Source organism: Salmo salar, chromosome ssa06 (assembly GCF_905237065.1).
Source record: "Salmo salar chromosome ssa06, Ssal_v3.1, whole genome shotgun sequence".
NCBI lineage: Eukaryota > Metazoa > Chordata > Actinopteri > Salmoniformes > Salmonidae > Salmo > Salmo salar.
In genome coordinates this window covers 30540590-30684768 of record NC_059447.1, presented here as the reverse complement: position 1 = coordinate 30684768, position 144179 = coordinate 30540590, and the positions used below count along the sequence as shown (strand labels likewise).

General features: G+C 42.0%; 1 protein-coding gene and 1 long non-coding RNA gene across 7 annotated transcripts; both read right to left on the bottom strand.

The window, feature by feature from the left end:
• Nucleotides 1-1058: 1058 nt before the first annotated feature.
• Nucleotides 1059-7176, bottom strand: LOC106606952 (uncharacterized). Of its 2 annotated transcripts, none has more exons than XR_001329141.2 (3): nt 6576-7176; nt 3467-5962; nt 1059-2950 (listed from the first exon to the last, which is right to left on the bottom strand). It is a non-coding gene; the product is annotated as an uncharacterized lncRNA (long non-coding RNA). The 2 variants fall into 2 exon arrangements; XR_001329142.2 differs by having other exon boundaries at nt 3492-5962; nt 6576-7175.
• A 41385-nt stretch (nt 7177-48561) lies between these two features.
• LOC106606953 (protein shisa-6) lies at nt 48562-111387 on the bottom strand. 5 transcript variants are annotated; one of them, XM_014203449.2, is made up of 9 exons: nt 111064-111384; nt 109518-110515; nt 103694-103842; nt 96969-97061; nt 96107-96178; nt 57660-57725; nt 56498-56518; nt 55390-55530; nt 48562-51930 (listed from the first exon to the last, which is right to left on the bottom strand). In XM_014203449.2, the coding sequence occupies exons 2-9, from the start codon at nt 110060-110062 to the stop codon at nt 51302-51304; spliced, it is 1716 nt and encodes a 571-aa protein (XP_014058924.2). In that variant the 5' UTR covers nt 110063-110515; nt 111064-111384; the 3' UTR covers nt 48562-51301. The 5 variants fall into 5 exon arrangements, with proteins under 5 accessions (XP_014058924.2, XP_014058923.2, XP_045576208.1 ...); XM_014203448.2 differs by having other exon boundaries at nt 55363-55530; nt 111064-111383; XM_045720252.1 differs by lacking the exon at nt 56498-56518 and having other exon boundaries at nt 55363-55530; nt 111064-111387.
• Between the last annotated feature and the right edge of the window lie 32792 nt (nt 111388-144179).

Genomic DNA, 144179 nt, shown 5'->3' with positions numbered 1-144179 from the left:
GCCTTCCTGTGACATTGGGTGCTGTAGGGGTCATGGAGGGCAGGTAGTTTAACCCCGGTGATGCGTTGTGCAGACCGCACCACAGTCTGGAGAGCCTTGCTGTTGATGGCGGTGCAGTTGCCGTACCAGGCTGTGATACAGCCCGACAAGATGCTCTCGATTGTGCATCTGTAAAAGTTTGTCAGGGTTTTGGGTGACAAGACACATTTCTTCAGCCTCCTGAGGTTGAAGAAGCACTGTTGCGCCTTCTTCACCACACTGTCTGTGTGAGTGGACCATTTCAGTTTGTCTGTGATGTGTACGCCGAGGAACTTTTCCACCTTCTCCGCTGCTGTCCCTTCGATGTGGATAGGGGGGTGCTCCCTCTGCTGTTTCCTGAAGTCCACGATCATCTCCTTTGTTTTGTTGACATTGAGTGAGAGGTTGTTTTCCTGACACCACACTCCAAGTGCCCTCACCTCCTCCCTTTAGGCAGTCTCGTCGTTGTTGGTAATCAAGCCCACTACTGTTGTGTCGTCTGCAAACTTGATGATTGAGTTGGAGGCATGCCTGGCCACGCAGTCGTGGATGGACAGGGAGTACAGGAGGGGGCTGAGCACGCACTCTTGTGGGGCCCCAGTGTTGAGGGTCAGCAAAGTGGAGATGTTGTTTCCTACCTTCACCACCTGGGGGCGGCCGTCAGAAAGTCCAGGACCCAATTGCACAGGGTCGGGGGTGAGACCCAGGGCCTCCAGTTTGATGATGAGCTTGGAGGGTACTATGGTGTTGAATGCTAAGCTGTGGTCGATGAACAGCATTCTTACATAGGTATTCCTTTTGTCCAGATGGGATAGGGCAGTGTGCAGTGTGATGGCGATTGCGTCGTCTGTGGACATGTTGGGGCGGTATGCAAACTGAAGTGGGTCTAGGGTGGCCGGTAAGGTGGCGGTGATATGATCCTTGACTAGTCTCTCGAAGCACTTCATGAGTCAATGAGTCATTCAAAATGTTGAGTCTGTCACATTTTGAAGCTTCTCTTTCTGATATTATTTTTGAGGATAAAACATAAAAAATAAACATTTATTTGAACAAATATTTATTATTTTACACATACTATAAAAGGAGTTATGTGCTGATGCAGTCTTTAAGGATGGACCCAAGTGCTTTAGAGTTTATGTCCCACTTCAACCCAGCACAAATGAAATCCTGGCTGTCTGTACATGACATCTTGTCATTCTACATCATAGGGGTAGAATAAGGTGCATATGCCATTCTTCACTTCCAACTGGAGTTGTTCCAGGGTCCAACAGGTTCCTGGACAGAGGAAAGTATATATATTTTTTTAAACAACAGCCATGTCTTCATCATTATTCATCATCATCAGAAACAGACACACACCGCTTGAACTAAAGCTCAAACCTTCTTTAAAGAAAACAAGGGCCTCTGGTTCACAGTCCAATGAGAAACATGGTCAAACACCCAGAATCCAGAATTCTGTCAACTCCTTAAATTTGTGAGGGTCAAGCTGTCAGTCTAGCGGGACCAGCCATTGGTCAGGTGGATCACCTTTGACCATGTTTGGGTGTCACTTTGGCAAGATGAGCTCTTCGTAAGGCACTGTGAGACTCCCCAGGTACCAGAATATCCAGAAGACCAGGCTGAGGAAGATGAGCAGGGGCCCCGACAGCACAAAGAAGTCCCAGAAACTCAGAGGAGCAAAGATCCCCAGGAAAAATAGGATCAGACCGACAACATCAAAGACCAAAGCCAGGATGAGAAAGAAAACACAGCGACCCATAGAAGAGGTATCCATAGCAGGGACATGGACGCTGTCTGGGTTCCTGTCGGCTGAGGACTTTACAAGAATGAGGAGAGGCCTTTCCAGCCACAACCTTTTTAAAACGCAAGTCGCATTCTTCTGATTTTCAGTACGCCTTCAAATTCTTCCATTGTAGGAAACAGCTGCAAAACTGGTATCCAACCACATCAACAGGTTGTACTACTCTGAATGATCCATTAAAACATAAAAGCCAAATGGTCCAACCTCATTCCTTAGCAATCCCTGACTTGCAGCAATGTAATTACAGTGCTTGAAATGGATCATCTCATTAGATAACTATTTTTTATTTTGGATGCTTACCAAGATCATTGGATGTGTATTTAACATAAATAAAAATCTAATGCACCATGCCTCTGTGTATAAAATAATAATGCATTTGATATGAAAAATATGACATCAGCATATATGTATGACATCTAACATTATGAACAGTGTGGGAAAAGATACTGTATGTTGGGAAGATATATTTCAGTGATTCTATCAGCAGTTTATATTTAGCCTGCAGTAGGCCTACTGGACGCATTCCACAATTATTTACTATTTCATGCTTCCTACATCATGACCGAAAGAGGAACTGCAGTGAAAAACCTCTCCCTTTTAGTACCTTGTTTGACCAGTCAGACAGTCATGGGAGTTTGGTTTACCTCTGTGCAATACCTATTCAACCAAGGACTGCAAAGCAGAGTCAACAGGCCAGGATTAGGTAGCATTAGCACACAGACAGGCAACGCCCTGAGTACAATGACTTGATATGCACACGCTCATTATCAGTCATGTTAGTCAAAACCTATATGTTGGTAAGGCAACTCAAATCTAAAGAATATTAAGAAATAAAATATAAAATAAATCACAACATTAAAAAAATGTTCACATAACATCACATGGCGATTATATTAATAATTGATATATAAATGAAAAACTAAAACAATATAATATGCATTCAGAAAAATATCTACAGTGGCCTATATCCCTAGGACTATGGATCATTTCACCCCATAATGATGAGTGTTTGATTGTCAAGAACTGATGTCCAGACCAGTACTGATAAATGTCCTGAATTGTCTGTAGTCCTATTCCGTGAAGCGTACAGTGTTGAAGGTAGTCTTGGGATCAGAAAGTGCTACGGAGAACCTTGAAAATCAAATGAGAAAATACCAAATCAATAGACTGAAAACATTTGTTCCCGAATACAGATTCATACATTTTCCAGATTATCATTTTACTTTACATTTTACAATTAGGCAATACAGTCCCCTAATTCAGGGTTTCCCAAACTCGGTCCTGCTCCATCTACACGTTTTGGTTTTTGCCCTAGCACTACGCAGCTGATTCAAATAATCAAAGCTTGAGGAATAGTTGGTTATTTGAATCAGCTGTGTAGTGCTAGGGCAAAAACCAAAACGTGCACCCGGGTGGCCCCAGGACCGAGTTTGGGAACCCTTGCCCTAATATGAGTTACCTATGGTGAAGCTAATATTGGTTACCTAGGCCTACCGGTTTTATAATGTTCTTAGAGCAAAATAGCTGAATGAGGTTAGTGTGTTTATCAGAGAGGACTTCTTTTTCATTAGTGAAAATTAAATATAGTTTATTTTCCTGAAATTAGGCACAATGTATTAGAAGCCTAAATCTTATCCCAAAACGTACAATCAGAACAGCCTTTCAACATTACCCCTAGCGAGGGTCTGCACATCCAAGTTCTGTATATCTGGTGTCTGTTTTTCCTTCTCCATCGAAAAGGAGTCCAAGCTGGAGTCATAGCCGCCATTCTGATAACCGAAAGATTTCCCCCAGGTTATTCGAGAGGCGACGTGAACAGGTGAAGGCGTCACAGCTTTAACCTTGTTTTCCTCGGCATACTTTGTGGTTACATGTTCAGGTTTGCATTTTTTGGAAAGCCTCTCAGACAACTTTCTGGCTAACTGTACAAAACTCCGTTTCTTTTTCATTAAGCTTGTTCCCAAGCTGTCTTCTGAGACCTGTATATTTCCCACGTACCACATAATCCACCAAGCCAAACTTATGAAAATTATAATTGAACCACTGTAAATCAAGAAATCGCCATAAAACCTGCCATCGATACGCAAATTGGCAAAAATTCCAATGAACAGGATAATGAAACCAATAACATCAAAACCAATAGCCAGACAAAATAACGGCACACACCCGCCTATGCATCTAAGGTCCATCATTGCGTCGATACACCCTGAAAATAACGGATGGTGCGTCTATTCTGTTCCTCCTATTCTTCTCGCACCCAGAGAGCACACCTGCTGTGAGAGCCGCCCCAACGTGACGTGTTCAGAGCGAAAGGTAGACAGTTCACCATTTATTTTCTTCTTCTTTAAAAAAAAGTCCTTTGTCACGATAACAGACTACAATTTAATTGATCAGCAAACACATAAAATAGACAAACAAAAAGAGCTATACTTTCTTATGGCGCACTTATTTTACAGTAGCCTATTCACCAGAAGTGGTTGTCTCGCATATGGTGTTGTTGCTTGATGCAAATGATGCAGCTTGTGTGCAGGCCAACATAGTTCTTTCGACGTAATGTAATTTGCCAGTCGAATGAGTACTCACCTACAAGTGAAAATACATAAGGGAATGTCGTGGAAATAATAGTCTGCCTACCCTTATACATCAACAAAATCGACCACGTTGATATCATTTGCCACATTTAGACAAACCTAGTCAGTCACATAGGCATTCTGAACAGAAACATAATTATTCTAATAGTATTTTATAGTCACTCTAAAATTGAGGTTGTGTAAAATCAAAGTTTCAGTCCAGTCACGAGAAGGACATTCAAATGCTATGAAAAGTGTGATGTTCTTCACTTCCCCTTGGCACTAAACACTTTCCATTTGTTGGGCCAGTCAAGTGTCACACAGAGATGACATCTAACACACACACATCACTGGAAGTCTGTAATGGCTGTGGATGTGATGAATATAGCCTGCAACTGAAAAGAAAATGCATCCATCACCAAATGTTATTTATTTATTTTACCTTTATTTAACTAGGCAAGTCAGTTAAAAACAAATTCTTATTTTCAATGATGGCCTAGGAACACTGAGTTAACTGCTTTGTTCAGGGGCAGAACAACAGATTTTTACCTTGTCAGCTTGGGTATTCAATCTTGCAACCTTTCGGTTACTGGTCCAACACTCTAACCACTAGGCCACCCCAAATGAGCACTTATGTTATTTATTGAATTATTCATGAGTCAGTAGCCTACCACAAAGGCATGCTGTCAATACTCAATCCTGCTCTCATCAATGTACATGCACACATCTTTCTTCTCAATATGCTTGTCACTCATTCTAATAATTATGCATAAAAGCAGTGGACTACATTTATAATTGTGTTATTTGGCAGCATGGTCATTTTCTAGTACTTTCAAATGCTTAAGAACAAATGCCAAAGAACCACCTGTAACTTGGTTATAATGTATACTTTGTCATGCAGATATTAAAATGCTGTATACATCCGTAGTGGTGGAAGAAAATAGAACGATTCATGTCCTCCTACAAGTTAATTGTCTTTAGAGCAAACATTGATCATGTGAACGTGTAGCCATGATCAGCAGGGAAGTATCGAATCCTCCATTGTACTTTTGGGAAACTAAATGGTCTGATAACCAGACTTTGAGCCTGAGGACTCTCCAGGATCACAGCATACAAGACAGGGATACCCCGCCCGTGCCCACCTCATAATTTAAAGACTGGTTGCCTGTAGTAACTGAAGGGCTTTTTCATGGTGGGCTGCTTCCTGTTCTCCTTGGTGATGGGGATCAGCACCACGCCCACCACCAGCACCATCAGGCCAATGGATACCAGGGCCGGGCCCAGGATGTTGGTGGCCTTCCTGCAGTAGCCAGCAAAATACAGGCCACTCAGGATGAAGCCACAGGCAAAGATGCTGCCCCCGGTGGACATGAGGTGGAATGGGAACCAGTAGATCTCACATGTGCTGCGGGCCGACTCGTTGGTCCAGAGAGACTCGCTGCGGGACAGGCTGAACACGGTGCTTTCTGTCTGGGGAGTGAGCTGCTCCTGGGACTGGGAGTGTAGGGTGCACTCCCCAAGGGGGATGTTCTCTGGTAGTCCAGGCATAGCCTTTAGCCTTACCCCTCCTCACCTGGGAGTCAGTGGAAGAAGGTGAAGGTTCAACAATGACCTCATACATCCCTATCTCTTTCTGTCTATTTTCAGCTGAAGCTGGAATTTAGAGTGGAAATAATTATTACCTAAAGGATAAGGCGTCCAGGTTGGAATAGCTTCTACTCTAAACAATAAAAATGTATACCGGTGTCATATTTTCGAAGTCTGCATTTCACGTTACATTCCTTGTTGTTTCAAATAAAAGGAATGTAAAAAAATCGAATAAAAATGTGAACGACACTAGCGCGTTTGAATGCATCCATTAAGAGGAAATTGCCTCTTGTGCTTCTTGGACGCACCCTATTTTATCTTGGATCTCTCCTCTGTGAGTACAACATGAAGCCGATATCGTATCACCTCAGTGATACACATCAGTGTATCATATCACTTTCACTTAATACTTCAATGTCATGATAAAGGGTCGATATAATACTATACAACAGATTGCAAATTCAAGTTTGTGCCTTACTTTCCAAGCCATAAATCGAACACAGACCACATTACCAACTTTTAGAATGTATTTGCTCTTGGCAAGTCTTGAGAAAATACAACTCAAGGCCAAAATCTAAAGAGATCAGATAAAGACCTACCTTTGAGATGCTGAGTAACTTGCTGCTATGATGTTATCCCTGCGGTGGTAACAGTATCTCAGTGATCTTAGAGACCATTCCAAAAGACAGAGAAAAAAAAATGAATAAAAAGCTTTGGGTGTGGATGTTTGTGGACAGCAAGCCCAGTGTGGCCAGCTGAATGCACTGCAGATAACCTCCAGAAAACAACCCCCACCCCCCCCTTATGGTCTCTCCACCTCCTCAACAGACCCTTCTGACTCCTATTCATGCTAGCCCTCACAGCATCTGCCATGGCTGGTATTAAATTAGTACTGATGATGCTTCCTGCCTGGGCTAGGGGCTTGCCTTGCTGTCCCTAGAGAGCTTTCATCCAGTCTCCCAAGTATTGAGTTGAGCCTTCAGAATTCATGTGAAGATGCATGTCGTGGTTCGAGAAACCTCTTCCCCAGATCCACAGGGTAGTGTTTGTTGATCTGAATGTCTGAAAGCCTTTATAACTGACCAGAAGAGAGAGAGAGAGAGAAGAAATCAATGTACAGGAAGAGTATTAGAGATGAGAGGGGAAAGCAGGGCAGGGCAGTGGAAATGGCTGACATCACCCATCACTGTGACTTCTCATTGCCTCTGTATGGAAATCATCTAGTATTTCTAATTTTATTCTATTTAACCAGGAAAATACCTTTGAGGTTAGAAACCTCATTGGCAGGGGGGACCTGGCAAGAGGTCACTAGGAAGTAGTCAGTGTGTAGACTCAACACAAGAGCATAATACCAGTGGTAAACCGTGGCTATTGGGCCTTCAGTGGGGGAAGAAATCTTCCAAAACATTGTACCAAACAAAAAAATTAAGAAAAACACAGAGACAGCACCCACACTAACGTTACCAGCCACAACTACCACACTGCTTACACAACCTATGGTAGCCTAACACCATCACTATCACACTGATGCTGAAAGGACCGTGACTGTAAAACCGGCGCACTCCATGTAGAAGAGTGCAGTTTTTGTTAAACACATAGGCCAATAGAAAGACAGCAGTCACACACAGCATTATGTTAAAGAATACACCAGTAAGTCCCAATCATAAGAACACAAAAACATTAGGCTAAGCAATTCCAAATCTAAGTGTACAACCATTACATCCCATTGCAAACATGATTATCATGTTCGGTACACAAAGTTACCAGTGATCTAAAGTTTAAGTGCAACAATGTTTCACACGCATAACACATTATTTTCAAAGAGATAGCTAACAACAGCAAGTGAACTGCAATTTGAAAAAATAATAGTTCCAATCACTAGATGAGGATCATTTGAAATGTTACTTCTTGTTGAAAGTTGATCTCTTCGAAAACACCTGCTACTTAAGCCGCCATCGCACACCAGTCTACAGCAAAAACTAGCTAGCTTAGACCTTGGGAAAACTACTGCTCTTGAGAAGGTGGAAGTTTCCATAGGTTTCTGTAAAAATAGTCTCACCCATTACAAGTAAAAATGTGATTGATTGATTCCACATTCACTCCAAAATTTTGCTCGAATACAGTTGAATGGAAGATTATTTCTATCAAGCTTCTGAGGGCCAAGCCAATATTGACCTATCTAGATAGATTTATCTCCCCAGAGCACCAAAGAAAAATGATCAGTGCTATCCAGGATCTTTGGGACATACCTACCCTAAACACTAACACTAACACTAACACTAACAATAACACTAACAATAACCCTAATGTAACGCTTGGGCGTAGTGGGTGCAGAGTCAGGAGCAGGAAGCAGAGAATGCAGGGTAGTGTTTTTAATAACACACAACGGCAAAACACAAGCCGCCCCAACAGCGAACTAGGGCGCACACAAAACCAAAGTGCCCAAACACATGGGACAGCAAAGGTTGGCGCAAAATACGCACTAGCACCTCAAAATACAATGAGCGTGCAACAACAAGCTACACACAGATCAAATAATCCCGCACACAGAGCAGGCGGGCCTCCTGGCTAAAATAGCCCGGCTAATCAGCCCAAACCAAAAACAGGTGCACACAATAAACGGAAAGGGGGAAAAGGGAATCAGTGGCAGCTAGTAGGCCGGCGACGACGACCGCCGAGCCCCACCCGAACAGGAGGGGGAGCTACCTACGGTAGGAGTCGTGACACCTAACCCTAAACCTAACCCTGATTGGATCTTTTTTCTCCTCAGTTTGAACCGTTTCCTATCCAACACAAACTGAAGAGATTACATCAGAATGCCATTGAAATTAAAACAACATTTATATATAAAAAATACAACAATTATTTTATAAATCCTTGGCCTTCTCTGAAGGTGTAGAAGGCATTGACGTATAAAAGAAGTGAAGACTGCTTCCAGAATGGACACCATTGTTTTCAACTTAATCTACTCGCGTTCGCATAACTCGTTTTGTGGTTGCTGCTATATGCTTTGCAAAGCTTATAATGCCTGTGCTCTACCAAAGGTGGCACAAAGGTGATAACAAAAATGTATTTTGTGGATTTTTTTTATTCGACTTCTCTATGGGGCCATCAACGGGAATATCTTTTTGGGCTCAACTTCAGCTAAACTGCAGTATTGAAAGTGCCCTCTGAGCACAGTGGATAGTGTGCTTCCAGACCGGAACCCTGGCCCCTGGTAGAGGGCCTTGACGGTTCCCACTGCACAATACAATACATTCACAATGGTCATCAACATTTTACTCTATCAGACCTTTAAACTCAGCAAGAAATACCCTCTCCTGCAATTTTAAGTTATTTTGCAGCTCGTTCCAAGACCAAGGAGCATTGTAGGAAAATGAAAATGTTCCACTTTCAGTCCTGGTCTTAGAAACTGTGAAAGATAGTATCAGCTGAGAACAGGTTGGAGACTATAAATTAGTTAGGAGCACAGATACTGTAAGTAGGCAATAGTCCAAGCACTGCTTTTTACACAAAGATGCACCAGTGCTTCAGACTTTTCATAGGAAGGGAGGGCCACTTCACCATGTCGTATAGATCACAGTGATGGGTGAGTGGTCATGCATTTGTTATAAATCTAAGCACCCCGTGATACACAGTGTCCAGTATCTTAAGGGTGCTGGATGAGGCTTGCATGTAAACAATATCCATATATTGGAGGATGTAAATATTGTTCAGGGAAAAAAGGATAAATGAAATATATTATCAGACTGGAGAAAGTGCCCTAAGACTCAGCAGATGCATCAAAAGGTGTGAAAATATCTGTTAACTGTACTAATTTCTTTGTTGTGTTAATTAAAGGTACACTGTAAAGTGGTTTCCATGAATTTGACAGTAACTTACAGGTTGCTTGTGGCAAGTAAAATTCTGTATTTCATATTACCTACTGTAATATAAATACGGTATAAAAAAATCAAAAATAATCAAAAAACAAACACAAAAAAAATAATATATATATATATATCAAATAATAAAAAATAAATAAATAAAAATAAAGATTTTTTAAAATAAAAACAAAAAAATATCGATTTGATTTATATAGCCCTTCTTTCATCAGCTGATATCTCAAAGTGCTGTACAGAAAACCAGCCTAAAACCCCAAACAGCAAGCAATGCAGGTGTAGAAGCACGGTGGCTAGGAAAAACTCCCTAGAAAGGCCAAAACCTAGGAAGAAACCTAGAGAGGAACCAGGCTATGAGGGGTGGCCAGTCCTCTTCTGGCTGTGCCGGGTGGAGATTATAACAGAAGATGGCCAAGATGTTCAAGTGTTCATAAATGACCGCATGGTCAAATAATAATAATCATAGTAGTTGTCGAGGGTGCAACAAGTCAGCAACTCAAGAGTAAGTGTCAGTTGGCTTTTTCATAGCCGATCTTTGATCCTGCTGTCTCTAGAGAGTTGAAAACAGCAGGTCTGGGACAGGTAGCACGTCTGGTGAACAGGTCAGGGTTCCATAGCCGCAGGCAGAACAGTTGAAACTGGAGCAGCAGCACGGCCAGGTGGACTGGGGACAGCAAGGAGTTATCATGCCAGGTAGTCCTGAGGCATGGTCCTAGGGCTCAGGTCCTCCGAGAGAGAGAAAGAAAGAAAGAGAGAAAGAAAGAGAGAATTAGAGAGAGCATATTTAAATTCACACAGGACACCGGATAAGACAAGAGAAATACTCCAGATGTAACAGACTGACCCTAGCCCCCCGACACATAAACTACTACAGCATAAATACTGGAGGCTGAGACAGGAGGGGTCAGGAGACACTGTGGCCCCATCCGATGATACCCCCGGACAGGGCCAAACAGGCAGGATATAACCCCACCCACTTTGCCAAATCACAGCCCCCACACCACTAGAGGGATATCTCCAACCACCAACTTACCATCCTGAGACAAGGCCGAGTATAGCCCACAAAGTATCGAAGCAAGTACTGTGTAATGACACTGTACAATACTGTAAAATGTATTGTATTATGATGTAAAAAAGGAAATGCTACCGTAATTAGAATGAATGAATGGATAACTGAAATTCATTGAGGGGAGGGGTTTGTATTTCAGAGTATTTTGGTTAGCTGCTAGGTAAAGTGTTTACACATTACAACATATCAATTAATATTTGGTGTTTTATATAACTTGCACTTCTAGGGGCCTTAAGAAAGGCTTCCATCTGGTTGCGACTACAGTGCCAAACAGACCAAAATGACATGACATTTAAGGTTTAAGACTCCAATCTGTCCCCTAAATATTTTAAGTTCATAGGGCATTATAATCACATGCGAGTTATATTGGTACATCATTCTCAGTCGTGGGTGCAACAAATATAGCCTCTTACAAGACCCGCATCATAATATGTTAATGAGCCAGAAACAACAATACCGTGCACCCACTAGTGGTCAAAAGTGTTTTGCCTCTCACAATGCATCATAATTTACAGTATGATGCAGTAAAATGTTAAAGTTTTTTTTACTGTCGATAATAACAAAAATTACAGTATAAATGACAGTTTTCTGTTAGAGTTTAGGTAATGTTATTTTCAATACTTGATCATTGTCTAAACTCCAACTATTTGTAATGCACCCATCTATAGCTAATAATTGACTTTAGTCAGGTTGTTGAGTCAATATACATTCTTTCCTCATTGGTGTTCCATTGAAGTGCCCTGTTATGATCTCATCGCTTACAGTTAGTTTAGCTTGGCACATTGTATGTTGACTTGGGAAAAAACTTGGTGACAGTTGGTGACGATTGATCTTTGCAACATAATCCCTTTGTTTAATTCAATCAGGATTCACAAAGAGCTCCTTGGCAGGGAAAATGGCTCATTCGAATTGGCTAGAATTTGCTATAGAAAAACAAAATTTGCACAAGTGCTCACTATTGAATTATTCTCATGTTTCTCTGTCATGAGTCGTGACTGCACCATGTGAATGACTCGTGCTCCCTGACTGGGTGTGTTCTTACAATGTTAAGCAAAAATTCCATATTGTGTAGTCAATAATGTATTTGTGATGCAGTAGGCAATATTACCCATTAGAGGGCAATGCTGGTCTTTACTAGGTTTTGCTATATAGGCTCTGCGTTAGAGATTTTGCACCAGGATTCATACTTGCGTCCTCCACCTAGCAGAATTACCACTCAGAATGTAACAGTTTTGTGCACCGCTATATGTGAGACATGTATTAGCGGTTGCCTCTAATGTGCCAGCTTCTGCTTATGATGTGTTAAATCTATCTTAAATGGTCCATTTACTTTGGTCGTAGACACCTAGAGTAGTCACCCACTGACACTCATTTATTATTACCTCATATTCTCTCAATAAACTTAGTTAAATGGATGAAGAGAAAAAAGACATGACTGTTGACTGGTCAATTGTAGTGTGTATACTATTTGCAGACATGTGCATCAAAGATACACGGGGAGGGAGAAAGAGAAAAATACATTTGGACGAATAAAGTCAAACTGACTCTTGATCCTAAACAGCTCATCATTAAATATCGATGAACCCTCCAGAGTCAGCTACATCCACTCAGCCTCAGACATAAATAGCATTCAGAAGAATACAATGATCTGTCTCACTATCACTGCAGACCCAGGTGACCTTGAGACTAATTATTCTCTATGGCAAGTTTGCATCATTTGCTAGAAAGGCCCACAGGAGGAGCCATGCTCCCTGGTTGATGGCAAACAACAGCCGCAGCACTAATTCAACTCATCCACTCGACTGCTGAGAGAGGCTGCATGGGATGAGACCCTTCAGGTTTTGAAGATTCATTTGTCTCTTATTCACAAAGTACACCTATACCTGTTTGATCCAAATTCTGCGTTTCCCCTCTGTCTCACCTTCTCCTCAAAGGAAATAGATCATATTACATTTATTTGGTAGGCTGGATTTACTTATACTTTATTGCTCTCCCATATCCTTTGACAAGGCCTCTGTATTTATTTCTCGCTACTTAAGAGAAACAGTAGCACACCACTCAACAGTCTCGTATTATAGTGTATGTAAATCTGGGACACTCCATTTAGTATGATAGGTTACGTTTGGTATGGCTACACAAGACAGATGGTTACTTAAGGCAAAAACTTAAGGTGGGTGGTTTGTCGGGGTGGATGGGTAAGTGTATAACACAAACATCTAGCAACCCAAAGGTTGCATGTTGAAATCTCATCATGGACAACTTTAGAATTTTAGCTAATTAGCAACTTTTCAACTACTTACTACTTTTTTGCTACTTTGCAACTACTTAGCAAGTTAGCTAACCCTAACCCTAACCTTAACCCTTTTAGCTAACCCTTCCCCTAACCCTAACCCTTCAACCTAACTCCCAAACTTAACCCTAACCTTAGCCCTAACCCCTAACCCAAGCTAATGTTATCGACCTAGCTAGAATTCATAACATATCATAAGTTTAGCAAATTCGTAACATATTGTACATTTAGCAAATTCATAACATATAATACAAATTGTAATCCATAACATATCATATGAAATGGGTGATGGACATTCACAAATTAATACATACCATACGAAATGTAACATATCATACTAAATGGATTATCACTGGTTTACATAAGGAATAATGCGAAATGCTCTGAGACCAGGTTGCACTCAAAGGAGAGGCATATGTAGTCTCCTGATGCTTCTTGTTCCTGGCTCCCATGCTATTGTGAAATCATTGTCTTGCCCTGTGTGTGTCAGGTGTGTCAGGGAGATAGATAGACAAAGAGAGAGAAAGAAAGAGAGACAGAGGGAGTAACAAAGAGAGAAACAGAGAGAGAGAGAGAGAGAGAGAGAGAGAGAGAGAGAGAGCACTAATGCATGCAGTTGGGAAGGTGTGGATTGTATAAACAGATCAATAGCTCAGGCAGGTCTTATTTCTGACAGATTTGTTTTCCCAGTCTGGTAATTGGCAGGGATGGAGCCCGCTACACTCCCTGGTTGATCTCAAGGTGCTCTGTTTGCCTTCTTTGCTGATGTCTGCCTTGGATTGTTCGTTGAAGGTTGTTGATGGCTTCCGATTGAACTGAGACTGGCCACATGGTTTGGCTCTATATTAAAGTATGGGGGCTCACTGAGGATTAAGTTTAAGAAAGCTGTCTTTCATTATATCCTCTTTGAATCTTTAAATCTCTTACGAGCCTGGCCTTATCTATTAGTAATGGTGAAGGATCAGACCCATCTCTTCATCTTCAGTCAGTGCATTTTTTTCTCTCTCTAGCTGAGTGGTTACTATCATGGGTAAAACCAAACCCTTCAGGTTATGTCTCTCGGATTACATTTTCTGAATGTAATTCGACAGAGAAGATAAGAATCATTATGCAAACAGAATTATGAAAAAGGTCACAGTCAGTTTTGAGTTCCAGGGATTCTAAATAGCCTTTTTGAAAGTGAGTTGCTTAGGTAACTTTTTGGGACATGCCCTGTAGGTGTCATCTCAGTTAAAACTCTGTCACTGCTGTTCTGCACGAGTGCAGTTCTTTCAAGGAGAAATACAACCATTCAGGCAGAACAGAAGACTTTCTTTATGGCAGAGGCTATGCTCGTATGGCACCATCAGAGACCTAGATGAACTCACTCCGGAAGATTCTAAAGTTGGAAGATTCAGAATATTTTCATTTAATTAGTCGGTGGTGACTCGACATCTTCCATAGTGGTTGAGATGGGCCATGGATATACTCCGACTGTCAGTTGGAACACTTGGCCCCAGTGTTGTTGGATATGTGGAGTGAGAGGCTGAGAAGCTCTAGTCAGCCCAACCTACACTACTGTCAGCATCCCCTAGATGTCATTTGAGGTAAAGACGCTTTCAAGAGTGCCGATGCCGATGTTCTCTGCAGCCTTACACTTGAAAATGAAAATGAATTTAGCAAAGACAATACGATTTTAGAGGACTGCCGTACATCCAACTCCCATTCACACAGACCTCAGTCCACTCTGAGTCCCAAACAAAAAGATTGAATGGCCTTTGGCGGCTAACAAACTTTTATTGTCTGCCATCCTTTCTGCTCTATATAATCCCCTTAAAAGCAATAAAGCCTGTGTGGTGTCAGCACCAAAGTGGGGTTGAGAGAGTTTCATTCAGAGGTTGCAAGCTGTCCACGTCGGGTAAAGCAATATACTGCAAGTTATGATTGTGCTTCATGAGAATCTGACCTCTAATTCCAGGTATTAAGAGAAAGGCTAATGGTATCAAAGGGTCAGACCATCCTGAGCCATGGGAAATAAGAGCAATCGATAAGGGGTCAAAGAGATAAACAAGGTGCAGGCAACCCAGAAGTACGTATCTCTGCCTGTAAATATCTCTGTTCTCTGGCCAACAACACTTTATCATGCCAGTGCTGTAGATTTATACCCTTGAAGGATGCCCATGAAGTAAGGAAAGGTCTGCCTGTGACACTAGAGGTCAAAGGGTACAGTATATTACCAACTGTGTGGGGAGAAGGGTTTGTTTGTCTCGACACTGCCAAGCTATGGCGAAGGATGTGTCTCCCTTGGACAGCCCACCCCCCGCGGACGTAACCTCCTAGCCGTAACTATAGAAGCTTTTGATATGCTAATCCCCCTGTGAGCGGTGGGTCCAGTCGATAGTATTGATCCAACATGCCCATCAGCATTGTGGAGAAGGTCCCTCGTTCTCATGGGAAAGTGCTCTACCATCCCTCCTCATTCTTACAGACCTCGATGACTTGTTTGTACCAAAAGAGGCACGGAGTGCTCAGAGTTTAGTCAGGGCTAACCTTCAATGACAGCTTGATGGCTAAGGCAGTGCAGATGTTGAAGCCTAATAAAGACAAAGGAGGTCTATTTTGCCTCATGCTTAAAATCCAGTATGGCCGCTAGACTGTTACCTGTTAGTATTCTCTGTGGGGTATGTAGCCTTGCAGACTTTAAATTAACAGGGAACTGTTAGAAAAATACTTATGTTAGTATGTAGAAAGTAAGTATAACGTTTTCACTCTAAAGTATTGCTTTTAAAGGGAATTTGCAACATGTTGGTATATATTGAACACTTGGCCTCTGTCACAATGGCTTCTCTAAATAGATTTGTGAGTGGATGTATTTTTATCTTCAAATGCTTTTGAATGTCAGTCTTAGGGGAAGGTTCATCTTTGTGTCCAAGTGCAACCTCCTCCATTTTGAAGTGAGAGGGAACATGGCAGTTGGATATTACACTGCCCAGACAGAAACCCTAGAGACTAGCTTTCAATAACAATAAGAGGTGGCTAGCTGATGTGGCTCTCTGTCCCCTCAAACCAATGTGTGTCCTCATGAGGTTAATTCATTACATTGCTTCACATCTTGTTAGATTATGCTGGACTTCCCATTCAGCAAAGGCTAACTATTGCTGTCAGCATCTATTCATCCTTGAAATGTGTAGGTGGCTGACATTCACAGTTTTTCGCAGATTGTTTTCACAACCATTTACAAAGTGTTCAGATCGCACCAATAGCCTCAATGATTAAAAACCCTACAAATAGCAACAAATGGATCTAAGACAACAAGTGAATGTTGTTCATGTCAAAACTGGTAACTATCAAACTCTTCCAAGATATATTGCCTAATGGTGGCTGTTGTCAGGCAAGTCGGTTACTGGACACCATGAAATGTATATGAAATGTATACACTGAGAATACAAAACATTAAGAACACCTGCTCTTTCCATGACAGACTGACCAGGTGAATCCAGGTGAAAGCTATGATCCCGTGCCTTTGAACGGGGTGTCAAGAACTGCAACGCTGTTGTTGTTTTTTCACGCTCAACAGTGTCCCTTGTGTATCAAGAATGGTCCTATGTTTGATATACTCATTGAACCTTTTGGGTAATATTTCACATTGATCAATTCCTTTGGCTGTGAAAGACTCACATTTTAGTTTAAAGACTTTGTTGTTCTGTTCAGGCTCCAATTCTGATCTGTCCAGACAAAGGAACACTTATGCCCCAGGATTATATCGATAATATAGATTTTGTCTCTTATTTTCATCCTTTTTTTGAGAGAATATAGATTTCTTTATTTCCTCACCAAAAAGGGAATGAAAATGTCATCACAGTGACCCCTCAAGACAAATCTCCTCATGTTATTACATAATGTATTTGTTTCTTAATCTGAATATAACTGATGTATATCATTCAATCAATCTAAGTATGATACTGTAACACATTTCATATTGGGTTAAAATATGATAGTCACAGCTTTTTGATTTATAGCCTTGTCAATGTACTCTGGAGATTTGTTTTATGAGAAACAGTTTTTGGTGGTACGTAATAACATGCTGAACATTGTCAGTATTAACTTATTCTAGGAAGCCTTAATTGTTCTGCTCTCACAGTTCATTATAAAGTGGTGTTTACTGAAGGACTAAGATACTGAATAATTCATGAGAGTGTTTTTCTTCCTTTGTATCAGTTTTTGCCTTCTACAAACTGTCTTCCTGCATTTTAATCATTGTTAAGCCTCTTCAGACTTCAGGGACAGCTCAGCCATAATAATAAAAAATAATTTGACCTTAACGCTGTTATCTTTTCACAATGGGAAATGCACATTCCTTACTTCTGTGTGGTGTTTATCAAATAACATATTAGTCATAGCTTCAAAACCAGTTTAAAGGTCAGTATACAATTTATTTTAAAAAGATCTTAAGTTTTACCCTCTCCCTTTCTCTCCAGAGTTGACAGAGCAGCTTCAGTGTACTTTGACTCAATACTAAAGGGATTCTTCACATTCAATAATTAAGATAAGTTGAAAGGTGTGTTCTCCAGTGTGGACTCATAATGGTGAAAGAGTGACAAAGGAAGGTTGAGTCTTTTAGAGGTGGTGTTTAGGCTTTTTAATAATCCACACTCCATGGATTTCACTCCTGCAGAAATCAAGGTCACGGAGTGTCTTCAGAATCTAGGACGCCTCGCCCTGTGAGACCTGCCGTTCATCTCACACCTATTATCATGGTGTGGTGGCAGAACGGTGGGTCCAGCACGTGTAGACCGTGTGCACCACAATACTGCTATGTCAGTTGCAATTGGAGATAACAGGATGTTCATTGTGTAGGCAAAATGGTCAGACCTCCTTAAAGTTTACTACGCAATCTGCTCAAATGTTAGTCGGATATTTGTTGCACAGGGTATAGTGAAATGGGACATGGGGACTTTGATAGGAGTTTTGGTAGATTGAAGTGGAATTTTGTGCATATATGCCAACCATTCTAGTTGAATTTCATAAACCTGTGTGTTCATTTGTGTGTGTGTGCGCGTGTTAAATATACCTAGTGCTTGGCGAATGGGTCTTAGGCCTCATGTTGCACTCTCCACTCCAGCATTGTTGATTAATGGATTGGCTTTGTGAACTTTTGAACTACCGATCTGCTGGAGGCCTTTCAGCGTTGTTTGCTTTAGAGAAACTTAAAAGGGAACAAGAGTATTTTTCATTTTGTGTGCTCCCGCAGTGAATTCCTCTGAGGGATCTCAGCCTAGTTCCCTAGATTAAATTGTTCTGCCATAGAGGGGAGCTGTTAAACTAGCAGAGAGCTCTTGCAAAAGTAAATTGCCCCCTTTGCAAATATTAAAAAATATAGAGTGAACACACTTCTTAAGACCTTCATGGCCCTTGATGAGAATGTGTTTGTTGCACGCTGTGCACACAAGTGGAACCACAAGAAGTTATGTAATACAGTGAGTCATGAGAGGATTTCTCTCTCTTTCTCTCTTCACGCGCACACACACCAGGGGCGAAAATCTGATATCAACTTTTGAGGGGACAATTACATGAAATTTTCTCAAGAGCAATTCCTGAGGGGGACACCAAAAGTAGTGCTGTAACACATAGCCTACATTGTAATATGGTAAATGTATATTGAGGAACCAAAGAAATAAGGTGTTTGCCGTACTCCTAACTACCGGTACCCAAAACTACACAACTAATCACAACAGCAATACCATTGCCTTTAACAAATCTTAGTTCAGTCACCAGTTTAAGTTGAGAGTGGGGGTATCCATGGCATTTTCCAATTATGTTCCTGTTTTACAAGTCAAAAAAATTGAGAACCTTTCATAATGTTGCCAAACAAAGACTCAACAAACTTACCTGAGACTCCCTGTCTCTTCCAGTCTGTCCCTGCATATCTGTCCCCAACTCTGCTGTCTGTGTGCCATCTGTTGCCTGCTCTGCCTAATGACATCATTGTGAAACATTTCCATTAGAATTTCATTTCTTTCTTATGAACATTTTATCAACTAGTCTTTGAGAAATTAGGCTACTAGGGTTCTTACTATGCGTTTTGGTGCATTGAAAAATACTCTGATGTCCGTCTTATTTTTCTGCCATTTTTCTACCTGGCTGGCTGGCTGGCTACACACACAGTGTGTAGGTTATTTACAGTAGGAGATGGGCTTCTATCATCTTCAATCATTCTATTTGGGCTTCGATCTAAAAGGTAGCTAGCAAATGTGAAACGGATTAAAATGACAAGAGTTGACAGCTGTATGAGTTCACCATTTACACAACATATGCTGCAACCTTTTGTAATTTTAATAGTTTGTTTCATATTGGCTGGCTTCCAACAATAGCTGAATTTGCAATGCTAGCGAGCACCAATTCAGTTTCAGTGGTGTTTGCTATAATCTTTGCTACCCGGGTTAAATAAAGGTGAAATAAAATAAATAAATAAATAAAAGTTCACTTGCGACAATTTAGCTTTTGCAACGAGACCATTAAATATATTTAAGACAATGGTAGAAGAGAGTGTAGTTCTGTTCAGTTTGGATTTCAGTTTATCGCTAACCTTATCACAGGGACTTTGAAGCACTAACTTACATCATCTGCATGCTGATTCCATCTTTGACGAAGCCACATAAATGGAATAGGCACTAGCTGGCTTAATAGTTAATATTTGCGCTCTAGCTCTGCATATTCAGCTAGTGTGTGTGTGCGATTGACTGGATTAACCTCACGTCAGTTACGTGCATTGAGTGCCTTTCAGACAGTAGCTACGACCCCTCTGTTACCTTGCCAACTAAGGAACTGGCAGTGGATCAAACAATTGTGAGGCAAAGGGTGGGGGGGTTGCAATCTTTTGAAACTTAAAAACACGCTATTAAGTGTCTATAATCAGCACAATTGCTTTCATTGCGTATTATTAATATTATTTAAATTACATAGTTATGTTTCAGTGATATATTGGGGGGGGACAAATCATATTTTTCCCAGGATGGGGGGGGTCGTGTGTCCCCCGTCCCCCCCGGGATTTCCGCCCCTGGCACACACACACACACACACACACACACACACACACACACACAATGGAAAACACCTCTGTTGGTGGTTAGTCCCGCATCTTGTTGACAGAGGAAGGTGCTGTGAACGCTCCATTTACAGCATATTAAACTACATGGAGGCTAAGACCTCGACTTTAGTTCTCTCTTTAGACAGAGGAAACAGGTCCCAGTTCTCCTGCTCCTCTGTTACCATCAGAAACAGTGTAGTTGATTTAAACAATCCTGCTCAGTTGAGAGATCGAAATTTACACAACAGTTACCCGGAAGAAGATGGGGGAGGCTCATGCTTTTTAAATTTCAGTCAGGGGGAAGATTTAGTATTTTTTAAATTTAGTCCAGGGGAGGATCATGTAATTGATTAAACATTTTAAATTTAACTAGGCAAGTCAGTTAAGAACAAATTCTTATTTACAATGACAGCCTACCCCTGCCAAACTCAGACGATACTGCGCCAATTATACACTGCCTTAAGGGACTCCCAATCATGGCCAGATGTGATGCAGCCTGGATTTGAACCAGAGACTGCAGCGATGTCTCTTGCACTGAGATGCAGTGCCTTAGACCGCTACGCCACTCAGGAGCCCACAAAATTGCTCAGGGTTTGAGAATTAGTTGGTTATTATAGTACCTCACGTGTGCCCGATGATGCCCCTCATCCCTGATTCTCTACTGGACGCGCAATATCAACTGCGCCTAGTGTGGTCTCAATCAAATGATCCATAGCCTATTCTATAGGCTATAGGCCTAGGTTATACGAAGAGCATGCTTGGAGAAGCACAGGGCAAAGTTATATTTCCTAAGAAATTGTACTTCCTTCCCGAGTTTTTGAGCTGCTGGGATCGTGTATATAAAATAGGCTACACTACGTTACACACTGCAATTCCCAATCATGAGCCTCGGCCTGCCCTTCTCTTGCTTTGTGCTGCCAAACCAATGATTGTGCTGTGTATGGTGGCACTTCAGGAGGCGAGGCAATTTGCAACAACAAAAAAAGAAACAATATCTGTGCACGCTGACTAGGCCGACTGATGTCCTGTTCAGTTTGAGAGGGAGAGTGTGAAGATGAGAAGGAGGACCGAAGGTAAGCATGCTGACCGGATGTAAGCATGCTACAGCTATAATTCATTTAAATAAAAACAATATGTTTCGTTGCCCACAATGAAGCTATTTATCAGAGTTATTGACCTCACAATAAGCCATATTCTAGTATTTTACATAACTTACATTACTATGAAGCGGCAGTCGCTGAGATGACAGCACATGGGTGCTGAAAGTAGGCTAATTCGAGGAGGCCTAATTAATTTAAACAGTCTTCATTTTAATTTGACTTTAGGCTACTAACATGAGGGCTTTGTGATGGAGCCTATTTCCTTCTATTCAAGAAATAAGAGGTAGGCCTACCTGTTTGACAGACAAAATTATAGTCTACTATCTATAGATTTTGTCAGCCAATTTCTTCAGTCACCGTTAGGGTTTAATATTTTCTGGTATTTTACAAATGTTCCATCACAAAAATAAATCACTTTTTTCCCGGTATTTCCCGACAAAACCAGAAGTGTCATTCAAAAGCGTATAAATACTGTATATCTGGATTTGATTAGAGCTTTGATTGGCATGAAACTTCCAGCCTGATGCTACCTGAGTCTGATGAAGGGAACCCTGTTGTGCTTGAATGTGAGATTCCTGTACAAGAAGGGCTAGCTTTGCACTAGTAGCTAAGCTAAAAAAGGGAGAGCAGACATCTTTCCTTTGTTCACACTGAAATCCCGCACCATGTGGAAATCCCGTTGATTTCAGTTTTCAGGGATAAGTGACCACTGGTGGTGAAGGTTCGCCAGTAATTTAAAAAAAGAACATTTAATGTGAGGGCACATGCCTTCTCACCTCTGTTACATGGATTACACTGTATAATATCCAACGGATCTCAAATTATTGGATAAGTTGTCTCATTCAATTTAACAAGGAAGTTAAATTGCCAAACAAACATTTTTCCAGGTTGATCATTTGGATAAGGACCAAATTAGTTTGTTCCAACCAATGAGACAATTTAAACATTCCCACATTAACCTAGATACAGCAACACTTTCAGGTTAATTAAAGTTTAATTCCCAAACGGCCTATACAGGTATGATTAATCAATAACATTGATTAATCAATTAAAATTGCTTTTGCAAGTTTATTAATAGCCCAACTTCCACATTACTGATCCAGCATTGATGATTCATTGACGTCTATAAACTGATAAAAATTGTTTGTGCAGCTTCCAACATCCCAAACTTTACATACATTTAAATAGCTAATAATCATAATAATGAGCAAGCTGTCAGATGTGGTGCCACCCATTCCCTCACTAATAAGTGAACCCTCACCCACAGAAAGATCGATCACTGACCTCAGCAGCGATGGAAACCCTAACTATGCCGAAAGGCTGAGAATGTTAGACCAATCAGTCAATCAAATTTATTTATAAAGCCCTTGTTACGTCAGCTGATGTCACAAAGTGCTGTCCAGAAATCCAGCCTAAAACCCCAAACAGCAAGCAATGTATTTGAAGAAGCACGGAGGCTTGCAAAAATTCCCTAGAAAGGCCAGAACCTAGGAAGAAACCTAGAGGGGAACCAGGCTATGAGGGGTGGCCAGTCCTCTTCTGGCTGTGCCGGGTGGAGATTATAACAGAACATGGCCAAGATGTTCAAATGTTCATAGATGACCAGCAGGGTCAGCAGGGTCAGAACACTTGAAACTGGAGCAGCAGCACGACCAGGTGGACTGGGGACAGCAAGGAGTCATCAGGCCAGGTAGTCCTGAGGCATGGTCCTAGGGCTCAGGTCCTCCGAGAGAAAGAGAGAGAGAGAGAGAGAGAGAGAGAGAGAGAGAGAGAGAGAGAGAGAGAAGTTAGAAGCTTAATATGCATAACCTATCATTTATTAGCTAAATATAATGATAATACTGCATTGAATGTATTACTTGAAAGAGGTCATCTAGGACACACATATATATATATATATATATATATATATATATATACATCAATCTTGAAGTGGATTATCTATTTTGGATGCAATTTGAATTGATGGAGAGAGAAAGACTCAAATCAAATGTTATTGGTCACATACACATATTTAGCAGATGTTATTGCGGGTGTAGCGAAATGCTTGTGTTTCTAGCTCCAACAGTGCAGTAGTAACAGTTCACAACAATACACACTAATCTAAAAGTAAATGGAATTTAGAAATATATAAATATTAGATCGACCAATGTTGGAGGGGATTTGACAAAAATACAGTAGAATAGAATACAGTATATACATATGAGATGAGTAAAACAGTATGTAAACATTATTTAAACATTATTAAAGTGACTAGTGTTCCATTATTAAAGTGGCCAGTGATTCCATGTCTATGTATATAGGGCAGTAGCCTCTAAGGTGCAGGGTTACGTAACCGGGTGGAAGCCGGCGTGTGATAGGCTGTTTTAAAACTCTGCAGCTGCAATCAAAAAATGTATGTTTACAATAAAAAAATAAGGTGACCCTCGAAAGCCAGATGGAGATGTGTAAATTAGACGCACACCCAGTCCTTATATTACTGTAGCATAGACTATGCTGCAGCAAATGCAGGCCTACCAGTCACAAGAAAAAAAGTTACCATGATGAGATGATAGGTCTAAATGCATTGTGAACTGCGCTCCATACTGAGATGCGCTTTCTGTCCCCACCCTGGGCGTTGATGACTGATCATGCAGATAGCAGAGAGAAGGCCATAGAGAAGCCAGATTTAGACATTGCATATGATTTAACAGTTCCATTTTACATCATGCTGTTCATATAAATAATATATTATAATTTACCAGTTTCTCACAGTTATTTATTCCTGGAAAAGGGAGGGGTTTGGGTGGTAAATCTCGGTAACCCAGTTCCTGCTATTCAACCCTAGTCTCCATGCACTCCTTAAATATCCCAGTGTCAGTGAAGAGATTGGTGTGTTAAGTTAAAACCAGGGCTCGAATTGAGAGGGTATGTGAAGGTATTGTGGATTTTGTTAAAGGAAATGGCTGATTATATAACGCAATCTGTAACAACACTTTAGTTTAATGCTTTAAGTTAGAAACAAGCTGTAAAATGTGGCGAAAGACGTGACAGATGCATATAAGATATCTTTGATTTGTCTCTATGATATTCAGAGGCTGCGCTACAACCTTTGATAGGAGATAAAAAATGTACTTTGCTTGGGAAGTAATGTGTCATTCTGTCACTATCAATTGATGTTCGACATTTCAACAGACTATATAACAACATACTGACTCTAAATCAGTCAAGAGCAAGCCAGGTAGCTTGAGAAGGAAGGAAAATAAATCATTTTGTTTCTAATATTAATATTTCAAAGCTATAGCCTGCCATTTAAGAAATCAATTGTGAAGCATTTGTGACATGCTACAGGCTGGCAGGAGAACTCAGCATTTCAACAACACATCAACAACAGCACTTCAACAACATGCCTATAAATAATTACTCAGAGTTAAATAATAATTAAACGAAAAATGCCTTACTAGGCTATACCCTCAAATTAAAGCTGACAGTCTGCACTTTAACCTCATAGTCATTGTATCATTTCAAATCCGAAGTGCTGGAGTACAGAGCCAAAACAACAAAAAATGTGTCACTGGCCCAATACTTTTGGAGCTCACTTTATAGTATACAAAATGGGTTTTATGTATTTACCTGCCTGGGATTACATAAGAAACTGTAAAAAAAATACCCACCAAGGAATGACACCTATCAGTTTGTTGTTAACAAAATAGCATGCTAGTGGTTGAACAGATTCCTGGTGATGTTCCTGCATCATAAGGTGAGTGGGGCCATCTCGTTAAATGATTTTTGCTGGCATTTGATGAAATGGAAATATCTGCCAATCACACACCAATGACTTGAGGGATTGCCTCATCTCCAGTCTGAGGTGCATTGATCCGTTGCTTGACCTGGCCATGTGAAGTCTGGATGGGAGGTGAAGCTCCTGACTCGAAGTTTAGCATGGAAATTCAAAGTGACTTTGCTGTGTTAAAAAAAAGATTAAAGGAAAGAAAGAATTGAGAAGAGAGAAAAATAAAGAGAGCGAGAGAGAAAGGGGCGAGAGAGAGAGGGAGAGGAGGAGGACCAGATGGAGAGTGAATTGTGGTCTGTGTATGTATGTGTGATGATTAATGGAAGCGGTTGTCAATAAGACAAAGCAGACAGCGTATTCATTAAGGTGGCAGAAACCACTGACAGTAATTAAAAACACTTCCTGAGTAGTGGAGAAGTCGAGAGTGGAGAAATGTAAGCAATTGCGAAACTTTTGACTTCAGCAGTACATGCATAATTAATCCATATGACTGCAGTTGTTTTGACAGGTTCTGAGTCACAACATTACAGAATTCATGACTGACTTTGTTAAACATAAGTTAACCCTTAAGGGGGGGGAATTCCGACCTGAGTTAAGTGCACGTAAATGGAACGTAATTCCCTTTTTATGCACTTTTCCAGTGGTGATTTAAGCATGTAAATCTTGGTGGGGCAAACAACCCCTTTTTTTGGGGGGGGGGGTGCATGCCAGCAAAGCCACTACACAACACAACACTAAACAATACATTAATTGTACTATAACGGTGACAAACGGTGTCCACAAACTGTTAGGGACAACATAGTCGGAACACCTTACCACTGCTACACCTGGCTTTCAGTGGAGCCTTGTCTGGCAGCGAAACAGTTCATTCAGCCTAATTTACTGCCTTTAAATAAAACATTGCTGATATGGCTGACTTGCTTAAACAAATGTGGTTTCTACTGACAATTGAGATGTAGAAACTATGGCATAAGGGGACGACAAGCGGATAAGAGGCAATCTGTAATTTCGATTAAGACATTAATGAGTTAGCTAGGACAGACGTAGTCAATATAACTATTTGTTCAGCACTTTTGAAATGTACAGCGACAGAGTTCAGAACATGGGCCATCCTTACAGAGTTCTCCCTGTACACCAAGTCAACTCTGAAAGCAGACAATGAAAGCTCTTACAATATTCAATGACTACATTTATCTGAAACAGGTTATAGGCTACATGTGCACCACCAAGTCAGAACAGCAGGTGAAATTAAGAGGGGAAAAAATACCAAATTATTAGGGGGAGGCATATGGGCTACTAACAGGTTACCACACAACATACACTTAGTATTACTTTCTTAGCTACAGTATACATATCTCCCTGGCATATTACATCATTTATGCAGCAGCATAAAATACATTTTTGGACTTGTTGTGCTGTGCTCACTTGAACAGGAAGGTGGTGCGACGGTCTTTTGTGGGCAAATTTGCCATCAAAGTCTGCCATTCTCTGGATTTATGGGGCTTTCAAGACAACTGGGAATTTGGAAAAAAACAAGGTAGAATCATGATGACGTCAGTGATCTTTAGGTCGTAGCTCTAGAAAGAGGCCCGAGTTCCCAACTTACAATTCCTCCGAGTTGGATGACTGTTCAAAACGTGTTTTCCCAGTCAGAGCTAGTTTTTTTCCTGAGTTCGCAGTTGTCTTGAACTTACTGAAGTCAGATTTCCCAGTTCTGAGTTAACAGTTGTTTTGAGCGTGGCTGAAGTCATGCTGGATTGACAGCATGGCCAATGCTGGATGTTTATCATTTTAAGCTTGGAAAAGAGACCCCTAAACCTAGTGTCACGTCCTGACCAGTAAAAGGGATTATTTGTTTTTGTAGTTTGGTCAGGGCGTGGCAGGGGGTGTTTGTTTTGGGGGTTTTGGGTTATGTTCAATGTTCTTCTATTTCTAGGTTTATTCTAGGGTATCTATTTCTATGTTGGTATTGTTTGGGGTTGGTCTCTAATTGGAGGCAGCTGAATCTCGTTGCCTCTGATTAGAGACCATATTATAGTAGGGGTTTTTCTCATTGTGTTTGTGGGTGGTTATTTTCTGTTTAGATAATGTTAACCTGACAGAACTGCTGGCTGTCGTTTTCTTGTTTTGTTTATAGTGTTTCAGTATAATAAATACAAATATGAGCACTCAGCACGCTGCGCCTTGGTCTAATCCTTCAGACGGCCGTTACACCTAGACTTAGGACCACACACCCACTCCACTGAATAGCAGGCTAGTGATTTTTGTGCAATGCTTGGAGTTAGCCACTGATTCCATCCAAACCACTCATTGTTGAATTTGCGATTTCAAACTTGTTGTGTACTGTTTATGTCCAATGGCCGATGACCACCGATACGTTTTATCTATAATTTATCTTAATTATTTCTCTTCATATGACAAGGATTTGCCAGTAGATTGTCGACTTGATTCATGATGACTGCTAGCTAAGATTTTGAAAGTCTGATGTTGACATGATCAGTCCAATAAAAGCTACTGTAGATATAACGTGATTTGACATATTTTTTTCTGTAGCCAATGATCATTGTTATTCTAACTTCCGCGATGCATATAAGGCCCTCTCCCGCCCTCCCTTCGGAAAAGCTGACCACGACTCCATTTTGTTGCTCCCAGCCTATAGACAGAAACTAAAACAGGAAGCTCCCGCCCTCAGGTCTGTTCAACGCTGGTCCGACCAATCGGATTCCACGCTTCAAGATTGCTTCGATCACGTGGACTGGGATATGTTCCGCATTACGTCGAACAACAACATTGACGAATACGCTGATTCGGTGTGCGAGTTCATTAACAAGTGCATCGGTGATGTTGTACCCACAGCGTCTATTAAAACATTCCAAAACCAGAAACCGTGGATTGATGGCAGCATTCGCGTAAAACTGAACGTGTGAACCACTGCTTTTAATCAGGGCAAGGTGACCGGAAACATGACCGAATACAAACAGTGTAGCTATTCCCTCCGCAAGGCAATCAAACAAGCTAAGCGTCAGTATAGAGACAAAGTGGAGTCGCAATTCAACGGCTCAGACATGAGAGGTATGTGGCAGGGTCTACAGTCAATCGCGGACTACAAAACAAAAACCAGCCCCGTCGCGGATCACGATGCCTTGCTCCCAGACAGACTGAACAACTTTTTTGCTCGCTTTGAGGACAATACAGTGCCACTGACATGGCCCACTACCAAAACCTGCGGGCTCTCCTTCACTTTAGCCAACGTGAGTAAAACATTTAAACGTGTTAACCCTCTCAAGGCTCCAGGCCCAGACGGCATCCCCGGCCACGTCCTCAGAGCATGCGCAGACCAGCTGGCTGGTGTGTTTATAGACATATTCAATCAACCCTTATCCCAGTCTGCTGTCCCCACATGCTTCAAGAGGGCCACCATTGTTCCTGTTCCCAAGAAAGCTAAGGTAACTGAGCTAAATGACTACCGCCCTGTAGCACTCTCTTCCGTCATCATGAAGTGCTTTGAGAGACTAGTCAAGGACCATATCACCTCCACACTACCTGACACCCTAGACCCACTCTTACCGCCATAATAGGTCCACAGACGACGCAATCGCCCTCACACTGCTCACTGCCCTAACCCATCTGGACAAGAGGAATACCTATGTAAGAATGCTGTTCATCGATTACAGCTCAGCATTTAACACCATAGTACCCTCCAAACTTGTCATTAAGCTCGAGACCCTGGGTCTCGACCCCGCCCTGTGCAACTGGGTCCTGGACTTCCTGACGGGCTGCCCCTAGTTGGTGAGGGTAGGTAACAACATCACCCCACTGATCCTCAACACTGGGTCCCCACAAGGGTGCGTTCTCAGCCCTCTACTGTACTCCCTGTTCACCCACGACCGCGTGGCCATGCACGCCTCCAACTCATTCATCAAGTTTGCAGACGACACTACAGTGGTAGGCTTGATTATCAACAATGACGAGACGGCCTACAGGGAGGAGGTGAGGGCCCTCGGACTGTGGTGTCAAGAAAATAACCTCACCCTCAATGTCAACAAAACAAAGGAGATGATCGTGGACTTCAGGAAACAGCAGAGGGAGCAGCCCCCTATCTACATTGACGGGACAGTAGTGGAGAGGGTGGAGAGTTTTAAGTTCCTCGGCGTACACATAACGGACAAACTGAAATGGTCCACCCACACAGACAGCGTGGTGAAGAAGGCGCAGCAGCGCCTCTTCAACCTCAGGAGGCTGAAGAAATTCGGCTTGTCACCAAAAACACTTACAAACTTTTACAGATGCACAATCGAGAGCATCCTGTCGGGCTTTATCACCGCCTGGTACGGCAGCTGCTCCGCCCATAACCGGAAGGCTCTCCAGAGGTTAGTGAGGTCTGCACAACGCATCACCGGGTGCAAACTACCTGCCCTCCAGGACACCTACACCACCCGATGTCACAGGAAGGCCAAAAAGATCATCAAGGACAACAACCACCCGAGCCACTGCCTGTTCACCCCGCTATCATCCAGAAGGCGAGGTCAGTACAGGTGCATCAAAGCGGGGACCGAGAGACTGAAAAACAGCTTCTATCTCAAGGCCATCAGACTGTTAAACAGCCATCACTAACATTGAGTGGCTGCTGCCAACATACTGACTCAACTCCACCCACTTTAATAATGGTAAAATTGATGTAATCAATTCATCACTAGCCGAAAACCTGAACCTATAGGGGAGGGTCCGGGTGGGCATCTACCCATGGTGGCGGCTCCGGTTCGGGGCGTAGCCCCCGCTCCGCCCACTGATCCCTCCGCTTTTGTGCCACCGGACAATGGATTGTCGTCGGAGAAACCGGACCATAGATCATAGCTGGAGGCTCTGTGCTGCAGGCTGCCGCTGGAGGCTTCGGGCTGCCGCTGGAGGCTCCGGGCTGCAGGCCGTCGCTGGAGGCTCCGGACTGTGGGCCGTCTCAGGAGGTTCCGGACTGTCGGCCGTCTCAGGAGGTTCCGGACCGGGGACCGTCTCAGGAGGTTCCGGACCGGGGACCGTCACTGCAGGCTCCATGCCATGGATCATCACTGCAGGCTCCACGCCATGGATCACCACTGGAGGCTTTATGCCATGGATCATCACTGGAGGCTCCGGGCCATGGATTATCACTGGAGGCTTCCTGCCATGGATCATTCCTACAGGCTCCGGGCCATGGATCATCCCTACAGGCTTCTTGCCATGGATCATCCCTACAGGCTTCTTGCCATGGATTATCACTGGAGGATCCGGGCCATGGATTATCACTGGAGGCTTTGTGCCATGGATCATCACTACAGGCTCAGGGCCATGGATCATCACTGGAGGCTTCGGACCATGGATCATCACTGGAGGCTTCTTACGTGGAGCCGGAACTGGTCTCACCGAACTGGGGACTGTCGCCGGAAGCTCTGGACTGGGAACTGTCGCCGGAAGCCCTGGACTGGGAACTGTCACCGGAGGCCTGATGTGTGGGGCTGGCACAGGTGGCGCCAGACTGGTAACTCGCACCTCAGGGCGAGTACGGAGAGCAGGAACAGGACACACCAGACTGGAGAGACTCACTGGAGTCCGGGTGCGTGGAGCAGGTACATGTGGCGCCAGACTGGTAACACGCACCTCAGTGCGAGTACGGGGAGCTGACTCAGTTGGCACCAAACTGATAACACGTTCCTTTGGGAAAAATCTGTGCATCCTCCACAAGCTCAACAACTCTCCCATTTCTCTCTTCTCCTGGATTGGCTCTGGTTCCCTCCTCGGCTCCGCCGACTGCTCCATGTGCCCCCCCCCCCCAAAAAAATGATTGTGGTTTCTGTGGCCTTCCTTCCCGACTTCGTAGCTGTCCCTCCTTCGCTGCTTCCGCCTGCTTCCCTGGCAGGCTTTTGTCTCCTGCCACTATTCCTTCCAAAGTCCAGGATATACTCCTCCTAATCTCCTCAAAAGTCCACCGGTCCATACCACGCTGCTTGGTCATATTGTGGTGGGATCTTCTGTGACGCTCATCGTCGAAAGGAGTAGACCAAAGCGCAGCGTGGTAAGTGCTCATGATATTTCTTTATTTTAACTCAGAACACTAAAACAAAACATTAACCAATGGAAAACTAGCGTCACGTTCTGCAGGCTAACTGAGCTGTACAAAAACAAAATCCCACACTGAAGAAGGGAAAAAGGGCTGCCTAAGTATGATTCCCAATCAGAGACAACGATAGACAGCTGCCTCTGATTGGAAACCATACTCAGCCAAAACAAAGAAATACAACACATAGAATGCCCACCCCACACCCTGACCTAACAAAATAGAGAAATAATACGTCTCTCTCAGGTCAGGGCGTGACAGTGTGTCTACAGATACGCCGTATTCTGACCTTTACTTAATTCCCTCATAATTCCACCAACTTTGTGGAATAAGCAGTGGAAAAAACATCTACTTTATAGATAACAGCACTGTAATTTATAAAATGATAAGAGCTATTGATAAGAGCTAAGTAAATAAGTAATCTGTTTGGAGAAGGGGATTGTAAATACACATAGCAATTGTTTTACATGATTTTCCCCTATGATCCCTGGAGACGAATGTGAAACCAGTCATATGGAAGCTAACTGAAAATCATATTAACATGACATGTATGGCGGCCCCATTTCCAAAGTGAAGTAGGCTATAAATAGCTGTGCCATTCTTCAGAATTTTTATTTTATGCCCTCATAATTTGTGTGGATGAAATTTGGAGACCCAGGCTATAGGCTTCTGTAGGGCTGAACCTGCCGAGTTGATGAATGCACTTTAGAATGTTAAAATGACATGCCCAGACTTTAATCAATTTTACAATTTATATCATATTAAATGTTAGCCACTATCAGGAGCCACCGTCAGTAATACCCAGTAATAACCATATACATTTATAGTGTTAGTTTTCTTCAATTTGTAGCTTACATTTGGCATCATTCCATTCTGTCTACCTTTCTTTCCTCTGTCAACCTGTGCAAGTTGTTCCTGAGGATTGCTAGCAATACTGGATCATATTAAGCTAACGTTGTGCAATAAATGGGGACACATAGTCTATTTGAATCATTATGGAACTCAGACCACATGTAGCAGTTTAAACCTGGAGCCTGGTGCACGGTTCACAACTACTGGACCGTTGACATCACATTTCCATGATTAGTGAGGATTAAGGTAGATTTCTAAGACTATTGTTCATCCTTATTGTACACTTTTTTCCAACTTCCAATATTTAATGGATTGAACTTGAATATGACAACTTTCAGGATGAACACTGTATTTCTGATTAATCAGTATATTTTGTGTATAAAGGCTCTCCAAACCTGTGTTTTATGATTCATACATACTTTCCTCACCCCAAAATTTGCCTCAATAATCTACAAAATCAGAGTATTTTTTTAACCTACCAGTTGGTGCTGAAACAGACGAACATGCCTACGCCATTAAACCCCTACAACTCATCCAGAACGCCGCAGCCCATCTGGTGTTCAACCTTCCCAAGTTCTCTCACGTTACCCCACTCCTCCGCACACTCCACTGGCTTCCAGTTGAAGCTCGCATCTGCTACAAGACCGTGGTGCTTGCCCACGGAGCTGTGAGGGGAACGGCACCTCCGTACCTTCAGGCTCTGATCAGTCCCTACACCCAAAGGAGGGCACTGCGTTCATCCACCTCTGGCCTGCTGGCCCCCCTACCTCTGCGGAAGCACAGTTCCCGCTCAGCCCAGTCAAAACTGTTCGCTGCTCTGGCACCCCAATGGTGGAACAAGCTCCCTCACGACGCCAGGACAGCGGAGTCAATCACCACCTTCCGGAGACACCTGAAACCCCACCTCTTTAAGGAATACCTGGGATAGGATTAAGTAATCCTTCTACCCCCCCCCCCCCCCCCAAAAAAAAGATATAGATGCACTATTGTAAAGTGGTTGTTCCACTGGATAGCATAAGGTGAACGCACCAATTTGTAAGTCGCTCTGGATAAGAGCGTCTGCTAAATGACGTAAATGTAAATGTAAATTATATATTTAGATGCATTTATTTTTTTTCTTTTGGGGTGGGGGTAGGTGGGGGGGGCTTAAAACATACAATCTACCTGCAGTGAAGCCACTCAACATTTACATTACATTCAGTCATCTAGCAGACACTTCCATACAGAGTGACCCACAGGAGCAACCAGGGTCAAGCTCCCCGCCCAAGGGCACATTGACAAAAACCTCCCCCTCCACTGTATTTGATATAGTCATTGCATGTGTCAGAAAGGTGCTAATATAATGTAACACCATATGATGTAATATATCCCTATGAGTGTTCTGACCTAAATGCACGAGGTCCATAGGCCTACTTGCGAACATAAGCAAACATTTCAATTTAAACAGGTTCTCTTGCACAAAATGCATAGCAGACTTGATTTACTTGCATGTGACAGAAGGCTAAATTGTAGCTGGTCCCATCAGATAACATGACATATGTTAACCCTATACAAATTCTTCATCAGCCTATCAAAGATCCGAGGTTTTATATCAACCAACCAATGGAATTTCTTAAAATAGGCCAACCCTGGCCACTAGAGGAACATTTTAAATCTACAAATTCAAGGTTAACTTTTGTTTAATTGGTCTGTAACAAAATGTTGTGTGCCAACATTGCATTGATGCGTCTTTGATTAGGCTACTTCCTACTAATAGGAAGTGATTTCCTACATTAAGACTGTCGATTCAAGTCCTATGGATTTGCGATAAACTTCTTTAAAATAACTGCAATATTGTCATCTGTAGGATGATAACTAGAGTGCAAACTACAATCCTACTGTAAACTTTGTAATGCTCATCCTCCTCGTGCCAAATAAAGCATATGTGACAAAGCCGATGATTATAAAAATGCATACAAAACGTTGCCTGCATTTAGGTGTACATGTCTATGTAATATAGCCTATGTAATATGATTACTAGGCAATAGAAGTCTGTTGTGTGCAACGCCAAAGAAATAGGTAGGGGAGAGTAGGGTAAGTTTAACAATTTTTTACATTCAGCATCACTCCGTCAAGGGAAATATTATATTCTTTCTAAAAGCGATATCTATATATATTACAGGATGTTGTGTATCCCTGGAAATATTCAGATTTCATGGAAACATTACTGTTTTGAAAACATAGCATATCCCCAAAAATTGATCTATTGGCCCAACTTACTCTGGGTACGGGGTAAATTGAGCCTAGGACAGGGTGAGTTGAGTCGCCTACAAATTTCTGTACTGAATTCAATTTTAAATCAACCTTTTTAAAACCATGTCTATTTTTATTTCCCAAACACAATTCAACACGACCACAATCACTTTTTTGTCTTTTAATCATTTTAAGCATCTTTTAACACAGGATTAACACAGGATTAACACCTAACAAAGACATTGTCCTTTTTAAAAACACTTTTAACATAGGCCAGGTCCAGTTGTTACCTCATTTGCTCAACTTGCCATTGGCTCAAACATTGGCTCACCTTACACCCCATGGCCATTGGCTCAACTTACCCCAAGGCAAACATTTTAATATATTAACCAACATAGCTACAAGGATGAAACCCACGGCTGTAATGTTTATGTGATGACACTTGATTTATTATTATGGTTTATGTAATGTGGTTTCACCTAAACCCCTCTCTCTTACTGCAGTGCTCCATTGAACAACTATTCTCATGAGCTGTACAGTAGAAAGGTTTTCCATAATTACTCGCCTGATTGTTGTAATTAGGGTTATTACAGTAATCATCATCATCATTTGCTGGGCAGATGCCCTTTCCCACTTAGTCCTCTCTCACAGTAGGCTCTTAACCTCACACTGTGGCTGAAAGCAGCCAAGGTGATGAGGTCCCAGATCAACGATATGAGAGAACATGGTTGGCTGCCCGTGGTCTGGTGGCGCTTCGTCAAGCCTCATTATGAAATGACCCTAATAGTATATCCATTATGTAGCATTACCTGCATACAGCCACTTCTCATGATCGTCCATTAATTTACCACTCGATGAGGGGAAGCTCTGGCTGGCTAAGCAGCTGAGTGGCCGATGACTTGAGTTATTGGTTTAATTGAAAGTCGAACATCATCATAGACGCCTACAGGCTTTTACAACACCAAACCTCACCAACTGTAGTTACACTCGTTCTACCCTCTCCCCTCTCCTTCCTCCACCCAACCACACCATTCCCAAGAGAGAATACCTTGGCCGCCTACGAGCCTGCACGGTATCCAATTGACTGCTCTCATTTACTACTATCACTCCTACTGCTCTCTCTTCGTCTGCCCACGTGTTCTCGCATACCCCTAGAGCATCGAGCCAGCGGGGTGGTGGCACTGGAATCCTCATCTCTCCCAAGTGGACATTCTCTCTTTCTCCCCTGACCCATCTGTCTATCTCCTCATTTGAATTCCATGCTGTCACAGTTACCAGCCCTTTCAAGCTTAACATCCTTATCATTTATCGCCCTCCAGGTTCCCTTGGAGAGTTCATCAATGAGCTTGACGCCTTGATAAGTTCCTTTCCTGAGGATGGCTCACCTCTCACAGTTCTGGGTGACTTTAACCTCCCCACGTCTACCTTTGACTCATTCCTCTCTGCCTCCTTCTTTCCACTCCTCTCCTCTTTTGACCTCACCCTCTCACCTTCCCCCCCCTACTCACAAGGCAGGCAATACGCTTGACCTCATCTTTACTAGATGCTGTTCTTCCACTAATCTCATTGCAACTCCCCTCCAAATCTCCGACCACTACCTTGTATCCTTTTCCCTCTTGCTCTCATCCAACACTTCTCACTCTGCCCCTACTCGGATGGTATTGCGCCGTCCCAACCTTCGCTCTCTCTCTCCCGCTACTCTCTCTTCTTCCATCCTATCATCTCTTCCCTCTGCTCAAACCTTCTCCAACCTATCTCCTGATTCTGCCTCCTCAACCCTCCTCTCCTCCCTTTCTGCATCCTTTGATTTTCTCTGTCCCCTATCCTCCAGGCCGGCTCGGTCCTCCCCTCCTGCTCCGTGGCTCGACGACTCACTACGAGCTCACAGAACAGGGCTCCGGGCAGCCGAGCGGAAATGGAGGAAAACTCGCCTCCCTGCGGACCTGGCATCATTTCACTCCCTCCTCTCTACATTCTCCTCTTCTGTCTCTGCTGCTAAAGCCACTTTCTACCACTCTAAATTCCAAGCATCTGCCTCTAACCCTAGGAAGCTCTTTGCTACCTTCTCCTCCCTCCTGAATCCTCCTCCCCCCCCCCCCTCCTCCCTCTCTGCGGATGACTTCGTCAACCATTTTGAAAAGAAGGTTGACGATATCCGATCCTCGTTTGCTAAGTCAAACGACACCGCTGGTCCTGCTCACACTGCCCTACCCTGTGCTTTGACCTCTTTCTCCCCTCTCTCTCCAGATGAAATCTTGCGTCTTGTGACGGCCGGCCGCCCAACAACCTGCCCACTTGACCCTATCCCCTCCTCTCTTCTCCAGACCATTTCCGGAGACCTTCTCCCCTTCCTCACCTCGCTCATCAACTCATCCTTGACCGCTGGCTACGTCCCTTCCGTCTTCAAGAGAGCGAGAGTTGCACCCCTTCTGAAAAAACCTACACTCATTCCCTCCGATGTCAACAACTACAGACCAGTATCCCTTCTTTCTTTTCTCTCCAAAACTCTTGAACGTGCCGTCCTTGGCCAGCTCTCCTGCTATCTCTCTCAGAATGACCTTCTTGATCCTAATCAGTCAGGTTTCAAGACTGGGCATTCAACTGAGACTGCTCTTCTCTGTGTCACGGAGGCTCTCCGCACTGCTAAAGCTAACTCTCTCTCCTCTGCTCTCATCCTTCTAGACCTATCTGCTGCCTTTGATACTGTGAACCATCAGATCCTCCTCTCCACCCTCTCCGAGTTGGGCATCTCCGGCGCGGCCCACGCTTGGATTGCGTCCTACCTGACAGGTCGCTCCTACCAGGTGGCGTGGCGAGAATCTGTCTCCGCACCATGCGCTCTCACCACTGGTGTCCCCCAGGGCTCTGTTCTAGGCCCTCTCCTATTCTCGCTATACACCAAGTCACTTGGCTCTGTCATATCCTCACATGGTCTCTCCTATCATTGCTATGCAGACGACACACAATTAATCTTCTCCTTTCCCCCTTCTGATAACCAGGCGGCGAATCGCATCTCTGCATGTCTGTCAGACATATCAGTGTGGATGACGGATCACCAGCTCAAGCTGAACCTCGGCAAGACGGAGCTGCTCTTCCTCCCGGGGAAGGACTGCCCATTCCATGATCTCGCCATCACGGTTGACAACTCCATTGTGTCCTCCTCCCAGAGTGCTAAGAACCTTGGCGTGATCCTGGACAACACCCTGTCGTTCTCCACTAACATCAAGGCGGTGACCCGATCCTGTAGGTTCATGCTCTACAACATTCGCAGAGTACAACCCTGCCTCACACAGGAAGCGGCGCAGGTCCTAATCCAGGCACTTGTCATCTCCCGTCTGGATTACTGCAACTCGCTGTTGGCTGGGCTCCCTGCCTGTGCCATTAAACCCCTACAACTCATCCAGAACGCCGCAGCCCGTCTGGTGTTCAACCTTCCCAAGTTCTCTCACGTCACCCCGCTCCTCCGCTTTCTCCACTGGCTTCCAGTTGAAGCTCGCATCCGCTACAAGACCATGGTGATTGCCTACGGAGCTGTGAAGGGAACGGCACCTCCATACCTTCAGGCTCTGATCAGGCCCTACACCCAAACAAGGGCACTGCGTTCATCCACCTCTGGCCTGCTGGCCCCCCTACCTCTGAGGAAGCACAGTTCCCGCTCAGCCCAGTCAAAACTGTTCGCTGCTCTGGCACCCCAATGGTGGAACAAGCTCCCTCACGACGCCAGGACAGCGGAGTCAATCACCACCTTCCGGAGACACCTGAAACCCCACCTCTTTAAGGAATACCTAGGATAGGATAAAGTAATCCTTCTAATCCCCCCCCTTAAAAGATTTAGATGCACTATTGTAAAGTGGTTGTTCCACTGGATATCATAAGGTGAATGCACCAATTTGTAAGTCGCTCTGGATAAGAGCGTCTGCTAAATGACTTAAATGTAAATGTAATGTAAAATTTAAGTGGTGGCGAGGCAGTGTTGGGGGGGATCAATACTTTCAGCCTGTGGGGGCTGTGTGGGGGCTGGGTGGGGGCTGTGTGGGGCTGTGTGTGAGCTTTGGGGATTTAGTGCTGGGAGCAGTGCTGGGCCCCGTTAGGTGCATTCATCATCTGACACCCACGGTCGGCTGGTCAGCGCTGAATGTCATGCTGTTAACACTCCTCACACACAGGCCTCCCTTAGCACCGACTTACTCTCTGCATTTACATGTTGCCCACATTCATAGCCTATATTGCACCCATGAACCCTGGAGCTGCAGTGGTGACTTATACATTACACACATCCAATCAATGTCGTCCAATCTTGGCTATGTTTCTGAATAGGTTATTAAAGTGTAATTGCTGTAGAGGAAATGGCTACTATTTCCGTTCTGGTTAGTCAACACCTGTCATTTGAGTTTTTACTGTAAGTGACAGGGCAGTGTGCTACCCCCGTCTCCATTCCTCATAGTATTCCTTCCCTGTACTGTGCTATCAATCCTAGACAACCTATTCTTCATGGTGTTGTGGATTCTGATCTGATCAGGTACGTAGGTGGTGAGGCAGAAGGTCAACCCCAGTTCTCTGAATTCCTTCACCTCACAAGTCAGCTTAACCAACAAATGCCAACTGTAATACAGAGGAATGAAATATAGCGAGAAGTCTGTCATACTCTTAAGTTGTCATGTTGCTCAAATTCTTCCCAGAAGGATAGAAAGGTCACTCCATAAAAAACCTGGCCTCAAAGCAGTAGTCTGGCGATATGTGCAGTGAATGACAAGTGCCATAGCAGAAACAACATGGCCGTTTTCCTGTTGGCTGTGGCATTTCCTTTGAACTGGTTACCCTGAGGTAAAGCCACAACTTCTCTGATATCAGAGAACTCCCTTGAGTTGTGTGGCTTAGAATATACAGATGTTTGACCTATATTGTCAGAGCAAAATAATCTTGCAGCAACAGGAGTTGATCGTTTATTCTATAATGTTGCTTGATTGGTGGTTAGGCTATTAGCTGGCCAAAAGTAGACGACATGAAAATGCGATACTGTTAGTGTGGGTTTTCAGTGAATATATGTAAATCATAAAACGGTGCAGGAAAATTCTCAGCAACAAAAGATTGATCAAATTAAGATCCTACATCTGTAAGTTTGTTTTTGGCAGGACTATTTTTTCATTTTAAAAACTATTATTGGAAAAACAAGTTCAGTGGGTTAATGTACTCTGTCATGGACCAATTTGCGCACATTCAAAATCAAATCAAATCAAATGTATTTGTCACATACACATGGTTAGCAGGTGTTAATGCAAGTGTAGCGAAATGCTTGTGCTTCTAGTTCTGACCATGCAGTAATATCTAACAAGTAATATAACCTAACAATTTCACAACAACTACCTTATACACACAAGTGTAAAGGAATGACTACGAATGTGTACATAAAAATATATAAATGAGTGATGGCCAAACGGCATAGGCAAGATGTAATAGATGGTACGGAGTACAGTATATACATATGAGATGAGCAATGCAGGGTATGAAAACATTATATGAAGTGACATTGTTCAAAGTGGCTAGTGATACATTACATCAAGATGGCAAGATGCAGTAGATGGTATAGCGTACATTATATACATATGAGATGAGCAATGTAGGGTATGAGAACATTATATAAAGTGGCATTGTTTAAAGTGGCTAGTGATACATTTAATTACATCAGATGGCAAGATGCAGTAGATGGTATAGCGTACAGTATATACATAAGAGATGAGTAATGTAGGGTAAGTAAACATTATATAATATAAAGTGGCTAGTGATAAATTGATTACATCAATTTTACCATTATTAAAGTGGGTGGAGTTGAGTCAGTATGTTGGCAGCAGCCACTCAATGTTAGTGATGGCTGTTTAACAGTCTGATGGCCTTGAGATAGAAGCTGTTTTTTAGTCTCTCGGTCCCCGCTTTGATGCACCTGTACTGACCTCGCCTTCTGGATGATAGCGGGGTGAACAGGCAGTGGCTCGGGTGGTTGTTGTCCTTGATGATCTTTTTGGCCTTCCTGTGACATCGGGTGGTGTAGGTGTCCTGGAGGGCAGGTAGTTTGCACCCGGTGATGCGTTGTGCAGACCTCACTACCCTCTGGAGAGCCTTCCGGTTATGGGCGGAGCAGCTGCCGTACCAGGCGGTGATAAAGCCCGACAGGATGCTCTCGATTGTGCATCTGTAAAAGTTTGTAAGTGTTTTTGGTGACAAGCCAAATTTCTTCAGCCTCCTGAGGTTGAAGAGGCGCTGCTGCGCCTTCTTCACCACGCTGTCTGTGTGGGTGGACCATTTCAGTTTGTCCATTATGTGTACGCCGAGGAACTTAAAACTCTCCACCCTCTCCACCCTCTCCACTACTGTCCCATCAATGTAGATAGGGGGCTGCTCCCTCAAGTCCATGATCATCTTCTTTGTTTTGTTGACATTGAGTGTGAGGTTATTTTCCTGACACCACATCCGAGGGCCCTCACCTCCTCCCTGTAGGCCGTCTCGTCGTTGTTGGTAATAAAGCCTACCACTGTAGTGTCGTCTGCAAACTTGATGATTGAGTTGGAGGCGTGCATGGCCACGCAGTTGTGGGTGAACAGGGAGTACAGTAGAGGGCTGAGAACGCACCCTTGTGGGGACCCAGTGTTGAGGATCAGCGGGGTGGAGATGTTGTTACCTACCCTCACCACCTGGGGGCAGCCCGTCAGGAAGTCCAGGACCCAGTTGCACAGGGCGGGGTTCAGACCCAGGGCCCCGAGCTTAATGATGAGTTTGGAGGGTACTATGGTGTTAAATGCTGAGCTGTAATCGATGAACAGCATTCTTACATAGGTATTCCTCTTGTCCAGATGGGTTAGGGCAGTGTGCAGTGTGATGGCGATTGCGTCGTCTGTGGACCTATTGTGGCGGTAAGCAAATTGGAGTGGGTCTAGGGTGTCAGGTAGGGTGGAGGTGATATAGTCCTTGACTAGTCTCTCAAAGCACTTCATGATGATGGAAGTGAGTGCTACAGGGTGGTAGTCATTTAGCTCAGTTACCTTAGCTTTCTTGGGAACAGGAACAATGGTGGCCCTCTTGAAGCATGTGGGAACAGCAGACTGTGATAAGGATTGATTGAATATGTCTATAAACACACCAGCCAGCTGGTCTGCGCATGCTCTGAGGACGTGGCCGGGGATGCCGTCTGGGCCTGGAGCCTTGAGAGGGTTAACACGTTTAAATGTTTTACCCACGTTGGCTACAGTGAGGGAGAGCCCGCAGGTTTTGGTAGCGGGCCATGTCAGTGGCACTGTATTGTCCTCAAAGCGAGCAAAAACGATGTTCAGTCTGTCTGGGAGCAAGGCATCGTGATCTGCGACGGGGCTGGTTTTTGTTTTGTAGTCCGCGATTGACTGTAGACCCTGCCACATACCTCTCGTGTCTGAGCCGTTGAATTGCGACTCCACTTTGTCTCTATACTGACGCTTAGCTTGTTTGATTGCCTTGCGGGGGGAATAGCTACACTGTTTGTATTCGGTCATGTTTCTGGTCACCTTGCCCTGATTAAAAGCAGTGGTTTGCACGTTCAGTTTTGCGCGAATGCTGCCATCAATCCACGGTTTCTGGTTTTGGAATGTTTTAACCTGTTGGCGATAGGGGGCAGTATTTGCACGGCAGGATAAAAAAGTACCCGATTTAATCTGTTTACTACTCCTGCCCAGTAACTACAATATGCATGTAATTAGTATATTTGGATAGAAAACACTCTAAAGTTTCTAAAACTGTTTGAATGGTGTCTGTGAGTATAACAGAACTCATATGGCAGTCAAAACCCTGAGACAAATCCTAACAGGAAATGGAAATCTGATGTGTGGCCATTGAAACACACAGGGACTTATTAATCATTTAGCACTTCCTAAGGCTTCCACAAGATGTCAACAGTCTTTACAAAGTGGTTTGAGTCTTCTATGGTAGAAACTGACAAAGGGAGGCTTGGGAAGTTGGTCACAGGGGGAGGGCCATTACTACTATGACGCGGGCGCCCATGGGAACCCTTTTGTTCCGAAACGTTTAGTAAGACAATGCAATCGTCCGCCTTGAATATTATTGAAGCTCTGGTTGAAAAAGGCCCTAAAGATTTATGTTATACAACGTTTGACATGTTTGAACGAACGTAAATATATATTTTTTGCACATTCGTGACGACAAGTCCCGCGCGCTTCAGTACATTATGAGTAGACTTCGGAACGCGCTAACAAGAAGGAACTATTGGGACATAAATTATTAACTTTTTCGAACAAAACTACATTTGTTAAGGACCTGGGATTTCTGGAAGTGCCTTCTGATGAAGATAATCAAAGGTAAGGGAATATTTACAATAGTATATTTGATTTTAGATGGTTCCAAGATGGCGCTAACATGTATCGCCTAGCCTATTTTTCTGAGCATACCACGTCGTTTATTGCAAAGTGTGATTTCCCAGTAAAGTTATTTTTAAATCTGCCAATGCGGTTGCATTCCCGAGATGTTAATCTATAATTCTTTGAATGACAATATTACATTTTAACAATGTTATCGAATAGTAATTTTGTAAATTGTAGCGCTGCTTCACCGGAAACATTTGAGGGAAAATATTTTCTGAACGTCACGCGCCGATGTAAAATTCTGTTTTTATATATACTGCTCAAAAAAATAAAGGGAACACTAAAATAACACATCCTAGATCTGAATAAATGAAATAATCTTATTAAATACTTTTTTCTTTACATAGTTGAATGTGTTGACAACAAAATCACACAAAAAAAATCAATGGAAATCCAATTTATCAACCCATGGAGGTCTGGATTTGGAGTCACTCAAAATTAAAGTGGAAAACCACACTACAGGCTGATCCAACTTTGATGTAATGTCCTTAAAACAAGTAAAAATGAGGCTCAGTAGTGTGTGTGGCCTCCACGTGCCTGTATGACCTCCCTACAATGCCTGGGCATGCTCCTGATGAGGTGGCGGATGGTCTCCTGAGGGATCTCCTCCCAGACCTGGACTAAAGCATCCGCCAACTCCTGGACAGTCTGTGGTGCAACGTGGCGTTCGTGGATGGAGCGAGACATGATGTCCCAGATGTGCTCAATTGGATTCAGGTCTGGGGAACGGGCGGGCCAGTCCATAGCATCAATGCCTTCCTCTTGCAGGAACTGCTGACACACTCCAGCCACATGAGGTCTAGCATTGTCTTGCATTAGGAGGAACCCAGGGCCAACCGCACCAGCATATGGTCTCACAAGGGGTCTGAGGATCTCATCTCGGTACCTAATGGCAGTCAGGCTACCTCTGGCGAGCACATGGAGGGCTGTGCGGCCCCCCAAAGAAATGCCACCCCACACCATGACTGACCCACCACCAAACCGGTCATGCTGGAGGATGTTGCAGGCAGCAGAACATTCTCCACGGCGTCTGCAGACTCTGTCACGTCTGTCACATGTGCTCAGTGTGAACCTGCTTCATCTGTGAAGAGCACAGGGCGCCAGTGGCGAATTTCCCAATCTTGGTGTTCTCTGGCAAATGCCAAACGTCCTGCACGGTGTTGGGCTGTAAGCACAACCCCCACCTGTGGACGTCGGGCCCTCATACCACCCTCATGGAGTCTGTTTCTGACCGTTTGAGCAGACACATGCACATTTGTGGCCTGCTGGAGGTCATTTTGCAGGGCTCTGGCAGTGCTCCTCCTGCTCCTCCTTGCACAAAGGCAGAGGTAGCGGTCCTGCTGCTGGGTTGTTGCCCTCCTACGGCCTCCTCCACGTCTCCTGATGTACTGGCCTGTCTCCTGGTAGTGCCGCCATGCTCTGGACACAATTCTGACAGACACAGCAAACCTTCTTGCCACAGCTCGCATTGATGTGCCATCCTGGATGAGCTGCACTACCTGAGCCACTTGTGTGGGTTGTAGACTCCGTCTCATGCTACCACTAGAGTGAAAGCACCGCCAGCATTCAAAAGTGACCAAAACATCAGCCAGGAAGCATAAGAACTGAGAAGTGGTCTGTGGTCACCACCTGCCGAACCACTCCTTTATTGGGGGTGTCTTGCTAATTGCCTATAATTTCCACCTGTTGTCTATTCCATTTGCACAACAGCATGTGAAATTTATTGTCAATCAGTGTTGCTTCCTAAGTGGACAGTTTGATTTCACAGAAGTGTGATTGACTTGGAGTTACATTGTGTTGTTTAAGTGTTCCCTTTATTTTTTTGAGCAGTGTATAAATATGAACTTTATCGAACAAAAAATGCATGTATTGTGTAACATGATGTCCTAGGAGTGTCATCTGATGAAGATTGTCAAAGGTTAGTGCTGCATTTAGCTGTGTTTTGGGTATTTGTGATGCATCTAGTTGCTTTGAAAATGGCATTGTGTTTTTTTTGGCAGGGTACTCTCCTAACATAATCTAATGTTTTGCTTTTGCTGTAAAGCCTTTTTGAAATCGGACAACGTGGTTCGATTCAGGAGAGGTGTATCTATAAAATGGTGTAAAATAGTCATATGTTTGAGAAATTGAAGTTATAGCATTTATGAGGTTTTGTATTTCGCGCGACGCGATTCAACTGGCTGTTGACTAGGGTGGGACGCAAGCGTCCCACGTTCCCAGACAGGTTAATAGACGCTGTGGGTACAACATCACCGATGCACTTGTTAATGAACTCGCACACTGAATCAGCGTATTCGTCAATGTTGTTGTTCGACGCAATGCGGAACATATCCCAGTCCACGTGATCGAAGCAATCTTGAAGCGTGGAATCCGATTGGTCGGACCAGCGTTGAACAGACCTGAGGGCGGGAGCTTCCTGTTTTAGTTTCTGTCTATTGGCTGGGAGCAACAAAATGGAGTCGTGGTCAGCTTTTCTGAAGGGAGGGTGGGTCAGGGCCTTATATGCATCGCGGAAGTTAGAATAACAATGATCCAGGGTTTTGCTACCCCTGGTAGCACAATAGATATGCTGATAGAATTTGGGGAGCCTTGTTTTCAGATTAGCCTTGTTAAAATCCCCGGCTACAATAAATGCAGCCTCAGGATATGTGGTTTCCAGTTTACATAGAGTCAAATGAAGTTCCTTCAGGGCTGTCGATGTGTCTGCTTGGGGGGGGATATACACGACTGTGATTATAATCGAAGAGAATTCTCTTGGTAGATAATGCGTTCGGCATTTGATAGTGAGGAGTTCTAAGTCAGGTGAACAAAAGGACTTGAGTTCCTGTATATTGTTATGATCACACCACGTCTCGTTAACCTGTCTGGGCTAGGGGGCAGTATTTTCACGGCCGGATGAAAGACATACCCAATTTAAACAGGTTACTACTCTGGCCCAGAAACTAGAATATGCATATTATTAGTAGATTTGGACAGAAAACACTCTGAAGTTTCTAAAACTGTTTGAATGGTGTCTGTGAGTATAACAGAACTCATATGGCAGGCAAAAACCTCAGAAAAATCCAAGCAGGAAGTGAAAAGTCTGAGAATTGTAGTTCTTCTTTTGATTCTCTATCGAAGCTACAGTGTCTGTGGGGGACGTTGCACATCCTAAGGCTTCCATTGGCTGTCTAAAGCCTTCAGAAAGTGGTTTGAGCATTTTCCTGTCACTGGGCAGATAATAGGAGCTCAGTTACTGAGTGGTCTGCCTGGCAACAAAGGGATAGGATATGCGCGGTCATGCGAGGACACCGTTCCTTCTTTTTCTTCTTGAATGAATATGCTATTGTCCGGTTGGAATATTATCGCAATTTTACGTTAAAAATACCATAAAGAGTGATTTCAACCAGCGTTTGACATGCTTCTAAGTACGGTAATGGAACATTTTGACTTTCGTCTCTCATTCCTCACTCGAGCATTATACCTTTGGATAAGTGATCTGTACGCACGAACAAAACGGAGGTATTTGTACATAACTATGGATTATTTCGACCAAAAACAACATTTCTTGTGGAAGTAGCAGTCCTGGGAGTGCATTCTGACGAAGATCAGCAAAGGTAAGAGAATATTTCTAATACTAATTCTGAGTTTAGGTTACCCCAAACTTGGCGGGTGTCTGAATAGCTCACCGTGATGGCTGAGCTATGTACTCAGAATATTGAAAAATGTGCTTTCTCCGTAAAGCTATTTTAAAATCTGACACAGCGGTTGCATCCAGGGGTAGTCTATCTATAATTCTTAAAATAATTGTTATATATTTTGTCAAAGTTTATGATGAGTATTTTTGTAAATTGATGTGCACATTCACCGGGCGTTTTGGTGGGAATACATTTTCTGAACATCACGCGCCAATGTAAAATGCTGTTTTTGGATATAAATATGAACTTTATCGAACAAAACATACATGTATTGTGTAACATAATGTCCTAGGAGTGTCATCTGATGAAGATCATCAAAGGTTAGTGCTTCATTTAGCTGTGTTTTGGGTTTTATTGACACATGTCCTTGCTTGGAAAATGGCTGTGTGATTATTTTTGTCTATGTACTCTCCTAACATAATCTAATGTTTTGCTTTTGCTGTAAAGCCTTTTTGAAATCGGACAATGTGGTTAGATTAACGAGAAGTTTATCTTTAAAATGGTGTAAAATAGTTGTATGTTTGAGAAAGTTGAATTATGATATTTTGTTATTTTTGAATTTTCCGCCCTGATTTTTCACTGGCTGTCCCGTAGGTGGGACGCTAGCGTCCCACCTAGCACATAGAAGTTAATCATAAGGCATACACCCCCGCCCTTCTTCTTACCAGAGAGATGCTTGTTTCTGTCGGTGCGATGCGTGAAGAAACCAGGTGGCTGTACCGACTCAGATAGCGTGTCTCGAGTGAGCCATGTTTCCGTGAAACAAAGAACGCTACAGTCTCGGATGTCTCTTTGGAATGCTACCCTTGCTCGGATTTTGTCTACCTTGTTGTCAAGAGACTGGACATTGGCGAGTAGTATGCTCGGGAGCGGTGCGTGATGTGCCCGTCTACGGAGCCTGACCAGAAGACCACTCCGTCTGCCCCTTCTTCTATGGTGTCGTTGTTTTGGGTCGCCGGCTGGCATCCGATCCATTGTCCTGGGTGGTAGGCCAAACAGAGGATCCACTTCGGGAAAGTCGTATTCCTGGTCGTAATGTTGGTGAGTTGACGTTGCTCTTATATCCAATAGTTCCTCCCGACTGTATGTAATAAAACCTAAGATTACCTGGGGTAACAATGTAAGAAATAATACATAAAAAAACAAAACACTGCATAGTTTCCTAGGAACGTGAAGCGAGGCGGCCATCTCTGTCGGCGCCGGAAGTCCGTTCTGTCTGTTAATGTGTCTGACCACTGCTGTTTCCTTCTTACCTCACATGTTCCAATAGCCATGACCTTTTCCCATCTAAATGCAAATGGTAGGGTCCTACACAAAGTGAAAACCATAGCTGTTTCCCATTTATCTGTACACAATTGTAACCACAAGGCTTTTGTTTTCATGTTGCGAGGAAATGTTTTCTTCTGACTCTATGAATTTAAAGAGGCTTTGAAATTGCACTGGCTGTTCTGGAAACAGTGGGTATTAATATGTGTGTCATCAGAGTAATGGCAGTCATAATGCATTCTGTTGTTACTGTGAGTGCCATTAGGTCAATGACCTCTGTCAATAGTACAATACAAAAGATTCAAACTCTCAGGGGAAGAGGAGGGGAAAAAGAGTTGATAATGCTCCCCTATTGATTTTAATCATTAATGTGTAGTTAACAACAGTGGAAGAGCACTGGAAGCTTTATTTAATGACAAAGGACAAAGGGATATACTATAGCACGACTTGTCATCAATGCACTGCATTGGATAAAAATGTTGTTTCTTTATCTTGTTTCATGTTTATTCCAAATGTGTGGCGTGTAAGACCTTGTGGGTGAGGTTGCAATTTGGGCAACTTCTTGCAAAAATCTCAGAGTAGCAGTTAGTCTAGTTAATATAGGTGACAACGATTTGTAACACAACCTGGAGGTCCATAGCATTATATCTATGGGGTATATGCTAATTTGACGTTGAAATGTTTAAGTTTATACATTTATTAGACTGTCAAACAAGTTGTATAATTCCATATGTACAGTAGATGTGGGTTATGGTTCTCTGTCATTCTTTACAGTTAGTTATATGTTTAATACCTCAGCCATGAAAAAACATAATACCAATATTACCAACTCACTCTCTAATTCGTGAATATTGTTTAAATGAACATATGAAAAAATTCCCCCAGACTCCATATTTACTAAACTGATTATTGTTTTATACAATACACATGGGATGTGCTTTAATAATTCATTTGTAAACAAAAACATTTGCACAGGAACAGTCGTATACTGCTTGCTTTGAAGCTTTTCAAATTAGTCCTCCATTGTTTGTGCAACAAAGACATAAAGGAATTTTCATTCATACCACATTGACACATAAAAATACAAGCTTAATAAATGGCAAGGAATATTTGCAACAAAAGTAAACAGTGCTTTTACAGCAGATAGATCATGGGACGCAACAACTTAGCAGCACGTTAGTCTCAGAACCATCTGCCAAAACTGAGCTCTAGCCTCTTGTGTGTGGGAAAAGCTTCTTGAGGACAATATCATTGACTGACTGGAAAGTAAAACCGGAGCTCTGTAATGGGGTGGATGTATTTGAGCCAGACAGATGGTTGCTTAGAGACATGTCTGTAAGATTCCGGTGGTGTAACATCAGTACAACACAGTGTTGCAGCTCCACCATGTCAGAGTCAGGGCCATCAAATGTCATTTTTTCATTGCTCAATTTCTTTGTTGCTCTGACATAGTTTTATAGACATTTTATGTTGTAGCTATCATTGGAGCTTGACAAGGACTATGAAACTCCATATTGAACTATTACGTTTTTTTTGGTACTCTGGCCTTACCTCAAAAGAAATTACATTTTAGTTGCTATGCTCTCAATATCTTAGCTGATACAGGGGCTTGAAACTAATGTAATAATTGCTCTTAATATTTCAAGTGCATCAATTTCTACTGTGTCTACATTGCATGTGAACATACAATATAGTATAGCTAGTCATAATGATATAAGCATATCATTTACTAAGACAAATTGCAATAGCCTCTGTTGTAATGACAAATTCTAAGCAAAATGAAGTCTTAAATATGGACACACGGCACAAGTTGTAACAATATTATGCAAGCTCCTAACATTTAATGTAGTACACCAGTGACAATGTTTGAAATTGTCATTGACCAGAAAATTTATATAACATCTCTATAGTAAATGTCTATATACCCATTTCCATGACCCAGGATTTTACGATAATATTTGGACTTTCTTGTTAACTGAAGAGATAGTTGAAAAGTAAAAACAACAACAAATCATGTACTTCATGTGTCTGTTACTCTATAAGTATAAGAGGACACAGTGGGAGTCCACAAGGAAGTCTGGATGAATTCGAAAATGTGGAAGACATTTTTTTTTATATCATTTGAAATATTTGTTCAATTCTAGTTTCTTATGTTTTTTTGCTTAAAATAATCACTTCCTTTGCTTCTTTTCAAAGAACATTTTGTTAAATTAAGAATTTCATCCTTGTAAAATTTGTGTCCCATAGATTCTGAGGTATATCACCAAAACTGATTCTGTCCTTTGCTTCTATAGTGCTGGTAAATCATCCATGATAAAAAATGACATACAAAGCTGGTTACGGATCAACACCTTAGACACAAGACATAAAAACACAAGCGGGATTGTACAATTAAGAACATGAGTATGGGCTTCCACACAATAAGGCATTGCTTTAATGAAAACATCTGGACATAAAAATCACAGTTTTAATCCTTGCTTAGCTAGTGATGATATTGATGTCCTCTTTGTCGATTGTTTCAGGTACGTCAACACACCTGCAACAATGTAACAATTGTAAACACATAACAACAACTATTATTCTTCAACTCTGATGAATGGAGTCAAATATACAACAATACTGTATATCAAAATGAAAGGAGCTTTTCCCAACTCAAAACAAAATGGATGTGATCCACTTGGATTATATAGCGAGGGAATGAGTGCAGAAAATGAAGCTATTGAAAGAAGCATTAGTTTACATTGTCACCTGTAGAGTAGTGTGCCTACAGTCTAAAGCTGCCAATTAACAGTGGCATGAGGTTGATTCAACCCTAGCCATACACAATCATCCTACAAGCACAGTTACAAAAATATACACACATACGCACACACATTATTGTACATGTTTGTTAGTATCAAGTATTTGTTGAGGGGTTGGACTAATCTGAAATTGTGATCTTTAATTGTGAAAAGACTGTAGACTCTTGGATAGAAACTCAACAATTCCACTTGTCCAGCTCTTCTCATTTAGTGTATAATGCTGCTAATATAGCCTATTTACAATCATTTATGCAACAGAAATTGCCACTATATCCACTAATAAGCTGATATGTGCTGGCCGTTACCAAAAAACAAGAATAAATCAACAGAGAAAAAAACCCATTAATTGTGCTTTTTAACCCATAAATCCACTTCATCATTGAAATGAGAACAATTTCGAGAGGCACCTCTTGAAGTTCTAACACCAGTTAAGTTCAATAAGAATCTCTAAAGCTATAACAAGGACTGAAAATACAAATAGTAAATATATGTATATATTTATAAAGTTGATCCAGTTCCTTTCCAATTCCCCTTTTTAAAAAATATTGTCTTCTTACGAATAACCTCACATAAAGCATTCCTTATGTGTCAACGTGCAAAGCCCTTATGTTGCCCTATAGAGAAAGTACAGATGTCCTTGTGGTTGTTGATTCTAGTTGTGAAAATCCAAATCTGAATGAAACAGAGAGCTTGAGCTGAAAGCAAGAAGGGTTAGTTGTTCGCTACTTTGAAAAGAAGACCTATGGTGAGGTTGCACACCTCTGGAAGTATCTGCTGTTTTCATCTGTTGACAGTCTGTTGACACAGGAATCCTTGGCCAGCCACCCTCTCGTTAAACAGTTACCTCGTTCTTACTGGCCGTGCGGTACTGGTTGTTGTGCTGGTGGCCTGGGATGTACTGTAGATGGTCCACTGTGTGTGTCCGTCGCGAGGCAAACTGCTGCCTCTTGTTGGTGGTCGGGTGGTTGACGGTGAGCGTGTTGTATGAGTCGTTGATGGTAGTGGGATGGGAGTGCATCTTTTGCATCTTAGCGTAGCGCTCACTGCGGTCCATGACAGGTGTGGTGGGCACAAAGTTGATGTCTACATGGGACATGGCCCGCGACATGGCCTTCTCCCGGAAGTTGGAGCGCCGCAGCGACAGCATCTTGTCCGGCGAGAGCAGGGGGTCCTGGGACTGGAGGCGGTCCGCGGAGAGCAGCTGCTCCTCTGAGAGAATGCGGCTGCCGTAGGTAGAGACGCCCATGTTGTAGGCTGAGAGGCCGTAGCCATGGCGTGGGGTCCTCTCTGGGGACAGCACATGGTCCTGGGACATGGCCCTCTGGACACGGTGAGGCCGCTGACGGTGCTGCTGGTGGGGCTCTGTGTTCAGCTTCACCATGTGGGGCGGCTGCAGAATCTGCCGACCTGCCAAGTCTTGGTGTCGCTTCCGCATGTAGTACTCATCTATGTCCTTATCACCTGAGTGGGAAAAGAGGGAGGGGGAGGAGAGAGGGAGAAGGACAGGAGAAACATTACACTCTATATAAAGAATGATTCTATACCTCCTCCTGAGTGGATCAGCTCAGCAGTTCTACTGTGACAACTCCTACAATTCCCTTTTGATTATGATTGCATTTTCTGTCCTTCTGCTTTCATGGGAGAAGGCAGGGGCTCCCTCGCATCACAATAATTCCACTCCTGTTCTGGTGTGGAAAGGACTATACGCCTGCCGCGAGGCAAAACAATCAAACTGTCAGTGTTGCACTGCAGGGTAGCCAGTGGTTTGACTCTGCCAAAAGCAGAGAGGGCTCTACAGCGAGTGCCAACACTCTCCTGATGTTAAAGTCATTACATCTGCATGAGGAAAGCGGCGGGCTCCTCTCAAATGACTTTTAAACAGGCTTTTAGACCGGCTGGGCCTGGCAACATCAGATTGATGGCACCCTGAAACTACTGTGACTAACTGTCATCTCTGGGGGTTAGATACCTCAGCGGAAGCTAATTTCCCAAGGCCTCAAGAACACACAGAGGTGGTCTAAAAATGTCGGGACAAGACTGTGCTTGACTAAGATTTGGATGATAAGGATTTTGTTTTGGTATGGATATTTAAACCCTCCTCCTTAGATAGATGCCACGCCTGGATAGAGAAGATCTCCCTTTTTTTCTCTCCATAAGGGATTTATTTTCCCCAGCCATGCATCCCTAATGAAGAAGACCTGGGTTAGGCTTCTGGCAATAGCGTTTTGTCTTTTTCTCCAGGGGTCCCTTTAGGTGTGACATTATGGTAAGAAATGTCAACACTGACCCAGAGGCTATAGCTTGCCCACAACAGACAGGACATGTCCCTTAGCTTCATTTAAGTGCCTCTTCGTTGCCAAGAGTTATAAGGATTAGGGTTCAGTTTATCCTAAGCCTATAGATCAAAGATTTAGAATTGACATCATTGCATTGAAAATACTATGCCATTTTGAAATAGGGGTTGATTTCATGTTGTACTCAGAGACATTTCCACCAACTCTCCTCAGATGCTTTAGTTTTGACATTTCAAAATCAATTTCAATTTGACATTTTAACTGCTGTTAAAAATGTTAGGCCTTTCGTAAATAATTCACATAGGGCATTAGGCTACATTATTAGAATGAAAGATGCAACTTTGTAACTCTTATCATGGCGAGCATGGAGTCTGACAGCTCACTAAACTAGGCAATCCATAGGCAGGTCAACCTTGTGTGTTTTGTGTCCATGCTCATGATGTTACACAGAACAAATGTATTTCCTTCCTTTTTACTTTTATGTTAAAGAAATATATGCTGGATTCATTTCTTTGCTGCTTCGAATAAGACGTTGCACTTTAACTTGCATTCGATTTTGAGAGGGCATGGGGTCTCAAAGTTGAGGTGAAACCACAAACCTGCTAGCTGTGGCTAACTGACTAGGTATCCCCTTTCCCGTTCCTTACCCTTAATTAAACTAAAGTCTCCACTCTCCCAGATTAAATTCAATATGGTGAGTATATTCATCTGTGGTAGCTATTGATCCCAATACGCCATCATCCGGCCCAGACGGAGCAGTAATCACATAATGCACATACACTTGTAAAAAAACTTGTGAAACATCAATTATAAAGGGATCTTTAGCGGGGATTAAGATAAGGCGTGGTAAGAGAAAGGGGCCCACAATAATATAATTTAGCTTTTTGCTTGGCATGAGGATTAAAGGGGCTCTGTTGTTCTGACGAGTGTTCTAATGCCTTTTAAGTTGATTACAGAGGGAAGGAGAAGACCGAGCCAAATAGGATTCCTGCTGCCTCCTCCCTTCCCCTCCACCCGCTAGCTCCTTGGAGGGTCTGAACAGGTTATTTTAGAGTAGTGTCCTCCATCTCCATCCCTGGCTCCCTCCAGTCCTGTCTGACGGACAGGGGAGAACGAAGGAGGAGGAGGAGGAGGAAGAGTAGGAATCACACACACAGACTACAGTATGTGCATTTAGAATCACAAATGAACCATATTAATTAGATTTTCGTTGTCCTCTCCAGATGGTTTCATTAAAAAAGCAACTCATTATATACGCTTTTGGCGTTTTTCCAAAGCCTCTCTCCTTGCACAAAGCCACAGCATCTATCAGAGGTATGAGGGAACTCTCCTCTCAGAAGAGCTGCCACTGTACTGTAGGTAGGTAGAGAATTGAAATATTCACTTTTCTGACAAATACTTTAGGGTTTATGCGTCCCAGCTCAAACTGCTTTTCATTTAATTGGATTCCTCTCTGTGATTTCAGTGTGTTTACAACCCCCTATGACATTAAGAGAAGACCCCTTGGTTTGATAAGGGAGAGACACAATCTACGATCTAAAGGCATGTAACATACTATGAAGGGAGTTTAAATTGGTGCATAACATGTATGAGATTATTCATTTTTTCATCAAGGTCATGAAATCCTTGGATTATTTGAAGGTCTTATATCTACCCACTGGGCACAGACATCAATTCAACGTCTATTCCACGTTGGTTCAACGTAATTACATTGAATTGAGGAGGAATCAATGTTGATTCAGCCAGTGTGTGCCCAGTGGGTAATGTTTCTATTGAACAGTACTAGATGAAGAAGCAGTACAACGCATTGCTGAGTATAGACAATTCAGATGTTATCAATGTTGTCCACATCAAAGGTTGTCACATTGATTCCCTGTGTCCACACTGAGCATAACATACAAGCCTGCACTAGAATACCACACCCTACTTATTTTAATACAGCACTATTGAACATTCGAGCAGGAAGGAACTAATGCTTTTGCATGACACATGCAACGCAACCAACCACAGGATACTAGAGGAGGAGCATACTGTAGATCATGCAGCTGTCATAGGGGAAATGGAGAATGGTGAAAGTCAAGCCATCATGCAGAGGAAGTATAATGATAATAATAATCGGGCTGACCCAGATCTCATCTCAGAGACATTAGTCCCATCTTGTTGGCGTCTAGACTCATGTGGGTATGGAGAAATGGCTGTTAATATGTCATTACCAGACATTAGCTACATGACATGGGCCACAGATGGAGCCAAATTACACGACAATTAGATGTCAGTCAATGGGTCGGTAGATGGGGACAATGGGGCTGAATCCAGTGACCTTAACATGTGCTTGTGCATTTCAAGAAACCCATCTCACACACAGAGATGTCTTCCTATGGATTCAGCTCATAACCCCAATGACTTTGTGCTCATGACTTATGTTTGCATCCCTGTAACAGGCATCCATACAGGGACAATATTGCATCATAGTACTTGAACGCAATGTGGACTTCAACACAATGTGTTAAGATCAACCTTTTCTCCCCCCTGTGGACTGACGGGGTCCAGGCAGGAGATCAAGCAAACATGATGCTGTATGTAATGAAAGACCACCTACTTAATTTGTGGAGAGAGGAGTATTTACTTAAGTCAGCTTTGCTCATTGCCGCCAGCTCGTAGTTGGGAGGCAGGTGGGTGAGGTTCTGGAAGGAGCGTGAGAAGGACATGTCCAGGTCGTACGGCTCTGTCTGCGAGGTTAGGATGTTGTTCATGCGCTGGGGCTTCTCTGCAGGGGAGACAGGAGAGATTGACGCAGTGCAATCAGGCTACAATCAGACAGCCGACAGTCTGGAGGATGCCACAGAGAGGGGCGCGTACACAGGGGGTCTTCACTGGAGGAGACAGGGGGATACAGAGTGTGGGTGTGAGGAGGGAGTGTGGGTGCGGTGGGGGTATGTGGGTGAGGATAGATGAAGTGGGGACTTATGTTCGACTCTTCTAACCTGGATTTAACATGATTTGTTGTGTGTTTTTTTAAATGTTATTTCAGAGTGCAATTCTGGTGTGCTAGGATTGGTTGCGACTGCAGGTGCTCTCGCCACGCTGGCTGTCACTAGTATGTGTGGCGCCATTGCGGGTGGCTATGCTGCCTGCCTGCTGTGGCCATGGTTATGTGGGACAAGTGGTCATGGCGCAGGCAGCTGGAGCGTTAGCAGCGGTAGGGTGGGGCGTTGCCAGTCCTCTGAGGTGCTGGTCAGCAGTGGCAGGTTTAAAAATAGGGCTGGGTGACTACTGTGATAGAGAGGACAGGGACACACAACACCAAGGACCATGTGAAACAGAAGTGAGGCATTCCGTGAGAGACAGAGTGAAAGAGAGTGAGTGTGAGCAAGAAAAGATGGAAGGGAGTAGAATGTGTATTTTGTGTAACAAAGGTCCGGTTCTGAAGCGTTACCACAGATCTTAATGAGATTCTACCATTGCAAACACTGTGTGGCAGCTAACCCAACAAAAAGAGATACTGGAGAGCGAGAGAAAGAGAGCAGAGCAGAGTGAGAAGGTAAGTGAGAGTTTGGTGTGTCACCTCTGGTTCATTCAGTCTGAACAAAAAGGAAGAGTGACCCCCCGCCTTGACCCCAGCAATATACAGGACGTCACTGTCACCAACTGTCACAACAAGAGGTCGACATATACAGTACGTAAAAGAGAAAGGGAATACACATGTACAGCAGGTGTATATGCGTATTACTTACCATGTCTCATTTGTCTGTGGGCTACATAACAAATCCAAGTAAGAGAAAATGGATCAGTACAATAACAAACATTATTCATAGTATGTATTAATAACCAAACCAATGTGTCTGACATTTTCTGTTTCAAATGAGTTGTTGAAAGTCTATGCTATTTATAATGATCGTACTAGTCAAATAAAGTAAAGTAATCAGATTCCTATGTATTGTGGCCATTCTCAATAGTCGTTATTCAGCTGTGGTTTGATCCACCTTGAAAGCCATCCTTTGTTGTCTGTGTTGGAGAGACCTATCTACTTATGGGGACTTTCAGTCCCTTTGCCTTTGAAAATGTTGGCCTCAAAACATACAATTGGAAAACTATCCTGCCATGAGGTTGGAGTCCACAGCTCCACTGACGTTGAAACAGACAGTGTAGCATGGTGTAGCGTTTCAGTGCAGACCTCTTAGTGTGAAAATCTTAAAATCTTAACTTTGTTCTTAGCCAATTATGTAGGATAGATGGAGAGGCATCTAGCAACAATGCACAAATAGCTTTCCTTTCTGAACTCATGGTGTTTCACTGCAGTGTTAGAGCTGTGACCACTCAATAATTTCATGCTAAAAAGCACCTCTCTTTTCATAGAAAATCTCATTTAGGAAAATAGATAAGGCACAATATAAGTAATTTAAGTTTTTCAATAACTTGAGTAAGCCATACAGATGCCATTATAATTCATTTTCCACAAGACCCCGTTTCATTTGCTATCCAAGCTATTCATTTCCCGTCAAGAAAATTGTTTTGTCCTCACTTGAATTCTAAAATAGCATATTTTGACTTATTTCGAATTTAGTCAAAGTTCATGTGCCGTACTGGAGCTGATAAAACCATGCATTCAGGAAATCAATAAGACCTAATCCTCCCTCAACTTTATTGGGGTAAATGAAGACATCTTTGTAGCATACCCAAGAGCCACTGTGCGTTGTGTGGCAGTATAATCTCACACTTAAAAGGGCATGGTTAGTATCCATAATGTACTTTCCATCTACCATATATCTCTACAGAGGTTTAGTTACTATCTAAACATTTTATTACTCATTGGAAAGAGTGAAATATTAGCAACCAACCACAGTCATATTATATATACTGTACTTATGTGAACATGCAAACCTTAAATATCCTTACCAATTTTAGGTGTGTGGGCCTGGGTAAGATCCAGGTGACTATGTTGATAATCATGTTGGTGGTTGCCTATTGGGAAAACAATGAAAAGGTTAGGTTTGGAAATCAAATGAAACATTACCATAGATTTACATTATGTGCATTTCATGTCAAATAAATGGCTGTTAATACATGACAATATTATCAACTTTTCCCTTTTTTTTGTGATCATTGATTCTTGTAATGCAGGCTAACTGGACACCACTGTGAATGATCACATAAACCTATGTCCTATTGACAGACATTTTAGTAAATTGTCTTTGCGTTTCTAAATTCAAAGTATGAGATCTGTCCAGAGATAGCAGTGGTGTGCTTTGATATCTGACTGATGCTTTATGGGATTCTGTGCATCTTTACTCTACTACACAGTTTTTACATTTTAAGGCAGGCATTTTGTGCTATTCCCTTTTGAGCAACGAAGAATGAGGTAAGACAGATTTCATCTTCCTGACATCTGTTGGACTTCATGTCATGTGAGGGAGTGAATATGTTCCCTTTATTCGATGAGGTCTATTTGGTCAATGTAGAGCACAGCTTCTCCTCTACTACAGCAGCAGATGCAGGACACTGTGCCTTATTTGCATTTCAACAAATTCATTGATCGTCCCATTAGAACCCTAAACACAAAAGAAACTCAAATAAAATGTGAACTCTAGAATGTTTAACGTGAAGTGACAGGAGAGCATCTCCATGGCGTAAGAAAAACATTTTCTTTCTTTCCGTTACTGTGACTTGCTAATGGAGAGTTGTGACAGTTACAAAAAAGATGTGTGGCAACACAAGCCTTCATTTCGTCTTCTGGTTTCGGATAAGTAGCTGGAACTGTGCATAACATACATTTTGCAGGGACAATTGCTTCCTGTTGGAGAGATTAATGTCAAAGCAATCAGCACAGTAGGGTAAAGTACCTTGTTAAACTGGATTTTACCACAGTTCTAAAGGAATAGCTTTTTAGAAACAATACAACGGAGTAGAACAACAACATCATCCAATTAAATGGCAATGTACCGGTATTCCAAATCCCAATATCCTTTACGAACATAAAACAAGATTTGTGCCCAATCTCCCTTCACACCATAGCTGTATTGCCCTGTTCAATCACCCTGTTTGATCAAGGGACCAATTACACGATCTTCAGATGGCTGAGCTAAACTAACCTGCTTTGAGCTTGCCAGGGAAAAAGTTTTACACTGAAAAGTAGTTCCCTGCTATCTGCAAACTGTCTAACAATCAGGCCGTCCCCAAAAAAACGTGTTGGAATACTTCAGGTTTCTAAAGGTTGTTCAAAAACTGATTGGAGTGACTGCTCCTATGTCTGCCTTCCTGTTGTATTGGCTTTCCTTTGGCTTTTCATAAACGTTGGTAACATTCCGTTTTTCTTATACAGTATGTGCATCCATTTTGTATTGCATCACCATTGATTATCTTCTCAGAGCGGACCTCCTACAGTTGCACGCCTTAAAAAGTTAAGCAAATGTGAACAACCGCAGATGATGTTGTTTGCTGAGGAACACCCACATCCTGTCTGTTGTGTGTAAGGAGGTGGGAAGATGTCATGCTCCAGGGCTACCATATCCACCCACCACTATGTAAATGCATCAACAATGAATCAGATGTACAGTAGATAAGTCACACGACTCTCAGAAATTCAGAGGTGTCCAGTCATTTCATTCCAGTCTGTAACGTGTCCAGAAATAGGTACAGGAATGTTTGGATGAACATCTGTACTGCCTGCAGGGCTCTGGATCATAGAAATAAGAATGAATAGAACAGGCTTGGAACCTCTAAATCTGGCAATTTTACTGGTAAACTCCTGGCTACACTCGCAAAGACTGCTATGCCCATCCCATAATGCCATCATTGGCTTGAATGGGAAAGCCCACTCTATTCATTCATATTTCTATGCTCTGGAGCCTGTCAATGGAGGGGCTCTGTGAGAATTTGAAATAATGAATGTTGGAGTTATACACATCCGCACTTCAGGTCTATCTACTGTAATATAGCTAATTTGGTATGGCTTTGGTGTGTGAAAGTCTTCATCCAGACGTGACAGGTCAATGCTTTACTTGATACCAACAATTGTTCGCATTTTACCCATTATGAGTCCAAACCGATATCTCTGGTTATTATGAATAAACGTTGTTATTACATAGGAACTACATACATACTACATATCTAATGGTTTAACATCACCTCAACATGTCAAACATGCTTGGTTGAAAATAATGCAGGCATTTTGGGCACTCCTGAGTGAAACCCTTCCAGGTTCCAGCGGCAGGACAAGACAGTTGTTACCCAGATCCATTTCCTCACTGCTTCTGTCAGTGAAACCTGATGGACTGCCTGTAACGATGAGAGCCCACACCATGTAATTACCCTGGCAGTGTGTAAAGTGCCATGTGGGCCCTGCAGGGTGGCTGGCTGGGGCTGAGGCTCACCTCACCCCCTTACACCCTGCGGTGGTAGAGGGAGGGACAGGAGCCTGCTGGGGCAGATGCACTGCAAGAACCTACCATCAACACAGACAGGTTCGGCATGGATGTGGGCTTTGTATCGATATGTGCTGTGACCAGAGGTTCTATTGTGCACAATGCTTGCAGGATGTTTTCAGGGTGTGCAGGTGCACTACAGCAGTGTAGTTGTTGCTACAATTCCAAATAAGTGAATATCCCAGCTCTTCACACATTCAGAAGAAGTCCAGATTTTATACCTTTATTTAACTAGGCAAGTCAGTTAAGAACAAATTCTTATTTTCAATGATGGCCTAGGAACAGTGGGTTAACTGCCTGTTCCGGGGCAGAATGACAGATTTATACTTTGGCAGCTCGGGGATTTGAACTTGTAACCTTTCGGTTACTAGTCCAACGCTCTAACCACTAGGCTACCCTGCCGCCCCGATTGTTAAGTTCAAGATGACTAACTGAATCCCTGTGCTTCAAAAGAAAGAATATTAGTCACTCTACAGACACAACAACAATAAAGCTCAGAAGAGAAGACAAAACAATATTGTGAGAGTAAAACTCACTTCATGAGGCACAATGAAAGCTGACACTTTGAACAGGTTGCAAGGCATGTCTGGATACATCACTGTTGCTTTAAGAAACACTGAGCCACATGAGCTTGAACTAATGCTGGTCTATAACTGTATCTGCCCTACATTGACAAATCTTTAGGGGGTCAGGACATTTTTCATCCAGCTCATCTGCCAATGCCATCACAACGTCTGTTAGTTTTCTGCATCACATAATGCAAAGAGATCCCAGTGATACTTTTTTACACTATGCAATTGTTGTAACAACCATATTGGGAGAGACATAAAAACCAACAGTTACATGACATAAACCAAAAACATGCTGCAACTTTACCAAACCTCCTCCGGTGGCCTGAAGTTTGTTGATCTCGTGAGTTGCTAACAAGGATAAGCACAGATTTATCTGATGTCTCCTTCAATTCGAAAGAAGTAACATCATTCAAAGCTGCCTTTATCCCTGCCTTAGCATCTTATCTTCTTGAAGGATCCAAGTTGAATAGAACAGCAACACCTGGAATCATGTAGGAGTCATAGGAGAGAAGCACACAGTATCCACTTGCAAAAAAAGCACTCTATAGATTGGATATGTAACTAAAAAAAACAAAAACAAACATTCAAAAAACTGCAATTATAATGGCTAAACAGAACCGACCAAATATTTGGCATACAGGAATATTTCTCCCATAACCTACCCAGATAAGATTTGAGGATCACAGACAAATATCAGCCTTTTGCATATCCTTTCTATGGCTGTTTCTATTACTAACAGATGTCTATACTAAAGAGCTCTCATATTCATTGAATAAAACATATACAAGAATGCTCAACAAACGAATTCATTTAATTTTCAGTGACGCTAATTAAAAATAAAAGGAGTCCGTTTTTCATGAAAGAGATGCAAAAATCCCACCGAATATAAATTATCAATTAATTTCCATTTCCCTTTATTTTTTTGTTTGAATAATTACTTTCTATGTTTTCCCACAATTATATTTGTATTTTCAGCATAAGGCAATTGTTAATGGGGGAGGTGATGAAACATTTTAATGAAGGAGAAATGCCAGGCTTTGTGAAGACACAACAAGCTGGAAAATAACAACTGAAATTACTTTGCAATTATGAGCCTGGGTTGACTGCGCACTGGCATTTAATCACAAAGGTATGGAATGCAAAGTGTAAACGTTTACACGTTTCAGTTAAATTTGCTTTCATTTAGCTCAGCTAATTTATTTTCACCCACATTTTGAAGAGACAAAGTCAGTTGTGTAGCTAAGGTAGACCGGTCAACAACCTTGAGCGTGAGTATTGAGATCTCTGAGCACCTGTACTGCAGCTTTGTGCTGTGAGGTCCATCTATTACAATGACAGATCAGTGAGTCTCTGACTGTGTGAGGCTCTGAAGCTCTGTCAATCATCCCTTCCCTCAGAGAGGCCAATGACAACGGGTTGAGAGTGCTGGTCTAGCGTTCCACATGACGTCGTCCCATTATGGGCCCCTGGGAATGAGGCTCTTTGATCCATTTCCATCGATTCTGTATCGCCTTTCCTATCGCCTCCTGGCTGTCTTAGGCTGAAGTGAATCATGCTCTGGTGGCATACTGCTTCCAGTCAACTGGAGGCTAAAGCCTTCCTCTCCCCTTCAGCCTGACCTTGTGACTCATGTACAGGAAATCCCATCTAACACCGAGCCCTGGACTGGAGGGAATCACATCTAACACTGATCACTGGACTGGAGGGAATCACATCTAACACCGAGCCCTGGACTGGAGGGAATCACATCTAACACCGAGCCCTAGACTGGAGGGAATCACATCTAACACCGAGCCCTAGACTGGAGGGAATCACATCTAACACCGAGCCCTAGACTGGAGGGAATCACATCTGACACTGAGCCCTGGACTGGAGGGAATCACATCTGACATAGAGCCCTGGACTGGAGGGAATCACATCTGACACCGATCACTGGACTGGAGGGAATCACATCTGACACCGATCACTGGACTGGAGGGAATCACATCTGACACCGATCACTGGACTGGAGGGAATCACATCTAACACCGAGCCCTGGACTGGAGGGAATCACATCTAACACCGAGCCCTGGACTGGAAGGAATCACATCTAACACCGAGCCCTGGACTGGAGGAAATCACATATAACACTGAGGCCTGGACAGGATAGCTTTCAAACTGCACTTTAAGAGCAATGTGGAGGTTTTAGCCCCCTTAGTAAAAATGGTCTTCACTCACCTTGACACTCCACGATAAAGGATGGTGATATGCCATCAATGCCCAACCGTTTGACAATTACTTATAGAAACTCTTAGCAGGAAGCTTCGTGTTATTTTACAACTTTTTCAGGCAGTGAAAGATGACTGGCTCAATATCCCTTTGTTTATCAGTCGCTTCATCTCGCTTTTTTTTTATCCCAGCCTTTCAGATGATGGCTGGCCTCTTTTCCTACACAACCCAATTTCTTACCCAGCCCTCCTGCGTGTAACCAATCCTGCAACAATCAATCCATAAGATGAGTAGACGAGGTGATTGTATCTATTTACATAATGACTGTGATAGATACTAGTCCAACAGAGTTAAGCTTGTTTATCGTGGCCAAGTATCTGCATGAATTGTTTGCTGTTCATCTTGTTATCCCCTCTTCAAAATATTTACCGCGTATCTCCCATCTAAAGTTCGCTAATGAAATGATCGCTCACAGCCCGCAAACATTCGGGGACGATGATGACGCTAATTAATAGTTGTTGGACGCAGTGAGGCGCTACGTGTGACGTGTTGCACTGGATGACATTCGTCTCCTAGCATTTATTAAGACACTCGTGATTAATGGTGTGCTGTCCTATGATAGGGTGAGAGCCAGAGCTGCAGCCCCAGACTTCGAGTGATGGAGAGAAGGCCACACTTGAGCGCCGCTCGAGAATATATGGACCACGTTAATTAGTCGCCTTTCCATGTGCCTTCGCCCATAATGATGAGCGCACTTCTACGTATCTCAGATGAACAGTGTCTACAATCTGCACTCCAGCGCAGTTATGCCCATATTAATTACAGATCCTGCAGACTGGCAGGATTGGAGAGGCTTCTTTGGAAAGTGGTGGGTCTCCCTTTAATTAGCATACTAGGAAATAATTGACGCCATATGCCTGTCCCCCATGCTACCGTAGCGGGATGTGGCACAATGCGCCGCAGCTCGTCTGGCATTCCACATCCCATGGTGATGGTTGTGTCACCCTTCTATCCCCATGCTTTCTAAATGTACAACCAGAGAAACCTGGCATCACGAGGCACTTATTAGTGTGCATACATCAAGGTGATAACTATCGGCTTCTGTCGGCTCATAGAGGCAGCTCATTAATTGACTTGTTTGGCGGAGGAGTGTTTGTTTGGGTGTCCAGTATTCTACCCAGGAACCCCTTCTCTGATGCTGTGTTGAGGAGTGACAACTAATGAAATAACAGCGGAGTAGCTCTGAGAAACACAGGCCTGGTAACTGTTCAAATACCTAACCACTCCTCTCCTCATAACAGTTCTTTTAATCACCTGATTTCCTTACCAATGGGTAGGCAGAGAGACAGAAAGGGAGAATCTGTTTCTCAAAATATGGTATTGATGAGATGGAGATGGAAGTGATTGAACCAGTGGTGGATTATATTCGAGGGAGAAACATTGATAGATGGCACTGGGAGATATTGATCGAACATAGATAAATGCAGTGATGTTTTTAGGGGCTTTCACACCAGACTGGTAGGATACGGACTGATTCCATCCACATAGAACAGTGTCATTGGAACATTGTCCTTTTTGTTTTCATAGTAGGACTGCATTAGTCTAAAATCTAACTAGCATAACAACAGATAAGATGGTACGTCAAGAAGCAAGTGAACTATTAGAAGACATTGAATATGTGATGGAGGTCAGGGAAGAGAGGTGAGGTGCTTAGGTTGAGGCTTATCTAAATGTATGCATGTTGAAGCCGAGATGTTGATGGACAGACCATATTTCCAAGGGAAACAGGAAAAGACAGGTCCTGCCAGATTGAGGGTGAGTGGAGGGGAGGGGTTAAAAAATATTAGCTTTCATGATATGGGAGAGCGTATCATAAGAACACTTTTATTCTGAAATGTGAAAGGTTCAATCAGAGAAGCTGAGATGAGAAAAGGGACAAGAGGAAATGAAGGAGATGAGGGATAGGAGAGAGAGAGGCTAGAGAAATGATGAGAAGGAGGGCAGAGTGCATGAAAGAGACTGATGTGGGTGGACGGCTGTGCATTGCAGCAGAGGAGAGTTTGACAGGATCAGAGAGGAGAGAGGTGAAGGGGATGAGGGCCGTCAGAAGGGTGAAATTTACCAAAGACATATGGTGAAGGGAGCAGGAAGTTACTAAACAAAGAGAATCAGAAATATTTGTGGGCAGAAAAGGGTAGCCAAGTCAATCAGCAGTATAAGGGGACATTCATAGAGAAGCTAAAGACAATTTAGGTTGATGGTGAGATGCCAGAAGGGGAATACATTGAGCACATGCTTGCTGTCTGCTAAGGGGGATGAAGAGAGGAGAGGATGAAATGTGATCTGATTGTGAAGGAAGCAGAAATACTCATGTCTACATGTCTCTGAATGGAGTAATCACACAAAGATGTTTATGTGAAACCTTCTAATTTACTGATAAGACCACAACCCTCTAGCTATAGTCATGATCTATATTATGCTTATTTCAGTTCACAAACAGAAGTTAATGTGATTGACATCAATGATTAGCAGTCAGTCTCCATTATTGCTTAGCTCTGTTCTTGATCATATTACTTAAACATTCTCTGAAAAGGATCAATATTTCTCACAAGAAAACCCCAGAGGAGCCACATCTCTTTGTGAGTATCAGTGAATCGAGCATTCTCTGTTATGGTCTCTAGTAATGGCATTTCTCTGATCACCACATCCCCCCTGCAACCTTCTTTTCTTCTTCAGGAGAGCCTGAGTCAGATACCTGATGTGGCGACTCAATGGGAAAATCAAAGAGCAAAGTGGCCCTAAAAGCATTTCTGAGAGGCTTTTTTCACCTCCAGATCGAGCCAGACATCCATCACAAAAAAAAATCTGTGTGATGTTCTGTGTGATTGCAGCTATTTAAATAATGTTCTTGAATATACGTATAAAGGTACCTCTATGATGAGCTTAAGTTTAGCCGTTAAATTAAATGTACACATCATAACACAACACTAAACAATACATTAATTGCACTATAATGGTGACAAACGGTGCCCACAAACTGTTAGGGCCTACATAAAGCTGTCCCAACAGCAGAGTCCCAACAGCAGTCCCAACACCGTACCACTGCTACACCTGCCTATCAGCAGAGCCTTGTCTGGCAGCGAAACAGATCATTCAGCCTCATTTATTCTTTTAAAAACATAGCTGATATGGCTGACTTACTTAAACAAATGTGTTTTCTACTGACAATTGAGATGTACAAACTATGGCAAAAGGGGATGACGAGCAGATAAGAGGTAATCTGTAATTTCGATTAAGATATTAATGAGCAAGTTAGGACAGACGTAGTCAAAATAACTATTTGTTCAGCAATTTTGAAATGTACAGCAACAGAATTCAGAACATGGGCCGTTCTTACAGTATTCTCCCTGTACACCAAGTCAGAACTGTACGATAAACAAAGGGGGCATATAAGCAGACAATGAAAGCTCTTACAATATTCAATGATTACGTTCCTCTAAAACAGGTTATAGGCTACATGTGCACCACCAAGTCAGAACAATAGGCAAAATTATTAGGGTGCGGCACATGGACTACTAACAGCTTACTACACAACATACACGTGTTATTACTTTCTTAGTTACAGTATACATATCTCCCTGGCCTATTGCATAATTTATGCAGCAGCATACAATAAATGTTTGGACTCACCTTGTTGTGCTGTGCTCACTTGAACAGGACGGTGGAGCGGCGGTCCTTTGTGCTCAAATTTTGTAATCAAACTTTGTCATCAAAGTCTGTCTGGCATTCTCTGGATTTATGGTGCTTACAAGACAACTAGGAACTCAGAAAAAAACAGGCTTGAATCAGAGTTCCCGACTTACAATTCCGAGTTGGATGCCGTTCAAAGCGTATTTTTTCTGTCAGAGCTAGTTTTTTTTCTGATTTCCCAGTTGTCTTGAACTCACTGAAGTTAGATATCCCATTTCCCAATTTCCAGTTGTTTTGAGCACATCAGAAGTCATGCTGGATTGACAGCATGACCAATGTTGAATGTTTATAATTTTAAGCTTGGAAAAGACACTCTTAAAACCAGACTTGGGTCCAGCAACAAACACTCCACTAAATAGCAGGCTAAGGATTGCTTTGCAATGCTTGCAGTTAGCCACTGATTCCTTCCAAACCACTCATCGTTGAATTTGCAATTTCAAACTTGTTGTGTAATGTTTATGTTCAATGGCCGATGAGCACTGATACGTTTTATCTATGATTTCTCTCCATTATTTATCTTCATATGACAAGGATTAAAAAGGATTTGCCAGTAGATTGTCGACTTGGTTCATGATGATGACTGCTAGCTAAGATTTTGAAAGTATCAGTCCAATCAAAGCTACTGTAGATATAACCTAATTTGACATAATTCTTTCTACCAACCCCTACACATTTAATTGAAATGACGATGAAACAAAGTTGATTCAACCAGTGTGTGTCCAGTGGGCAGTTACAAGGATGCTTGCTTCAGTTCCTCAATGGGAAAGCTAGGAGAGCACAGAAATGCACCTTATAGTTGAAGGCTCTTTCCTTGTCATAAAAGTGAGTTAGAATTACTCAGGAAATGTGCAGTTTGGAGAGGTGTGTGGGCACTTGAACCACCAGTTAGACCTCTCCCTCAAACCCTTGTAATAGTTTTTTTTCTGATCTTGCACCTACTCCAACATGTCAATAAATATTCTTATTACTGAATGTATCCAGAGAATTTTCAGATTTAGTTATTGACAAATGCTGTGAAAAGTATAGTTAATGTAAAATGCACATAAAATCAACAGTTTGGATTCAGTCTTGTGACAGGTGAACTGTTGTGTCCTAACCTTTGGTCTGATAATTTCCCCATAATCTCCAAAGTGTTCTCTTTCAATTGCTACCATGGTCGTTTATATGCTTTGTGTAGTTTTTCTGTTAGAAACGTTTTAATTAGTCCCTGTCCACATGGGCCAATTTCCACGAGTGTAAAGGGTTAAGAACACATATAGAAGAAATCAAACAACAATTTGAAGGAACGATTTGTTTTGAGCTGTGACGTGTTTAGGAAGGCATCAAACTGCAGGGTAATTGAAGTACTTGCTATCTCTACACTGCTCTTGTTGTCTTCCGTCTGAAGACTTCTGCTGTCAATATGCCTGCACAGGTCAAATGTTGCTCTTCTCTTTTATGTCTCTCTTTCTTTCTCCCTCTCTTTCCCTCTCTCTCTTCCCCCATCCAGACATCTCAGCTCTTTAATTAGACAACAGGAAGAGATCATTTCACTGTGCCTTTTCAAGGCTGCCTGTTTCAAGATGTCCCTGAAAAACCCATTTCCACTGAAAAGAGACCATGCTCAGCAAGGTAGTTTTCAGACTGTTTACAGAAAGTATAGGTCTGTAGCTAATATGTTTTGATCAGAGAGAGAGAGAGAGGGTGCTGTAAATCTGTGTTAATAGAAAATGACACCTCATCGAGCTGTGAGATGACTTTGAACACGGACTGTATGGGCTAAAATGGCTTGAGGGCATGGGGTTTTGGAGGCGAAAGCACCCCTGTGACTATGAGTGGGATGATTTTACAGGTATTCCTCAAAGTCTCATATTTCCACCACACTCCTTTTTGCACATTTTGTGGTGTAAGGCACATCTATCCATTGGTTTTGTTGGATTTGACTCCTCGGAGATGAATAGTCAACAGGCATAAAAGGACTATGATCTATCTGGTCATTCAATCTCATAGCTGTGCTGTCTGCTCCTGCCTTAGAACTCGGAACACAATGTACTAAGGGAAACTTGGGGGAAAACAAAGAACTGCCTGTTGAGTCAGTCTTACACGCGGCATGTCTCATAGGGTACAGTAAACACCACTCCACCCACCAGTGTTGAAAATTACATAGCTGACACTCCACACCTGTCAGGACTTCCACATAGTCAAAGAAGGCGATGTAAATCCAATTACAAAAGGTCTTCAGCAACTTTCTGGAAACGCTGATCATAAGTGTGTTAGAGATAATGGGTCTCTGAGAACTGAACTGGCTGACACCGCCCTCTATGCTGACTCCATTAAACATCTATTATCAGTCTGTCAGATTAAACAATCAACGGTAGATATGGAAATTCATCATTCACATCCCCGTTTGGGATATTTTATGAAGAAAAAAAAAACGGGAAGCGGCTCATCATTCACAGAGGCAGTCAGAGGAGAGAACGCTGAGCATGGAAACGGACACAAATAACAGGGCACAATAGGAGAGACCATTTCAAACAATGCCCTGCTAATGAAATGTTCTCATATGTAAGTATGGTAAAGGCTATTCAAAATGACAGCAATATGGACCCGTGCAATATGGACCCTTGGCGTTATGGAACCGGTGCCCCCGCACATTGACTCTGTACCGGTACCCCCTGTATATAGTCTCGCTATTGTTATTTTACTGCTGCTCTTTAATTACTTGTTCCTTTTATTTCTTATTCATATTTTTTTAACTGAATTGTTGGTTAGGGGCTTGTAAGTAAGCATTTCACTGTAAGGTCTACACCTGTTGTATTCAGCGCATGTGACTAATACAATTTGATTTGATTTTGAAATCACATTTGTCTGAAACTCATCAGAAGACAAAATGGTGCTATGTGAAATACTTTAACTGAAAGCCACTGCTGTGTTGGGTTATGACGATCATCAATTCACTTTTTCCTCTTTTTCATCAGGATACTTAATGCAAGTGCTTTCACCCAAATGACTCAGTATTCAACAACAAATGTGCACGTTTATCTACTTATTATAGAAACGACCCTCTAAAAGGGTTTCACAGCATCAAACATTTTTCTTCTGATTCGGATTCAGTTATTGATGTATCATGCAGTTTTTGCAAGTCATTCAATTACTTTTCATACCATTAATCATACAAGCACTTCAACATTGCAAGACAATGTCACCTTCCCAATCTCAGTCTTGTAATAGGCACTTCATTTGAATTCTTTGTTTAGCAGACAGCAATATTATTGAGTAGAACAGATCATCACTGACAGTGACAGCTCACTGGGCAGAGACATCTATACAGTGTCTAGTCCACGTTGGTTCAATGTCATTTAATTGAAATTATGTGGAAACAATGTTGATTCAACCAGTGTGTGGCCAGTGGGAGACCTTCTGTTTTGGTAGCAGTATTTGTAGCGTACAATTCACTGAGAGAAGACAGGTACATGGTGCCACAATATGTACAACGAGGCTGACTTTCCTACGCTGATTCCTTCAATCTGTAGGAGATGGATGCTTCAGAAGGAAGAAGAGCCTGAACTTAAGAGACAGACCGCCGTTAGAGGGCAAATAAACCCGTCTGGGAAGTCTTAAAATACCCCTTTAACTAGGGCAGCCTGTGCAGCGCGAGGAGGCTTGGGGTTGATTTGCACTACCACTACCCGACCCGCAGTGCCAACAACCTGTCCACAGACCCAGCAACTTGATCTCACGAGCTCATTTGGAGATTTGTCTGGACCCAGGACAGCACTTACATAACACACAACACGTCTCAGGACCTTGTGGTCCATAGAAAGGTGCAAGGGGAGGGGTGAGTGCAACGAGTCACTCACAGATGTCATGACTTTGGAACCCAAATACAAGTGAGCTGCCCCCAAAGCGACCAGGCAGAGCCAAAGATAAAGTCTGGCACTTCCATTTTAAAGTTTAGGTTGCCAACTAAGCAAGTTCTGTAATCAGGCCTCTAAACCTAGCTGATATAGTAGGGTGTTTAAAGATGCATGGGCTCCGCATTCACAGCCATCCATTTCATTGATGAGGTCTAGCAAGGGATTAAGGATGCCCTGCATATTGTTAGAGTAAATTGGTACCTTTCAATTCGCCAGGCCTGTCCTCCAGGCCTGTCCACAGTGCATAATGAATTCTAGTAATGAACGGGCGCTGTACAGGAGAGTACAGTATAAATTGTAAAGTGTTGTGCTGTGCAGGACGCATTTCTCACAATTAGCCAATATTTTGTGACTGCCACAAGACAAATGTGTTCCTTTGGGAACTATGAAAGAGGACTGTTCTAATCTAATGTGAGTCATGCTTTCACCAGCTCCAGGCAATGGCCTGGCATTACACTCCACAAAACTCTGTTGACTTGTCTTCCACACAGTGCCAGCCATGGGCTGGTCCTGGCTTCTGCTAGATTACCTAAGATTCACAAAAACACCCACCCAAATCTTACCAGTTCTTTTCAAAGATTAACTAGGTCAAAATGATTCAGCTGGTAGGAGCTGGTAACACTAAGAATATAAAGTTTAATATAAATAATAATTTAACACATTTACTTGTATAATAAGTTTGTAAATATATATTAAAAACATTTGTTTACGTCAGATCGAATTCACAGAGGGACTTATTTTAGGATAATTATTTGACCACATAATAATAAGAGCCTTCAAATGTAGAAAATCCGGAGATCTCTCATATTCAACGTCATTGAAACAAACAGGATGGTTGGCTGAATTATCTCTTGTGGCAGGCTAAAAAAAGAACTGCTCTCAACCAATTGAAGAGTTTAATGGATTTGTGGTCCCTCAGTAACCAAACCTTGCCAAAAATGTACCCCTGTTCAGCCGATGCAACACAGCCAACGTGAATGTCAATTATCATCAGATCACTCCATCTTCCATTAAGCCCTGGTAATGAGAATATGTTTCATGCAATGGCCACTCCAGACAACGTAGTGTGCATTGAAATGTGTTCTGCATTCCCAACATGAAAAGCTAAACCGCTGCCTACTGAGCATCTGTCTTCCCTGGCAGCGTGGTGGGAAAACTCGATAATTTCTCCACCTCATTAAGCCTGTGGATCCCCTGGTTTCATTAGAATCCAGCCATTCAACACAGTATGTCAACATGCTGGCTGCAGCTGTGAGAACATGTCTTGGAGCCTCTCGGCACACAACCCAGGCAGGACCAGAGGGATATTACCATGCATATTGAGTGTAAACTTCAGGTCCACACCCAACCCCAAGTACGGTATATCAAACATCAATCTATTGCAAAACAGTATGAAAACACAATTTCCTGGGCCGTGTTTCTATGGTAACCTCATATATGGTGACAGCCTCTGATAGAGGTGTTGATATAAGAACGGCAGCTGCTGTGATAGTCTGCACCCTGAAAAACACACACACCCACAGAAATAACTAAAAACATGTAATAAATTCTATGATCTCTATGCACACACCTAAATAAACAAGTTACGTCATTGTTGGTAATTGTTAGGTTTAAAACTTTCCTCAAAAACACATCAATCAGAAAGTTCTGTAGTTCTACTACATATTGGTAGATTCGAGTGGTAAAACAGAACAACTTTGAACAGTCTGATGTCATTTCAAACAAAAATCTCCAATGAGGTGTCTAATCATAACTTCATTCGTTTCAGTGTTGAAACTAGGCCATGAGCAGCAACAAAGATCATATCATTTTCTCAAATGAACGCAGTCAGTGCAAAGGGCAATAAAGCCGAGACACACCTTTCCGCTCACTCTGAATAATGGGGTCAAGTGCCAGCACTCACTGTAGATTTCATTTCCTCTCCCTGATCTCGTTATCTGGCTTGGGCTTCATTGCGTCTTATTGTCAGTATGCGTTTTTAAGCCTTTTCCTTGGCTCGGACATTTTAATTGTCTGTCTAGTCACTTCCACTGAGTACTGGCATTGCCAAGGCAAAATGTCAGACACCTATGCACCCCGATGAAGTCCTATAAATCGTAATGTGTGTAATCGTATTCTAAATGGCTTTAATTTGCTAAAGACCAACACCGCTTTGATTTAACATGCAGTTATCAGTACGTATATACAATTTGAGGGAGTTTTTTTTTCTTGTTGTTGGCCTACTACTCATTTCATATAGAAAATGTTATGCATTTAAAATGCTAGGCAATATTCAAACGTTTTTTTTCTGTGAAAAAACATTTACAATTTGGAGTTTGTTTCTGCTTTCTTACATCCCAACATGGATGTGTAGAGCTGAACTGCATTATTTTGGTTATCATAAATAACATTGACAAACTCCTGTGGGCAGATTTATCAAACCAGAGTGTGTACACATTTAATTAACTGTGCATGCAATGCCGGGCTCAGAGAAGAGATGCCCACATGGCTATACGACTACAGCACAGTGCCTCGATGCATACAACGTCAGAAGACGTGAACAGACAGAAGCTAATGAAATTCTGTTCGCTCTGCCTGACTTTCTGGGCTAACAGCAAACTTTGGCCACAATCTGAAGCCTTTTAAGGTTATGATATCAAGTCCAATAGAGAATGGTGATGTCTTCAAAGAGAAACAATCATGATAAAACCAGCAGAGCATAACTGGTTTCGTCAGATGGGGTTGAATGTGATGTGTTGTGATAGGCTATTCTACGAAGGCCAGCTGGAGGTCTTCCTGTAATAAAATACACTCTCTCATGAGCAACCCTGGCTGTTTTTCAGTGGTTATGATATAGAACAATGTTGCTGATCAAACTTTACGTTGCCACCGAGGACATCACTGCATTGGGATGCAGAACAAATCATCATAGGATGAGATGCTATACTCCATTCAGACAGGATTCATCTTGGATCCCTGCCAACCATTTACGGCTAATTGCGAGAACTACTATGAAAAGTTCAACACTCCAGAATGCTGCGTACTGTGTGTGTGTGTGTGTGTGTGTGTGTGTGTGTGTGTGTGTGTGTGTGTGTGTGTGTGTGTGTGTGTGTGTGTGTGTGTGTGTGTGTGTGTGTGTGTGTGTGTGTGTGTGTACGTGCATACACACAAAAACCCGGTGCAGTCAAAAACCAAGAAAATGATGATAATGCCATTTTAGTGTAAGAGCTGTTTGAAAAGACCACCTGAAATTTCATTCTGTTTTGGTGGGATGGAGTTTTGGATTCAACCCCATCTGACCCAGTTTGCTCTGCTGTTTTATTTTTCTTATCAGCTTTTGTGCATAATATTTTCCCCCCCAATTTTTGATTGAGAACAATCACAGCAACGGACTTAATTGCTACCCAGAAATGATTTGATATTGAGATAAAAACGACTGCATTGGGCATTTAAGCTATAATACTGTAAATGTCATTTTATTGGATGAATGTGAAAGTGATTCATGTTTGAGATCCCATTAGGAGACATGTTAAGGCATGGTCAACTGGATCAGTCCTCAGGTTGACTTTTCATCTGCTGACTGGAGCTAATGGATCAGATGAAATGACGATTAAGCTTTAGAAGTGGAGTAGGGGTGGGGTGATTGTCTTAAGTACTGAGATGTTGAGATGACTGAAGAAATATACTCTTATTCACTTCCCTCCACTACAATGAATAGGCCTTTCCATCATCTGATTATTCTCTGGTGCAAAATAGGGCTTCTGATGATCACTTTTCGTCTAGCACGTCTGGTAATTGTCAATCTCCTGCTGTGCATGAAAGACTTCAAAGTGGTCATTGAGCACCACAGGTAACATGATTTTGAAATGGAATATGTGGACCATACCTGGTATTCTGTGGAACACTGGGTGAAATAATGTTATGGAGATAGATGTGGTGAAGAGTTGATTGGAGTCAGAGGGCATTGGAGAAGAGGAGAGAGAATTTGTTTGGCTCATGGAGATGCTTCAGCCTCGAAGTAAAGCAGAAAACAGGAACTTTTGATACATCTTTTTTTATATATTGCATTACCACACTGCACATATGACGAACACACAGACTTGTAAGTGGAAATCGGGCATCATGCGCCGTAAGACCAGAGAGCTGTTGAGAGGATTATCTCCTCCCGAATATAACACAGCATTACGCTGTATGCAATTTATTTGAAATATTATCTCAGATGATGGAGTGCAGTAATCTGAGTGTTAATGGGAATACCTCCCTCTGAGGGTGACACATGATGGGGAATACATGAGAGCTAAGTCTCCTTTACAGTACTCTTCTATGTCTCAATGTTTAAATGTCACCTGGCTGATCTCAGGTCAGAGAGCATATCTATCCACAAGCTATAGTGGTACATTGATATTTGTTGTTGTTAGGCCTTCCGAGTGGCACAACGGTCTAAGGCACTGTATTGCAGTGCTTGAGGCATCACTACAAACCCGGGTTTGATCCCAGGCTGTGTTGCAGCTGGCCACGACCAGCAGACCCATGAGGCGGCGCCCAATTGGCCCAGCGTTGTCCGGGTTAGGGGATGGTTTAGCTGGCCGGGATGTCCTTGTCCCATCATGCTCCAGTGACTCCTTGTGACTTCGATTGTACGGCGTTTCCTCTGACACATTGGTGCGGCTGGCTTCCAGGTTAAGTGAGCAGTGTGTCAAGAAGCAGTGCAGCTTGGCAGGGTCACATTTCGGAGGACGCATGGCTCTCAACCTTTGTCTCTCCCGAGTCCGTACAGGAGTTGCAGCGATGGGACAAGACTGTAACTACCAATTGGATATCACAAAAAAACAGGTAAAATAATATTTGTTGTTGTTTGAGTAATAAAAGTGTGATGTCAAATAAAATGTGCACGTCAATGAATGGTTTTAATGTTTAAGACCAAAACACAGCTGCAAAACAGTTAAAGTTAGAGAAATTAAAGAACTGTGAGAAGTCTAGGGTGAAAGGGGAAATATCTAAGATGTTCTCAGTGAACACCACTATTTTCTTCTGATCTATTTGCCTAGCTGCTTTTTCGAAATTGGTAACAGTTCATACGTTTTATTTGTAGATGCTGGAGCCCATGTCCTTGACAAAGTGTCTTTTCATGAACCTTGCAATAGACCGCATCACAAATACCGTAGATGGCTGGAGCTGCATTCGTGCCCAGAATGAATCAGTCTGGTTTCAATTTTGAACTGACTGGCTGGTTTCTCAAAGAAAAGCCTGACGCTTTCTTGTTCCCCTACAATCTGCCTTCCTCCATTTTCTTCTTCATTTTCTTCGGGGTCCTCTGAAGGATAGATTACAAATGATAAAAGTGGGTTTTGCATCCAATCTCCCCAACACAATGCCCAAGCACTCTGCCGTGCCTTCTGTAATGAGGTCATTATTATGCATATCTCAGATATTTGGAGGAATGCGGCTTAAAAGCCGAGAAGTTTTAATTGATTAAGTAAAGCAGCCTCCATTTGCAACACAGATGGTTGTGTTCATGAAGGTCATAATATTTGAAAGCCATATTCAAAGCATTCTAATTAAATATCGCTATATTCTGAATGCTATACAGCGCATTCGAAAAGTATTCAGACCCCTTCACTTTTTCCACATTTTGTTACATTACAGCCTTATTCTTAAATGGATTAAATCGTTTTCCCCCTTCATCAATCTACACACAACACCCCATAATGAAAAGCAAAAACAGGTTTTAAGAAATGTTTTCAAAAAATAATTTAAATAAAATGAAATCTTACATTCACGTAAGAATTCAGCCCCTTTACTCAGTACTTTGTTGAAGCACCTTTGGCAGTGATTACAGCGTTGAGTCTTCTTGGGTATGACACTACAAGCTTGACGCTACAAGCTTGGCACACCTGTATTTGGGGAGTTTCTCCTATTCTTCTCTGCAGATCCTCTTAAGCTCTGTCAGATTGGATGGGGAGCGTCGCAGGACACACCTTTTCAGGTCTGTTCAGAGATGTTCAATAAGGTTCAAGTCCGGGCTCTGGCTGGGCCACTCAAGGACATTCAGATACTTCTCCCGAAGCCACTTCTGTGCTGTCTTGGCTGTGTGCTTAGGGTCATTGTCCTGTTAGAAGGTGAACCTTCGCCCCAGTCTGAGGTCCTGAGTGCTCTGGAGCAGGTTTTCATCAAGGATACCTCTGTACTTTGCTTTGTTCATTTTTTCCTTAATTCTGACTAGTCTCCCAGTCCCTGCCGCTGAAAAACATCCCCACAGCATGATGCTGCCACCATCATATTTCACCGTAGGGAGGGTATTGGCCAGGTGGTGAGCGGTGCCTGGTTTTCTCCAGGTGTGATGCTTGGCATTCAGGCCAAAGAGTTAAATTTTGGTTTCATCAGACCAGAGAATCGTATTTCTCATGGTCTGAAAGTAACCTTTAGTTGCCTTTTGGAAAGCTCCAAGTGGGCTGTCATGTGCCTTTTAATGAGGAGTGTCTTCTGTCTGGCCACTTTACCATAAAGGCCTGATTGGTGGTGCTGCAGAGATGGTTGTCCTTCTGGAAGGTTCTCACATCTCCACAGAGGAACTCTGAAGCTCTGTCAGAGTGACCATCGGGTTCCTGGTCACCTCCCTGACCAAGGCCTTTCTCCCCAGATTGCTGTTTGGCTGGGCAGCCAGCTCTAGGAAGAGTCTTGGTGGTTCCAAACTTCTTCCATTCAAAAATTATGGAGGCCACTGTCTTTTTGAGGACCTTCGATGATGCAGAAATGTTTTGGTACACTTCCCCAGATCTGTGCCTCGACACAATCCTGTCTCGCAGCCCAAGAACAATTCCTTCGACCACATGGCTTGGTTTTTTCTCTGACATGCACTGTCAACTGTGGGACCTTATATAGACAGGTGTGTGCCTTTCCAAATCATGTCCAATCAATTGAATTTACGAATTGGAAAAACATCTCAAGGATGATCAATGAAAACAGGATGCGCCTGACCTCAATTTCGAGTTTCTGTTTTCGCTTTGTCGTTATGGGGTATTGTGTGTAGATTGTTTTTTTTTCAAATCCATTTTAGAATAAGGCTGTAACGTAACAAAATGTGGAAAAAGTCAAGGGGTCTGAATACTTTCCGAATGCATTGTATATAAATGAATGTCATGCTGCCTTTCCTTAGTCCTGGAAAGCAACACCAAGATGATATTCAACCAGCATCGCCTTGAGACATAAACACCATATGCCTAGTAAAGCAACTCATTCACTACCTTCCTGAAAATTTTCCATAACAATGTATTCTGGAGAGGTATTAATATTTCATGTATGCACAAGCCATTTTTGGAGGTAAAAATCTCTCCTTGACAAATGATATGTGGTCAATTTTGAACTGAAATACTGTTCAGATCAGGAAGAAGCACTAAGGTTGTTAATCATGACTTGTAGACTAGCCTGGAGTACAGACTCTTGCAGTAGAGGGGTATTTTACCACTCATTCTCCAGTCTACTGTCACAGCTTTTTTATCACTCTTGTTAGTTTGTCTTAATTATGTTGCAATTCCACTGTACTTAGAGTTGTTAAAGGCTTGTCTCATTATCTTTGCATTATAATATTTATCAGGATGCTCTTACTTGCAAGGTTTGACCATTTTCAACAAAATGTTACCCTTCATTATGCACTCTTTAAAAAAAAAAACTCTGACGTCCAAAAAGTGGATAATGGAACAATAATTCCTTCATAAAGAATGTGGGAAATGGTCAGTGGGGAGATGTAGAAAACTAATGTGATATTGCTTTCATTTTGTGATGTTATTAAAAACTGTATGGACCAAATACTGTAACTTGGAATGGACACCCCCTTTATATGTTAAGTTTCCATCCAATACGTTGTGCATAGGATATAACAAATTATATTTGTGTTAAGATAGGAATGGGATTTTAGGAGTCATAAGGGATAACTTCTAATCATATCCTTTGCACAGTAACTAGCCACACCCCGAGTGAGGTCAGAAAAGAGTGTCAATGTGATGGAACCACCCTTTTTGACCAGGGTGCTTAAAAGGACTGGCCAAGAATGATCATATCATATAAGTCGCTCTGGATAAGAGCGTCTGCTAAATGACTTAAATGTAAATGTAAACGTAATATCAGACCAGAAAGACGTGAGACCGTGGTCCACACGTTTTAAATGGTTAGAATTTAACCTCAACATGAGGTGAAGAAGAAACTCACTAAACTAGACCAGGACACCGCCAGTCTGCAGCTGTGCATGTAAAGTGGTTTGGAACTTTGACTATCTACCCGAGTAAGAGGAGAAGAAAACTCCCATCTCAGACAATCACTGATATGGCTAAGTAGCTGTTCTTAGGAAACAGCTCATTGGAGACCAGACAATCAGACCTTTGGTGGACAATCAGAGCATGTACAAGTGGCCCACAGGAAAGGCTCACCAAACCAACATTCTTCCGAAGGAGGGCTCGTTCCGACAGAGAAACGGCGAACGGTATTCAACACATAAATACATTCATTACTTCTTATTCCAAATGGCCGGGGGTTCGTGTGCAAGGTGTATGATTAATGTGTGGACAGTCCTAGAATGTATCCACGATAAATGTCCCTTTTTCTCACTCTTTTACCCACCCCCTCTCCATACAGTGAGGGAAAAAAGTATTTGATCCCCTGCTGATTTTGTACGTTTGCCCACTGACAAAGAAATGATCAGTCTATAATTTTAATGGTAGGTGTATTTGAACAGTGAGAGACAGAATAACAACAAAAAAATCTAGAAAAACGCATGTCAAAAATGTTATAAATTGATTTGCATTTTAATGAGGGAAATAAGTATTTGACCCCTCTGCAAAACATGACTTAGTACTTGGTGGCAAAACCCTTGTTGGCAATCACAGAGGTCAGATGTTTCTTGTAGTTGGCCACCAGGTTTGCACACATCTCAGGAGGGATTTTGTCCCAGTCCTCTTTGCAGATCTTCTCCAAGTCATTAAGGTTTCGAGGCTGACGTTCGGCAACTCGAACCTTCAGCTCCCTCCACAGATTTTCTATGGGATTAAGGTCTGGAGACTGGCTAGGCCACTACAGGACCTTAATGTGCTTCTTCTTGAGCCACTCCTTTGTTGCCTTGGCCGTGTGTTTTGGGTCATTGTCATGCTGGAATACCCATCCATGACCCATTTTCAATGCCCTGGCTGAGGGAAGGAGGTTCTTACCCAAGATTTGACGGTACATGGCCCCGTCCATCGTCCCTTTGATGCGGTGAAGTCGTCCTGTCCCCTTAGCAGAAAAACACCCCCAAAACATAATGTTTCCACCTCCATGTTTGATGGTGGGGATGGTGTTCTTGGGGTCATAGGCAGCATTCCTCCTCCTCCAAACACGGCGAGTTGAGTTGATGCCAAAGAGCTCAATTTTTGGTCTCATCTGACCACAACACTTTCACCCAGTTGTCCTCTGAATCATTCAGATGTTCATTGGCAAACTTCAGACGGGCATGTATATGTGCTTTCTTGAGCAGGGGGACATTGCGGGCGCTGCAGGATTTCAGTCCTTCACGGCGTAGTGTGTTACCAATTGTTTTCTTGGTGACTATGGTCCCAGCTGCCTTGAGATCATTGACAAGATCCTCCCGTGTAGTTCCGGGCTGATTCCTCACCGTTCTCATGATCATTGCAACTCCACGAGGTGAGATCTTGCATGGAGCCTCAGGCCGAGGGAGATTGACAGTTCTTTTGTGTTTCTTCCATTTGCGAATAATCGCACCAACTGTTGTCACCTTCTCACCAAGCTGCTTGGCGATGGTCTTGTAGCCCATTCCAGACTTGTGTAGGTCTACAATCTTGTCCCTGACATCCTTGGAGAGCTCTTTGGTCTTGGCCATGGTGGAGAGTTTGGAATCTGATTGACTGATTGCTTCTGTGGACAGGTGTCTTTTATACAGGTTACAAACTGAGATTAGGAGCACTCCCTTTAACCTGTTATGGATAGGGGGCAGTATTTTCACGGCCAGATAAAAAACGTACCCGATTTAATCTGATTATTACTCCTGCCCAGAAACTAGCATATGCATATAATTATTAGTTTCTAAAACTGTTTGAATGGTGTCTGTGAGTATAACAGAACTCATTTGGCAGGCCAAAACCTGAGAAGATTCTGTACAGGAAGTACCCTGTCTGACAATTTCTTGGCCTTCTTGATCATCTTTATCCAAAACAAGGGATCTCTGTTGTTACGTGACACTTCCTACGGCTCCCATAGGCTCTCAGAAGGCGGCAAAAAGCTGAATGGTGGCTTTGCAGGCCCTGGCTGAAAAACATTAGCGCATTTTGATAGTGGTCGATCAGAGAACAGAGACTGGAGGCGCGTGCACGAGGCGACTCCGTGTTCTTATTCTTTCGTCTTTGAACGAAAACAACGACTCCCGGTCAGAATATTATCGCTTTTTTACGAGAAAAATAGCATAAAAATTGATTTTAAACAGCGGTTGACATGCTTCGAAGTACGGTAATGGAATATTTAGAAATTTTTTGTCACGAAACGCGTCGGGCGCGTAACCCTTCGTCACCCTTGGATAGTGTCTTGAACGCACGAACAAAACGCCGCTATTTGGATATAACTATGGATTATTTTGAACCAAACCAACATTTGTTATTGAAGTAGAAGTCCTGGGAGTGCATTCTGACGAAGAACAGGAAAGGTAATCAAACTTTTCTAATAGTAAATCGGAGTTTGGTGGGTGTCAAAATAGCTAGCCTGTGATGGCGTGCTATCTACTCAGAATATTGCAAAATGTGCTTTCACCGAAAAGCTATTTTAAAATCGGACATAGCGAGTGCATAAAGGAGTTCTGTATCTATAATTCTTAAAATAATTGTTATGTTTTTTGTGAACGTTTATCGTGAGTAATTTAGTAAATTCACCGGAAGTGTTCGGTGGGAATGCTAGTTCTGAACGTCACATGCTAATGTAAAAAGCTGTTTTTTGATATAAATATGAACTTGATTGAACAAAACATGCATGTATTGTATAACATAATGTCCTAGGCGTGTCATCTGATGAAGATCATCAAAGGTTAGTGCTGCATTTATCTGTGGTTTTGTTTTTTGTGACATTATATGCTAGCTTGAAAAATGGGTGTCTGATTATTTCTGGCTGGGTACTCTGCTGACATAATCTAATGTTTTGCTTTCGCTGTAAAACCTTTTGGAAATCGGACATTGTGGTTAGATAAAGGAGAGTCTTGTCTTTAAAATGGTGTAAAATAGTCATATGTTTGAAAAATTGAAGTTTTTGGATTTTTGAGGAATTTGTAATTCGCGCCACGCCTATCATTGGATATTGGAGCAGGTGTTCCGCTAGCGGAACGTCTAGATATAAGAGGTTGTTAAGAGTGTGCTCCTAATCTCAGCTCGTTACTTGTATAAAAGACACCTGGGAGCCAGAAATATTTCTGATTGAGAGGGGGTCAAATACTTATTTCCCTCATTAAAATGCAAATCAATATATAACATTTTTGACATGCGTTTTTCTAGATTTTTTTGTTGATATTCTGTCTCTCACTGTTCAAATAAACCTACCATTAAAATTATAGACTGATAATTTCTTTGTCAGTGGGCAAACATACAAAATCAGCAGGGGATCAAATACTTTTTTCCCTCACTGTATATGTAACAAGTTGTCATATCTTGTCAGTACACTAGGGACCTTTGTCTCATGGAAGTGTGTATGTGTATTCTGTGTTATTATTTAGTTAGCTAATAAATATTGAAACCAATTTGTGTAGTACTCAAGGCTGGGGTTTTTGCGTATCCAAGAAGGTTGCGACCATTCAGAATTATGAGACTGATATGAGGTAATGATTAATTAATGACTGTTATCCATATATAACTTATGGATCTTCTGGAGTTTAATTCGGGAGATGGTAACTCGTTTAACAATTTATTCCATGGTGCCCCAAATCCTAATGAGTTAATTGTTACATGATTCATTTAATCAGGTAACAATTAAATATAATTAGTGGATTAAATAAATAACAGTCATCAGATTAATGAAGGTAAAGTCACGACAGGTTCTACATGGAACCCAGTAGGTTTTTAGCTGGGACGAAAAGGTTTTTTACCTGGAACCAAAAAGGGTACTTCAAAGGGTTCTCCTATGGGGACAGCCAAAGAACCCTTCCAGGTTCTAGATAGCTGTTATATTATTGCTCCTCTCACCATATATCCTTGCATTAAAGTCCTTTACACTTAGCTGAATTAGTGGATGTAAATATATACTGAGTGAAATCATGCTCTATTGGTTGCAAGTTTAGACACTTTTTTGCCCGATAGAGCCTTTTGTCACTTCTAAACTCTAAACCACAACCATCCACCTTAAGGCAGAGTCGTTCAGTGCTGCTGCTGTGTGACTGGTGCAATTTGACCTCAATGTAGGTTTCATGGTAGTTTATCTAATGTGGGGCAGCAGAGATTGCATTGTATCCATGGGGCCTGCCAGAGACTGCATTTCTGGGAACCTTTGGAGGGACACAAACTGTTTAAAGCAATGCACTTGTGATGGCCTACTCTCCGCACTGCATGCATCGGCAGTCTGTTTCAAGCCTCCATCCATCCCCTCTGTGTCGGGTGGGCAGACAATAAAAATATATTTTCCACTAAAATGTAACAGCCCCCTACAAATATTTATCAGTGTGTCCAGAAGCAGGCTATACTGTAATTGAATTCTTGAGTCCACTGATTAAATTCTATTATATCCCCAAAATGGTGAGCGTGTGTTCAGGCGGTGTTCTTAACCTTCTGGTCCCCTGTGTAATCATTGATTTACTGGTTGAAAGTCTATTCCTACAACAATAATGTGGCTCTTTGAAAAATTATCATTGAAAGAATATTAATGATTGAAAAATATCTGACATGTTTAACACTACTTTTTTTCCCAAAAATGTTATCCCTCACACGAGCCAAATGAAAAAGCTGCAATGTCACCCAAGTCAACTGGAGCAGTAATCCAGCCATGTCCGTAGACATCTTGGTGTGGAAAGAAACTGACCTGGGATGCATTGCCTCTGGGCTCTGTTGTTCCTTTGTCATGGGCTAATGTTTGCGTAGACACACACATGCCTCCTCAGGGTGAATACCAGTCCCTACCCCTCGTATCACAAGTTCAATTAATTTCACAGTTGGCGGCACCCACAGTCCTTTTGCCCAGCCTGTTGTCTGGGGCTGGAGAGAGATGGAAGAAAATGACGTGCCTCGAGCTGCAGTCTCTCCCCCCATGAAGACTCAACTCGCCCAGGGACAGATCTGGTCTGATAGAACCGCTGTGCTGCCTGCCTGCTTCCCCGCCTGCCTGCCTGCCCGCCTGTCTGGCTGACTGTCTGCCTGCACTCGCCTGCCTGCATGCCTGCCTGGCTGCCTGCCTAGCTGCCTGCCTTTCTGTCTGCCTGCCAGGCTGCCTGCTTGGCTGCCTGCACTCGCCTGCCTGCCTGCCTGCCTGCTTGCCTGTCTGCCACATATTACAAGAGTGTCCAGACACAGAGAAAAAAAAAAGCCCAGACACCTGAAATGATAACGATACAAGTGGAGATGAGTGTCCAGACACGGGGAAAAAATGTCCAGACACCTGAAATGATAAGGATACAAGAGGAGATGAGAGTGTCCAGACACCTGAAATGATAAGGATACAAGAGGAGATGAGAGTGTCCAGACACCTGAAATGATAAGGATACAAGAGGAGATGAGAGTGTCCAGACACCTGAAATGATAAGGATACAAGAGGAGATGAGAGTGTCCAGACACCTGAAATGATAAGGATACAAGAGGAGATGAGAGTGCTAAAGGCATCATTACTGCTCCATAAAGGCAAATTATTTATGTTCCTTTCCTATAAAAGCATCTTAGATGTTACTTAGTCATGTTTCTATATTTTACTCTATATTATTGAACCATATCACACCAAAAATATTCTGATATGTGGTAATCTAAACCCAAGCCGATGCATAAGACTGTAATTTGACTTATAATTATAGTTGAAAGGTACATTTTTTGCCAGTAAATCATAGTTTGCCATTGTCATCAACTTGGCTGTACTTTTTTTTAATGTTGTAACCAACTTGGCTATAAAAAATAAAGATTCTCAAAATGTTGGTGTTAGAAAATGCCATTACTGATGGGCGGTGTCGACAGTTCATGAGAACGTGCACCACAATGATTTGTTTGAAGACAAATAGCTGCTATTATAAGATATGGCCTTCAAAGCCAGTGTTCTCCATGGCCAGATTAATGGGACCAACCTCTTGCTGATATCACACTGCAACATGATGAACGGGAAATTAGCATAAAAGACTCCTTGCATTCTATCTAACACTCTTAATGAGCTTTAATAAAAAGTGGCCACACAGCACGAGGAAATGGTCCTGATTGATGTCTCACATTATTGGGGATTGCACCCCTCAGAACTCCAAAACCCTTCTGCCTGGTTCTCCTGCCCTCTCTCCCTATCTCTATCCCTCTCCATCTCTCTCCATCTCTCTCTACTTCTCTCTCATTCTCTCTGTCAGTACTGCCTGCTGCTGGAGCCTGGTTCCTTCTTTTCCAGGACAACACCCAAGGGACAGTCTACTGATAACAGGCCTGTCATACCGGCCCACTCTCAGCTCTCACACCTCTATTTTATTCAATCGCACAGTTCTGAAGTCAACCCGCGTTTTCCTTCATGCCACAAATATTAGATTTTTCATATCCCTAAGCAACAACTCCCTTCATCAGGGTGTCTTCAATGTGAACAACACAGAGCTGTGTTTCTGAATGGGTTATGGATTTGTTTAGGATGTCAATGCTATGTTCGTGTTACAGGTCTGAGAGAGAGTTAACACGCTGTGCTTCCCTGAATGAGTGAACACTACAGGATACAGTACAGGATATACACTGAGAGTACAAAACATTAGGAACTCCTGCTCTTTCCATGACATAGACTGACCAGATGAATCCAGGTGAAAGCTATGATCCCTTATTGATGTCACTTTTAAATCTATTTCAATCAGTGTAGATGAAGGGGAGGAGACAGGTTAAGTAAGGATTTTTAAGCCTCAAGACAATTGAGACATGGATTGTGTATGTGTGCCATTCAGAGGGTGAATGGGCAAGACAAAATATTTAAGTGCCTTGAACAGGGTATTGTAGTAGGTGCACCGGTTTAAGTGTGCCACGAACTGCAACACTGCTGGGTTTTTCACGCTCACCAGTTTCTCATGTGTATCAAGAATGGTCCACCACCCAAAGGACATCCAGCCAACTTGACACAACTGTGAGAAGTATTAGAGTCAACATGGGCCAGCATCGCTGTGGAACACTTTCGACACATTATAGAGTCCATGCCCGACGAATTGAGGCTGTTCTGAGAGCAAAAGCGGCTGCAAATCAATATTAGAAAGGTGTTCCTAATGTTTTGTACACTCAATATATGATATATGTGAGGGAAAATGTACTGCTCTAATGTATGGGCCTGTCCTTCTTCCTCTTGTCACTCTAAATCTACTCCGAGGCGTTGCCTAATGAAGCAGCCAGCGGAGAGTGTATGATGACTATGGATCAGCCGCTATTGTGATTTTGGGACGCCATTCCACCGAGCTGCAATTACCAGCCATTTGTGGTTGGAATGAGAGCTTGCCGCTTGCAACTCAATGTTCCACCACCACCATTATGCCGAAAAGCTAGAGGATTTAATGTGCATAACAAAACACACATGTCATTGCTCGTTCTCCACCCTACTGGGCACTGATTTGCACTCACTGCAGTTTCCTCTCTCTCTGATGAGCTGATTGTGGATATTCCTGTGTGTTTGTGTGTGTGTATGTGCGTGTGTGTTTGCATGCACCTGTGTCTCTATTTATGAGTAAATACATTCTGAAAAATGTAGACACTCCGTTGGCTTTCCACATTAGCTAAGACATTGTACACATCACAGCCAACAAACCCCCAAATACACAGCCTGGCCTGGGCTTGTCGTAGCGTTTTGCCATTTGGGTGTCAGATAGTTTGTATCTCTCAGCCATTTGCTCTATTTGTGTCAGCTTTGGTCCATCTTTGAATGAGCTATCCCTTCAACGTAATGGCAGAACCTCCCTTTACAGAACAACAGCCTTTCTTCGATAGCAGCGCTGAGTGTCTGGGCCACATACAGCACAGTACTGTAGCTGTCCTGCTATGCATGCTAGATCTGCTCTCCCTGGTATTAGTATTCAGACAGGTGTGGTATGGTCACTGCTGCTCTTCTGGTGTCGGCTAGCTCGTTGGCGCCATGCTGACAGAAGCAATTCCATGTCCACCACTGCCCTGTGCTGCTCTCTCCTCATAATAGATATTGACAGGTGGAGTGCAGATAACACTAATCTCTATCCAAACATGATTGGATATGTCATAGAGGGCTTTTTCATCATTATAGCATTCAATTCACAACTTTGTCGGCCCGCTAATAGCATTTCATGCTAGCATACGCCGTGCCCTGTAGCTGAATGGCTGTGTAATTGTCACCCTTCCTCTCTTCTCTGGTTCCTCGTGCTCCAGCCCAGCAGGTAATAAGCCCTGTCTTATACTTCATCTTTACTTCAACCCCCAAGCTGAAGGCTGCGTGGTCTCCTCATCTCTCGCTAGTGTCCGACTGTTTCCCTGTTTACATAAAAAATGCTGTTTTATACCTTGCCGTCAAAATGCACAGTTGATGAATAATGCATGTCTCTTATTAATGAGCTTATGGAGCATGCAACACTAATGCAGATAGAGACAGCAATATATCCCTGCCCTAATAAAAGGCTGTGTATCTATATACAATATATAGATGTAAATTAATCCTTCAAATAACCCGCCTGACATTGTCTTTAATATGGTGTGATGTTTCCAACTGTATGAGCAAACTAATGAAATATAAAGCTATGCTGGGAAGACAGGGGGAATGTTCTACATTTTAGCAGATGCTCTTATCCAGAGTGACTTACAGGAGGAATTAGGGTTAAGTGCCTTGCTCAAGGGCACATCGACAGATTTTTCACCTACTGGGCTCTGGGATTTCACCCAGCGACCTTTCAGTTACTGGCCCAATGCACATTGTCTCCCGACCCCTCCCGTCTCAGCCTCCAGTATTTATGCTTCAGTAGTTTATGTGTCGGGGGCAAGGGTCAGTCTGTTATATCTGGAGTATTTCTCCTGTCTTATCCCCTGTCCTGTGTGAATTTAAGTTCTCTCTCTCTCTCTCTCTCTCTCTCTCTCTCTCTCTCTCTCTCTCTCTCTCTACCTGAGCCCTAGGACCATGCCTCAGGACTACCTGGCCTGATGACTCCTTGCTGTCCCCAGTCCACCTGGCCATGCTGCTGCTCCAGTTTCAACTGTTCTGCCTGCGGCTATGGAACCCTGACCTGTTCACCGGACTGTCCCAGACCTGCTGTTTTCAACTCTCTAGAGACAGCAGGAGCGGTAGAGATACTCTGAATGATCGGCTATGAAAAGCCAGCTGACATTTACTCCTGAAGTGCTGACCTGTTGCACCCTCGACAACCACCGTGATTATTATTATTTGACCCTGCTGGTCATCTATGAACATTTGAACATCTTGACCATGTTCTGTTATATTCTCCACCCGGCATAGCCAGAAGAGGACTGGCCACCCCTCATAGCCTGGTTCCTCTCTAGGTTTCTTCCTAGGTTCTGGCCTTTCTAGGGAGTTTTTCCTAGCCACCGTGCTTCTACACCTGCATTGCTTGCTGTTTGGGGTTTTAGGCTGGGTTTCTGTACAGCACTTTGAGATATCAGCTGATGTAAGAAGGGCTATATAAATACATTTGATTTGATTTGATTTGACTTAACCACTAGGCTACCTTTCGCCCCTTCAGGAGCTCATAACATTAAGTCACACAGAGATAATCACAACGTTACAGTGTACAGTGTCCTTGCTTTTCGACATAGTAAGAGATACAGACAGTTTTGAATGGAATGCTATGTAAAGGATAGAATGAATAGGAGTCTCTTAAACCTGAGGAGAACTATAAAAAGGCATACTAGCCTCCCAAGGACTTTTACTTGCATCACACTTAACGTGTGCTTTAATGTGTGAGATCACAAATACAAATTCCCTACAATAGGCTATACATTCATTTTCACAAAGCACATTCATACAACATGATACAAATGTGAAAATCATTTAACTGAATAGTAAACACTGTCGTACACACTGAATCCTAACTCAAGCTCAACAGGCACATTGGAATTCAAGGAGGCTCTGCAATTCTATTCTGAAGTGGTACATCCTCAAGAATAAATGCACCAACTCCTGATATGGAGATGGGAGAAAGACAATTATATTTCCAATTTGAGATAAAGACACTTTGGGCTAAGTAAGCAATGAATGAATGCATATCTAGCTGTTTCCATGCCAATTCATAATGCAGAGTACCATCAAAACTCAGATGGCATCAATATGCATATTGCTCTTGCACACGCACCATACATGCTGATCCATCTCCGGCCCTTCTAATGGGATTTCACTGGCCTAACACACACACCATACATGCTGATCCATCTCCGGCCCTTCTAATGGGATTTCACTGGCCTAACACACACACCATACATGCTGATCCATCTCCGGCCCTTCTAATGGGATTTCACTGGCCTAACACACACACCATACATGCTGATCCATCTCCGGCCCTTCTAATGGGATTTCACTGGCCTAACACACACACCATACATGCTGATCCATCTCCGGCCCTTCTAATGGGATTTCACTGGCCTAACACACACAACAGCAGTGCATAATGCATGAAATGACCATGGATCACTGGAGGTGATGTGAGGGTATCAGTGTGTTTATCAGTAAGATGAATTTGTTCTTAACTGACTTGCCTAGTTAAATAAACGTAAAATAAAATAAATAATACAAATCAGAAGGCTAGCGGATAGAGAGCTGAGTCCCAGGCCACAGCCATCCAGGCCACTGTTAAAGGCATGTGGGACTAAGGGAGCATGAGACTCATGAAGCCAACCTAATCACTTCCTTTAGTCTGCTTCTTTAATAGACAGGCTGAATAAGGATTATAATCAATTCATATTGTGCATTTGGCTGTTCCAGATTCCTACAGCACAGAGCAGAGGCTGTACTCTGCTCAGAGACATGCTTATCAGGAAAGAGAAGGAAAACACAGCTTGTGCCAATGTGGCTCTTGCTGAGAACAGAAAGGAACAAGGTCAGTGAGAGCAATGTCGCTCGATAGCCTTTATGGGTTTGTGAACTATTCACAAGGATCATTAATACACCTGAATGAATCTATGATTTACCATCACCATGCTGCATTGATTGACTGATTTGATTTTGGATTACGATTGAAAAGAATGTCAAGATTATCTAAACTACCAGTTGCAAACAATTTTGTTCACATTTCCATATCTAACGCAACATTTGGCATGCTATGACACAAACTGTTATGTCACAACAGACATGGCCTTAACAAGAAGCACTTTAGATGTCTTGCAAGAGCCCCAACTCTGAATAGTGCCCTGGTCCTTAAAATAAAAATGGATTGTGCCTCTTTCCAAAGACATGCAACAAAGAGAATATTCTCCCATCAACTATATCACCATGAATAAATCCTTTAGAATTTCTTCCTGTATTTTTTTAGACAGAAAACTCACAATAGTGGGGAGAGAGTCGTATGCGTGTGAAGGTGGAGAGTTCTGTGCCTCCGTCACAATGGCCCACTATTATTGGATTACAGTCCGTCTTGGTGCTCAGGCCTGTCCATTAGGATCTAGCTGGCAGGGCCATGCGTGGCATGCCTCTCCTCCTCCCCTGGCTGTCACACAGCCGAAGGGCAAAGTGAAGTGGTCACAGTAGACTGGTCAGGAGGGGCGATGGACGGCTGGGCGCCTCACGCTACTGGGAGGTCACTCAGGGGTCAAGCTTTTAACAACCTCTCAGTCTGGCGTGAACAGTAGAGGTCACAACTAAGACACTCTGCCCAGCCATTTCCTTTTCCACTTGCCTTGGAACCGCAACACTTCACTACAGGGCGTGGTACCCCTTTACTCCTCTGCACTGGGTCTTTGACTGTCCCTCTTAGTGATATAGTGGGGCAGCAGGTAGCCTAGTGGTTAGAGAGTTGGGCCAGTAACCGAAAGGTTGCTAGATCGAATCCCTGAGCTGCCAAGGTAAAAATCTGTCGTTCTGCCCCTGAACAAGGCAGTTAACCCACTGTTACTAGGCCGTCATTGTAAATAAGAATTTGTTCTTAACTGAATTGCCTAGTTAAATAAAAATATACTGTATACAGTCTCCTCTTCAGTACCTACCTCCTCTTACAGCCCTGCTTTCTGGGATATCACTTAGCTGAAATGTCGGCCTTTAGAGAGATCTTCATAATGGAGGTAGTCATGCAGGTGACACCTGCTTGGTGTACTTGACCTCCCCTACCAATGTGGAGCCTCAGGGATTAGAGAAAAAGGGAGGGATGTGGGAGAGCTGCAGCACTGTCCCTATGAGACAAGGTCACCTTAAATGGATTGGGATGAGAAGAAACCAAATCCCCCTGGGACAAAATCAGGGAGCAACTTATGAAAAAATAATTAAGCAGGATGCACATCAGTGGATGTCACAGCCAGAGGGGGAGGGGTGAGGGTGGGGGGGACACAAACAATCCTTAGGACAAGGGTAATGTTTGTTCACTGGATATCTGAAAGTGTCACGATGGACAAAGGATAATTTGTTTGACCTCAAAAACAGTTTGGTTTTGTGAAAGGAGTTACTTTTGAAAGAAAAAGGCCTGGGGTTCAGAATGACAAAATTACATTTATAACAATATTATGAAATATTCGACCCACATTAGTCTACGCCCACTGGCAATGCCCTCACATTTCTGTCTTAGGTCAGTTAGGACAAACAGATTAGCATTTATTACATTCGTGACATAACTTAGCTTTGGTAAGATTTTTAATTTCAGAACCAATTAGTCATTTGCAAGTTTAATGTCTCATTTGAGGACAAATCATTTCTAACTCTGATTTATGGCTGTTCCACTCCAATATACCTCTAATCTGTCAAACATCTTGGATAGTTTTATTGTAACAATAAGATTCTCTCTCTCAAATTCTCCAACGACCTCGCAATGACCTCCAAACAATGCAGGAAGAACCCCACCCCTCTTCAGAAACTCCTCCAAGTGGAGATACTTATATCAGCTGGCAGATATATCTTCACCAGCTTCAAAAACACCTTTTATCAATTCAATGTTTGTCATTTGATGAATGAAGTGGAATCTCCTGAAGCATTTCCTCTGTGGCAGCTGCTTGGCCTTTAGTTGTGTCTAATAAATCTGTTGTGGTCCACAGTGGCTAAATGGACACGTCTGCCTGGCCAATCCATCATGGAAGAGTGGAGATAGATAGACATTGCCAATTCAAACCACTCACTGATATCATTTATAAATCACACTCACTGCACAAGCCTTCCAACAGACACTTCACTAGCCAGCCACAAAAACAATCTACCGTGAGCTATATGAGCTTGCTACTGTACGTTAGCCTGCAGCCCCATAGTGTCTGTATGAGTAGAGTGTACACCCCCACAGAGAACTAAAGGATTTTGCTCAATAAAATTTGAGGTCATTCCTATTGTACTAAGCAGTTGTTTTTCTTGTAACTATCCTGATTGTAGACTCCGTTATATCTCCCTATTAGCATATGGATATTCATTAATACATATTTACAGTTCCACGTGAATGCATGGGGAAAATATCCAGAATATCATAATATACACTTGAAATTAACTTGAAAGGAATTTAGGGACTGAAGAGAGATGCTAGAGATACAGTATGGTGTATTGTAGCAGGGTTACAGTATGGTGTATTGTAGCAGGGTTACAGTATGGTGTATTGTAGCAGGGTTATAATGATGTATTGTAGCAGGGTTACAGTATGGTGTATTGTAGCAGGGTTACAGTATGGTGTATTGTAGCAGGGTTACAGTATGATGTATTGTAGCAGGGTTACAGTATGCTGTATTGTAGCAGGGTTACAGTATGATGTATTGTAGCAGGGTTACAGTATGATGTATTGTAGCAGGTTTACAGTATGGTGTATTGTAGCAGGGTTACAGTATGGTGTATTGTAGCAGGGTTACATTATGGTGTATTGTAGCAGGGTTACAGTATGGTGTATTGTAGCAGGGTTACAGTATGGTGTATTGTAGCAGGGTTACAGTATGGTGTATTGTAGCAGGGTTACAGTATGGTGTATTGTAGCAGGGTTACAGTATGGTGTATTGTAGCAGGGTTATAATGATGTGATGGGGACACGTAACATGTCTGTCAAGTTAGAATGTAAGGTTTATTGTCACATGTACAAGTACAGTGAAATGCTTAACTTGCCAGCTCTACCCAACAGTGCAGCAAACAAAATCAAAATAGTATAACTAATTAAAAAAACGAATATATACAGTGGCTTGCGAATATATTCACCCCCCCACCCACCTTGGCATTTTTCCTATTTTGTTGCCTTACAACCTGGAATTAAAATTGATTTTTTGGGGGGGTGTGTATCATTTGATTTACACAACATGCCTACCACTTTGAAGGTGCAAAATATGTTTTATTGTGAAACAAACAAGAAATAAGACAAAAAAACTGAAAACTTGAGCATGCATAACTTTTCACCCCCCCAAAGTCAATACTTTGTAGAGCCACCTTTTGCAGAAATTACAGCTGCAAGTCTCTTGGGGTATGTGTCTATAAGCTTGGCACATCTAGCCACTGGGATTTTTGCCCATTCTTCAAGGCAAAACTGCTCCAGCTCCTTCAAGTTGGATGGGTTCCGCTTGTGTACAGCAATCTTTAAGTCATACCACAGATTCTCAATTGGATTGAGGTCTGGGCTTTGACTAGGCCATTCCAAGACATTTAAATGTTTCCCCTTAAACCACTCGAGTGTTGCTTTAGGGTCATTGTCCTGCTGGAAGGTGAACCTGTGTCCCAGTCTCAAATTTCTGGAAGACTGAAACAGGTTTCCCTAAAGAATTTCCCTGTATTTAGCGCCATCCATCATTCCTTCAATTCTGACCAGTTTCCCAGTCCCTGCCAATGAAAAACATCCCCACGGTATGATGCTGCCACCACCATGCTTCACTGTGGGGATGTTGTTCTCGGGGTGATGAGAGGTCTTGGGTTTGCACCAGACATAGCATTTTTCTTGATGGCCAAAAAGCTAAATTTTAGTCTCGTCTGACCAGAGTACCTTCTTCCATATGTTTGGGGAGTCTCCCACATGCCTTTTGGTGAACATCAAATGTTTTTTCTTATTTTTTTCTTAAATAATGGCTTTTTTCTGGCCACTCTTCCGTAAAGCCCAGCTCTGTGCAGTGTACGGCTTAAAGTGGTCCTATGGACAGATACTCCAATTTCCGCTGTGGAGCTTTGCAGCGCCTTCAGGGTTATCTTTGTTCTCTTTGTTGCCTCTCTGATTAATTACCTCCTTGCCTGTTCCTTGAGTTTTGGTGGGCGGCCCTCTCTTGGCAGGTTTGTTGTGGCGCCATGTTCTTTACATTTTTTTATAATGGATTTAATGGTGCTCCGTGGGAAGTTTCAGATATTTTTTTATAACCCAACCCTGATCTGTACTTCTCCACAACTTTGTCCCTGACCTGTTTGGAGAGCTCCTTGGTCTTCATGGTACCTCTTGCTTGGTAGTGCCCATTGCTTAGTGGTGTTGGACTCTGGGGCCTTTCAGAACAGGTGTATATATACTGAGATCATGTGACAGATCATGTGACACTTAGATTGCACACAGGTGGACTTTATTTAACAAATCATGTGACTTCTGAAGGTAATTGGTTGCACCAGATCTTATTTAGGGGCTTCATAGCATAAGGGGTGAATACATATGCACGCACCACTTTTCCGTTCTTTATTTTTTTGAATTTTTTGAAACAAGTTATTTTTTGAATTTCACTTCACCAATTTGGACTATTTTGTTTATGTCCATTACATGAAATCCAAATAAAAATCAATTTAAATTATAGGTTGTAATGCAACAATATAGGGAAAACGCCAAGGGGGTGACTTTTGCAAGGCACTGTATATATTGTAATGATCTGGCTAGATCATAAATGAACAATTGTCCAGACAGAGAATTGAGTTTACAAATTCCCAATTTATTAACCAAACTCAACACAGGCTACTGTTTGGCCGTAGCCCACGCCAAATAAGGATACCCATATAAACCAACCGTGACCGTCTCTTGTTAAGACCAGACGTAAGAGAGAGAACAATGGCTAAGCATGGTCTTAAACTGGTGATGCTCCACCCCCAGCCAAACCCCCCCACACACCCCACACACCGCTCCACCAACCATCAGGATGCCCGGCACCAGAACATTCCAGGCATTCCCGTGGTTGGCAGATAGCAGTTTGACTGGCATGTCGGACCCCGTGAAAACTGGGTACTGGTAAATACAACACAACCAACGAACAGCATAACACATAACACACAGCTGTCTGTGCAGGTCGCTACAATATATATAAATATAATAAAGAAAACACGAGAAATAAGAAATAAGAGAGTAAGCTATATACTGGGTCAGTGCCAATACTGGCTGTCAAACTGGTGATAGTAACAGGAGGTACAGGGAGCAGACAGAGAGCATGTTGACAGCCAGCTGTTTGAGGTGGAAAAGCCCTCGGCTTTGTAATGACAGTTACTGTAACACCAGGCAGCAGTGATGTGGCCTAACAGGAAGGCTGCGGATTGCTGTTCAAACCCCAATTAGCCTACCTAATTTTCACATGCATTCTTTTTTTAAAGATATGAACATATTGAACAACTATATAGATTTGCAAGGAAATATTTGAATTTGAATGAGAAGCAAATGTAAAACAGTACTCGTTTTTGTCATTTGGTAAAATACCACTTACCTTGCAGACACCTAAAATTTACAAGAAGTGGTTATAAAATTGCAGACACAATAACACCATCAGAATGTCTCTCGACACACACACACACACACACACACACACACACACACACACACACACACACACACACACACACACACACACACACACACACACACACACACACACACACACACACACAGTTAATCATGACATAGCAACCATTTTAATGCTTGTCACCCTCCTTGTCTATCCTAATCATCTACAGAACCCATGACTGCTTCATACTTTGGAGAACAGACCAGCACAGACATTCAAGCCTGCTTTCCACTCCTCCTTGTGGAGTTGTTTCTCTATGTTTTGCATTAGGTACACCAGACAGCCATGCTTTCTAAAAGCTGTACTGGGCTGGTTAATGATAGTGGCAGGGCGTCTGCTCTGATGCCCTGCATTATGAGGAGCTGGTGAGATTAGCCGCCAAACCCACTCTATGGGCCCAGGGTCTAGGTGTGTGAAGTGTGTGAGCGTGGTCTTATCTGGCGGGAGCAGAAAGCAGGTGTGTGGCTGTTCTCCGGCAAGTAGCAGGGGTCTCCATAGTGAGAATATGTTACATACTGTAGGAGATATTAGGAACGTCCAGATCTCCCTGCCAGGACAGCTGCCCTAAATCGTCTACAGAGTGCTGCGCTGCAAAGACAGAGAACAGCCACTTGTTCACTACTTAGCTTTATGCACCAACTCTAGCTATTACCATCTTATACTACCAGATTAAGAACATTTCGTTTTCTATGTTCTACTGATGAGTTCAATAGGTGTATATCATAATGTAGTTTTCTTGGCATTTGACAGGAAGTCACTTATGTACAACTATCATCAATGATTTTAAACGTCCTTAGTGAGTGGAGACGAGACTCTGCCAGCTCAACTGACTCCATTGTTCTCGTACAGTAGACAGTTCTGTACACAGTGATCTGGCACAAAGAAGAGTTGGAGGATGTGACAAGTACAGCATGCAGTGCTGATAATGCTAAGTGTTATTTCATCCACACATGGCCATTGTGTAAATGCCTATATGAGTCAGTCAAGGGGAAAAACATAACAAAAAGGAGAGTACTTTTCACATCTGAACAAAGCAGTAACTCATTGAGGCTTTTCTCTTTTCAATTAGCTTTGAGAAATGACGTTATTGTTCTGCCAAAAGCTTCAGTCCTATTTCCCAAGGTGACTGCCAGCTGAGAAGTGAGCAAGTAAAATAATTGGATGGGCTATTGCACTGTTTCCCCCGATCTACTCAAACAGCGGTTCGAAAAATGGAAGAAGACTTTTTGGACAAAGAGTGGAGGAAATGTGTGGAGGTGAGAGGCAAGGTGAAAATGAGAGTGAGATTTGTGTTAGAAGTTTGTATCACAATGCTGTCTTTACTCTTGAAGACATAGTAATTGTCATCAGACCAACAGACAATGGAGATGGACAATACCTTTTAGGTGCGGTCGTCCCAGTGTCACGAATCCAGAGGAGATGAAGTTATGATCAAGTTGGCCTTGGCGGAAGTTCTCTTTCCCGTAGTGCCCTGTGGGAGAAATGCAGAGTTAAGATAGCATGAGATGACCAATACCATTTATCTGACCAAGACAATTCACTAAGCATATTCGTTGCTGATTTTCGTTCCAACCCTCACATAGGAAATCACAAACAACTGTGTACACATATCAGCGTCTGGGACACTCTTAATCAGAGGTGTGGACTCGAGTCACATGACTTGGACTCGAGTCAGACTCGAGTCACAAATATGATGACTTGCAACTCGACTTTGACTTTAACACCAATGACTCGTGAACTAACTTGGACTTGAGCCCTTTGACTCGAACTGACTTGATACCCTCCCCAAGCCCAAATATAAAAAATTATGCTATTAAAAAAGTGTGCAGCGCATCAACTCTTCAATTAACTGATTATTGTTTGAATCGGACAGCAGCCAATCAAATTGTGCCAGCTGAGAAAAAGTTGTGTGTGGCAATGCAGAGGAACGTCGGTGAGTGAATTCAGATGGAGCCCTTGGAAAGATGATTCCCAAAATTATTATTTTTGGATATGAAGACTACGCTGTAGTCAGCAAAAAACGGATTGCAACTTTCAAAACATGCGGGAAGAAAATTAGACGGAGGCGCAACAACTTCCAACTTGGTTCGACATTTGAAGCTGCACAAAGAACGGTAAGTCGTGGCTAATATAGCCGACAGCTATATATAACTTTGCTTGTATTGAATGTTGGCTAACGTAACATTAAGTCAATGAGCCTCCACACAGTCAGTCAGTGCGGGAACGTGATCATTGCACCGAAGATTGAGCTACAACTGGCTAGGCAGTTTGTAGCCTAAATCCTGCCTGGTGTTACTGCTGTTCCTAAATCCATTGGCATACGTTAGCCTACTGTAACTACACACAGAGAGGGTTTGTGTGTTGTGTGTTAAGGTTGGGCGATTGTGTACAAGCCTACATCGCTCGATTGCGCCCCATAGCAATAGTCGATCGCTATGGGGAGGTCTTTCTCATGGCTACCCATGTATTTCAATGGAAATATAATGTTTATTTGGAAAGTAATAAATATCTATATGATTTGCATAAATGTAGTATACTAACTATTACTCTTGTTAAAAATATGAAATGGTATTACATTTGGGGAAGAGTACATTAGACTTGTTTAGGACTCGAAACTCAAAGTTTAGGACTTGAGACTTGACTCGGACTTGCCTGCCTTGACTTGAGACTTGACTTGGGACTTGAGTGCTAAGACTTGAGACTTACTTGTGACTTGTAAAACAATGACTTGGTCCCACCTCTGCTCGTAATACATCCAACCACCCTAGTTAATGAACGTATTATATGATGCATTAGCCTCATTCTTTAGTTAGCTGAATAGCTGTGTTCCCGGGAGTTTGTCTTTTATGGTGTCTTAGTTCAGTTCAGCTAGTACTCTGACAGATAGTGAGGAGGCCTCTGAATTTCACTCTCTCTTTGGCTCAGCCAACTGGTAAAGGAACAGGGACACAGAGGGAAAGGAAGGTCTCACATTAACAATTTATGATGTCTGATGTACACTCAGGATCATCACCACCGCAAAAGGTTACACTCCCCAAAGCTGCGAGCTGGGGGAGCTAGTGAAGACCTTCCCTTCTCATATCGTTCACAAATTAAACAAAGATTCCCATTCAGGGTCAAAAGCCCTGCCCTTTTGCCAAAGCAGGTAAAACATTCAAACTTTAATTGGGTGGAAAAATGTATTTCAGGCTTGGGCACTTGACCCTGAAGATCAGTGGAGAGATTCTAAATAACCCTTCTAACCGAGACTCTCCTGTGTTTTAGAACTGATTCATTCCTTCCTCAACTTATACAGTAGAACATTTTTACCCCACATAGACCTACACTATGGAGGGACCTTATATAATTGATTCATAAACTGTGTAATTGGATCGATCTTCATAATCATGACAGCTGCATTGTAGTACTGTATCTATGAAATGTCAGTTTATAAAAAATGTGCCTTGCAACAAAACATTTCATCCTGGATTTCCTTGGTCTTAAAGATCACTATGTAACATAATTTGTTCCAAGATGCTATATTGTGTCTGGCTGGAACAAGTCCTGTAATTGAGAGTGCAGAGGTCCACAATGGACCGTCAAAGTGCCTGCCAGCAGTCTGACAAACTCCATTTGTCCTGCCAATCGAACACCAAAATGTTGTGCACAAAAAGATGCAGGTAGGCTGAGAAAGTGAGTGTGTATCAGACAGTGAAAGCTTAAACTGAAAATAGAGGAGAAACAACATGACGGTCTGTCTTACAAAGGCCTATTGAGTTCCCCTCCCGCCACTCTCTACCTTCCTGTTAGTGCCAGTCTGCATTAGCTGGCGAATAGTTCAACAGCCTCATCTCAATGGAGCAACTTCAAAGTCAATAGCGTCACTCAGACCTTTGGGCCATAGAGGCAGAGATCGAACCGCATTTCAAATTATAATGAGAAGGAACACCTGGGACCATTAGCCCTGGTCTTCATTACACTGACGTTTGACACAGGCCTGAGCTCTCTAAAGCCTGTTTGGTTCTGTTTTCAAGCCCAACGGATACTGTAAACTGATTGCTGAAACATTTTATCCATCACTGTTACTTTGGGATTTTCATACTAAGAAACTAGTAAATACTTAATGACTCTGAGGATTTAAGAAGTTGACTGTGTCCAATTTATGCTGAATAAAAAGAGGCGTTTATGTGCAAGTTTTTTTTATCTGTTTGAAGTATGCCTTCATGAAGTGTTCTTGGCTTAGAATAATACCAAAGGGGAAACAACTACAACACTTACAGAGCATTCGGAAAGTATTCAGACCTCTTCCCTTTTTCCACATTAAAGCCTTATTCTAAAATGTATTAAATAATTTACACAGTTTACACAGAATACCCCATAAAAAAACAGAAATACCTTATAATACTTTATAAGTATTCAGACCCTTTGCTATTAGACTTCGAAATTGAGCTCAGGTGCATCCTGTTTCCATTGATCATCCTTTAGTTGTTTCTACAACTTGATTGGAGTCCACCTGTGGTAAATTCAATTGATTGGACATGATTTGGAAAGGCGTGACACACCTGTCTATATAAGGTCCCACAGTTGACAGTGCATGTCAGAGAAAAAACCAAGCCATGTGGTCGAAGGAATTGTTCTTGGGCTGCGAGACAGGATTGTGTCGAGGCACAGATCTGGGGAAGTGTACCAAAACATTTCTGCATCATCGACGCTACCCAAAAAGACATCATTCTTAAATGGAAGAAGTTTGGAATCACCAAGACTCTTCCTAAATCTGGCTGCTTGCCCAAACTGAGCAATCGGGGGAGAAGGGCCTTGGTCAGGGAGGTGACCAAGAACCTGATGGTCACTCTGAAAGTGCATAGAGTTCCTCTGTGGAGATGGGACAACCATCCAGAAGGACAACGATCTCTGAAACCCTCCACCAATCAGGCCTTTATGGTAGAGTGGCCAGACGGAAGCCACTCCTCAGTAAAAGGCACATGACAGCCCGCTTAGAGTTTGCCAAAAGGCACCTAAAGGACTCTCAGACCATGAGAACAAAGGTGGAACTCTTTGGCCTGAATGGCAAGCGTCATGTCTGGAGGAAACCTGGCACCATCCCTACGGTGAAGCATGGTGGTGGCAGCATCATGCTGTGGGGATGTTTTTCAGCAGCAGGTACTGGGAGACCAGTCAGGATCGAGGGAAAGATGAACAGAGCAAAGTACAGAGAGATCCTTGATGAAAACTTGCTCCACAGTCCTCAGGACCTCAGACTGGTGCAAAGATTCACCTTCAACAGGACAATGACCCTAAGCACACAGCCAAGACAATGCAGGATTGGCTTCGGAACAAGTCTCTGAATACCCTTTAGTGGCCCAGCCTGAGGCGGACTAATCCATTTTAGAATAAGGCTGTAACGTAACAAAATGTGGAAAAAGTGAAGTGGTCTGAATACTTTCCGAATGCACTGTATCTCCACCAGTGTTTGACAAGCTGTGATGGGGATAATCAGCTTTCTAACCTTGGTCTACTCTAAGGACAGCGCCTAAGGGCTGAATTCAGGTTCTACTGTAGGAGACGTTGACTATGATACATTGTGTTCTTATGCTGAAATACACTGATACATTATCTCGAAAGGGTAATTTAACTGATTTTCCTTTAGCAGAAGACTTTAGGGTCCAAGCAGAGACCAACCAACATCAATGAGAAAATTATGTTAGAACATGATATATTTCCAAGTGTGAAAATAAAACAACATAGAATACAATCTGAATTGTGAAAAACAGATATATTCATATGAGGATCTCATGTATTACTGCAGATTCCCAGGTATATCCACATATAATCTACATGAGCCACCAAAGACACCAACTAGCATTGTAATACAGTATGTAATGGAACTTCATACTGTATGTGTTGAGGCTAGTTCAGTCAAGGCCAGTTTAACCCAGTATAGTACAGCTGATGCCAGACTTGAGTTAGATGCATACAGTATTTCACAACAGAAAGATGAGTCGAGTCAGAAAGGAGGCCACAAGGGATGAAGACCAATTACAGGACTGACATGAACCCAAACAAAATAGTCAGCCTCTAGGGAAGTATCCTGCATAGTCCACAATATCTTAATGTAAAACACTGGGGAAGTACGCAGCATAGTCCACAATCTCTTAATGTAAAACACTGGGGAAGTACGCAGCACAGTCCATAATCTCTTCATGTAAAACACTGGGGAAGTATGCAGAATAGTCCATAATCTCTTAATGTAAAACACTGGGGTGTCATGGTAGTCTTGAGGTCACTTCAGGGTTAACATTATGGATTAATGAAACACAGTGAGAGCTGTTAAAGGGGATGAAAGCAGATAAGAGGTTAGACAATCCTAGTTTTGGGCAACTGTAAAATGGCAGTCAAAGTGGTTATTGATTCCAATGAGAATTATTGAAGTGTCAAGTGCTGGAATTCAGGCAAACATAACTGTAACTACCTCTGTTGGCTGGCCCTTACAGTAGTTTCATTTAATAAACTGCACATACCAGCAGCTGTGGCTTTTGTGGCTCAAGTCAAGTCTGAGAAAAGCGGCTCACATCCCATGGTGTGTGTAGCACGTAACAGTTCTCCTCTGACACAATCCCTGGATGAGGAGGAGTGTCTACTTTGACACGAGAGTGAAACATAACACTGAATCTGGGACACCATACTAGGGCACTTAGCAAGCGATCCCCGGAACAGGGATCTGGAGACCGGATAAAAGAAGGAGGAACAGCGATGCAAGACAGAATTATCTCAGGACAAAAGCCATGTGTCTCCCGAAGAACATGTTCATTTGCATCTCCATTTTGAGCCAATGCTGAGTAGGCTTATGGAACCCCAGCATGAAAATAGACTCAGCCGAGGCCCTTTGTCTAAACTGCTATATCGTTTTCAGTCTTAAAAAAATATACTTAAGTAGCAGGGCCCCATCATCAGTTTGGGGGAGTAGTGAACTACATGTGGTTCAACTAGCAATTGAAATACATTTTTGCAGTAGCTTTGTGGTAGTTGACCTAAATTCAAATGTTGGTAGTGTTTTCAGTAGTTCATTACTTTTTTGCCATGTAGTGGTGTAGCTTACTGCTGAAACTACACACTACTTTTCTTTTGCAAAAATAAAATATTGGTGAAGTAGGCAAGAATTGCCTTTATTTTTCAGCATCAATCCTGCCTAATTCTCACTTGAAACACTTTTTGTGTGCCTAATTCCACATGTTTGAGTTTAATAGGTCAGAATACACATTCTGTTAACATCTGACTCCAGAGTGATATGTTCTTGCAATTTGTAGTCTATAACATTTCAGATTCAGGTATGACCATTTTTCGCTAAGTAGTTTGGATGTAGTGAACTACTTTTTAAAAGTAACTTTAAGGTTAGCTTTAGTGTAGTTTAACTTACAATAGTGTGAAGTAACTGGTAGCTCGTTAATTATATTTTCAGAGTAGCTTCCCCAACACTGCCCATCATCTATTTCAGTGCGTGTGTCAAAGACCATTTTGACCAATAATGAAGCAATAAGGTCCCACTTTACAATGCAAAGGTCGCATACCATAGAAATAACATTGTTGTACACATGTCAGCCAAGTATAATGACAGTAGTTATATATACTGTTACATAGAAGCGTGTACAATGGAGAGTACTGTGTAGTCATAAAAAGCTATTGAAAGTCCATAATAGAATGTCTCCTTATTCAGTCATCACTGCTTGTCTCGTTTCTATGAGATTTCTATAGATCTACCTCCATAATTCCTACCAATCATTACTGTATATATGAAATTCAGACTGGATCTCCACCACTCAGAGAATGTAACTGAGGGCAAAGAATATGGCTTTAATAACACCTTCTCTATTATGTTCTCATGACATTTATATTGAACCTCTTTTCCTTTTATCTTACTATTTAACATAACCTCTGTTTCCATAGTAACTCTGTCATCTTGGGTATCGATTTTATACAGAGAAAGGACTTTAATTCAACTCATAGTGCACCATGAAGCGTACCTGAGGTAAAGACCATTTCAGAACCTATGCTTAGGACAAATACAGTTTGAATCATTTTTGCAAGATATTCTTGGATATGTGAAGTAAAAACAGTGCAGGTACCCACCATGGTTTGCTAGCATGGTGTGAACTGGGGTGTAATGGTTCTTGGACGTTCGGAGAGGCGTGTCTATGTCTTTGGGTGAACCCTCCAACGCTGCAATATTTTCATTCTCCTTATTTAGTCCTTGTTGCCTCAAAATGTCTGCAAGGGCTCTGCAAAAGAAATGTAAAAACACAGATGTAATTTCATCGTTTTCAGACTATACAAACAGAACCAGAAATACTTTCCTGTTTTCAATCACCGACAACCATTACTCTCAACATCCCCAGAAGGTCTACTTAATTTATTTAGTTACATACAGCTCCAATTGTGTTGGTGGAGCTCCAGAACCAGGCACAGTGTAAAGTGTAATTAAACCCAAGGTGGCCAATAGGCCAGGTTTCAATACTGAGCCACACTGAGTACAGATGGGCCTTTCCCTTCAGGCCAAGGGAAAACAGCTAAAGTCATTCATCAATGTTCCTTGAAGAACGTTCTGCTAGAGCTATACGCCCCCACTACTAAGGTTCAAATGAATCTAACTCCTACCAAGTTACCAATTTCCAAGGGCTCTACACAAAGCATCTTGCTATCACCATTTTCAACATTGGTCCCCATTGAAGTATAGTGGTGAGGATGGTGGACATATTGGTTTCTTCAAAGAGCTGAAAGGGTAATGTAACTGTGTCAAAGTCGACCTGAGTCAACTTCTTTCCATAACTCTCTGTGACTTTGGGAGCTATGTATTAATAGCCTTTCCCTTCTAGGATGGGCACACTTTCACCATATCCTTTTCACAGACTGAGGCGACCTGGTTTTCATCGCCCCAGTTGACTACTTTGTGTCTTGTATAGCAGGAACACGTTCAACCAGTCCCCCACAGTGGAGGAATAGAGGTGCTTTTTTAAAAAAATATTGTGTTTGAAAGCCCCAAAGTCTAGACCTGTCACTGTTTCCTCTCTACAAAATCTCTTAGCTAAATCATGTTTCAATAGCACCAGTACATTCCAATGTATGGAAAGGGAAAAAAACATCTACAAGAAATGGGAACGTATAAAATAATCTTCAAACAATACACCCATCATCCATCGAGGGAGTAAAGTAAATATTGTAAAGAAAAGAAGTGAAAATAAATTGTAATTCCCTTTACACTGCACTTGCAGCACATGACAGAGGATGTAGTTCAGTCTTGTTGGTTATCAGAGGGACTTGCCTCCGCAGTGAAATTTGATTTTTTTCCCTTCTCTTTTTTTCTATTTTAACACATTTCTACATTGTCAGAAGAGATAAGGAAGCCTAGAATGTGTTTACAGATATGGTGACATGTTTGCAATTATTTCAGACTGAGACAGAGATTGAATTATTATGAGCATGTGGTGTAGATGTTCAACAAGTCTATCATCTGCATTCTAAATGGATTAATTTAGTTTATTAGGATCCCATTAGCTACTGCACATGCAGCAGCTACTCTTTCTGGGGTACACATACAATGTACAAATTCATGACAAAGTACAGAACAGTTATAGACAAGTAAAACATAAGATATTACATTAAATCCAAATTAAAAATACACATAAAAAGAAGACTTTGAAATATATTTGAAAGAGACCAAGAGACAACAGTATTTACACACTATTCATATATTCATATTCTTATATACAATACATTAAATCTTTAGAAATAGGAGAGATGATGTGATGCAACATACATTTTTTTTCTTCCGTTTTTTTAAAGCTAAACTTACTTTTTGCCTGAGTAACGTCTTGTGGCAGAGAATTCCCCAATGACATGGCTCTAAACATACAGTAACTGAGTGATGCATTAAATCTGTCTTTGGTTTGGGTACTGTGAAGAAACCCATAGTGGCGTATCTGGTGGAGTATGTACAGTATGTCTGTTTGAAGTGTATGCATATAGATTATACTTGTGGTTAGGCATTTTTAACACACATACATTTCTTAAAAAGACTAGAAGAGAAGTAACACATCTCTCCTCAACCCTGAACCATGAAAGACTCATGCATGCTATTGATGTTAGTTCTGTGTGTACAGTTAAGGCCAAGGCGTGCTGCTTTGTTTTGAGCCAGCTGCAGCTTTGCTAGGTCTTTCTTTGCTGCACCTGACCATTTACCAATTAATATAGGTTCAAAAGCATTGGGGAGAAAAAAATGGAAACCAATGTGAATTTCTACTCCCCTTGGATCCTGAACTCCACAAAATTTTGTCAAGCCATGATTCATGGCTGAATGAATATGTTATAAAAGTATTGCAGCATTGACCCTGCCTATCAGGTTGTCAGTAATCTTGGTTAATGCAGAACTAAAATCTTTTGTAATTTGGTCAGATGCTCGAGGACCAGTGCCAGTACCAATTAGGTATATAAAGTCTGTCCATGACAGATTAGGTTGTCAGGAACACCAAAAAAATGAATATTCCCAATGTGAGCAGAGAGAAGCATATCAATGACTTGCCAACCACTAATGGAGTAGAAGCAGAAACTGGAGAGGAAATAAATCCATGTAGGTGTGCTTTACATGCATTAAAGTTATACAAGAGACATTGCAAAGTCATACTATCTCACCTACCTCACCCAATCTGCTTTCTCTGCCCAATATTATGGTAAAATCGCTCAAAAATGACATATTCAATCTCACTGCATGCAGGTCAATTTAGAAATCCCTTTTGAATGTATTGGAACTGACTCTCACTGGCATAACAAAACCTAATATGTACTCAATCTGAGAGTAGATACTTTTTTTCAACAGATCCACCTTAAATTGCATCCAGGTTTGCTTTCGAGAAAGTGATCAATATAGACCACTCAAATCCCTGGCTTTGGCTTTCACTCGACATTTATTGTGCCTCCGTGAAGGTCACAGAAGAAACAACAAAGGTCTGCCAATGCCTTAGCATTCCCCTCACAATCCATCCCCAGTCACTGAGATAAAACTCTGAATCACTTCACAGGGCTAAATACATTTAAACCATTGCCTAGTATATAGTTAATCCCATGTTCCAATACAGCTTTCTAGACAGGGTTATCAGCATGGATGTCTCAAGCCAGCCACAGAAGTAAATTTTTCCCCCGGCAGAGATCATTATTACCAAATGTGCCAAATGATTGTTGGAAATAAATCATTAAAAAAGCTATTGAATGTCCACTATGCAATGTCACCTCGTTTAGTCATCCCTACTCTGGCTGCATCTACATAGGCAGCCCAATTCTGATTTTACACTAATTGGTCTTTTGAGATATTTTCACATTATATATTTTTTGAGCTGATCTGATTGGTCAAAAGACCAATTAGTAAAGAAAAAAATCAGAATTGGGCAGCATCTGTCTCATCTCTCTCACCAGCACTCATACTGATGTGGTAGTGGCAGTATGCATCTCCATTTGAAAGTATGCCCCATGGCTAGGATAGGAGAGCATTAAGGGGGCAGAAATCCTCACATTCTCCTCAGTTCTGAGTACTGAGACGGAGGCACTGCCACAGCCTCAGAAGTCTAATAGTCTTTAGTGGGTTCAAAGTGAGTCGTTTGGTAGGTTGCATGAAATAGCTTTAACTAGAACTGTAGGAATACACTAGAGACAGACAGATATTGGTATCATATTTTCTACTTGTACTGTCATCGTTGAAACTGTCAAGGTAATGGCTTGGCTTGCATTTAAGGATTGTATATTTGAATGTCACTCTACGAGCAGAAAAATGTGTCTGAGAACATTATCTCTTAAACCAAAGCCCTGTACTTGACACCATCTTTTGGTGTGACTATTAAATCAATAGCTATTGAGGTTGTCGACATAACCATGAATTTTCGAAAGGAAAAATGAATGGGGGGCACTTATCCAAGCCTTGTTCTCGTATCTATATTTTGTCAGCAGAACCGTCCACCTGAAAGATTTCTCTTCAGAACCAGACGTTTAATAAACTGAGGGGAACAAAAAGGTTTCCTTTCTAATGCTTTGATATGCGTTGTTCAGCTAGGAGTCAATGACATTTGACAGGTTGAAGCATGGACTTCTAACAACAGTGTGAGTGTGACTCATCTAACAGCAGAAGTATTAATGCTGAGGTAATGGATGTTGTGGAAGAGAGACAGATCTATGGTTGTAGATCCCTGTCGTGAGAAGATGACAGTCAGTGTCATCCTTAGAGCTTACCCCATATTGAACATCTGGCCACCGCTACAGTTCAAGCTGCATTTAACTCCAGACAAAGGTCTTCCAGTCTGCTAGACCAGCCACTATATCCACTAGGCTTGTGGTACAAATTATCTCTAGTGGAGAAACATACATTTTCTATCTAGGGTTGATGCCATGGGAGGGGTTTGCTTAAGAATGGGTACAAATTAATGCTGCATGGACTCTGAGAACAATCAATCTGAATTCCACTCACTGCCTTGATGTTATGGAGCCAGCAGGTAACGAGGGTACAGAAGCCAGTCCTAGCAAGGCACAATTAGCCTCACATGAGCTTTAATCAAAATCTTAGCTTTGGCTGAACAGGTAGACAACCCCCTCTGCTATGGGCTAATAGACACCAGACCACCATTAGACAACCACAATGATTGGCTAACCACATGTGGTTTCTCCACCCAAACCATCTCTTTGGGTACTGTCTTGTTATAGCTTTTCTTGCAAGGCATAGGTATACTACTCAAATACAACACCGTGAGTGAATGAGATAGCTGCTGGCTTAATCTGCAAAATTCATCATGGCAGGTTGATGTCAGAGCACAAAATCCCTAACATACTCCTCCACTTCAGAAGGTTAACTGTCTTTCAATTCAGACTGCAGTACATTAGTTACTCTCCTAGCTCTAGGAAGTGCTTAACAATATAGTCAAGGCTTCTAATGTGTCATGGAAAAAATCACCCGCTTCAATCATTTTGTAGGCGATATGATATTTTCAGCACCTATCCAAATACTTGGATATTGTTGGACTGCAGAGTGCCTGATTATAAGGATTAGTGGTACGGTATGCATTCATTCCATTCATAGGGACATAATATAATTAATACATTGAGACATTGATTCCTCAGCAGTTAGATGTATTCCACCATAATGTGTTTAGCTCATACTTTCCCAACAGCAGTCCATCCATGGGCCATTATCCCGTAAGATACAAAGCCAATCAAAAGAAGGGAGAGTGACATCTGTACAGTAGGTCCTCTGGGTTGTTAGCAGTGAAGCAACCCAACCTTGCTCCTAGCCTGAATCTTATACCGTGACCATGAATGTGATGCCTTTCCTTTGACAGAGACATTCAATTCCACACCTGCCTCATGGAGGTTTGTTTGTGCTGCTGATGAAAACGGAGCAATACTTTAGTTGACAAGAGACATTTAATGTTCCAATGTATGGTGGTGGTGGTGTTGGTAGTGGTAGTAGTGGTGGTAGTGGTGAATCGGGTTGACTGTCAGTTGGGGGATTGTGTATATCTGCATAAGAGAGGTATTTGAAAAGGAGTTGATTGTAATGATCAGTTTCTCTTTGCATAATGGCTTGCAGGTGGTGTAACATTATTTTCCAGAGAGGAATGAAATTGAGCATCATTGTGAATTATGGCTTCATCCCTATTCAAATGGTCAGATTTATTTGCATCATTGTGATGAAATGCTCATGATTTAGTCTATTCACAAATCTAATTTAGCTTTCTATAGCGACTGTACACATTTTTACTGTCATCAGCAGACTTTTCATGTCTGTGAAAACTGAAGCTGGTGTTTCTTAACAGTGATTGCACACACAATCATACACACACACACACACACACACACAGAGGAAAAAAGTGCCCCCCATAATGAATTACTATTTGTTAACCTGAATGTCAGGGTGACTTACCTATGGACATTCATTTCCTGAGGGGGCTTGGTTGCTTTGTCGTAGGCAACTTTTGCAGAAACTCCGATGAGTATGATAAAAGCTATGACACCACAGGTGATGTATACCGTTGTGTTAGTCTGATCCAAGTCAGGGTCGTAAGTGTCACCTGTTGGTGCCGGGGAGGGAGGCTGCGTTTTGATCCAATCTGGGGTGTTATAATTTGTGCAAGTTCTCTGTTCTATGCGTTTCCCTTTTTCTGCACAGCAATAGCGCAGGAAACAACTTCCACAACAGTAGCGGTGCTCAGTGTTGTTGCACTCGAACACTTTATCGTACGCTCCGCTCACGTCATAATAGCCCAGACACGTGTCATGGGTAGCGATCGAAGGTGCCTGGACCTGAGTGTTTCGCCGCGGAACCGCAGTAGGCGCCTCCGTGCCGTTCACCTCCTTCATCTTCTGATTCCGCTTTGGAACGTTTTTCTTCTTGTTGGCTGTAGCCGCGCACAGTACATTCAGCGGGTCCAAGTAAATCAAAAGAAGCAGAAGATGCTGTATCCCCATGATTTGAGGTTGTATGTCTTTGCTGATGCGATCGTTTGCCCCCCACTTTTTTTAGTTGTATGCTTTCTCTCCTCACACGAAGACTTCTGCTTCTTTACCTTGCCGTGCTCCTGCCACTGACCCAGTCTTGCGGCTGTCCACAGGGGTTCATTTCCGAAGCCCTTTTCCAACTGTCCACTGCTGAGAGTGTCATGCTCTGGTTGAGGGAAGGACGTTTCTTGCACCAATCAATTGCAGTCGGACGACCGTGTCACACATTGTGCAGCATCCTCCGAATATAAGTGGAGTTCTGTGGTCATCGGGGGACTTTTGGGTGGAGGAAGTGTCATTTGGATTCAGCTTGAGAAATGGGCTGAAGAATCCCCTCCGGCTGTCTCCGACAATGCTATCTACCATAAGTATATCTTTATTAGCAAAGCTCTAAATCTTGCACAGTTGAACGCTGATTGTTTTCTGTAGAGAAAGCAGGAGAGAAAGACGGAGGATTCAGTCAATTCCTACTGTAAAATAATACTTTGTTAAAGAAAAAAAAAGGACCAAACATTTTGCATAAGAAAAATAACATAACCATCTGCACCAAATTAGATCTAATTTTATGAATTGCGTATCAATGGCAACTAAACAGACGCATATGAACGCGCGTAAAACAATTCTGCTCAGTCAAACAAACGTTCCCTCGCAGACGCGCGAACTGTTTCAGCACCATGGACAGCGCAACCCAGCTCCGACACTATGCGGATATATCCTTGAGTACTTCTTGGTGCTATGCTTTCTATTTTTGAAAGTCCACTTCAAAGTTATAACGCAGACAAATAAAAAGTCTTAAGTCATTTTTCCCGAGAAATAGCCTAACATTTTCAATGCTGGTAGTTTCCCCCCTCTTTTCTTGTATGAAGTTTACTTTCCTCTAGCTCTATTCATGGAGAGAAGAAGACGAATCTAACGAAACTTTTGTACAAACAAGACAACCAAAATCACACAGCAACGAAACAAGCACTTACCCGTTGATGGTGTCCGGCAACTGGGTATCTCGACTCTGCCACAGACTGAACCAAAGTACCTCAGCTCCGCGTGAGACCCCGCTCTGCTCCGACCCGACTCCATCCCTCACTCCCCCTCCACATGAGCGCGTCTACGTCACCAATACAGGTACCTCAGTTAATTAGAAATCGGCCCCTGACAGCAATGCGCTCGGTCATGCCTACAGGCTGCACTCAATAATCTGGACCATTCTAGAACTGCATTAGAGCTTTCTCTTTCAGAGTGCGACGTTGGTGGTGCAAATCTTCGCTCTACTGCACAATGCTGCGTTCACTCATACCATGTAACATCAGCATGTTGCAATTGTTGGTGCTTCTATATAGTTGGCTTTTATTATGCCCTATTATGCGAGAGATTGGGAATGATCTGCTTTAGGTAATACAATAACATGCCACAATATGCTGGTAATACACATGCCATGATCGCAGAGTTTGTCTCCAGGCTATTGGAATGTTCCATTCTGGTGTTCAGAAAAGTGGCTATATTTCCTAAGACATTGATATCTAATCTGGAATGTGGCTCGTTGGAAAGAGAGAACACATACATTACAAAGGAAAGCAGTTGGTTAATATTCAGTGAAAAAGCTGCATTAAAGCTAACACACTTACTTATAGGAGGCTCCAGAAACCGCAGTAGCCTAATTTTCAATGAAAGGCACTGCATCATGTTCAACCTCCATGTAATTTTGGATGAGGCAGTGGAGACTGAAAAAGAACAGTGGCCTACATAATTGACTTCAGCCCCTAGTTCAGTGGAGGTTCCTGGGAGACCTTGTGCAATCTAAATCTAACAATCCCTATCGTTTCAGACAACTCTACATATTTGATGTACTTTCCCCCCTCATTTTTCATTTTACAGGTTTGTGTACTTTCAGTTGTGTTTGACCCATATTACAGTATGAGTATAAGGCTATGATGAGCTACTGTTACTCTCCAAGCACAGTAAGTTACTTTGTGGCCCATGGTTGAATGAGGTAGCCTTTTTTAACCTTGTCCACACATTGAGTTGCATGTTGAAAACAGCGAGGCCTTTGAAATGAAATCCATAAACTCCACGCTGCCCTGACAGTGTTCAGAAGCTAATATGACAAGGAGACAAGAAAAGGGCACAGGGCTTTTGATAAATGTGTTTCTTCACTGGATGCTATGGATGGCAGCATTTGCAAATTAGCCCCCCGACTCTCTGTCAGTCAAAATGACACATCAGATGTCATATCGAGCACAAAGGGAAGAAGGATTGTCCATTAATGTTTAACAGCTTAGGGCGGAGAAAGCTAGCCTCAGCAAAAAGCATTGACAGGTAACGACTGGGTCGACATTGGCTCAGGAATAATGAGACCATTCCTCAGAAGAATGAAATCATTAGGGTTCCAACCTGGGAATTCTGCTCTCTTGTTTTCTCCCAATTAAGTGGAATGAGCAACATCTTGAAACAACAACTAATTGGAAACAATACTGTCTAATGTTATATTTTCTCCAAACAGAAGACTAAGTGACTATAATGAGGTGTCATTGTTATGACATCATGAATATGCCCAACTACTGTACCACATCTGTTTGCTGTGTGTTTAAAAACCTGCTCTTTCAATCAGGGACGTAATCTGGATCCTGTTTGGGCTTCAGCTCAGAGCATAACCAAAATGTCCGCCCCAGTTCTTATGCAAAACAGTAGTGTGTAATGTTGAAATGTTTGGGTACGTTTGAGTTCATGGAACTGTCAAGAAATGTTTCATCAAAAAAGCAAATACTATTTGAAAAATTAATTGTTTAAGGCATTTGTATAAGATTTTATAAGATTTGAAATCCTAGAAGTACCATCAGCCCACGTCCATGTATTCCAAAGTCCCAAAATCATGGAGTCTGGAAGGGTTATGCTAAATCTACACGAATGTCCTCTGAGATGTAGAAGTAAACCCACTTCAAACTACCAATACACCTTTCAATTTAATGAGAACATATGTAATGGCACCCTATTTCCCTCATTTTGACAGGCCCAAGCGATCTCCTCTCAAGAGCAGATAGGCATGGGGAAATTAGTTGATGTTATCAAAGCTGATGTTATCAAAGTTAGTCATTTGAGGCATACTAGGCAGCTTCTGTGTGGCCTACTACTTATCTCCAATTTCAGAGTGAAGCCAGAACGGCATAGTTGTTACTGACTTCAAACACTTTTGCCGTATCTATATGGTTGCTTTCATGCCGTTTTTCGGGAAATGCACCGGAACATAGTAAAGAACCACAACATGGTCCAGTGGGATGTGTCAAAGAAAGTTTGGACCCATGTGGCATGTAGAGAGAAAGTGAGCATGGAGGGAGGGAGGGAGAGTGTTATGGTTAGAGAGAGGGGGAGGAGGCGGTTCTGGCCTGTGTCTGTTCCACCACACCATGCTATCAGAGAGAGACAGAGTAAAGACGAACAGCAGCCAGTCTGGGGAAAATTAGAGCAAAGCTGTAGCAGCACTGTCTCTCTCTCCCTCTTTCGTTTTATCAGCCCCAGCAAAGCTGCACAGCCAGCACTGACTGAGGCTACTGCTGCTGCTGCTGGCACGCTCAGACCATGAAAGGAGTGGCTGTCTGTGTGGTGTGCTGTTAGCGGTTAACGCCAGCAAAACCTTATCTCCCTCCAACACGTCAGTGCTCTGTGATTCAGAGGAAGGGCATAGTAGAAGGGTCGGTTAACTTCCATGTGGACTGATTGGTTACTTACTTGACGTGACACAGTGTGATGTAGTTCACTATGTGGGTCTTGAACATCATGATAAGTCCAGGACACAGTTAATGGAGACATAACAACCTCATTGCATAATCGATATGGACATATTGTCGACCTCGGGGGTTAATTTTATTTCTGTAATGGTAAGACACACTATAAGACATTTACATTTTAGTCATTTAGCAGACGCTCTTATCCAGAGCGACTTACAGTAGTGAATGCATACATTTCATAAAAAAAATTCTGTACTGGTCCCCCATGGGAATCAAATACCCACAACCCTGGTGTTGCAAACACCATGCTCTACCAACTGAGCCACACGGGATAAACCATAAGAGTTTATCTTCACACATGGTGGAACCTCAGTGCAGCAAAACACACTGAGAGGAAGCAAAATATGTGAGTGTAAAAAGCACTAGTAAAACAGAAACAACCCCCCAGACAGTAATAGGGGAGGGTGGGAGAACAGAGGACAGGCAGCACTGTGTGTCACAGTTGCTTTTGGATGAACAAACATGCATTTCTGGGAAGGCATCATAGCAGCTAAGATTGGTTGTTGTGTGGAGGAAAACACTGTTTTAATAACTCCACCACTGTAGGGATAGACAATTCTACACTAACCTTGTCCTTCACTAACTGAGACTGACATTCCATTACCTCCAGCACAAGTAGGCTACGGACACACGAACACAGTGAAAATGTATACAGGACCATTATGAGTGTTCTCTTTTTATCATTCTGAACAATATTAAGAGAACAGATATACCATTTTCTTCTGCCATGATAACATTATGTTTCCTTAATTGCCACTTAATGCGGTTCATGATAAATGAGTAGCTATAAGCACATTGCTATACACAGCTGTTATAGAGAAGTGTAATGAGGATAATAGCACAAAATGACCACTGCTGATGATCGCCAAGGGTCATGTTTAATGCCTGTCATTACTGCATTCGTCTTTACGATGTCATCTTTATAAATGACCATGGTCAATACTGTTGAGAAGTAATTGGGAGGGACTCTTTTGGCATTTTTTGGAATCCTGGGTGGTTTGTACTGAGGTTGATGCCAGACTTTCCTTGGGAAAAGCTTGACAGCGTCTGTGGAAGTTGGAGGATTACTGTTGCTTGTCTGTCCCTGTTGTGGCGGCCTGGCTTTGCAGTGGTGGAGACTATGCCGCACCAGTAAACACAGCACAGAGCTTGGATAGCATGCACTAGGTTCCTTTTTTCCTGCAGCCACCAATCAATAGTAGCCTCACAACCACGGTTGTCTCACTACCAGGGCTGTGCTGTGCCTGGATGTTTGTAGAGTAAGGTAAGCCGCTAAGCAGAACGTGGAGAACAAGAAATCTGTTGCAATCTCCTCTTACACAGTTCCACGGGCTTGGCTACCCTCTCTGTGGTGTGGAACGTGGGCAGTCTCAAATTGGCATTCGGTAAACATTCAGTACAACTAATTTCCTGTTTCTCCTTCTCACAGCTTGACACCCCCTGAGACGGGTTTTTTTAAATTGTAGCTGCATACCAACAGCTTCCTCTGAATCAATTACCATTTGGACGTAAATGTCACAGCTTTGGAATTACATCACAAACTGTCGCTGGACCAGGATTGAGAGGAAACCAATGCTTGGTGGAAAGAGAGTCTCTGGGGGAATTTGCACACAGTTAAACATGCATGAAACTGTATACATCTCAAATGACCTTAGAACTTGGAGCGACAGTAACCATGACCAGCCCTGGCAGTTCCTTAGATTTTATGAACATATCAAAACCTTACAAAAGACACTGCATTTGTATATGAATAATTAATGGAGTAGTGATGAGTGATGAGTGAGGCTATAGGCAACCAGGAAGGCAAAGCTTTCTTTTTTCAAATAAACGTTTTTATAAAAAATAGGGCCAAAGGGAATTTCATAAGTTAAGCGATTGTCAGTGAATTGAAGAAAAGGAAGTTAACTGATTGAAATGCCAATGGTTATTGTAAGGAGTTGTTGAAGTAGGATAGTTTAGAGGGTTGTACAGCTTTAACCAAGCAGTATGACTAGGAATAGGCCTGTTCCCATAGTGGCCATACCCTCTCATGTCTTCTCAATAGATTGTTCTTGGGCTCTGAATTTTTAACTGACAGATTTTTTTCAATGTCTACGGCAGTAGCAAAACAGATCTTTGAAACTTCAATGATTCATGTAATGGGCATCTTGTCATGACGTGGTTCATATGAAAGAGTAGTTATCTGTTAATCCTGAACTACCAGCTATTCTTATATCCCAGTCTCTCTCTCTCTTCCTCTAACTCTTTCGCTCCCTCTCCCTCAGATCACAAGGCATTATTAAGTAGCTTCTGCAAAATGCATCTGCCGGAGTTTTCAAAGTGCTACTTAAGACAGACAGTGGATGAGATGAATAGTAGGGAAGGAGAGAGAGAGAGCACATTCTCTATGGTCTAATGTGGCTTTCACACATACCATTTGCTGAATTTGATTTGATTTGAAGTCCTGATCAGATCAGAGGTCATTTGCAAGTTATTTTTTACCAAACTTGCCTGCATTAGTTCCACACTACAAAATGTGTAAAAACTAGCAGGCACATTTTTTAGGGTAAATCTGATCTGAAATGACTCAACCAATTAAACCAGGTGTGAGAGATACCTTAGACCCACAACCTCAATGTGACTCTCTCCACACATGTCAAGTCTTCATCCCACCCCAACCTGCCAAGTTTCCAACTACCCAATTTCTTTCAGAGACCGCTGTTCCTAAATTATACTGAGAGGCTCTGTTTCATCCCAGCCCTTCAAGAGAAACCTGCCCCTTGTGTTCAGTGTGTGTGTGTGTCTGTGTGTGTGTGCCCTGCTGTGTATTGGCAATGTAAAATGTCCTATCAAGATGGCCAGAAGATCATGCAGGCCCTGGCCTACAGGGACCAGGAGGACCCAGCAGGGGTGCAGGGGCACACTGACAAAGTCGCAGAGTACACAGCACACATACAGTAAGTCATTGGAATAGAGCCAAGTAACAAACTGTTTTTGTGGCATCCAAATTTAATTATGGCACATGCCCTCAGGATCTCATAGAAGCCTCTCCTCTCCTTTTCTTGTTATTGTTTTTAAATTGAATCATACTTTTGTTCCAATATCTTTCAAAGAAAATGGTATGCTATCTGCCAGTTACATTGTGCCATGAAAAACATTGGTTTAAAGAAGATTATTCTCAAATCATAAGACTTGAGAAAAGTACGGCGAACAGTGAAGAGTTGACCAAAACAAGATATACTAGAGAGCTGTTAGATTATGCATATTATACGAATGATACCTTCTAGCGTCAGATCAGGAATGAAATGTGGTTTGTCAGTTCCTAGAAGCTCCTAGAGAAACAGATACAGCAGGCAACATACTGTACTGTAGAAGCAACTTTATATTTGAAGATGTAGACACTGTAGATGTGACTTTATATTTGTAGATGTAGATACTGTAGATGTGACTTTATATTTGTAGATGTAGATGTGACTTTATATTTGGACATGTAGATGTGACTATATATTTGTAGGTGAAGAAACAGTAGATGTGACTTTATATTTGTAGATGTAGATACTGTAGATGTAACTTTATATTTGTAGATTTAGATACTGTAGATGTAACATTAAATTTGTAGATGTAGATACTGTAGATGTGACTATATATTTGTAGGTGAAGAAACAGTAGAAGTGACTTTATATTTGTAGATGTAGATACTGCAGATGTGACTATATATTTGTAGATGTGACTTTATATTTGTATAGTTAGATGTGACTTTATATTTGTAGATGTAGATACTGTAGATGTGACTTTATATTTGTAGATGTAGATACTGTAGATGTGACTTATATATGTAGGTGTAGATACTTTTGATGTAACTTTATATTTGTAGATGTAGATACTGTAAGTTTAACTTTATATTTGTAGATGTAGATACTGTAGATGTGACTTTGTATTTGTAGATGTAGATACTGTAGAAGTGACTTTATTTTTGGAGATGTAGATGTGACTTTATATGTATATAGTTAGATGTGACTTTATATTTGTAGATGTAGATACTGTAGATGTGACTTTATATTTGTAGGTGTGGATACTGTAGATGTGACTTTATATTTGTAGTTGTGGATACTGTAGATGTGACTTTATGTTTGTAGATGTAGATACTGTAGATGTGACTTTATATTTGTAGGTGTGGATACTGTAGATGTAACTTTATATTTGTAGATGTAGATGTGACTTTATATTTGTAGATGTGATATTACTTTTTATTTGTTGATGTAGATACTGTAGATGTGACTTTATATTTGAAGATGTAAATACAGTAGAAGTGACTTTATATTTGTAGATGTAGATACTGTAGATGTGACTTTTATTTGTAGATGTAGATACTGTAGAAGTGACTTTATATTTGTAGACATAGATACTGTAGATGTGACTATATACTTTTCGATGTGACTTATATTTGTAGATGTAGATATTGTAGAAGTGACTTCATATTTGTAGGTGTTGTTACTGTAGATGTGACTTTATGGTTGTAGATGTAGATGTGACTTTATATATGCAGGTGTAGATACTGTAGATCTAACTTTATATTTGTAGATGTAGATGTGACTTTATATTTGTAGATGTAGATACTGTAGAGGTAACTTTATATTTGTAGGTGTAGATACTGTAGATGTAAATGTATATTTGTAGATGTGGATACTGTAGATTTAAATGTATATTTGTAGATGTAGATACTGTAGATGTAACTTTATATTTGTAGATGTAGATACTGTAGAAGTGACTTTATATTTGTAGATGTAGATACTGCAGATGTAACTTTATATTTAAAGGTTTAGATACTGTAGATGTAACCTTATACTTGTAGATGTAGATACTGTAGATGTAACTTTATACTTGTAGATGTAGATGTGACTTTTTATTTGTAGATATAGATGTGACTTTATATTTTTAAATGTATATACTGTAGATGTGGCTTTATACTTGTAGATGTAGATGTGACTTTATATTTGTAGATGTGACTTTTTATTTGTAGATGTGACTTTATATTTTTAGATGTATATACTGTAGATGTGGCTTTATATTTGTGGATGTAGATGTGACTTCATATTTGTAGATGTAGATGTGAATTTATATTTGGAGATGTAGATACTGTAGATGTGACTTTATATTTGTAGATGTAGATTCTGTAGATGTGACTTTATATTTGTTGATGTGACTTTTTATTTGTAAATGTAGATACTTTAGAAGTGACTTTATATTTGTAGATGTAGATACTGTAGATGTGACTTTATATTTGTAGATGTAGATACTGTAGATGTGACTTTATATTTGTAGATGTAGATACTGTAGATGTGACTTTATATTTGTAGGTGTTGATACTGTAGCTGTAACTTTATATTTAACGATGTAGATCCTGTAGATGTGACTTTGTATTTGTAGGTTTAGATACTGTAGATGTAACTTTATACTTGTAGATGTGACTTTATTTTTGTAGATGTAGATTCCGTAGATGTGACTTTATATTTGTAGATGTAGATTCCGTAGATGTGACTTTATATTTGTAGATGTAGATGTGACTTTTTATTTGTAGATGTAGATACTGTAGATGTGACTTTATATGTGTAGATGTAGATACTGTAGATGTGACTTTATATTTGTAGATGTAGATACTGTAGATGTAACTTTATATTTTTAGATGTAGATGTGACTTCATATTTGTAAATGTATATACTGTAGATCTAACTGTACATTTGATTGCTACAGCCCATAATGATTTCATAACGATTGATGTGTTCATTTCTTTCTCTCCCTGTGATGTGGTGATGGAGGAAAATGTGAACTCCCCTTCATTCTGTCCATCTAATGGGCCTGGCCCACCTGACAGGCAGGCTTTATCACCCCCATCACTCCACTTAATCAAAAGTGCCGGCTTAGGAGTTCCTTTAATCAGCCCAATTAGGCACTGAGACCACGCCATTCTAGGGGACGGTTTCTCAGCCCGGAAAACTTTCAACCTTTCTCTTGAAGTATGTGGTTCATTGACAGGCTCACTGAAGCCCAGCGGTCGTGGCTTGATCCGCTTCAGTCTTTTCTCTGCTCCCATGTCACTGCTTTCTCCATTTATCTGCACTAGTAATGTTTGAAGCCTGTTTGAAACCTGTCAGGCCTTTCGAGAGCTAGATATTTTCTGATTGCAAAACTTGAACTGTGTGACAAACTGTGTTTTCACATGACAGGCAAAGCAAACTAAGGAGTAATTTTCATGTAGTTGCAATGTGTTTACAAACTATATGTTTTTGGATAGGTTTTGCTGGCTATGCTATATGGAAGTTGTTGGAAGGCTGTCAACTGCAGGCAAGACAAAATAGAAGAAAATGGTGTCTGGGTAAAGAGGAAATATCCTGAGAGTAAACCTCACATTCTTCAAATGTTTACTTTCAAATAAATGACTGATCAAGGAACCATAGCAACAGGTCTTTCTTTCACTTCTTTTACTTTTTAATAGTTTTTGGCATTTGAAATTTCTGAAACATGTTTAATCTCAATATAATTATCATAAATACAGGAGCATTATCCATTATTGTCAGTTGTAATAACCTCCTTATAAATCAATGTCATATGAAAAAGATCATCAAGGGGGAGTCCTGTGTTGTATGGAATGGAGAAATGACATCAAAACACACAGGCCCAACAGCCAGACACAGTGATGGTACATGAGTCTTAATAAGGGCAGGTATCTCCTCTCAGACAGCTCCAGGCACAGGACACAGAACTGACAGGTGCATCAACAACTCTATCCCCATGGATGACTGAGCTCTACACACAAGCTGTTCCTATATCCAATGCACTGTTGAATCTGTTGAATGGTGTGGTCATAGTTCATATAGAGATGAGGGAGATCACTGTATTGCTACTGTAGGAAAGGATTTTTTTAAGAAGCTAAAAATAGATCTAGGAATTAATTTGGCATGTAGAGAGCACTGTATTGCATCATTGGTTAAAACATAAAATGCTGAGAGGTTTTGGCTCCAACACGGTTGTGACTGAGTACATCCACACAAGTGTAATAGTGTATTGACACAGAATCAACCTGTGCCAGACAGTCAGTAAAGTTATCCCCCAGCTTAAATGCAGAAGGCCTATAGTAAAACAACCCCATGGCCAGCTGTTTCTAAGGCTCTAATAATGGAGGCTCTCTAAACTACTGATGAAAGATATGATGTTCCCACAGTGAATGAAAGATAATTAGCCAGAAAAGTAAAAAGGAAGAGAGGGGGGTTCATTTGAAACTAATTGAATTTGGGTCTAATCATACTAAAGGATTAGAATGGATGGTTATCAGATGCTGGTAAGGAAATCATTTTCAATATTTCACTAGCAACTATTATTCAGAATAGTTGAAGTTGAGGACAGGATGAGACAAGATAGAACAGAGTGAATGGTCAAGACTGCATTCAACTTCAAGATCTCAAACTTTCAAAGTGAAAATATAGACTTAATTGTTAACATTTTAACAAGATTAGATTTTAACAAGGTAGATATGCGTTCACAGACATAGCAGCAAGGTGCTATATTGCCCTATTCATCTCTCTTACTGTTAAAATCTATTTAAAACTATTTTTTAAGTATTTTTTTCTATTTAATAAGCTCATTTTATTTGATGTTCCCTAATCCCTTAGACTTGGTATGAAATCAATATGCAGTATTTTAAGTGCTAAATCTTGTCAGCTAGTGAGAATCCCAATGGGGTTTTCTGTTTCATCAGGTGCAGTCGCTTCCTTTCTCCGACTTGGAGTACCTGGGCACAGATACCATGAATACAGTCTTTCTCTAAAGTGCAGTGTTCTTCTGCCAGGTTGTAGGTCCTCTGCCAAAATAGATGCCATGACTAGTCTTATACAGAATTAACTGCTGTTAAATACAGCAAGTCTCTTGACAAGCTAAGAAATGAAAAATAACTACGTTCACCATTTTTTTTAGAAGATATGATGGCCACATCAGAAGTCAACAAATGTTGTTTTTGCCTTCGTCTGTCATTAGAAGGTTGGCACTTTAGAAAGCTGTGGCAGTGCCAGTGTGGGGGGATGGTGTGTGTGCCCCAGCAAATCAAATGTGTGTGCCCACTCTGGATCTGGTGTCCTCCCCACTGACACTGTGCTGGTGAGAGTCTATGAACTGGGTCACAGCTGCACAGAGTGGCACCATGGCACATTTCTCATTGCTCTAAATGGGGACTATCTGAGGGCTGGGTGAAAACAAGCATGCTTGTTAAACTCTCTCTTACCCCCCTTACAAGTGAGATGAGAAGAGCAAGAAGGCTGTGCAATAAATCATTAATCCACCGCAGGGGAGGCATCTCACTCTCTTTTCATGTAAGGTACACAATGAAGCTGATGGCACTGAAGCTGCTCTCCCAGGCACCTCGACATGGCACACTGGAAGAAGAGGGAGGGACAAAAAAGAATGTAGACAAAAAAGTATATATAAATAAATCACACTATATCTGGGTTTCTTCACTAGGCTCCTCCGCTGTTCTGGGAATTGGCCAAGGATAAGGGCTGCATCGTGGGTAAGTTCCCCAGGAACATCCCCAGGAATCATCAACAGAGACAGGAATCTTGTGGATCCTATTAATGATAGTCACTCAGACCCCTGCCTCTGTCACTGAGAAGCCCCAGATGGATGGCTCTCACTGATGATTCGCATTTAGAGTAAAGACACTGTGGGTTTCTTCTACTTACTACAACTACAATATTTACTGAGAAGATAACGCAGATAACGAAACAGGTCTATACGGCTGCGTTTAGACAGGCAGCCCAATTCTGATCTTGTTTCCACCAACTGGTCTTTTCATAAATCACATCAAATATTTTAACATCAGATCTTTTTCAGAGCTGACCAGATTGGTCAAAAGACCAATTGGTGAAAAAAATAGCAAAATTGGGCTGCCTGTCTAAACGCAGCCTACATGACTCAATCAAACCATGTAACATCAAAGGGCTTGTACATTCTTAAAAATATGCTATCTAGAGCCTAAAATGGTTCTGCGGCTGTCCCCGTAGGAGAACCCTTTGAAGAACCATTTTGGGTTCTATGTAGGACCCTTTCCACAGAGGGTTCTAAATGGAACCCCAAAGGGTTTATGTGTAACCAGAAAGGGTTCTCCATGGAACCAAAAAGGGTTATCCTACGAGGACAGCCAATGAACCCTTTTGGAACCCTTTTCTCTAAGAGTGTACCTTTTAGGTTACATTAAGAACAGAATGGCGTGGGGCAGCCGTGAGGGGAAAGATGTAACAAGGCAGTTACATGAATAATGAGTTACCGTACACAGTACACACTTATATTTGTGTGCTTGTGTTAGTGAATGTTTGGTACCCATAAAAGATTAAGCCTACACAGCATGATTTATAATACAATATTGAGGTATCACCAGTCACTGTGAAATTGGAATATAGATTAAGAGAAAGTTCAGGTAGAGGTGGTCATTTTCTAGTCACTGGAAAGAGTTGAACTTTTTTAACAAGAAAAATGCATTTACACAGAGACCACGGATTATCATCAAGACAAAATCTCATGTACTTCTAATATCTAAATGACTTAATCAAACCATGACTTAATGCTTTGAGGGCTTTATACAATAGCTTCAAGAAGAGTATTAATTTGGTCTCTTTGCATTCAGCTCAAGAAACTTTGAAGCCAAGTTAGTTGTTGGAGATAAAACAGGAAGACTTGAATTCCCTGGTCCCATCACTATAGTTCTGTTGGTACATCAGAGCCCTGGTCCCATCACTACAGTTCTGTTGGTACATCAGAGCCCTGGTCCCATCACTACAGTTCTGTTGGTACATCAGAGCCCTGGTCCCATCACTACAGTTCTGTTGGTACATCAGAGCCCTGGTCCCATCACTACAGTTCTGTTGGTACATCAGAGCCCTGGTCCCATCACTACAGTTCTGTTGGTACATCAGAGCCCTGGTCCCATCACTACAGTTCTGTTGGTACATCAGAGCCCTGGTCCCGCCACTACAGTTCTGTTGGTACATCAGAGCCCTGGTCCCATCACTACAGTTCTGTTGGTACATCAGAGCCCTGGTCCCGCCACTACAGTTCTGTTGGTACATCAGAGCCCTGGTCCCGCCACTACAGTTATGTTGGTACATCAGAGCCCTGGTCCCTTCACTACAGTTCTGTTGGTACATCAGAGCCCTGGTCCCGTCACTACACTTCTGTTGGTACATCAGAGCCCTGGTCCCTTCACTATAGTTATGTTGGTACATCAGAGCCCTGGTCCCTTCACTACAGTTCTGTTGGTACATCAGAGCCCTGGTCCCTTCACTACAGTACTGTTGGTACATCAGAGCCCTGGTCCCTCCACTACAGTTCTGTTGGTACATTGGAGCTCTCCCCCTTGTCCTCCTTCCTGACAGCATGCACCAGACAAAAATCAGCACGACTATGACCCTCTTTCTCTTCATCTGTGCTGTGGCTTTCATATTGTGTTACTGTTACAGGAGAAAGGAGAAATATAGCAATCAAACACACACGCACACACACACAGAGACACATGCGCACGCACACACGCACGCACGCACACACACAGACACACATGCACAAAGACACGCACACACAAGCACACATACACACTGGTGTTGGGCATAGAAAAAATGGTTGCCGGAAAGAGTCTAACAGCTTGCATGTTTAAAAAAGGGGTAGATCAGCTTTAATATTGCAGATAGATTGTAGCTTCCATCAATGTCTGCGTCACTTCCAATCCCCCATATATCTTTTTGCAAATGTATATACAGTTGAAGTCGGAAGTTTACATACAACTTAGCCAAATACATTTAAACTCAGTTTTTCACAATTCCTGACATTTAATCCTAGTAAAAGGAAAAAAATACAATTGTAAAAATAAATAAAAACCCTTGAATGAGTAGGTGTGTCCAAACTTTTGACTGGTACTGTATGTATATGTATGTTTGTGTCTGTACGTACAGTTGAAGTCGGAAGTTTACATACACTTATGTTGGAGTCATTAAAACTCGTTTTTCAACCACTCCACAAATTTCTTGTTCACAAACTATAGTTTTGGCAACTCGGTTAGGACATCTACTTTGTGCATGACACAAGTCATTTTTCCAACAATTGTTTACAGACAGATTATTTCACTTATAATTCACTGTATCACAATTCCAGTGGGTCAGAAGTTTGCATACACTAAGTTGACAGTGCCTTTAAACAGCTTGGAAAATTCTGATAGGCTAATTGACATCATTTGAGTCAATTGGAGGTGTACCTGTGGATGTATTTCAAGGCCTATCTTCAAACTAAGTGACTCTTTGCTTGACATCATGAGAAAATCTAAAGAAATCAGCCAAGACCTCAGAAAAAAATGTGTAGACCTCCACAAGTCTGGTTCATCCTTGGGAGCAATTTCCAAACGCCTGAAGGTACCACGTTCATCTGTACAAACAATAGTACGCAAGTATAAACACCATGGGACCACACAGCCGTCATACCGCTCAGGAAGGAGACGCGTTCTGTCTCCTAGAGATTAACGTACTTCGGTGTGAAAAGTGCAAATCAATACCAGAACAACAGCAAAGGATCTTGTGAGGATGCTGGAGGAAACAGGTACAAAAGTATCTATATCCACAGTAACATAACATAACCTGAAAGGCCGCTCAGTAAGGAAGAAGCCACTGCTCCAAAACCACCATAAAAAAGCCAGACTACAGTTTGTAACTGCACATGGGGACAAAGATCGTACTTTTTGGAGAAATGTCCTCTGGTCTGATGAAACAAAAATAGAACTGTTTGTCCATAATGACCATCGTTATGTTTGTAGGAAAACGGGGGAGGCTTGCAAGCTGAAGAACACCATCCCAACCGTGAAGCACGGGGGTGGTAGCATCATGTTGTGGGGGTGCTTTGCTGCAGGAGGGACTTGGGCACTTCACAAAATAGATGGCATCATGAGCAAGGGGAAATTATGTGGATATATTGAAGAAACATCTCAAGACATCAGTCAGGAAGTTAAAGCTTGGTCGCAAATGGGTCTTCCAAATGGACAATGACCCCAAGCATACTTCCAAAGTTGTGGCAAAATGGTTTAAGGACAACAAAGTCAAGGTATTGGAGTGGCCAGCACAAAGCCCTGACCTCAACCCTATAGAAAATGTGTGGGCAGAACTGAAAAAGCATGTGTGAGCAAGGAGGCCTACAAACCTGACTCAGTTACACCAGCTCTGTCAGGAGGAATGGGCCAAAATTCACCCAATTTATTGTGGGAAGCTTGTGGAAGGCTACCTGAAACATTTGACCCAAGTTAAACAATTTAAAGGCAATGCTACCAAATACTAATTGAGTGTATGTAAACTTCTGACCCACTGGGAATGTGATGAAAGAAATAAAAGCTGAAATAATTCATTCTCTATACTATTATTCTGACATTTCACATTCTTAAAATAAAGTGGTGATCCTAACTTACCTAAGACAGGGAATTTTTACTAGGATTAAATGTCAGGAATTGTGAAACACTGAGTTTAAATGTATTTGGCTAAGGTGTATGTAAACTTCCGACTTCAACTGTACGTACAGACACGAACATACATTCATACACACATATACATACGCATATAAATACATACCTATACACATACATACATATAAATACATATATTTATATATATACTTTTTTTTAAACAGCTTGCACATGTTTCTAAAAGGCAGAAATTGCAATGTTTCATTGTTACAGTTGAGTGGTGACAGCTCGATGGCAGAGAACATGTTATGTTCAGAGGCATAGAGAAGGAGAGAGGGGCGGAGAATGGAGAGTAGTGAACATGAATGACCCATATGGATGACAGAGTCATGATGATTCATTGGAGGTCAACAGCATACTATTATCAGGGAATGTTTTTTCAGTTCTAAATTATTACTGCCAGTTCGTAGCTGTTTTGTGAAAGAGACCTGCAAATGTCCCTTTGAGCTGTGAAGGAATACACATTTTGTCCATGTTATGGCGTTTGGGAAAGTTTTACTCGTAAAAATAACGGACAACATTTTAAGTAGCATCCCATTAAGTGGAACGCTACTGTAGATCGTCCACAGAGAAAACCAGCCATGTCTCAGCTGTCTCTTGCAATCACAAGCTAATTGCAGTGCAACACCACAGCTAATAGCCTTCAGCTTGCGGCCAGCCTAGCCATTAGCTGATTGCCGCACGCCCACTTTCTCTTTAATATAAATCCCTGGGAGAGAAAAAATTATGCGTGAAACACAATATTTATTTTCTGGGCTATTCAGAAGCACATAGACTCAGTAGTGTCCCAACTATAGAACTCTTTAATGAGTCTTAACCAACCGCCCAAGACACTTATAATTCCATCCTGCTGACTGCCCCAATCACATGTTTTTGCAGAAGAGGCACTTGGAGCGGTAAATATACTGCATTTTAATTTACTGTTTGGGAACAGCCATAATCCATCAACCTTTGTATCTGCGGCAAATATAATTGATCCCCCATACTTATCTTGTTGGTATGACTTAATATATGATCCTCTTTCCTTGGTTGACTCTATTGTTTTAAATTCATCAGTGGCCTTGTCACATCTCTCATGCTCTGCATGGCCAAGGCTGTGCTGTTCTTCAAGTAACCCCATTTAGCAAAACCTACGCCAATTAACAACAGGCCGACTGCAGTCATACTCAAAATACAAGTCTGGGATTTATCATCTGTAAACAGACAGTCACACATCTGGCAATATGAAAACATCCATTGTACAATGAGGTTCCTGTTTTTGCATTTGTTTTTAGGGATACACAGTTCTCTGAATTCCAAGTTCACATTTGTGCGGAATTAAAGTCTCTACATTTGGGTCATTGTCATGATGGACTGTCTGTTTCCCTTGTTCTGATTTAGCATTAGAAACCATGACAAAAATACTGCCATGGCCCCTTCATGCATGCCATTATTACAACAGCGACAACTCCCTTCCTTCTGTCCCCAGTTCTTCCATATCGTGGATACTGTAGGTACTCCAGCTGTCACGCCCTGATCTGTTTCACCTTTCTTTGTGCTCGTCTCCGCCCCCCCTCCAGGTGTCACCCATCTTCCCCATTATCCCCTGTGTATTTATACCTGTGTTCTCTGTTTGTCTGTTGCGTATTTGTTTTGTTTTGTAGAACCTACCAGCGTTTTGTTTCCCTGCTCCCGCCTGTTCCTTGCTCCTGTTTTCTAGTTCCCGGTTCTGACTGTTCTGCCTGCCCTGACCCTGAGCCTGCCTGTCGTCCTGTACCTTTGCCTCACTACTCTGGATTACTGACCTCTGCCTGACCTGACCCTGAGCCCTCCTGCTGTTCCGGTGCCTTACACCCTCTCTGGATTATTGACCCCTGCCTGCCTTGACCTGTCATTTGCCTGCCCCCGTTTAAAGAATAAGCTTTTGTTTCTTCGACACCTGGGTCATACCTCAAAACGTGATACCAGCACCTTGCTCTCCAGTGCCCCCGGAATTGACTGTGAATAGTGGAACAGACCCTGTGCAGTAGGAGCCCACAGACAGACAGCCTAGCTCCTATTAGATCCAGGGGAGATGCCTGCTGTCACTTCGGCTCTCTGGCTACAGCCGATTTACAGGCCTAATCTCCTCTCGTGCTGCTCTGTCACCTGCCCCAATATGTCCTCATTTAAGAAATCGGCCAAGCTGATAAATGGCCATACTCTCTCTCACCATAACTAACGGGCCACCAGCAGCCTGTAGGCTCAACAGACAGGTGCTCATTCTACCGTGACAAAATTACATCTCATTGGGATGCTACCAGGAGCCTTTAGATGGGCGAGAAAATCATAGCCCCACAATAATATAATTTCTCTCTATTGCTTTCTAACTGTGTTATCTGGCTGTCTCACTCTCTCACAATATTATCTGCTTCCTTCAACACACTCCCAGCTAGACGAGAACTAACTGGAGAGATCTCCAAAGTCTGGGCCCTTGAATCGATACTAAATCAATGCAGTCCGCTTCTTTGTGTCTTTGTGTGAAAGGAAGCTGTCTACATCAGAGAGACCTGAGTCTTATCTCCCCAGAACAATCAGGCCCATCACTCTGGAGCCAGACTCTGGATAGGTTTGGTGCTGCAATGTGTTTACACCGTAAATGGTATCCTATTGGTGCATCAGATCCTCTTCTTCTATACACTTGTTTACAGGTTAAGTATTTTGACCCTGACAATGTTGCCTCTATTATTTCGATGTGACAAGCAGCAATGCAAAGTAGCCTAGATTGTGTAATCAATCCAACCACAAAGTCATCAGCATAACAATACCATATAGTGCTTCAGTCTGCCAAAACCAACTTCATATTTTCGCATAGTAACTGTTCAGGGAAGTGAACCTTAATATCAACAAAGGGAAGATTCTGTTGAATAAAGAAACAGGGGGAGAGAATGGAGAGGGAGAGTGCAGGGGGAGACATATGGAGGGAGAGGGAGAAGTGGGCCAGGGTATTCCTGGGGAGGCGGAAGCAACCTTTCAGTAGCGGCTAAATTTGGTGAAGTGTTCATTTTGGACTCACCCCTTGTCTGCTGGACGGGGTTGATTAATGTAGCTGTTCGTCAGTGTTAGGCTGGCAGAACCAGGACAGGTACATCCAGTTCATCCTCCTCTTTTAAATCTCTCCTCCACGGCTGACAAGTTACAGGTGCTGCTGCTCTGGCCCATTCTGTCTGTTTCAACATGCTGCACCATGAAAAACAAAAGGGAATATCATATTTTACAGCTATTTCCACTTTACTTGTATAATCCTATTTAAGTACTACAATTCCATTCATCCTCACTAAGTATGAGAGTTTAATAGTCACAGTACGTACTGAAAAATGCCCCCAGGCAGCAGTTAGACCTCGTAGAACAATGTTAGCGAAAATGCAGAAGGGTAGACAAACAAACAGAGGTCTGTACAAACACCTGTTCATAAAGGTTAATGTGGGTGGGAAGGCTGGTAAAACATGATTATCATTCAGCCCTGTTCACTTAGCTGGGGGATACTAGGTCAGGCCAGATGTTCAGTGTCAGTGGACAAGGACAGCAGCTTATCAATAGGTGTGTCTCTTCATGATTACAAGAGTGAATACTCACACACACCATACAGGCACGCACGGACACACACACACACTCCCTGCCTCCTGTCTTCCTCTTTCTGCTCGACAGTCTCGTCCTGATCTGTGATTTGACGGCTTCTGATCCCACAAGGCAACCACCTCCTCATCTCTGCGACAAGAAGCACTGCTGTGATGGTGTGGAGGACAAGTGCAATAGGCCCACTGTCTTTATCAACTGCATACATTCTCAGCTTTACCCCAGGAGAACTTTGAAGGGCAACTTCCTATAGACTGAACTCATAGATGGTGGAACAGAGCTAAGGGAGCATTCGATACATTTACAAATGTGAGACACTTTATATATCTAGAAAAAATGTAACACTGTATGCACATACTCTACATCAACCAACTGTAGACAAGGATGAAATAGTGGCTAAAAATAATTGCAATACATTTACACTGAAGGACACGTGTATACATAGTGAATGGATTTAATAAAGGTATCACTAGTCACTTTAAATAATGCCACTTTAATAATGTTTACATATCCTACATTACTCATCTCATGTGTATATATACTGTATTTCATACCGTCTATTGCATCTTGCCTAAGCCGCACGGCCATCGCTCATCCATATATTTATATGTACATATTCTTATTCCATCCCTTTACATTTGTGTGTACAAGGTAGTTGTTATGAATTTGTTAGATTACTTGTTAGATATTATTGGACTGTCGCAACTAGAAGCACAAGCATTTCGCTACACTCGCATTAACATCTGCTAACCATGTGTATGTGACAAATAAAATGTGATTTGATTTATACAACCACTCAATCTAACAAGTATGACAGTAATGCTGTCTTGCTTGTTCAGTTAATGCTTCATAGTTACAGCTATTCTTTACAGGTTAGCCTGTAAAGAATAGCCATTGTATTAGCCCTGCTTATTCAGCCCATGCTTTTCATGCTCCTAATTAAAGTGCATATCTCTATAAGTTCCACTGCATTGTCTTCCATTGTCTTCCATTACTTTTACATTCTTGGTTTTTCTTCCTTTCTGATTCAATACTAATTTGATTGACAGTTTCTTGAAGGCAGCAGAAACTTGGGATTTACCTCTATTCCAGTTTTACATTCATGTGTAGAGCTAAACTGTTATCTCGCCAGTTGCGATGCTGAGCAAAGTCAATCCAGCTTGGAGCAGACACAAAGACACAGAGATAAATGTTTAAGTATACAGAAATAAAGGGGAATCCTCCAGCGCCAAACACTATATTAACAATGGGATTTTCCTTTGAGTCTACTTCATGACACCACACATCCAGAGGACACAGGAAGACTGAGATCCTTTCATAAGGAGCAACACTTCATAACTAATTACTCATTTAGCTTTGACCCTTTCTATTTCATATTCTCTCTCTCTCTTGCTACAAAATACATCCCAAGTTTTGATGCTTTCAAGAAACTGTCAATCAAACTAGTATTGAATCAGAAAGGAAGAAAAACCATGAATGTAAAAATAATGGAAGACAGCGGAAGACAATGCAGTGGAACTTATAAAGATATGCACTTTAATTAGGAACATGAAAATCATGGGCTGAATAAGCAGGGCTAATACAATGGCTATTCTTTGCAGGCTAACCTGTACAGGAAGCATGAATCATTATACTGTAACTATGAAGCAATTCATGTAATTCATGAATTTATTCTTTCACAACTAGGATGTTGCTGGGCTCAGTACAGGCAGTGTGGTCCCCTGGTCTTCTGGTACAGGAAGCATGAATCATTATACTGTAACTATGAAGCAATTCATGCAATTCATGTATTTATTCTTTCACAACTAGGATGTTGCTGGGCTCAGTACAGGCAGTGTGGTCCCCTGGTCTTCTGGTACCAGTGCTGTGAGAAATGATGCTTAGCAGAGGCAGCTCAGGGACAAATGGATGATACCAGGATGATACTGGGGCGGCAGGTAGCCTAGTGGTTAGAGAGTTGGACTAGTAACCGAAAGGTTGCTAGATCGAATCCCCGAGCTGAAAAGGTAAAAATCTGTCGGTCTGCCCTAGAACAAGGCAGTTAACCCACTGTTCTTAGGCCGTCATTGAAAATAATAATTTGTTCTTAACTGACTTGCCTAGTTAAATAAAGGTAAAAAATGCTAGGATGATAGGATGACACTAGGCCTAGCACAGACAGTGACTGAGATAATGATGATACTAGGCCTAGCGTAGACAGTGAACCAGATAATGATGATACTAGGCCTAGCGTAGACAGTGAACCAGATAATGATGATACTAGACCTAGCAAAGACAGTGAACCAGATAATGATGATACTAGGCCTAGCGTAGACAGTGAACCAGATAATGATGATACCAGGCCTAGCACAGACAGTGACCGAGATGATGATGATACTAGGCCTAGCGTAGACAGTGAACCAGATAATGATGATACTAGGCCTAGCGTAGACAGTGAACCAGATAATGATGATACTAGGCCTAGTGTAGACAGTGAACCAGATAATGATGATACTAGGCCTAGCACAGACAGTGACCGAGATAATGATGATACTAGGCCTAGCATAGACAGTGAACCAGATAATGATGTGAGGTGTGTGGTGTGTTCTGCCTCCTCATTAATTGACATAGAAGTAGCCCATTTCTGCGTTGCGGACAATTTATGTTTGAGGCTTTACTAAGCCAGATAAACTTCTCTCTTTGAGGAGAGCCCACCATACTTCACTCATGTTTGCGCAGATCAAGTATGCATATATTTGTGCAGTCTCGCAATAAACATTTTCTTGCTGACGCTCGCTTTGTTGTTTTCCTTACACATAATAACTTTGGACATGTGTGCGTTCCTGTCAAAGTAAGTTCCATTTTCTGTATATCGTGTTGTCGTTTCTACTGTAGGCACATACAGTATGTATATATGTATGTGTGTATGGAGCATAATGTATTTACAGTTTTATTCACATGTTTTCAATTACTGGTGACAAATAATGCATTCCGATTATTGCATATATTGTAATGGACACCTATGATGTGTGGAATTTACTTTTTTGAAGGTTGTACTCATTATAATGAGCTAAGCTATTTGCCAACTATGTGTGGTGCCATGTTTGTTGACATTATACAATGCATTCTGGGTGTCACGTATCTGTCACACCAAAGATATTATAATGAGGTGAATGAATGATTCACTCATCTTTCAGGTAAACTTCCGGAAGTGAATGAAGGGAAGTGGATGATCGTAGACGACACACCCCCTTCAACATGCATACTATAAACAGACCAAACTAATCTTGTCTCCTCTTATTATCTTTGGTTGATTGGAGAAGAAAAAAAACATGGCGGCGCGCAGAAACTACCCATCCTCAGATTACTTTCGATTTCTACAAAGTGTTTTACTCAGTTATTTCAATCAATGGTGAGCTCACCCGTGATGTGATTAATTATAAATACTAATTGCTATGAGCTAATTCATATTGTAGTTTCTGTCAGCCGAGAGTTATAAAAATATGACGCTTGTGTTATGTCAATCTTTTCTCAGTAAGCGCTAGGACAAATGTAGCCTACATTTTTCCAGTTTGGATGATTGTGTTATGCTGTAGCTACTTCTGTGAATGTCTGAACATTGCATCCAAAAATAAACTGCTCACATTATGGACATACCTTTGTAAGGACTGTGTTTGTGCAAAATGTTTCTGAAAGAACAGTGTGGCCAGCTCAAATGCTGATTGTTGCATCATACCGAAACTGGACGTTCTAAATAAGGGTTCTAATCACACCGGTTTGATCGTACACTACAGGGACCACTGTAGAATGATCACACCTGTGTGCTGGTACGTGTGAAAAGGTTAACAATGGGTTTTTCCTTTGAGTACTTCATGACACCACACATCCAGTGGACACAGGAAGACAGATCCTTTCATCAGGAGCAACACTTCATAACTAATTACTCATTTAGCTTTGACCCTTTCTATTTCACATTCTCTCTCTCTCTCTCTCTCTCTCTTTCTCTCTCTTGTTAAAAATGAATCCCAAGTTTCTGCTGCCTTCAAGAAACTGTCAATTAAACTAGTATTGAATCAGAAAGGAAGAAAAACCAAGCATGTAAAAGTAATGGAAGACAATGCAGTTTAATTAGAAGCGTGAAAAGCATGGGCTGAATAATCAGGGCTAATAAAATGGCTATTCTTTACAGGCTAACCTGTACAGGAAGTGCTAATCATTATACTGTAACTATGAAGCATTAACTGCAGTAGGCCCCACAAGCATTACAGTATTTCTGTCACTACTTGAAAGATCGAGTGGCTGCATACACGTGTCTTTCAGAGACCATCGAGAGCATTCTATCGGGCTGTATCACCGCCTGGTATGACAACTGCAGCGCTCACACCCGTAGGGCTCTCCAGAGGGTGGTGCGGTCAGCACACTACCTGCCCTCCAGGACATTGTGGTGGAATTATTATAATCAAAAGGAGAGACTTTTAGATTTTTTTCAAAACAATCAAACTTTATTATTTAATTACTGCAGTAATGGAGCTGGTCGGTAATCACCCCTGGAGGTGATCACTGAGAACTCAACGAGCTGGTTTGAGCCACTGCATTTTATAGCAAAGTCAATCCTCCTTCAGTCTACATGACAAACATCAGATGTATGGAATGGGTCACAAGGATCTGCTGTAAAAACTGTCCTCATTGTGTGGAGACCCCCAACTCTATACTGGAGACATCTCCCCCTGGTACCCCAGTACAGAAACATTAACTCATGCTCTGGAATACGCTATCACCCAAAGACATGGTAAATCTTCCAGATGCCTATTCTCAGTAGAACACACATAGATGAGCATTCTAACAACCTCTTATTCTGTTGCATAAAACAACCATTTGATGCAATAACAGCATTATAATACCCTAATCTTGCAATTTTGTTCTCACAACATCTACAGCACCAGTGTGACAGAAATGCCAAGACGCTCATCAAGGACCTCAGTCAGCTGAGCCACGGCCTGTTCACCCCGCTACCATCTACAAGACGGAGACAGTACAGGTGCATCAGTGCTGGGACCGAGAGACTGATCATCTCCATTCCACCCAGTACCCTGCCATGAACCTTGTACTTAGAGTCATTGAACACTGCTCACTTTAATGTTTATATAGCACTTAATATGTATATACTGTAATCTAGTCATGGCTCATCCTATATAACTACTGCTGTACACACATTTTCTATTCATATACTGTCCATACTGTCTATACACACCATTCACATACATATATATTTATATTCCGGACTCTGAAATTGCTCGTTCTGCTATTGCTTATTCTGGTTTGTCAAAAATGTTATACATAATTTTTTTTACTTTTTGGATTATGTGTGTTTTGTTATTGTATTGCTAGATATTGCTGCATTGTTGGAGTCAGAAAAAATAAGCATTCCGTTGCACCTGAGATAACATCTGCAAAAGTGTGAGTACACGACCAATAAACGTTTATTTGATTTGATTCAGTGTAAATGTATTGCAATTATTTAAAATAATTATTTCATCATTGCCTACAGTTGCTTGGTATACAGTAGGCCTAGACTCTAAAGTAAGTGCATACCCTGTTGCAATCCTTATATATATATATATATGTGTAGTGTACAAAACATAAATAGTGAGTTACACCCCCTTTTCCCCTCAGAACAGCCTCAAATCGTCAGGGAATGGACTCTACAAGGTGTCGAAAGCATTCCACGGGGATGCTGGCCCATGTTGACTCCAATGCTTCCCACAGCTCTGTCAAATTGGTTGGATGTCTTTTGGGTGGTGGACCATTCTTGATACAAACGGGAAACAGTTCAGCGTGAAAACCCAGTGTTGTAGTTCTTGACACAGACCATTGCTCCTGGCACCTACTACCATACCCCATTCAAAGGCACTTAAATATTTTGTCTTGCCCATTCACCCTTTGAATGGTATTCATACACAATCCATGTCTCAATTGTCTCAACGCTTAAACATCATTCTTTATTAACCCGTCTCCTCCCCTTCATCTACACTGATTGAAGTGTATTTAACAAGTGACATCAATAACGGATTTTAGCTTTCACCTGGATTCAACTGGTCAGTCTATGTCATGGAAAGAGCAGCTGTTCCTAATGTTTTATATTGAGATGGTTTGGGATGAGTTGGACCTCAGAGTGAAGGAAAAGCAGCCAACAAGTGCTAAGCATATGTGGGAATTCCTTCAAGACTGTTGGAAAAGGATTCCAGATTCCAGACTACCTCATGAAGCTGGTTGAGAGAATGCCAAGAGTGTGCAAAGCTGTTATCAAGGCAAAGGGTGGCTACTTTGAAGAATCTCAAATATAAAATATATAGTTTGATTTGTTTAAGAATTTTTGGGTTACTACATGATTCCATATGTGTTATTTCATAGTTTTTATGTCTTCACTATTATTCTACAATGTTTAAAATAGTCAAAATAAAGAAAAACCCTGGAATGAGTAGGTGTGTCCAAACTTTTGACTGGTACTTTATATGTATGGTATATACAGTGCATTCGGATAGTATTCATCCACGACTTTGGTCCCATTATGCCTGGCGAAAACCAAACACTGCATTCCACCATAAGAATCTTATACCAACGGTCAAGCATGGTGGTGGTAGTGTGATGGTTTTGGGATGCTTTGTTGCCTCAGGACCTGGACGACTTGCCTTAATAGAAGGAATCATCAATTCTGCTCTGTATCAGAGAATTCTACAGGAGAATGTCAGGCCATCCATCTGTGAGCTGAAACTGAAGCGCAGCTGGGTCATGCAGCAAGACAATGATCCAAAACCACACAATAAAGTCTACATGAAAATGGTTTAAAAGCAGTCCAGACCTAATCCCAATTGAGATGTTGTAGTAGGAGTTGAAACGAGCAGTTCATGCTTGAAAAACAACAAATGTGACTCGTTTCAGGAAACTAGGCATACAGTATGTAACACGTCACTACAGGACTTCACAGGAGCAGCATTTGAACGTAAACATTTGCTTTTTATCAACATTTGTTTTTGGGCTGAAATTCCTTCTGGAACATGTGAACCTTCATGTGCCTTAATAACAAACATATATTCCATCCATAAATACGAACACAATTGTTAAATTACAAGCCTAGTTGGTTTAGCCATGGAAAAAGGCAGGAACTTTCCAACTAGCCATGATTGGCTCAGATAATGTATGGACTGGACATGTCGGTAGATGAGTTTGGATTGGTCTGCCATGTAGCATGCTTCTGTCTATAACGTGAGCTGTTCAGTATGTGTTGACAGTCCTTTCTACCATGCCGTTTTTGAAAGATATAATGTTAGCCATCGAGAACTACAAAGTTTTTGCTACTTTTCTCAGCAAGATTGATGCCCTGAATTTAGCAGGCGCTATCAACAGATCAGTAGGAAAAAGTGATGGGCTACTTTCTGCACACGCCACAGTCAGTGTGAACCGGAGTGACTTGACACAAAGCTGGCCAAACAAGATGTAGCTACAAACAAAACGGAGTTAAATGGTTCCAGTATGCCGTGAAGTGTTCATCCATGTATACAGGTAAGAGTTTAGCTACATTTTCCAGATATAAGTTTCTAATTTTGTCAGAAAGTTGTTTTTATTGCAAGTTAAAGCGTGCTGTTAGTTAGCTTGCAAAAGTAAGCTTGCTGGCTCGCTAGCTAACGTTACGTGTATGATCTGTGTAGTAATATTATTTGAATCAGAAATTAATTTGCACTGCTAGTTATAGTCTAATGTTAGCTTGCTAACATTGAACCTAGTTTGTTAGCTTTAGCTACCTGCAGATTCATTCTACAGCTATGACACTTTTTGTATTGGTAGTTGTATGAGTTGGGGTTATGCCAGTTCATTGTTTAGCTAGCTAGCTAGCTACCTAGCTAGCTACATGTCTAAACAAAAGACTCCACTTCTTATTATTACATGACCCGTCAAATTAGCACGTGTGTCTGGGGGTGATTACGGCCATCGATTGTATTTCATGAACATGTGTACACACTGTTTTTGATATTGCTACTATGAAAGTATGCAAGTACTGCCACTGTACCGTTTACACCTTCTGTATCCTGTGCATGTGACAAATAAACGTACATTTTATTTCATATAGCGTGTGTTTACCACATGGCCTCACATGTGAATCCTTAAAGAGATGGGTGGGGCTAAGGCTTAAGAGAATGTGAACGATGCTGAATGGGTGTAGACAAAGAAGAGCTCTTCAGTATGTGTACCAAAACATTTAAGGGCCATTTTCTCAAAAGTGGGGTTACAAGTGTATCAACATTCAAAGCAGAATTACTTTCCCATTGTCCCTCAACTGCAGTGTATGATATGCCATTTTTTAGCTCTACTTTTATCCAATGTAAAAAACACAATTTCAAATGTTGCTACATAAGACTGAATCGAAGCGGTCAGTCACAAATCTCACGGAATTAAGCAGTTCTGCATGCAAGAGTGGGCCAAAATTCCTCCACAGCGATGTGAGCGACTGATCAACAACTACAGGAAGCATTTGGTTGCAGTCATTGCAGCTAAAGGCGGCACAACCAGTTAATGAGTGTAAGGGGGCAATTACTTTTCACACAGGGGCATTGGGTGTTGCATAACTTTGTTCATGAAATAAATGAAATAAGTATGTAATTGTTGTGTTATTTGTTCACTCAGGTTCCGTTTATCTAATTTTAGGTTTTGGTTGAAGATCTGATAACATTCAGTGTCATAAATATGCAAAAGTAGAGTAAATTAGAAAGTTGGAAAAATACTTTTTCACAGCACTGTATATACAGTATATATACTGTATATGTCAATGTATTTTATTGAGATAGGACAGTGAAGAAGAGACAGGAAAGGTAAGATAGATTGTGAATCAGAAGGGCATAGGGCGGATTCAAACTCTGGTAGCCTAAGCTGTACATGTGTGCCAGGTTACGCGGCACTAGCCATTGGACCGCACAGGCCACCAGTGTTGCATTTCTAAGTTAAAGGCCAAGGAAAGTAATCCTAAACTCTTTAAAAAGTCTAAGTATTTGATAAATGGGCTTTCTATCCTAAAGAAACCGCAGCCCACCTGACAAGCACTGACATCAAGTTATAAATGTGTTGGTCCATGAGTTAATCCTGGAGAGCACTCTGGATCATTAAGAAAACATTTACTGTATACAGTATTATGTAAATAAAGTTTATTAAGTATAGAGTTCACAAAAGTAAACCTCGCCAGTAACCTATCCAAAAGGGCTTTTTAGAAGTTTGTCGTCGGCATGACAACATTAATTTTGTTTTAGTGGCAAAAAATGTATTTGTTGCGCTGCAAATATTGGGTGTGTTTTAGCAGAAAGGCTAACGATACCAACTATAGATGGAAATTGGCGAGTGAAGTCGGGGGAGGTACATCTGTGACAGCCAAAGTCAGACATGGTAGTGGTTTTCCAAACAACAAGGCTCAGATCAAAATGGCAGTGTCAACATAGCTGCTATTGTTTATAAAAGTTTGTCTTTATAAATGTCAAAATAAAAGTTTCTATACTCCCATATCACGCACTCACAAATTAATCGATCTGGCCCAGGTATCCTGGAAGGATATTGACCTCATCCCGTCAGTAGAGGATGCCTGGTCATTCTTTAAAAGTGCCTTCCTCACCATCTTAAATAAGCATGCCCCATTCAAAAAATGTATAACCAAGAACAGATATAGCCCTTGGTTCTCTCCAGACCTGACTGCCCATGACCAGCACAAAAACATCCTGTGGCGTTCTGCATTAGCATCGAATAGCCCCCATGATATGCAACTTTTCAGGGAAGTTAGGAACAGATATACACAGGCAGTTAGTAAAGCTAAGGCTAGCTTTTTCAAACAGAAATTTGCATCCTGTAGCACAAACTCAAAAAAGTTCTGGGACACTGTAAAGTCCATGGAGAATAAGAGCACCTCCTCCCAGCTGCCCACTGCACTGAGGCTAGGAAACACTGTCACCACCGATAAATCCACTATAATTGAGAATTTCAATAAACATTTTTCTACGGCTGGCCATGCTTTCCACCTGGCTACCCTTACCCCGGTCAACAGCCCTGCACTCCCCACAGCAACTCGCCCAAGCCTCCCCATTTCTCCTTCACCCAAATCCAGATAGCTGATGTTCTTAAAGAACTTCAAAACCTGGACCCGGGCTAGACAATCTGGACCCTCTCGTTTTAAAATGATCTGTCGAAATTGTTGCAACCCCTATTACTAGCCTCTTCAACCTCTCTTTCGTATCGTCTGAGATTCCCAAAGATTGGAAAGCTGCTGCAGTCATCCACCTCTTCAAAGGGGGAGACACTCTAGACCCAAATTGCTACAGACCTATATCTATCCTACTCTGCCTTTCTAAGGTCTTCGAAAGCCAAGTCAACAAACAGATTACCGACCATTTCGAATCCCACCGTACCTTCTCCGCTATGCAATCTGGTTTCAGAGCTGGTCATGGGTGCACCTCAGCCACGCTCAAGGTCCTAAATGATATAAACGCCATCGATAAGAGACAATACTGTGCTGCGGTATTCATCGACTTGGCCAAGGCTTTCGACTCTGTCAATCACCACATTCTTATTGGCAGACTCAACAGCCTTTGTTTCTCAAATGATTGCCTCGCCTGGTTCACCAACTACTTCTCTGATAGAGTTCAGTGTGTCAAATCGGAGGGCCTGTTGTACGGACCTCTGGCAGTCTCTATGGGGGTGCTACAGGGTTCAATTTTCGGGCCGACTCTCTTCTCTGTATACATCAATGATGTCGCTCTCGCTGCTGGTGATTCTCTGATCCACCTCTACGCAGACGACACCATTCTGTATACTTCTGGCCCTTCTTTGGACACTGTGTTAACTAACCTCCAGACGAGATTCAATGCCATACAACTCTCCTTCTGTGGCCTCCAACTGCTCTTAAATGCAAGTAAAACTAAATCCATGCTCTTCAACCGATCACTGCCCGCACCTTCCCGCCCGTCCAGCATTACTACTCTGGACGGTTCTGACTTAGAATATGTGGACAACTACAAATACCTAGGTGTCTGGCTAGACTGTAAACTCTCCTTCCAGACTCACATTAAGCATCTCCAATCCAAAATTAAATCTAGAATCGGCTTCCTATTTCACAACAAAGCATCTTTCACTCATGCTGCCAAACATACACTCGTAAAACTGACCATCCTACCGATCCTCGACTTCGGCGATAGCCTCCAACACTCTACTCAACAAATTGGATGCAGTCTATCACAGTGCCATCCATTTTGTCACCAAAGCCCCATATATTACCCACCACTGCGACCTGTACGCTCTCGGTGGTTGGCCGTCGCTTCATACTCGTTGCCAAACCCACTGGCTCCAGGTCATCTACAAGTCTCTGCTAGGTAAAGCCCCGCCTTATCTCAGCTCACTGGTCACCATAGCAGCACCCACCCATTGCACGCGCTTAATCCGAAGGAGATAAACGTGTTCCCTGGTTGACTTACTGCTTAAAGCAGGGTTAAACACTATTATTGAAAATGTGTATATTTCTGATAATTGCCTTTATATGTTATTTGTACTTTCATGCCTTATTTGAACTTGTTAATTAATGATTTGTTAATATTGGTATTTTTAAATTGAGGCCTTTGTGAGTCAGGGTAAGGTTGGCGTGCTGCCAGTTACAGCCATGATTGAGGCCTGGCTATTTTGAGCCCAACTTATTATTGGACTTAGGCCTACTTTCAGTTATTCTCCATTCCAGTCTCAATCTATGCAATGTTTGTTATTTTTGTTTTGTACATACAGTCAGGTCCATAAGTATTTGGACAGTGACACAATTAGCATCATTTTGGCTCTGTATGCGACCACAATGGATTTTAAATAAAACAATCAACATGTGCTTTAATAGTAGACTTGTGTCTTTAATTTAAGGGTTTTGTCCAAATTTTTGTATGAACTGTGTAGGAATTACAACCATTTTTATACATAACCCCCCAATTTAAGAGGCTCAAAAGTAATTGGACAAACTAACATAATCATACATTAAATTGTGAGTTTTAATACTTGATTGCAAATCCTTTGCAGTCAATTACTGCCTGAAGTCTGGAACCCATAGACATCCCCAGATGCTGGGTTTCTTCCCCGGTGATGCTCTGCCAGGCCTTTACTGCAGCTGTCTTCAGTTCCTGCTTGTTCTTGGGGCGTTTTGCCTTCAGTTATGCCTTCAGCAAGTGAAATGCTTGCTCAATTGAATTCAGGTCAGGTGATGGACTTGGCCATTCGAGAACATTCCACTTCTTTGTCTTAAAAATGTATTGGGTTGCTTTCGCAGAATGCTTCGGGTCATTGTCCATCTGCGCTGTGAAGCGCCGTCAAATGAGTTTTGAAGCATTTGGCTGAATCTGAGCAGATAATATAGCCCTAAACACTTCAGAATTCATCCTGCTGCTTTTGTCAGCAGTCACATCATCAATAAATACAAGGGAACCAGTTCCATTGGCAGCCATACATGTCCATGTCATAACACTACCTCCACCATGCTTCACAGATGAGGTGGTATGCTTCGGATCATGAGCAGTTCCTTCCCTTCTCCATACTCTTCACATTTCATCATTCTGGTACAAGTTGATCTTTGTCTCATCTGTCCATAGATTTTGTTCCAGAACTGTACAGGCTTTTTAAGATGTTTTTTTTGGCAAACTCTAATCTGGTCTTCCTGTTTTTGAGGCTTGCCAATGGTTTACATCTTGTAGTAAACCCTCTGTTCTTACTCTCATGAAGTCTTCTCTTGATTGTTGACTTTGTCACAGATACGCCTACCTTCTGGAGGGTGTTCTTGATCTGGTCAACTGTTGCGAGGTGGTTTTTCTTCACCAGGGAAATAATTATTCGGTCATCCATCACAGTTGTTTTCCATGGTCTTTTCCATGGTGTTCCTGAGCTCACCAGTGTGTTCTTAAGAATGTACCAAATAGTTGATTTGGCCACACCTAATGTTTTTGCTTTCTCTCTGATGGGTTTCTTTTGATTTTTCAGCCTTATATGGAACCCAAAATGGCTGTGTGCGTGCGCCATCGTGCGCCATTGTGCATATATGTATTTTGCACCCCACACCAAACGCGATCACGACATGCTGGTTAAAATATCAAAACAAACTCTGAACCAATTATATTAATTTGGGGACAGGTCGAAAAGCATTAAACATTTATGGCAATTTAGTTAGCCAGCTTGCACTTGCTAGCTAATTTGTCCTTTTTAGCTAGCTTGCTGTTGCTAGCTAATTTGTCCTGGGATATAAACATTGAGTTGTTATTTACCTGAAATGCAGAAGGTCCTCTAGTCCGCCAATTAATCCACACATAAAACGGTCAACCGAATCGTTTCTAGTCATCTCTCCTCCTTCCAGGCTTTTCCTTCTCTTGACTTTATATTGCGATTGGCAACTTTCATAAATTAGGTGCATTACCGCCACTGACTTTGTTCGTCTTTCAGTCACCCATGTGGGTATAACCAATGAGGAGATGGCACGTGGGTACCTGCTTCTATAAACCAAAGAGGAGATGGGAAAGGCAGGACTTGCAGCGCGATTTGCATCAGAAATAGAACTTACTTCTATTTTAGCCCTTGGCAACGCAGACGCTCGTTGGCACGCGCGAGCAGTTTGGGTGCAATAATTGAATAACATAGATTTCTAAATTTATTTTTGCAACGCACGCGATGCGAGCGGTGTAGTCAGCCTGTAAGGATGGCTTGCTTCACTGGCAGTGACAGCTCCTTGGACTTCATATTGAGGGTTAACAGCAACAGATTCCAAATGCAACACTTGAAATCAACTCTAAACCTTTTATCTGCTAACTTGTCAATGAACTAATGAGGGAATAACACACACCTGGCCATGGAACAGCTGAGCAGCCAATTGTCCAATTACTTTTGGTCCCTTAAAAAGGGGGGAATCACATATAAAAAGTGCTGTAATTCCTACACTGTTCACCCGATTTGGATGTAAATACCCTCAAATTAAAGCTGAAAGCCTGCAATTTCAGCTCATATTCATTATTTAATTTCAACTACAATATGCTGTGGTAGACAGCTAATATAATAATAACTTGGTCAATGTCCAAATATTTATGGACATGACTGTATGTTCCACAGGAGGCTGCTGAGGGGAGAACGGCTCATAATAATGGCCAGAATGGAGCAAATCGAATAGCATTACCACACTATATTA

Bases quoted from the DNA above. Each gene is read 5' to 3' on its own strand.
- LOC106606953 (XM_014203448.2), bottom strand. From the start codon at position 110,062: ATGGGGATACAGCATCTTCTGCTTCTTTTGATTTACTTGGACCCGCTG. The intron at 56,519-57,659 runs GTAAGGATATTT...TTTGTTATGTAG, and splicing joins GGCCCACACACCTAAAATTG to CCCACAGACAAATGAGACAT. The intron at 51,931-55,362 runs GTAGGTGGTCTT...TTTCCCACTCAG, and splicing joins CTCCTCTCTCCACAAATTAA to GTGATAAGGACATAGATGAG.